The 144,179-nt window shown below is 43.8% G+C and overlaps 1 protein-coding gene across 1 annotated transcript; it reads right to left on the bottom strand.

Annotated features, from left to right (window-relative positions):
* Positions 1 to 71,202: 71,202 nt before the first annotated feature.
* LOC131591504 (mitochondrial nicotinamide adenine dinucleotide transporter SLC25A51-like) lies at positions 71,203 to 135,685 on the bottom strand. Its single transcript, XM_058862293.1, has 2 exons — positions 135,438 to 135,685; positions 71,203 to 74,012 (listed from the first exon to the last, which is right to left on the bottom strand). Exon 2 carries the CDS (start codon positions 73,970 to 73,972, stop codon positions 73,100 to 73,102), a length of 873 nt encoding a protein of 290 aa, XP_058718276.1. The 5' UTR covers positions 73,973 to 74,012; positions 135,438 to 135,685; the 3' UTR covers positions 71,203 to 73,099.
* Positions 135,686 to 144,179: the final 8,494 nt, after the last annotated feature.

Here is a 144,179-nt window from a genome sequence, read left to right as displayed (position 1 = left end):
AGGGGGAAGGTTGCGACCCTTCTACACACGCCCTTGCCTCTGGGCCCCCCCCCAGCAGCCCTACTTCCACGTCTAACCGCTCCGCGTCTCACCGCGCTCAGGCTGCCTATTTGGTGCCGATCCAAGCCCTCGACGTTTAATGCCCAGATCCACTCCGATGACTCCAGAGTCCTTCTGCCCGCAGGGTGTCTCTGGTCGAAGCGCCAAATATTGTGAAGACCCCCGAGCTGTTCACCACTCTTCACAGAAGTAATCGTGAATGCCAGTTTATTTCTATCTTTAGCACACTTTTATAGGGTTCTACAGGGTTTGCGAGCAGAACAAGCTACTATTGGCTAACACACACAGTTTACATTTTTTCTCTTACACACAAGGATATTGTTTTGCTTTACTCTCTCTTCTGCATGAAGGTTTCAAGGACTTTAGCCCTTAATATCATGACTTATTTCAAAGGCTGGTTTGTGCATACAGGCCTTTACTAATATATAAAATATAGCAACATCCAGCACTGCCTGGAGTCAGATAATTCTGTTTAACATGTAGATAGGAGTGTGATACCCCCAGGACCCATCCTGGGCCCAAGTGGCTGGCCCATAGGTGTTAATTATTTCCTTGGGAGTCCATATTTTACCTTTCCATGCCTGGGAACTCCCCATATCTATTATATTTTTTTTCTTTCGGCTCCCCTTTCTTAGATCATCATAAAGTGGGATCCCTGAGTTTGATCCAGATTCCTTTGGTAAGAGAAAGAAAGAAGGCTTAATGACTCCTACTGTACAACTCCCCTCCCAGTCCCCCAGGAGGTGGGTATAAGCCATATTCCCACAAATCCAGAACAGATGTTCTGGAGCTGTCCAGAATGTATCTTTTAGTTCCATTGGGTATTCCAAATATTTGGATATTTCCCTAATTCCCCAAATGGGATTTACCCCCTTTCCAGCACATTCATATAGTTGGTATCCCTCATGGTAAATGCACCCCCTTTCTTTTTTTCCAGTTGACCAGTACTATTGTGTATAAAATGCTCGCTCGCGGTGAGAGACTTCTCCAGGGTCAAGCTGTTCAGGTATAAGCAATTTATTATAGAGGTAAAGAGAGGGGGAGACCTGTGTCTGCCACCAGCCTCGGTGTTCATGTGGTCCTGGGGGCAGGGGAGAGAGTGCGGTGAAAGAGGGGAAAAAAGAGGTTAGAGATGGGGAGGGAGGAAGCAAGAGCAACAGAGGGAGAGTGTCGCTCTATTAAGGAACGGCTGGGAAGAGATGACACAGACTCTCATGGAGTCAGAACAGGAGAATTTTTCTAGTTTATTGCTTCAGGTCTCTTTATAGACCGATACGTGGAAAGTACAGAAAGGAAACTCTTATTGGTTAGTAAACTGCTACATCACCATCTTTGGTCAGTGGGGCACAACACCCCTCTGACTTTCTCTTGGAAAGAAAACATGGGATAGAAAACAACACCTGCAAGGCTGTTTTCTGTCCCTGAGGATTGTTTTAATTCTTTCTCATGTTTTTCCCAGACTACTTTCTCAGGCAAGACTGAGGAGCTATGTGGCCTGTAATTTCTACAGGCACTCTGGTTCAGATTTAGCATCCATAGGAGAGTGGGGGAAACCAGGGAGGCTTATGAGAGAGGGGAGAAGACAAGAGAGGGGTAAGAGGGGGAAAAACCAAGAGGGTAAGAGTAAGAGAGGGAAAGATGGAAAAACCAGAGGGAGAGAGCAGGGAAAACTAGAGAGGGGTAGGAGTAGGGAGAGGGGTAAGAAGTAAGAGAGGGGGGGAAAGGCTAAGAGAGGAAAGCTGAGAGCTGAGAGAGGAGTAAGAGTTAAGAGAAAAGAGTTAAGAGAGAGCGAAGTTCTTGTTACAATACAATATATCTTTTTCTATAGTGAATATTCTAATTCCCAGTAACCAATCACTATGAGATACACCCACTAAAGATTTTACATACAGCCTATGAGCATCCCCATATTAACATACAATGTTGCATTTTAAACTCTAAAAGCTTTACAAGTTCTTTCCTTGCTTCTTGACCTTTGGACTTTCTATCAGCAGAAGGACATTGTTTTATCAGCAGGGATTCTCCTCTAGCTGGCTAGGCTATTGTTCTTTGGTTATATAGTAACTAGTACTCAGCTTCATGACTCAAAGCAGGCTTTCATTTCTACTTTGATTCTAGGCTTCATATTTTCAGAATCTTCTGCCAAACAATCACATTCATAAGGTTTCCCTGTTTCACCCTCCCCAACACAGTACCTGTTCGGTTCTCGGGGGACCCATTTTATATCTGAATCTTTTATTATTAAGTACCTCTTGCAGGCCATCTTTCCTATGTGGGTTGTATATCTTTTTCAGCCCTTTTTATACACTCTTCTCCAATTATCTTTGCCTTTAAGTCCCACTGTTCTCTTCTTCTCAGTCCCTTGGTTTGGAATTTTGGTTCCATTAATTTCCATCTTAGAATATCTGGTGGTCCAATCCCTTCCCATGGCCAGACCTCAGACATCTGCGTGTTTCCGCACACCCAGCAAGTGGTTAAATTCAGCTCTCTACTGATCTTTTCAATCAGGTCTATAAACAAATTCTTTCCTAAAGGTTCATCCATCTCTTCTTTCTTTACCATTAACTGTTTTTCTTTAATTATGTCTCTTATTCCTTCATTTTCAAAGCAAAACCAAGTTTCTCCAATCGGACATTCCTCGAGCAGGCGTTGCCTAAATGTGGCTGTGTTTTTTGTGATCCAATATGTTTTCCCATCCTCCTGGCATGTGTCCAACTGGGAATGGTCAAAGCAAGTGGGATTTATATTTGTATGGAGTCTCATTAAGGATCCTAGGTTCTCCCCATCATAAAGGGGTTGATAGCATTTTGTGCAGGGATTTTCCTTCCCTCTCATATAGACAAGAAGCAAGCTTAGCACCAATTTTACCAAGAGTCTGGTATGAGCTGGTTTTCCTGCAGCAAGCTTCATGGCTCACTCGCTTCCTTAGTCTCACCCAGTCTTGCCTCTTGGACAAGGTGTTTTTATGGGGATAGCAGAGTCCTTTCTTTTTACTCCCACTTCTTAGTAATTTTTGTAAGCTGTCAAGAAATGCTTGGTGGGAGAAGCTAATTTTTACAATAGTATATAAACTTACAATAACAACAACTAGCAACAGTAACAACAACTGTAGTACTCGATTAATAGCAACTGTAACCCCAGTTACAACAGTCTCTTAGTCTCTTGCTGATATGTTTGAGTCTGTAAGTTCCTCAGTCCACCTTGGGCTGTTTTTTGAGAGTTACTTTAAGGTTGGTTGGATCTCTGGTGGCAATTCACTGAGAGGGAACCTTTGGTGATTCATTTGAGCCCAGTCTGTCATCAGATGGGGATACCGGTCCTTTTACCCAGGTAATATGGTCCAGCCTTTTTCTTGAGTTTTCACAGTGGTGTGGGATGTCAGCAGTACCTCGAATGGACCCTCAAATTTAGGGGTTAGTGGGGTGGTGTTCTAAGATTTGATTAAAACCCAATCTCCGGGATTAATTCCATGAACATCCACATCAAGGGGAGAAGTTTGGGGAAGATACCCTCTTTACCTTAGACTTTCTAAGCTTTTGCTGATAGTTTCCAGATATGTGCGGGTTAAGGCCTCTCCTTCTAGATAGTCTGCTGTGCTGTATGGGGTGAATAGGAAGGGTAGCCCAAACATCATTTCATAGGGAGACACCCCTATGTCTGCTCGTGGTCTTGTGTGAATTCTCAGAAGGGCGAGCGGTAAGCACTTGAGCCAGCTTAGGTGGGTTTCTATAATTAATTTAGTTATTACATTTTTTAAGGTCTTGTTCGTTTGCTCTACCCTTCCGGAACTCTGGGGGTGCCAAGGGGTATGAAGCCTCCATTTTATTCCAAAAGCCTCAGTGATACTATGTAGAGTTTGGGCAATAAAATGGGGGCCTCTGTCCCAGTCAATGTTATTGACTAGACCATACCTGGCGATTATTTGTTCTATCAATATTTTTGCTACCACTTCAGCAGTTTCCCGTTTTGTGGGGAAAGCTTCGACCCAGTGGGTAAGATGGTCGACTATCACCAGCAGGTATTTATAGCCCTGCACTGCAGGCATTTCAGTAAAGTCAATCTGTATATTTTGAAATGGTCTCAGAGCCAATTCTCTTCCCCCAGGTATCATCTTTCTCATGACCTTTTGATTTGCCCTTTGGCAAATTACACATCTTTCAGTGACCGCCTTTGCTAGGTTATACATCCCTATGCATAAATTGTCTCTTAAGAAATGATCACACAGTCCCTGGGTTCCCCAGTGGGTGAGTCCATGGATTTCTGTCAAGATTTTTTGGGTTAAGGCCTTATTTAGGAACTTACGCTCATCGGATGTTATCCATTCCCCACATTCTCCCTGATGTAGGCCTAATTCCTTTATTGCCTTTAATTCTTTTTCTGTAAAAACTGACTTTGGCTTTTCCTTTTACCTGTCTGCTGGTGTTTAATTTAATTTTAAGATTTTGGCTGAATCACCTGGATCCGTGGCTGCTTCGTTGGCCATCTGGTCAGCTAACTGATTTCCTTTCTTTTCCACAGTATCTCCCTTTTGATGCCCTTTTATATGTACAACAGCTATTTCTAAGGGTTTTGGTAAGGACTCCATTACTGATTTTATCAGTTCTTCATGTACTAAATTTTTTTCTTTTGAATTTAAATATCCGCATTCTTCCCAGATCTTTCCAAATGTATGGACTATACCAAAGGCATATTTTGAATTCGTGTAGATTGTCCCTCTATCCCCTTCTAATAGATCTAATCCTCTTTTTAGGGCATAAACCTCACAGCACTGAGCTGACCAGTTGGTTGGTAACTTTCCCTTTTCTACAGTATTTAGTTGTTCTCCTTCTGTTACCACCACTACCGCATAACCAGAGGCTCTTTTTCCATTTACCACCCTTAAAGACCCATCAGTGAATAAGGTCTTTCCATAGGGTAGGGGTAGATCCTCAAGATCTTCCCTTATGCTGGTCTGATAATTTATGAGCTCCAAACAATTATGTTCTATTTCATCTAGAGGGTCGCCTGAAAGAAATTGAGCAGGGTTCAGACATCGAGAGGTAACTATTTCCAAATCCTCAGTGTTCATTAGAATAATTTCATACTTTAATATTCTTGGGTCTGTTAACCATTATTGGGCTTTCTGACTAAGTACCGTTTTTAGGTCATGGGGTGTGTACACTTTAATCTTTCCTAGTAGGGTCCGTTTTTTTGCTTCTTCTATTAGGATGGCAGCTGCAGCAATTGCCTGGAGGCAAGTGGGCCACCCCCTTGCAACAGGATCTAATAATTTTGAAAGGTATGCTATGGGTTTTTTCTTCTCTCCCTATTCCTGAGTTAGTACACCATATGCAGTACCTGTCTCCGTGTTAACAAATAAATGGAACTCTTTCTGGTGGTCTGGTAGGCTTAACACAGGCACTGAAGATAGCTTGTTCTTTAAATCTTTTAGCTGTCCATCTTCAGCTGTCCACTTGACTGGCTCAGGGTCTGCTAGTTTTTCATAGAGAAATTTGACACTTTGGGTGTACTGATCTATCCATAATTTACAATAGCCAAATAATCCAAATAGTTTTCTTATGTCCCTCTTAATTTTTGGAGCAGGTATGGACATCAGGCCAGCAATTCTTTATGGGCTTAGTTTTTTAAATCCTTCTCTGATAATGTGTCCTAAATAAGTTACTTCCGATTGTACAAAATGTAATTTGTTCTGAGATACCTTCAGGCCTTTGGTACCTAAGAAATTTAGAAGCTGGACACTTATTATTTTTACTTTATCCTTCTTTTCTCCAGATATTAACACATCATCTACATATTGTAGAATCTGAGCACCCTCTTCCGGAGTAAATTGTTCCAAAATACCTTCTAATGCCTGTCCAAGAAGATTAGGGGACTCAGTGAATCCCTGAGGTAAGCGTGTCCACCTCAGTTGCTGTTTTCTACCCCTCTTAGGGCACTCCCATTCAAAAGCGAACCAGTCCCTGCAATTTTCCACTAAAGGACATGCCCAGAAGGCATCCTTCAGGTCAACAATGGTAAACCATGCATGTGTTCTTGGTATTTTACTTAGCATGGTGTATGGGTTGGGCACTACTGGGTGTCTAGAAATTGTTCTTTTATTTATTTCTCTTAAATCTTGGACTAATCAATATTTTCCTTCTGCTTTCTTTATTGCTAAGATGGGAGTGTTGTGTGGGGACATGCAGGGTTCTAGAATACCTTCAGCCAAGAGGTATTCTATTACAGGCACTAGTCCTTGTTTTCCTTCTAAAGATATTTGGTACTGTTTTACTTGGACAGGGGGGCCCTCCTTCATTTCCACCTGGATCGGTGGGATGTCCAAATAGCCAAATTTTCCTTCTTAGGTCCATACTTCTCGGTTTATCTCTTCTAAATCCTGAGTGGTTAACTTCATGATCTGGACTACCATTTTTCCACCTTTAGGGATAACTCCTATGCCTAACCGGACTTGTAAGTCCCTGCCTAATAAGTGGCTTTCTAAATGAGGTAGATAAATGAAGTCTGCGAAGCACTCCCTTGAATTCCCCTTTATTTCAATGCCTTCTGCTATGAAGGCTTTGAAAGGCCTTCCCTCTGCCCCTAATACGTCACAAGTTCTTTCCTCAACTTTTATCCCCACTAGAAGCTTATTAATACTTGATCGCTCTGCCCCTGTATCTACTAAAAACTCAAATTCTTCACTCTGGGGACCCACCTCAAAGTTTACCAAGGGCTCTTCATGATGATCCATTGGGTCCTCCATTAGGTAGAGCCCTTGACACCCCTAATCTCTATCTCTCTCTCCCTTTAGGATTTTCTCTAGGGTGTCTTGTTCTTTTGCAATAGCTTGGTTCATTGCTAGTTTCCTACAGTGTCTTCTTAAATGCCCTACTCCTTCACAGTAGTAGCACCTTTGGTCCTCCCTGACCGTTTTGGGGGTAACCCAAGGTGGTCTAGATGCATTCCTACCCTCCTTTGGTGGAAGTCTTGTCTCATTTCCACTTGAGTGTTTTTTATCCACCTTCCTAGCCACAGCCACCATTATTCTCGCTTTAGTTTTTTTGCTTTCTCCTCCTTTCTTCTCAGATACACCCTTAAAGCTTCTTTCAATAATTCGTTCATTCCCTTCTTTTGCCCATCTTCTAATTTCTCTAGCTTCCTCCTAATGTCTCACCAAGATTTGGTGACGAATTGCACCTTTAATAATACTTGGCCCTCAGGACTATCAGGGTCAATGTTAGAATATAATTTAAAATTTCACCTTAGTCGGTTAAACCAAGAGGCTGGTGTTTTGTCTTTCTCTTGAGTCCCATCAAATGCCAATTTGGTGTTGTTTCCCTGAGGTACATATTCTTTTATCCCTCTAACTCTCAGGGATCGATAGTCTTCCATGTTTCTCCTCCCCTCCTCTTTGTTTGGGTCCCACCCGGGGTTCACTAGAGGTAATTTATTATCCCCTGGAGGCCCCAGCCGGTTCTCCCTTTCCCAAATTCTCATGCCTTCAGCTCTGATTAACCTAACCTCCTCTGGGTTAAAAAGCATGTTCAGAATTTGATTTAGTTCTCCCCAGGTATAGATATTTGGACCCAAGAACTGATCTATTTGATTAGATATTCATACTGGGTCTTCTACCCAATTTCCCAGTTCTTTCTTAAAACCTCGCACTTCAGAAGCTGTCAAGGGGACATTTACAAAGCAGACTCCCCTAGCTACTCCTCCCATAGGAACTTCCCTAAGGAGAAAGAGCTTTTCTACCTTGGAAATTTTAGATTGGGTATTGCAATATGGCCCCTCTGCCAGATTTATACTAGATGGAAGGCTTGAAGAGGAAGTGGATAAACTTAGTTCCCAATTAGGAGGAGGTAGTGGAAAAGTAGCAGGAGTGGGAGAGGAAGATGAGCCAGTACCTGGAGACACAGGAAAGAGAGTAGAGGAAGTTTGTAGAGGGGTTGAAGAGGGGGTTGAAGGTGTGACAGGTAGGGACTTTGGATCTTGGACACAGATGTTTACATTTGAGGCAGGAAATGGTGAAGTGATAACCAGGGCTGGTGGAAGGCTCGAGTTTACAGTATTAGGTGGAGGTGGTAGCAGGGTCACCTCTGCTGGAAAAATAGAAGTTGCAGTTTTCAAGGAGTGAGGGAATGGGGTTTCAGTGGAAGGAGAAGCTGGGGAAGGACTCGAGGTGTTTATTTGGGTAATTGGGGAGGGGTTTGAAGGTAGAATTGCAGGGGGGTCTAGGAAAGGGATTTGGGGCATTGCTGGGTATACAGGGGGAGGAGGAAGACAGTCTAGGGGATCCCATTTGCTCTGAACTTCTTTCTCTGATTCCTTTCCTTCGTTATCCCCTCTTTCTTGTTCTTGCTTCTTAAGTTTACAGACCTTAATTGTCTCTTCTTTAGTGAGATCTCTTTCCCAACAGGCTGCATAGGATATTTGTTCTAAATTAGGGGTACCTTGATCCCTTAAATAGTGGTTAAGTTGGGAACAAACCCAGGGATCATTGGACCCATACCACGGCCACTCTGCTTGCAATTCTAGATTGGGCCAAGCCTCTATGCAATAGTGAACAATTTTAACTTTATCTAGGCCCTTTGTGATATTATATGTCTCTCATTTGTCTAATATTGAAAAACCACTCAGACTATTCAGCCGAGTCTTCACAGAAGTATGGTGAATGTCGTTTATTTCTATCTTTAGCACACCTTTTATAGGGTCTGACAGGGTCCACGGGCTTAGCAAGACACTATTGGCTAATGCATATTGTTTTACATTTTTTCTCCTGTACACAAGGCTATTGTTTTTTTTTATTCTTGCTGCTCCAGGAGCGTTTCAGGGACACTGCCTTTAATATCATCGCTTATACCAAAGGCTGGTTCGTGCAGACAGGCTTTTACTAGAATGCCATGCTTTTACTCTGTTAAAATGTTTTACTACAATTCCCCCTTTTATCTTTTTGTACAAGCCAGGCTTTGGATGCGACTCGTTCTACACTTCTACAGAGACAAGATAACATACAGCTTAAAACCACTATCCCAATTAACACCATAAGTAAAATTCGTCCCCCTTCTAGCACAAGAGACCTTAACTATCCAGTGATTCCCCAGCTGGTGAACCAACTTCCAATGAGGTCACTAACTTCTCTCAGTGCATGTAACCCATCCTGTAGCTGTTGTAGTTGCTTGTGGATGGAAACTGAATGATCAGTAAGATTCAAACAGCACATACCTTCAAACTCCTCACAACCATGTCCTTGTGCTAAGAGCAAAAAGTCAATTGCAGCTCGATTTTGCAATACTACATGATGTACACTACTCACATCAGCTGAAAGTTCACTTAACATTGTTAATGTTCAGTTCTTTCCTAGTCCAACAAGCGAGCCTTTTTAGAGTTGACAAGCCTTTAGCAGTAGCTGCACCTGGAGTAAAAAAGAAGGCTGCCCATATTATACCATGACCCCAAAAGTCTGGGTCTCTAATATCATATTGTAATTAATTCAGGCTTCACCTTAACCATTTCATGTTTTTTATTTCACCAGCTATATTCAGCAATTGGTGTAAGCTTGGATGGAACAAAGTAAGTTTCCCAAGATAACAGGGTCCTCCATGTGGGTTAGCAGGAATTCCATTCCATGCTCTATCTCTACAGATTAAGAATATTGAACTAGGTAATCACCTTGGTGATCATCCTGTAAGATTGCACTGTGAATAAAAAGCTTTACTTTCAGTGTTAGTAATGAGATCAACTATAGGTTTAACTGTAGCTCAGTGTTGCGTCACTTTGTTGGAGTGGCTTTTGTCGGGGGCTTAAACATTATCCATCCACCTGAGGTATTGGTGGAGCCTAACAAGTCTAACAATTCTTTTGGGGGCCCTACAGTAACATTGAGAACTTGGATAATTTTTGCTTGTCAGCAGGCTTCAAGTTGTCTTGACGTGAAGCCAACAGTACGATTACACTCTCATAACATTGCCAATTGATTCAATCAAGTTTCATTGCTAACTAAACTTTTAAATGCTTGAGGATCCCATTCAGGGAATCCTATGAGACAGGTGCGAAAAGGATCTCCAGGTGTGGCTAGGCTCAAACACATTGATTTTTGGCCTATCAAATGTACCAGAGTGACCCATATGTTCTGTTGCTTTTGGATGTTAGTTAGCAGACAGTTGGGACTATAAACAGTACAATTACCATAAGCAGTTTGTTCCATGCAAATGACACCATGTTTTCAGAATCACAGCTAAGGCTTTAAAGCTAAATGAACTTTCAGCTATGCTCACATTAACTCTTGAAGGGGGAATACTTACACTTTATACTAATGTCTTTACTAAACTTATCAATAACTTACAAATAACAATTACCACACAAGCTAAACTCTTTATCTTAAACTATTATCTAACTACTTTTAACACACATGCTCTGGTATTCATGCAATCTAAGTGTGGAAGAAATTTGCTTAAAAGGTAAGAACACAGCTACAATTTGCTTTTATATACAGTTAGATGGAGTTTTTATACTCTTTTGATCTTCTACAAAATTCTTCTTACAAACAGACTATGATTTAACGCAATTCAGTCTTGAAACATCTGCTGCTCCTATGATGTCAGCTGGCAGCTGATCGGTGACTGACTGAGGGCATCGATGTTCAGGTTGTTCTTCACATCCTTGCTGTAGTTTAAGGCCTGGAGATCTGAAGATCTCGGGATGTAACGGAAAGTTAGTAAATCCCCCCCTCTCTGTTAGGATAGTAAGGCCTTCTGCAATTAGCCAATAGCACCTAGGTGTGACGAAAGCAGATGGGAGTAACACAATGACCCTAGGTTATAAAATGTTAAATTCCCCTGCAATAAATACCATATTTGCCATCCATCACATTGGTGCTGTGGGTTATGGTCCGTGTGGCCAAGGAGGGCCACCGTGCTGGTTTCTAATTCAGGGTGCTTGCCTTGCTTGAAAACCTACACATCCTTTTAAATCTTAAAACAGAAAATAACTGAAACAATTGGTAGAGACACAACATCATAATAACAACATAAAAGTTCTGTTGGTAAACTGTCTTTGTAGTTTTCAGACACAACTGTGTCCTGACAGCTCCACTTCTGATCTTTTCTGGAGTACCAAGGTTGTGTGGTGACGTCTCCATTCACCGGATCTCATGTTTTCAGAAGCAGACAGTCTGGTCAGATGAACAAGTGACCTTTTTGAACCTGTCAACAAGACATAGGTACTTCTCCCCTTAAAGTTAATGAATCATTTGGGCTCAGCTGTGGTACACCCAATTGTAAATTTAGATTATATGATCTTTCTAAACTTTCAATATAAATATTTCATTATTTTGGTCCAAATTTCTAATGCACATATTACTCAAATCAAATGCTTCTAGGGCATCAATTCCCCCCCTTTTTAAAAAAAAATAAAATGAGATGCACTTCTGTCATACACATCAATATCTACACAACACCATATACACAATGAATAAAAACCCTATAGCAGTTAAAAATCAATCAAATAATGAACATTATTAATAACATATGTAATATAAAACTACCACTAGCCACTAAAACACTGCACCAGCATCCCATAGTTCGCAAACAAAAAAAAAAATCAGTGAAGGATTAGATAACCACCTCCAGAAATGATTCTCCAAACCCACTTCAAAATTGATCCAGCTCTCATATTAATAGGGTCAAATTGGGTTCCTTCCTTCCTTCCTTCCTTCCTTCCTTCCTGCCTGCCTGCCTGCCTGCCTGCCTGCCAGCCAGCCAGCCAGCCAGCCAGCCAGCCAGAGCTCTGTTACCTTTCACAGACAGAAAACAAAGAGAACAAGAGTGCTCTGACTTTACATCTTAAGGAGGTGTTTACAAGTTGACTTCACTTTTTAATGGTCAAAACTGCTGTCAATTCTTAGAAATTACTGATAATTGGTCAGGAGAAAAAGACTGCCATCAGTCACCTGCAGCTTCACTTCCTTAGCTCCCAAAGCTATCTTAAAGGTAAAGCTACCCCATGACACAAGTGCACACACTCTGTATCTCAGACTCCAACATATGCCCCTCTCTTAAAAAAAAAAAAATAAAAGAAAAATCAACCCAAACCCTTTCTTTGATTACTTTTCAGGAATGGCTACTTTTCCTTCACTCTTGTTTTATGCACCGATAACAGAATATCAATTGCTGCTCTGTTTTACAGAGCGCCATGCTTCCTGCTTTGAACATCATTTAACCAACCACTCAAAGCTAGAAAAATGGATCTAGGTTGGTTACTTAACCAGTAGCTTAATTTGTCTAATTGCTTTAAAGTTTCTGCTGAAGCTACTTGAATTGAAAGCTGAGTTGTTATAAATCTCTATCTGAAATTTCATGAGTCAAACTACTCACAGTCAGGTGTGACTAAGATTGATGTAAAGTTACACTAAGATGTTACCTTTCTGTATAAAGCATGATTTGGAGTAACATTCATCATCTCATCTTCATTCTAACACAGAAAAATTGAATATTATACAAAAATCTATTTTCACTGAGATAAGATATACTTTCTTTTGAGTTAACTAAAAGAAGTGATGCAGGTGAAATTGCATCACAAAGTGATCAACAAAATGAGACAGCTCAAGGGTGATACCTGATTCACCTTCATATTCAAGGACTATCTCTCGTGCAAGATTCTGAATCTTGACACAGTTCACACCATGCTTTAACAAATGAGGCTTTACAATATCAATTTTCCCACTCTTTCACATGAAACCCAAAGTTCATTGATCTTGCATGTGGGATCCAAGCTGTTCAGCTGTCAACTGTGGTCTTGATACAGTTCACATCTCCATACTCGCTCTTCTGCTCTTTGGGCTGTCTGCTTGTTTCTCTAGCTGATAAGTTTCCATGTTCTTCGCTAAAAAGTTACTTCTGCTTTGAACTTGTGAATACACACGCATACACTTTCTTCCAAATTATTAATTGAAATGGACTTTTAATCTGTCCTGCTTCTAAACCTTTGACGAGAACCAAAGAATTCTCTCAACTTTGCTTGAGTACTGTAAGAAGAATACCTGGTAATTGATGGAATTGGTTTTGTAAAAGACCTGTTTAAAAAGGACTGTTCAGGAATTATTTGCAATAGATATTAGATCTTTGTGCTTTTTCCAAAATCCAAAATACATACATTTGGTTTACATGCTTCTGAGGTGCAACCTCTGTTTCTCCCCCTCTCTTGTAAGCAAAGGTAAAATATCTGTTTTCTTGTTGACAATGAAAAACCATCAAAGTAAAACACTTGCATATGTATACATATAGGAGATAACACTTTTACAGCAATCAAAAACTTGTTAAGAAAATGCAAAATAAATATTATGTGATATTAAAATCATTTAAATAATCTGTAATATGAATTACTGAATGTACTAAATATACTCTCATCCCAGAGTCTGCCACAACTGATAAATCAATGAAAGATTGGAAAATCATGTCCGGATAACAATTTTCCAAGCTCACTGTAAAAATCAACCTGCTATATTAATTCACTAATTGCCAAGTCAAATCAACCTGAATATTGTCTTGATGCAGAAAACTTCTGGGTTTATTGGCAAATTCCTCATCCAGGTAAAGTCAAGGCTTGGCCAGGGCCTTAGGCTTAAAACTGTAAAGATGTCTCTTAAGCCATTTTCAAAAAAAGGGTTTTTAATAATAGCAGCTACGAGATGCTTAAAGCACAGCAAACTGTTAAAAGGCATTTGTATAAAACAAATGATCAGAAGTCTTAGGGAATTGACTAATTAAACCATTTAGCAGTTAGTTTAATCTGAAATTTCTTTTATAACACCTAACTTTCAACAATGATACATTTTCTTAGAATCCTGGATGTTGTAGTGCATCTAAAAATCATGGTATGTCCCAAGGGTAAAACTCACCTCTGGTTTGTGTAATGTTAGTTCCTACCTGAGAACCTTTTTCCCTTCCCCCTTCCCATTGTCTGTTAACTTCCCTGTATCCCCCGATGACCCCCGCCCCCTACTATAAGAGATAAGATCCAAGGCATTTCAGTCTCTTTCTTGTCCCAGATGGACGACATACAATAAAACCAGGATTATTCCGTGCAAGTTTGGGCCTCCTGTGTCTAGATACTTTGAGCCCATGTTGTATCCACTCCAGGACCTCTCCCCCGCCTATGTTCCGTGAAGAGCGGGGCTCTCACCATGGGGGGTAGGACAGAGGGGTCCCCCAGGAGCAGATTGCAACAGAGTGGCACCCGGTCGTAAGGCTGAACAAGCCCGCATTAAGAGGCGTTTTTTTGAGCCCGGGCCAACAGTTCTTTGGAGACTTTTGGAGGCCGTTTGAAATACAGCAAAAAGAAAGTTTCCAAAAGGGAGTCGAAAATCCTCCAGCACCAGGGGACTGACTCCAGGGCAACGGGTATCCTTCCACTGCCAGAAACGACAGAACAAGGTAAGATTAACTCCGAAACTGGGCTGGGGGGGTGGAGAGTGAAACAGACCCCGGGGGACTGTGCTCCTGTGTAACCCCTTCCGAGTGGCAACCGTGCAGGCTTGGCCACGTGCAAAGTGGCGGGGTTCCCCCAGCCGTGGGCAGACGGGGGGTGTTATAAATGCAAAGGCAAATTCAGGATAAAATAAAAAGAGAAATTTATTATAAAACAACAAAGAACAAACAGCGAGAAAAACCACAATAAAATGGACAGCGCAGCGCTGGGTGGACAGGGTCTACACTAAAGGTATAGGAGTTCCCAAATCCACGCTTGAGGGTTCTCAAGCCTAGGTTTTTATAGAGATTTTGTGTCCCCAGGCTAGAATTCTAAGTAGGTTCCATTCACCAAGTGTCCTTGATTGTCGGGTGAATGGATTTCCTGGTATGGAAAAATAGAGTTAACAAGTGTCCGGACAGAATCTCCTCATATGTAAAGAGATTCTGTATGTTTCTTGATTTTATTTCAATTTGTGTCATCAGGGCAGAGTGGTGGGATCCGGGCCGGAGCCGATGGATATCTCGGCAGTGCTTTTCCCTTTGTTCCTTTTGATTGCTTTTCCAATAACGGTTTGGCAGGTGGGGTGTTCAGGTCTGGCGATGACTATCTTCTCGGGGCTTGTCTTTTTGTCGACCTGATTGTTTCCCAACAGAGATCTGCAGGGCGTTGCTCAGGTCCGGCGATGGATATCTTCTCCGAGCCGGTTCCTTTGTCTTCTTGATGGCCCTTGTCCTGTCTATTTTTCTGGGCTGATGTGCCTGCTTGTGTTCGTTATCTGGGTGTTGGTTGCAATCTGTTGCCTCTCGGAGGGGAATCACGACCAGACCCGGAGAAGGATTTTTTTCATTTTGTATTTTATATTATTACAAACATATATATATCTTATTTATACTTTTTACAAATTTTTATTCATAGATTAATTTATTACAGTCCCCCGCCTAATAATTCATCACATTAAAAATTTGTATTTTATTCAATCATTACTGGAAGAGGAATACTTGTATTCCTCTTAATCAATTTCATTTTTTTCCCAGTCTGTTAGTGAACCCCTATTATTTTCTTGAGGTAAGATGTGTTTATTTTCAAACTCCTTCAAGGCTTTAATTGCATTTCTACTTTCTTTCTCTTCTTCTAACTTCATCAGTTTAGAAAGAGGGGCTGTTTTCCCTTGTGCTTTTTTTGGGTCTATTGGGAGGGCGGCAATTTGCATTCCTTGTACTACAGAATGTATCAATCTGATTAAACAAGGAATTAAACATGGCGGGAAGATAATTCCGGCAACCGAACATCCTATAAAGAACACTAGCTTCTTTCACCAAGCTCCCTGTCTAAAAATTTGATCTCACCAGGAGGCTTGTAAAATTGAATTCCACTTTTGGACTGGCACATGTGCCACCTTTTTTATTTCAGCTGCTAGTCCCTTTATAGTTTCTCTGTAGTCATCTATTTCTATGCAACACTCGGATTCATTGTATCTACCACACACTCCTCCCTCCTCGGCTAGCAAATAGTCGAGAGCTAATCTATTTTGATATACAAAAGCTCTCATCTGCGAGTGTTGTTTTGCTAGGAGTTTTAGGGCTTCTGAAGTGTGATTCGAGACTACTTTTACTACAGCCTGCAACTTAATAAGCCGATTGAGGAGATAAATGGGGGTTCGGTAACCCCAGCTGCCGTCATTTGCCCAGGTAGCGGGCTCATAATATTGAATGATCTTTTCGGCAGGTCACTCCTCCTCTTTCCACTTTTGGTTGCCTCTTGCCATCAGTAGTTCTCGCTTTGATTCTCTCTTTTGTCGTGCTAACGTTTCAAAGAGGGGAGCACCTAAAGACTTACTTTCATCTTTAGGCAAGGTAAAGAAAAACGGCTGAATTATCCCAAGTGTGCAGGATCTTTTCCATTTCTTTGGTAATTCACTATATGCCTTTTTTTCCGCATATCCAGTAAATTCCGTCTGGTGCCTCCCAACCTTTGTTTGATTTTGCCGGATCCTCCCAATATTCCCTCAGGTCTATAAATGCATGGAAGGGATTGGCCCCAGGATTTTTATTCCAACAGAGTTCAATTATGTCTACCTATTCACAGTTATTTTCCCGAGAGTGGCTCCAATAACCCTCGGGTGGTTCTGGTTGCCAGACCTTTGTTTTGCTATCTGAATTTACCGTGAGAGTGTTCACACACGGGGTGTACCCTACCAAATCAGTAAATTCTTTTCCCTCCCGGCTAATGCAGAAAGTTCCAATTATTTTTTTATCAATTACACATCTCTCAGGTTTTCGTGTCGTTTTGGATAACTTCAGTCTTGTCCATTTTAGCAATTGTTCTGGGGTTAATCCTTCTCCCTTCCATGGCTATCTTTCGGCCGATTTCAAGCCACCACATATCTAACAGTTAGATAGACCTAATTCAGTGGCAATTTCTTGCATTAAGTCTATAAATAGATTTTGGTTGGGGCTGGGTAATTTCCAGCTATTATATTGTTTTTCTAATTGCTCATATTGTTCGCTGAGAGAGTTTAGCCTCTCTTGTTCCAATCTCTTTCTTTTGTTTTCCATTTCTCATCTTTTTAGCTCCAGGGTTAGTTGTTTTATTTTATTTTCTGGATTTAACCCTTCCTCATCTTTTGAAAAACAGAATACCTGGTCGAACTGTAAACACACTCGATCGTCATCACTTTTCAGCAAATTTAATATTATAGGCTCATTACTGAAGGAAGTTTTTGTTTCATGTTTTAAATTTCTCCCTTCCCAATACATTTTTCCACTAATAGTACAAGGTTTTAAGCTTGCTTTGTTGTAGCAAAGAGGGTTGACTTGGTAATAAGCTATGAAAGTTGATTGCCTCTTCCCCCCAATCTAGACAGTTTTGTTACACTGTCCACAGACCGAAATTGGGGGGATTCCCCTTACTTCTCTTTTGTTTCGGAAGTGGGTCGTTTGAATTCTTTGTTCTCTCGAGGTCCGAAATTGCTTTTCCGTAATGCTTGCCCCTGGGTTGGAGCACTAAACCTTCCCCTTTAATTTACACAAATTAAACTGGGTATCATTCGACCAGCATACTCCTGCGTGCAGTTCCGGAGGACAGACGATCAATCGCTCGGTTTTTGTGGCAGTTCGGCACTGCTCACACTTCCCCGGGGGACTCACCCCCGGAGGCGCCTCGGGGTTCATTCCCTCGGCCAAGCACATGGCTAGGTTCAGGATCATCAGGATTCCCCACTATTGCATCTCTCTGCTATGCCCTTCGCCCATATAAGAACATACGGCGGGGATAGCCATCTTCTCGGCAGCAGGGACTGTCTTCAGGGGCCCTTGAAGTCCTGATGGCGTACCTTCTCTTAAAGGTCGCCCACCAAGATGCTTTGACCGTGTTAAATCTGCACGGTACTTTTATTGTTCTGCGGCACTCAATCACTAGAGGTTCCGCTTTGCAGTCGAGTTTACCTCTCAATCCCTTTCGGAAAAACAGGAACCACTCAGGAGAGTCGAGTTCCAACAGGCCCGCCCGGGTAGCAAGTACTAGGAAACGGTTGGTCTGATCTAATTCCTGTTCTAAACACTTGGTACACAAACCCCTTGGTTTGTACCCTCTTAAGCAGTGAGCTACCCAAATTTGCTTACACTTAAAATGTACTAATGGAAAACAATAACAATCAAAATTTGTACAACTTATCCGTTCTTCACTCGTCATTTGTGGTGACGCCGAAACTTGATTTTCAATTCTCCCGGAGGGGTAGTAACTTTCTACTCAGAGGAATTGTAATCCGAAACTTTCTTTGCCCGAGAAGAGTGTGTTCAGCCCTTCTCGGCAGTTTGAACCGCGGTATCTGTGGTCAAGAGGACGAGAAATGGACCTTCCCAGTGAGGGCTGAGGGGAAGCTCCTTCCACACTTTGATTAATACTTTATCTCCTGGTCAAATCTGGTGGATTGGAAATCCCAACGTTGTGCTTTGAGGAATGAATCCTTTTCTCCTCAGTTCCTGTAAATTTTTATTTATAGAAATGAGATATGGTTGAATTTGCACATCCTCCACTTGAGGATGTGCTACCGGCATTCCATGCTTATATGGCATTCCATATAGCATTTCAAAGGGGGACAAGCCTGTTTCGGAATGTGGCATGGTTCTGATATTCAACAATGCCAGGGGAAGACATTTGATCCAAGATATTTTGGTTTCAATCATAAGTTTGGATAGCTGTGATTTTAATGTCTGATTCATTCTTTCTACTTGCCCCGAACTCTGAGGATGCCAGGGGGTGTGATATTGCCACCTTATTCCTAATGCTTCTGATAATTGTTTAATGATTTTTGAAGTAAAATGAGTGCCTTGATCTGAATCAATATGGTCCACTATCCTATATCTGGGAATTATTTCTTCTAATAGAATTTTAGACACCGTTTGGGCTGTAGCCTTTGCTCTGGGAAAAGCTTCTACTCAATGTGTCAACTTATCTACTATTACCAGCAAAAATTTATTTCTACCAATTTTTGGTAGTTCTGTGAAATCTACTTGGATTCTTTCAAACGGCCGGTATGAGAGTGGCCGACCTGCCCAATTTGATTGTTTAAAATTTGACCGATTTACCTTCTGGCATATCACACACCCCTGTACCTCTTGTTTGGCGAGCTCGAAGATTCCTTTGCACTCAAAGAACTTTAAAAATTGTTCGGCCAATGCCCTGGTTCCCCAATGTGTCTGTTCGTGCAACCTTCTGAGTATTCCCTTTGCTATTCCCTTTGGGACTAGCTCCCTCCCGTCTGGTAACTACCATTTACCCTCTTTGAAGTAGCCTCTTACCTTTTTGAATTCCTCCAGCTCCTTTTCCGAAGGGAGCATGGAAACCTCTGGTGGTTCCTTTGGGACTATCTCGGGAATACTTACCGTTAACAAAGCCGCTCGTTTTGCTTCTTTGTCTGCTAAATTGTTCCCCCTTGTGTGGAATTGCCACCCAGTTTGGTGTCTTTTCACGTGAACAACTGATATCTCCTGTGGCTCTCTGACTGCTTCTAAAATTTGCCTGATTATTTTTCTGTGTATTAACCCCTTCCCTTTGGTGTTAATCAAACCCCTTTCTTCCCATATTTTCCTAAAAGTATGCACCACTCCAAATGCATACCTTGAATCAGTGTAAATGGTCCCCCTTTTTCCTTTCAAGCCCTGAAGAGCTCTTAGGAGAGCAAACAGCTCACAAGCCTGTGCAGACCAACTTGCCTTTAGGGGACCTGATTCTATAGTTTGCCCTGTCATGCCATTTATGATGGCATATCCTGATCTTCGTTTTCCTTCAACCACCTTTGAGGAGCCATCAATGAACCATTTCTCTCCTCCTTCCAATTCCTGATCTTCCAAGTCAGGCCTAACCTTGGTTTGCAGTTCTACTGTCTCGATGCAATTATGAAGTAGTTTTCCTGTTGGTTCCCCAAACAAAAACTGCGCCGGGTTCTGTGCAGTAGTTGTTTTTAATTCCAGACCTGGTGAGCTGATTAACATGGCCTCATATTTCAGAAGCCTTGAATCAGTTAACCATTTCTCTGCTTTCTGTTGTAAGATATTCCTTACATTATGTGGGGTGAAAACTATCAAAGGAGCTCCAAAAGTTACCTTTTTCGCTTCCCCAACCAACAGAGCCACTGCCACAATTGCTTGCAGGTAAGTAGGCCAGCCCCGACTGACTGGATCTAGAATTTTTGACAAAAATCCTATGGGCTTTTTCTTTTCTGCTCATTCCTGGGTCAGAACTCCTTGCGCTGTTTGTCCACTCACGTCTACAAACAGCTGGAACTCTTTATTAGTGTCTGGCAAGGTTAGTACTGGGGCAGTTATGAGAGCATTCTTTAATTCTTGAAACTTAGCTTCATCCTGCACTGTCCATTTCAATCTATCGGTGTTTAACCTTTCATACAGAAATTTTACCTTCTCACTAAATCCTTCAATCCACTGTCTGCAATATCTCAGGAGCCCCAAAAATTGTCTAATTTGTCTTTTTGTTTTTGGGGCAGGGAGTGCAAGAATTCCCGCCACTCTCTCAGGATCTAATTTCTTTTTTCCCTGAGATATCTAATGACCAAGATATTTTACTTCGGGCTCTGTGAATTGCAGTTTGGATTTTGATACCTTCAACCCCTTCTGTCCCAAAAAATTCAATAAAGAAATCGTGCTCTTTTTCACCTTTTCTTCCGTTGTCCCGGCAATTAACAAATCATCTACATACTGTAGTAATTTTGTCCCCTCCTCTGGAATGAATTGGGTGAGTAGTTGCTCCAGAGCCTGTCCAAACAGGTTCAGAGATTCCACAAATCCCTGCGGGAGGACGGTCCACCTTAGCTGTTGCTTTCGGTTTGTGTCCGGGTCCTCCCACTGGAAGGCGAAGAAATTCCTACTTCTTTCATCCAGAGGACAGGTCTAGAAAGCGTCTTTTAAATCAATTACACTATACCATACATCCTCCGGTGAGAGTCTGTTTAGTAAAGTATAAGGGTTCGCCACCACCGGGAACCTGGTTCGGGTCCTAGCATTTACTGCTCTAAGATCCTGAACCAGTCGGAAGCTCCCATCCGCTTTCTTTACTGCCAGGATGGGGGTGTTGTGTTGGGACATACAGGGTTCGAGGGTATCCCCTCTGAGAAGGTCATCAATTACTATTTTCAGACCCCTTCTCCCTTCTATCGGGATGGGATATTGTTTGATCCTTATCGGATCTTCTGGATTTTCTATTTCAATTTTAATGGGTGTAATTTTTAGCTTTCCCACCTCCCCTTTTGAGTGCCACACTCTGGGGTCGATTTCCCTTTCATCTTTTGGAGTTAACTTGAATGTCTTTATTACCAATTCGGAGTTTCTTACAACAATATTTATACCTAATGCAATAATCATATCTCTTCCCAATAAATTATAATCAGCCTCCTCTACTAGTAACAAATTCCCTAAGCATACTTTATTTTGTAATTCAATTTCTACATCTTTTATTACAGAGACCTTGAAGGGATCTCCCTTAGCACCAATTACGACAACTTTTTCCTTACTTGCCACACACCCCATTGGTAATTTCTGCAGGGTGCTTCTTTTAGCTCCCGTATCAACCAGGAAGTTTATTTCCTGGCGGTGGGGACCCACTTTCAACTTTATCAAGGGGTCCTTTGCTGTTTCTGTCCCCATTTGAAAGAGCCCAAGACATCCCTAATCTTCTTGAAATACTTTTTCATCTTTTATTCTTTGCCGACAGTCCCGCTGGATGTGTCCTACCTTTTTACAGTAGTAACACTCCGGAAGATCCTTTCGGGAAGCGGGACCGCCCTTGTGAGACCCCTTTTGCTTTTTCGGTACCGTTTTAAACTTACCATGTATCTGATCTTGCTTTTGTACTTCTTTTACTGCGGCCACCAATATTTTGGCCTGGAGTTTTTGCTTTTCATCCTCTCTCCTCATGTAAATCTTTTGAGCTTCCCTCAGAAGCTCTTGGAGACTTTTCTCTTGCACCTATCGATCTTTTCTAACTTCCTTCTGATATCCTCTCATGACTTTGCCACAAATTGAGTTTTAAGCAGAACTTCCCCCACCGGAGAGTTAGGGTCAGTCCCAGAGTAAATCTGCAGACTTCGCTGCAATCTCTCTAACCATTCGGTGGGTGACTCTTCCTTTCCCTGGCATTCCCCGAATACCTTACTAATATTCTGCCCTCGGGGGACCGCCTCCCTTATTCCTTGCACGATTATATTTCTCAGATCAATCATGCTTCTCCTACCTTCCTCCGTCTGGGCGTTCCAACTTGGGCTCACGCTGGGCCACTTTTGATCGCCTGGCGTCCCCTGCGGGTTACGCCGTTCCCAGTCTCTGATACCGGCCTGTTTAATCATTTCTCTTTCTTCTTGACTAAACAGTGATCTCAGGATGGCCATGAGATCTTCATATGTATAAATACTACTTCCCAAAAATTCATCCAATCTTTCAGCCACACCAAACGGATCATCTAGCAATCGCCCCATCTCTTTCTTAAATGTTCGCACATCCCCTGAGTTAAGGGGTACATTCACGAACTCAATTACTCCAGGGGCGGTTGGCACTTCCCTGAGAGGAAACATTCGGTGTCCATTCTCATTCTCCCCCCACTCTTCACTCATTAACTTCGCTTTTAAACGAGTTCTACTCGCAGGAGGGGAACTGGGGTTTTTGGAGGTTTGTTCCTTTATTATTTGCGGGAATTCCGCTGCCACCCGGTTACCGAGAGGGACCCCCTCCATTAAGTGTGAGGGTCCCGCCTGTGGCGGCCGGACGGGCAATTGTGGATAGGGTGATCCCCAGCCTTGCACCAACATGGACTCTGGAGAGGTTGTGGCAGCTGGGGTTTCCACAGGCGGGGACACAGGGAGGGTTGCCGGCACCACTGCCGGTGCCGACTCCCTTGCTCGAGATGTGAGTGTTTCAGCCGGTTGCCCTGGGGAACCCGCGGGTGCTGACGGCACCACTTGATCTACCGCAGAGGGCTCTGCCGGCTCGTGGTATGGAGGGGGTAAATGATCAAGGGGTTCCCAGGTTTCTGCTCTTGATCCACCTTTTTGTTTCACCGGAAACAACCCTACTCTGGCAGTTAACCAGAGTCTGGCATATTCTTTCTCCTCGGGGTCCGAGGGAACCTTGCTCTCCACATAAGAGAGTAATTCGTTACACGTCCACCTTTCAAATGTTCCTAGTACCAGCCAAGTGAGATGGTTTCTCAGTTCTTGCCCTCCCCAGACCTCGGCACAATACTGAATCATTTTTGCCTTGGATTTCTTTTTTCTCTCGGGACAATTTTCCCAATATTTTAACATCCATCCTAAGGGACTTTCCGGTGGGATGTCTAGCAATCCCTTCGCTTTCTCGGAGGGACCTTTCTCATTATTTTTCTTCTGTAGTTTACTTTTTCTCTGCCCCATATTTAAACAAAAAAATCTTACCTGTTCTGCGTTGTGTTCGTTCTGCCTTTGCCAGAAAAATCAAAGTCTGCTAATACTCACCTCTCGGTTAGCTGCACCGGGGTCTTTTGTATTTAGCGCTCCGATTTTCCTCTGGACCTTTTCCTAGGTCCGTTGGCTGAAAGGGTTTACCAATTCCCGAGCTCAACTGGAAGTCCCCTTCCCCTTTCAGCCCCTTGCGATCAGTCTCCCAGAACTCCCTTTAGTCCCAGGTTTTACAAGCGTGGAGAGAGAGTCTTTTTCACACCGAATCGCTTCCTTCGCGGCCGGCCAATTCCCTCGCGGGAGGATGGAAACGCGGCCTTGAAGTCTGCACTCGCCCCGTGATCAGATCACGTCTCACACACACTTGCCCAATCACCCGCTCAACCTCACAGTACTTACAGCTATTTCCTGCGAGGGTGTCTTCGTGCACTATCGACTTTTTACGAGCTACCAAGCCGCAGCTTTTCTCGAAGGCTCCGTGCCTTCCCGAGCTCTCTGGATCCGTCTCTCTTTTTATTGTGGTTTTTGCCTCAGCCTAAATTTGGTTCGGATGTCGGAGCGAACTGCGGAGGCTCTCGGCTCCCCAGGCCACCAAAATCAGCGGGGGTACCCGTCCTAGACAGCGAGATTCTCCCGCAGTTTTCCCAATCCGAGTCACGGCACCAATCTGTTATAAATGCAAAGGCAAATTCAGGATAAAATAAAAAGAGAAATTTATTATAAAACAACAAAGAACAAACAGCGAGAAAAACCACAATAAAATGGACAGCGCAGCAGTGGGTGGACAGGGTCTACACCAAAGGTATAGGAGTTCCCAAATCCACGCTTGAGGGTTCTCAAGCCTAGGTTTTTATAGAGATTTTGTGTCCCCAGGCTAGAATTCCAAGCAGGCTCCATTCACCAAGTGTCCTTGATTGTTGGGTGAATGGATTTCCTGGCATGGAAAAATAGAGCTAACAAATGTCCGGACAGAATCTCCTCATATGTAAAGAGATTCTGTATGTTTCTTGATTTTATTTCAATTTGTGTCATCAGGGCAGAGTGGTGGGATCCGGGCCGGAGCCGATGGATATCTCGGCAGTGCTTTTCCCTTTGTCCCTTTTGATTGCTTTTCCAACACCAGTTTGACAGGTGGGGTGTTCAGGTCTGGCGATGACTATCTTCTCGGGGCTTGTCTTTTTGTCGACCTGATTGTTTCCCAACAGAGATCTGCAGGGCGTTGCTCAGGTCCGGAGATGGATATCTTCTCCGAGCCAGTTCCTTTGTCTTCCTGATGGCCCTCGTCCTGTCTATTTTTCTGGGCTGATGTGCCTGCTTGTGTTCGTTATCTGGGTGTTGGTTGCAATCTGTTGCCTCTCGGAGGGGAATCACGACCAGACCCGGAGAAGGATTTTTTTCATTTTGTATTTTATATCATTACAAACATATATATATCTTATTTATACCTTTTACGAATTTTTATTCATAGATTAGTTTATTACAGGGGGGGAGATGGAATTCTCCGTGTTGCCTGTACCAGTGTGAGTTTAATTGTAACCCTTGGGGTGCCAGTTTGTTTTCTGTGGTAGGGAAAATAGACAGATTGTGTGCAGAGCTGCTGTGACCTCCAGAATGAGATCACAGCTCTCCACACAAGAAAGGAGTCATACACAAAAAATACAGGATTTTTTAAAAACCACAAATGTAAAAATTTCAAAAAATAAGTTAAAACAGTTTGTATCATATTTGACTCAGCAAAGTGAACAGATCGAATTGTTGCAATTAGACTCAGTAACTGCCTGGGAAGAAATTGGAAATTTACTAACTGTTGCAATCCTTCTCCCCGATGGGACCCCTCTGTCCCATCCCCTGTGGTGAGAGCCCCGCTCGTCTCTGGGCACAGGCGGCGGAGGGGGTCCTGGAGTGGATACAACACGGACTCAAAGTATCTAGACACAGGAGGCTCAAACTTGCTGGAATAATCTCGGGTTTATTGTCTGTCGTCCATCCGGGGCAAGAGAGAGACCGAAAATGCTCTGGGTCTTATCTCTTATACCAGGGGGCAGGGGTGATTAGGGGATGCAGGGAGGTCACAGCCAATGGGAAGGGGGAAGGGAAAGAAGGTTCTCAGGTAGGAACTAACATTACACAAACCAGAGGTGAGTTTTACCCTTGGGAGGTACCAAGATTTTTAGATGCACTACAACAGCTGGTAATGCCTCTGTGATTACATATTTAAGAAGAAAATCAAAACAAAGCCACAGGTTTTTTTTTCTAGTCAGAGAAGAGGAGGAGGAGGTGACAACATGTGAGGGAAAACAACATGGAGACACCAAGGTCAGTGGAGAAGAAAGGGGTGTTGGGAAGGATGAGAATTTAACAGAAAAGTTTTACAGATATGAATGCTTAGCCAAAGGTTCTCTAGAAATGAAAGCAAGCTTTGATATATAAAAGATGTTTTCAGGGCCAGTTGTTGTTGAAACAGCTGAGACAACAAAGGTTTAGTCAGTTAGAAGGAGGTTTTGTGGCTAAAGTCCAACAGGTTAAGTGGTCTTCAAACAAAGCATGTTTTTTACCAAGTAAAAAAGCATAGGTAGACAGGTGTCTCCCTGAGAATCTGACCTTTTGATATTGTTCTCATAATTTCTAGCTACTTTCCCAGGAAAGTAACTATAAACATAGATGTTTATACATTCCATTAAAGATATGCCTTTTGATGGATGTCTCTCACGGCCAGTGTGGTTGGGAAGGTGGTGACCTGACTATCCAATCCCTGGTTGTTGTCAAAAATCTATAAATACTGAAAGGACAGAATAAACATTCTTCTTTCATCAGACTTCAAGCTGTGTCTGTGTGAATCGCTGTGTCTGTGTGAATCATTTTGTGTCCGACAGTGACAGACAGGAATATGTTTTTTACCAAAGCAAGAAGAATTTTCCACTGCAAAACAAGTTTCAAAGTTTAACATGTAACTACTAACTCAGATGATTGGTTAGTCACTAACATAATATGGTAATTTTAGCAGTTTTGATAGGTTATATGTAAAGGTAAAAAGTGTTGCGTATGATGCTGATTGGTTGTTATGTATTAAGATGCTCAGGAAAGAAAAATATATAATGTATTTTAACCAGAACTAAACAGGCTTCTGGACACACGGTTTGCCTATAGCCAGCAGCTGTATGCTGACCCATGACCCCCACTGCTGTAATCTAGTCTATGGAATAAACAGCTTTTTAAGGAAGAGCCGTCTTAAGTCCCCATCTCTCTGTCAGGCTCTTACAAAGGGCGAGGAGGTGCTCCAGGTGCCAAAACTGAGATTCCTCTGCAGGCTGTGGTGAAGACCATGGTGAAGCAGGTTGTCCCCCAGCAGCCCATGGGAACCCACGGGGGATGCAGAGATCCACTCACAGCCCATGGGAGAGGTGCTCACGCTGGAGTAGGTAGATGTCTGAAAGAGGCTGTGATCTGTTATGTGTAGTTGTAGGTTGGAGACAGAAATCATGACTTGAGTCCTCTTGATCATAAGACAAACAGCCAAGAGTTTATTATGGCAGTTCTTTTTATAAAGGGTTTGAACTTCCTGGGTTTAGACAGCTGATTGGTCTGGGTTTTTAACACCACCCAGTTCCTTGACTAGTGTGATCTTTGCAGCAGGACTGAACAGGATTGGTTGCGGTCTCTGTGTCCAAATCTATCATTGCTCACCCAGGGACTTGTTTTACTTATTTTCTAGAACAAACTAGGCCAGCCAAATTTGGTTTCTGTTTATGGCCAGATTTATCTGTCCAGCTACAGACTAGCTGTACTGTTACAGTGATCCAGTGGAAGACCCAGTGGAGAGAGAGGGCCCCCGCTTGAAGGTTGGAGCAGCCTGTCCTTGGAGGGCTGCACCCTGTGGAAAGAGACCCATGTCACAGTAGTTTTGGGAGGACTGTCTGCCTTTGGGAGAGACACTGCAGCAGGTGCAGTAGGATTGCTGCTCGTGAGAGAGGACTCACGACGGAGAAGTTCATGGAGAACTGTCTCCCGTGGGAGGGACCCCACGGTCTCACAGGGGAAGGACTTTCCCTGTGCAGCAGAAGAAAATCTCGGGTGATGAACTGACCAAAACCTGCATGCCCTGTCTCCCTGCGCTGTCGGTGGGAAGGAGGGAGGGGCTGGGAGGAGAAGGTGTTTTAAGGGCTTATTTTACTTCTCATTATCCTCCTCTGAATCTGTTAGCAATAAATTCACTTTGCAACTTAAGTTGAGCCTGTTTTTCCCTTGAAGTGTTTTCTCCTGGTCCTTAACTCATCAAACTTTCACTAATTTTTTTTTTTCCTTTCTCTCCTCTGCTCAGCTGTGTCAGGGGAGGGTAAGTGGGTGACTCTTGTGGCTGCTTGGTGCTAGGCCAGCATCAAACCACGACAAGGGCCCAACTGGAAATCATTTGTCTTGTGGGTCACCAGGTAGAGGGCTCACAATCTGGCTGCACTCAGGGATGTGCATCCTCCAGAAACCTATGGCGCCTAGGAAAGCTTGCATTTCTTTCTTGCTGGTTGGTGGAGACATCGCTGTGATCTTATTGATGACCTCTGTGGGAATTTGACACCACCCATCTTGCTACTTCACTCCCAGGAACTGGATTTCTCAGGCAGGTCCCTTGACTTTGCTTTTTACGATGGCAAAGCCAGCTTCCAAGAGAATGTGGATGATTTTTTGTCCTTTCTCAAACACTTCTGTTGTTGTGTTCCCCCACACAATGATGTCATCAATGTATTGCAGATGCTCCAGAGCCTCACCCTTTTCCAGTACTGCCTGGATCAGTCCATGGTAGATGGTGGGACTGTGCTTCCACCCCTGGGACAGTCAGTTCCAGGGGTGCTGTATGCCCCTTCAAGTGAAGGCAAACTGAAACCCACACTCTGCTGCCAGAGAACAGAAAAATGCATTCACAATGTCATCAGTAGCGTACCACATCCCTGCCTTGGATTCCAGCTCATACTGGAGCTCCAGCATGCTCAGCACAGCAGTGCTCAGTGGTGGAGTCACTTCATTAAAGCCACAATAGTCCACAATCTCCATTCTCTGTCAGACTTGCGCACAAGCCAAATGGGGCTGTTGAAGGGTGAGTGTGCCTTGCTGACCACCTCTTGGCTTTCTAGCTCACAAGACATCCTGTGGATTGTCATGGGGTGACTTTACCTTTAAGGTGGTTTTGGGAGCTAAGGAAGTTGAAATTGCTGGTGACTGATGGGAGACTTTTCTCCTGACCAATTATCGGTCATTACTGGGAATTGACAGCAGTTTTGACCATTGAAAAGTGGGATCAACTTGTGAACCCTACCTTAAGATGTAAAGTCAGAGCACTTCTGTTCTCTTTGTTTTCCTGGCTGTGAAAGGTAACAGAGCTCCGGCTGGCCTCCCGTTCCCTGCCCGGCCATGTGGCCCGGGTGGGGGCTGGGCTGGGCCTGCCGCCTCTCCCGGCCGGGAGAGGGGGGCCTGCGGGGGGCTTGCCCCGGGCCCTGGCTGGGCCAGGCCGGTCCCTGGCTCGGCTGCAGGTTTTGCTGTGACTGAATTCACCAGAGACTGCCGAGTAAAGAAAGAAAGGGGCTCTGAACCTGCGGCGGGTTGAGGCGGCGACTACACTTTCCAGAGCAGCCATGAGGAATCTTCTATCGAAGACAGCTCCAGCTCCTGCTCCGGCAGAGATCACAGAACCATCTACAAAAGCCTGGGCAAGATTTTAACCTTTTCATTACCCAGATGAGACTTGCAGATTAATCTTTTTTTATCCAGAGAAACAAAAAGAGAGTAATCAACATGTAAAGAGACTTTATAAACTATCAGAGACAGTAAAGAAAAGAATTAAGTTTCAGAAAAGGTAGAGAATAAGAAGATGCTTTATGAGCTGAAATACCTTTCTGTTGAGGCTATGGAAATGGACAATAAGGTCTTGAAAAAACTCCTTTAATTCATGACAGTATATAGGGAGGAATGGAGTGTTCAAAGTGTAAATTTTGAGTAAAAAGTAGAGTGATTGTGATACAGTGAAGTGCTGGAATAGAGTGAAGCAAAATCTGAAGCCTTGGGGGGCAATGAGAAAACTGTTTTCTAGTGAAGCTCAGAGAGAGATGAAGAAGACTTTTGCTTTTGAATAACTCATCCTTAAAATGACATCCCTAAACTCATGGCCCATACACACCTCAGAGTGATGTGAAATGGGAGGAGTGAGCTCTGATAACAGCATATCTGGGCAGCTGACATCAGGGCAATAGAAAACTATAGCAGAAATAGTTTTCTTGTGAGAAACTCCATAGATTAGCAGAAAGAGACTTCTGTTTCTCTACAAAGACTGATAAAAAGACTCTAGCAAGAATTGGGACTATTTTAAACACCAAAGTTCCAAAGTTTTTGTCTCTGTTGTCATGTGAACAAGGGAATGGTGGGTAGTAGGGGATAAAAAGGGTTTTCTGGAAGTTTACTCTGGTGTTCTTATTCTTGTAGTTTTGTTAATAAACTTTCTTTATTCCTTTTAAGTTTTAAGCCTGTTTTGCTCTTGTTCTAATCCATATCTCACAGCAAAAAATAAATAATCTTTTTTAGTTACTGGTTTAAAACCATGACATGGATGGGGATCATGGAATCTTGATTCGTCCAAGACTGTCGGTGGTGCACCATCGAGGTGGCAATTGGGACACATTGCTCTTCCACCTTCAGGAATACTACTGCAGAAGGATATTCTGACAGTCCAGGCAAGGTGTTTAACTGCTGAATGCACTCTGCCTCCACAGCAGCTGTTCCAAAAGCCCACCTGAGTCCTTTTGGGTCTTTGAAATACCGCTCTAGAGGAAATATATTCCCAGAATACACAGGGCCTCTGGACCAGTCACAGTTTGATGTTTCTGCCACTCCTTCCCAGTCAGGCTCACCTCAGCTTCCAACAGTCAATTGCTGCCATCCCCCGTCATCCCAGCAATAGAAATGGGTTCTGCTCCCACATGTCCTGATGGCATTAGCCTACACTGTGCACCAGTATCAACTAAAGCTTTATATTTCTGTGGCTGTGATGTGCCAGGCTATTGGATCCACACCATCCAAATTACATGATTTTCCCATGCCTCTACCTGATTAGAGGCAGGGCCCCTCTAGCCCTGGTTAGCATTCCCTCCCTGGGCACACATTCTAGAGTTGCCTTCAAGGGGATCTGACAAATCATCCTCCTTTCTGTTATACCTGGCAGCTTGGTAACAGGAGGTTGAGGCTACCTTCACTTTAGCAGAACTCCCTTGGCTAGTGTTTTCCTCCTTGAGTTGACACACCCATGCTGCCAGGACAGAAGTGGGCTTTCCATCCCACCTTCTCATATCTTCCCCATAGTCACACAGGAAGAACCAAATGTCAGCCTATGGGGTGTACCCCCTCTCCCTAGCTGAGGGACGTTGAGTTCTGACTTTGGGGCCTGTGACTCGCACTGGTACCACATGGGAACTAACCCACTGTCTCTTGGTTGTCCTAAGCATTAATTGTTGCAATGAAGGTGGAATATTTGGATGGCCCTAGATTTGCCAGGTTCCACAACATTTGCCCTGTGCACCTGACCTTGTCAGGGTCATTATCATGCTGTCTGTCCCTTCCAAATAATATCTCTAGTACCGCCACTTCTCTCAGTTGTGATGCCGAATTTTGCCCCAAAAGGCGATAAAATAACTGTCTAAGAGACTCAGTTTAAGTCAGATAGACAGGAGGTATTTTATTAGCAACGTGCACGTTGGGGAAATCTCTAAAGGGATTTTTCCAAAGTCTTACAGCAAAAGCGTGCCTTTTATACAGTTTTAGGTTTGGGATTACATCATGTCCATGCATATTCATATGGGGCGTGCCGTAGGCGGAGCGTGGGCGGAAACTTCTGTTTTGAGGATCTTTTCGGGGGTCGTTCCGGTCGGCCTTCATCGTGGGCGAGGGTCTTCGAGGAGTCTTCCTCTTTAAACTTTTGAACTTCTCTCCAAATTTGGTCCATTCCCGGTGTAGTTGGCTGAGTTCCTAAGCTTTGGCCAGGCTCCTAGGGTCAACTTGACATATTGGCATTAGGCATGCTTTAGCTTTGGCTCGAAGTATGCTTTGTCCGGTGGTTTTCATCCTTATCTTCCTCTCTTGTCATTGTGTTCCTAGTCCTAGCCAATTTATTGCTCCGGGTGTTTCCTAAATGCTATACTTTCTTCAAATGCTTCACATTCTATGTTTTAACCCATTATTTCTCGAAGGCTATCTATTTTATGGCTTCATTCCCCCCTTTTCTTATGACTTACGAATTCTTTCGTCAAGGTCTGATCTTAAGAGCGCTGATGCGCTCGTACCATAGCCCAAACCATTTGGGTCCTTTTCATTATGATCCTTAGCTTCCACCACATAAAAATATTTGTGAGAGTTAATACCAACAGGGCTACAACTACCAATATCATTGGGTGCACTAGGTAATTGAAAACCTGTGTAGCTGTTGGGGAAAATCCTGTGAAGATATCCCACTAATGATGCTGGCCTACTTGTTCTACTTCGGTGAGGACATTCTTTATTCTTTCTGAATCATGTTCTACCTGCCATACTATCCGTTTAGTCGTTTGATTCAGTCTTTGCACCAATTTCTTTACTTTAGGGTGTGCGAGCATTGCTTTAAGAATTTTGACATCCATCCTTATTTGCAACTCTGGTATTTCTCGATACAGGTTAAAATCTGTGTTAAGTAGCTGTTGAGTAGTTATTGGGACAGTATAATGAAAATCGCAACCCACTATTTTGGTAAAGTTGCACACACAAAAGTTAGTATTGTTAGTTTCCTCTTGGCAATTATCTATAGTGACATTGTCACAGGCTGTCCGTACGCAAGCACACCCATTCCCTATATAGTAAACTTGTGACTGTGTTCTATTATGCAAAAGCACTTCAAAGGTGCACACTCTATTTTCAGCATCTAAGCATAAATCTTCTGCTTCTACTACAGCGTTTTCGCAAACATAGCCTAGCTGTCCTCTAGGAATACATGCTTCTGTGCTAACCGATTGCCACTTATTTTTGATATAATCATAACTGGCCCAAACATTGTGATCTATTGGCTTGACAATGACATCTTGTTGTATTGTCCCTAAGGTGAGGATAGGAAAAATAGCTCTTTTCTCTGCCGCACTGATGGTGAGGACATAAGCTTCGATATGTTCCTGTTGAGGTTCATAAGTGAAATTTACTAACTGCCACCAGGCTTGATGGTCCTTCTCGAATTGTGTAGTATGATTATCCTTTAATATTGTTTCCCTTAGTTCTTGAGGTAATATACCTGACGTTCCTTCTCTCATTATTCCTGCCGCTACCGATTGTACCCACTGTTGTGTCTGAGAGCATTGGACAGCGAGTGCAATGTCTTTACTAAGTTCTCCTGTGTAATCAGCGAGCTTTACAAAATCCTCTGCAGTATGGTTTGCTACCATGGTTAGTAATTTTACTACTAGCGATTGTGTTTCTGCCAATGTAAGCATAGATGAACTCAGCGGCACTTTGAGTTTTCCTAAGTTGGTGGTGACAGTGCTCAATTTGTTCACCAATACTTCTTGATCTACTGCATTCAGTATTCTAAATCCAGTACTAACCCATCTACTTATATCCCTTTGCGCCCGCCTGTGATAGGATCTAGTTGCTAGCCATGCATTCCATCCCTTAAGGCTTTGCTGTACAAATGGTCGACAATCCTTCTGCAGATGCGTAACATCGGCATGTATATTCATCTGCACCTTTTTCAGGGAATAAGTGGGATCCAATAATAATTTTAGTTCATTAGATTTCTTTATCACTTGAGGCCCTACAAAGGTTAAATTGTGCACTACTTTGCATTCCGCTGGTGGAGTGGTTTCTTGGGGCAAGTTTAGATTTGGATATAAGGAGATCACGTCTTCCGATAGTGCCACTTTATATTCAACAGCATGCCCACCAGGGACCCCCTCTAGGCTAAGACCTTGTTCCGGTATCTTCAACTGTCTTTCGCATATGAACGACATCGATTGATCTAATCTAAACGCCATCTCACACCGTGCCTTCCCTTCCTCGGGACCACCAGATGCCACGATCTTTCCCGCAGGAAAAAGAAGAGGGTGAGGGTCAAGGGTTATGTTTTGAGGACGCAGCTCTCCAAGCGAATCTTTTCTATAAATTACTGTGTTTTGGGGCTGTGATCTGGTTGGATCTTCCCGGAAATCACTCCACCGACATGAAATTGGGCCCTTTTGCTGCCTCCAAATAGTGGGCTTGCCCATTTTCACCGGACTAAAGGTAATTAGGTTATGTTCGGATGCTGATTTCCTCAAGGATCGAATTGTTAATACTAGCTGCCTTGTTTTTCTTTCCACTGAGTTAAGCTCTCGACACCCAATTTGGATTTGGTCTCCCTTGTATGCTACCATGGAAGGTTGATGCCATAATTTACTTGCGTATGGCTGATTGTTACGTAGGGCATATACCTCGAAATAGGGTCCCTTCGCTCCCCATTCCGGGTGGATACACTGGTGTGCGTGAGACCATGGGTCTATTGGGGCAGAGTCTTGGGGAAGAACTATACTTATCGAGAGTCCAACGATCAGGGTTGAAAGGGCCTGTGGTGAAGTCAAGATCATGATGTCCGTTCCTCTTGTTTACTCTCTGGAGCTTTCTTGACCCGCGAGTAATGAATCCACGTAGGTCGCTCCTTGATCCGGACCGCGGTGAAGGTAGTCAGCAGCACTTGGAAAGGTCCCTCCCACTTCTCTTGTAGGGGTTTTCCTAAAAGATTCTTAACATACACCCAATCACCGGGATTAAACGGATGCAATTTACAATCAGGTTGTTTAGGTTGGTGCTCTATCACCATGGTAGCATTTTTATCCAATTGTTTCCCCACTGTAATTACATAATCATAAATGTACTGGTTACCGATTTGGTCTATGGCATCCCCGTTTACAACTTGCATAGCATAAGGTCTACCATACAGGATTTCGAATGGGCTTAGCTTCTCTTTTGACCTTGGTTTGACTCTCAGCCTCAGCAGAGCAATAGGCAAGGCTTGATACCATTGCAAATTAGTCTCTTGGCATATTTTGGCAATTTGCTGCTTAATAAGATGATTCATTTTTTCTACTTGTCCACTGGCCTGTGGATGATAAGGCGTATGTAATTGCCATTTGATTTGTAATGCTTTGCTTATTGCTCTCACCACTTTCGCACAGAAGTGTGTACCCCTATCCGAGGAAATACTCTTCGGTACCCCAAACCGCGGAATGATTTCATTCAACAGTATTTTGGTCACTTCTCTTTCCTTGTTTGTCCTGCAAGGGAATGCTTCAGGCCACCCAGAAAATGTATCAGTTAATACCAACAAATATCGAAGCCCCCCTTTTCTTGGGAGCTCAGAAAAATCAATTTGCCATACTTCACCTGGGAATTTACCTCGACTTATGGCTCCTTGGTGTATCTTGGTTCCCGTATTCGGGTTATTTTTCAGGCACCGTTCGCACTGGGATGTTACGTGCTTTATAGTAGTAAATAATTTCGGTCCTGCTATCTTGGTTTGCAAATATTGGTAAAGCGGATCCAAACCCCAATGGGCCTTCTCATGTTCTGCTTTTACAAACTGCCACATCACATTTCCTGGTACTACTAACTGTCCTGTTTCCAATTGACCCCAACCATTTTCTAATATTTTGCCCTTATTTCTTTGAATCTATCTATGGTCTGATTCTTGGTAATCTGGCTTGATACTGATATCCAGGTCTCCTGGTATTAGGGCCGTTATTCCCACTTCCCTAGACCTTGTGGCAGCCAATTTGGCCTCTGTATCTGCCTTTCTATTTCCTATTTCTGGAATAGTATTGCCTTTCAGATGTCCCTTACAATGCATTATGGCCACTTGAGCTGGGAGTTGGACCGCCTCTAGCAATCGCAGAACCTCCTCTGCATGTTTAACTGTTTTTCCTTGTGTAGTCAACAGTCCTCTTTCTTTCCAGATGGCCCCATGAGCATGTACAACAGAAAAGGCATATTTAGAGTCTGTCCATATATTGATTTGCATGTTCTCTGCCAATTCCAGAGCTCGAGTCAGAGCTATCAGTTCTGCCTTCTGGGCTGAAGTTCCTGTGGGCAAGGGGTTCGACTCAATTACCCTTTCTGTAGTAGTGACTGCATAACCAGCCATTCTTACTCCTTGCTTCACGAAGCTGCTGCCATTCGAGAACCAGTTGTCCGCATCTTCGAACGGCTCTTCTTTGCGGTCCGAGCGACTGGAATAGACAGCTTCAATTGTTTCCAGGCAGTTGTGTTCGATGGGTTCTGCCGGGGCTCTTCCTTCTAGAAATGAAGCTGGGTTCACAATGTTAGTTACCTGAATGGTTACATCATCTGATTCAGCCAGAACGGCCTGGTATTTTAGGAATCTGGAAGGCGACAACCAATGGTTGCCTTTCTGTTCCAGCACAGCCGACACGGTGTGGGATACTAGTACAGTCACCTTTTGGCCCAGCGTGAGCTTCCTGGCCTCTTCTATGTTAATTATCACTGCGGCCACTGCCCTCAGACAGCTTGGCCATCCTTTACTTACTTCATCCAATCGCTTAGAGAAGTAGGCCACAGCTCTCTTGTGCGGTCCCAGCTGCTGTGCTAGGACTCCTAAGGCCATCCCTTGTCGTTCGTGGGAGAACAGCCAGAATGGTTTTGATACATCTGGGAGACCTAAGGCTGGTGCTCTCATTAGTTCCATCTTCAGCTTCTTGAAGGCTTCTTCTGCCTCGGGAGTCCAAACTAGGATGTTCTTAGTCCCCTTCAACAAATCATACAGTGGTTTAGCAAGTATCCCGTACGAGTAGATCCATAGCCGACACCAACCTGTCATCCCCAAAAAGGCGCGCAGATCTCTCACCGTCTCTGGTTTGGGCATCTGGCAGATGGCCTCTTTCCTAGCTGCTCCCAGGGATCGCTGTCCTTTGGAGACTTCGTATCCCAGGTACACCACTTGTTTCTGTACCAGCTGTGCTTTCTGTTGAGAGACTCGATATCCACTTAAACTCAGGAAATTCAGCAAGGAAATGGTCTATTCAATGCATTCTTCCTCTGTCGCTGTTGCTATTAGGAGGTCGTCTACGTACTGCAGAAGGGTGCCATCTCCCAGCGGCCTTTCCCACTGTTCTAGTTCCTTGGCTAACTGATTCCCAAAAACCGTAGGGGAATTGCACCACCCTTGGGGCAACACTGTCCAGGTGAGTTGGGTCTTTCTTCCACTATCTACAGATTCCCACTCAAAGGCAAAAATCCTTTGACTCTCGAGAGCTAAGGGGAGGCAAAAGAACGCGTCTTTTAAATCTAATACGGTGAACCAGGCCAAATTCTCCTTCAGTCTGGTCAAAAGCGTGTATGGGTTAGCAACTACCGGATGCAATGCCTTAGTTATTTCATTTACTGCTCTCAAATCCTGGACTAACCTATAGGTTCCATTAGGTTTCTTGACTGGCAGGATTGGTGTATTAAAATCTGATTCGCATTCTACCAATAACCCCAGTTCCATAAACCTTCTGATTGTGGGCTCAATCCCTTTCCTATCTTCTATCCTCAGAGGGTATTGTTTCTTTCTCACCGGTTTTGTCCCAGCTTTAAGTTCTACGACAATCGGTGCTGCTTGTTTTGATTTTCCAGGTATATCAGTAGCCCACACCAATGGGTACGTCTTGCTCAGGATTTGCTCGAAATTGTGGCTTTCAGGTTTAGGCTCTACACAACTGATCGTTAGGCTTAAAGCTGTAATCAGTTGTTCTTCATTTACTTGAAACTCCAATTGATCTTTGTTAAACTTTATTACAGCCCCCAAGTTCTCCAATAAGTCTCTCCCTAGTAGGGGTTTTGGTGAATTTGGTAAATACAGGAACTGATGAATTCCCATTTGCTTCTCAATTTTGTATTTAATGGGTTTCAAAAAGTAAGCCTTTTCTGGTTGGCCTGTTGCTCCCACAACTTGTACAAATTCATCACTTTTAGGTACAAATTCTTGATTTAAAACCGAAAAGGTTGCTCCCGTATCAATCAAAAAGTCTAATTCCTTTTTACCCTCCCCTAGCTCTATACTGCACTAGCCGTTGATAGTGTTCCGCGTTGCCCGGGTCCCACTCTGGTTTACTGCTGGGAAAATTATCTTCTAGTCTCCCCGATAATAGTTGGGCATGTCGCCTCCCCGTTTCCAATACGAGTTCTCTTTCCGTATCTGTCAACTCTGACAACATCACTTCTATATCCTCCCAATCAATATCTAAGTTCTTTGCCATTAGTTCAAACCTCTTTGCTACTCCCTCTGGATTCCTCCTGAAGTTCCTTGCCTCATCCCTCCAATTGTTCAAATCACTCGTCGAGAATGGCACCTTTACTCTAGTCTTTTCCCCTACTATTGGCATAACTTGTCGGAGAGGAGCTATCGTGTGATTCCCTTTCTCCCCTTGCTTTGCTTCCCCCCGTGCCACAGATCTGGTGTAATACGAGTGACTGGTCCCCTCCCCGGGATTTTCTTCCTGTGCCTCAATGCCTTCCCTATTCTTTCTCTTCTCTTTCTTCTTTCCCCCTTCCTGCTCTTCATTTTCCTCTCCTATCTCTATCACACAATCCATCCGATTCTCATCCTGCGTCTGTCGCCTCTTTTGTATCTGCCAGCTCTTATCCTGTCCCGGGCTGCGGTTCCTCTCATCCTCTGCTCCCCCTCCACTTCTCTTATCCTCTATCTGAATTACTATGTTCAGTTTCTGTGAGTTACTCTCTGCCTCCCTTTCGCATGCCTCATTATCATTCTTCTTGCTGTATCTCAATTTAGGGACGTCGCCTCCCGGTGAATTGCTTTTATCCCCAGTCCTTGGTGCACTGGTTTCCATTCTACAGACGCCTCCATTTCTGGAGGTGTTGCTATCTCCATATGGACTGAGCTCGGGTATGCTACGTGCCTCCCTTCGGCTCTCTGCTTCTGACCCACTGCCTTCCTCCCCCTCAACCTCCAGTGTGGGTGGGCTGTCAGCATTCATGTAGCTCCCTGACCCCTGTGGACTATCTAGTCCCTGAGGGTTGTTTTTCCTCTCGTCAATCCCTGATTTTAATGGGCTGCCCTCCTTCCAACCCCGGACTCCCTCCCAGGTCCTTCCAATGCTTTAGGATGCACCCTAAGGGGGTTTTCATATTTACGTCCTTACTCTGTTGACCTCCCATGACTATCTCCTGTATCTGCGTTTTCTGTTAACCGAAACAGTCCCTCTCTCGCAACCACGATATGCTGATATATTTTAACACTTCATGCACACAATCTCGATCGCTTCGTCCGTTTCCGACCTGGCTTCTCGCGAAGAACAGGAAATGCGGAGCAGGACTCCCTCTCGCTTCGCAGCTACGCTGCGTCTCACTCACCCTCACATACAACACACACTTATAAAATAAAATTGTTTTACCAGGTTTGGTCACAAAAAAAGTCGCTCACAAACTGTGAGGTACCGGCTTCCTAAATTCAAGGCACGTAGACAGCACAATGTGCGTTTCAATCTATTACATAAAGAGTGACAAGATGTCTCTTATAAAACTTTGCAACAAACACATAAAACGAACACACAAAACACATACAAACACCAATGGTACCAAAACCTATGATGTCCGAGATATCGAACACAAATGGTACCAATTAGGGACAAACACCAATGGTACCAAAACCTATGATGTCCGAGATATCGAACACAAATGGTACCAATTAGGGATTTTTACCAGGGCGTCCCCTGGTTTACCCTTCGGTGGTCACGTCTGACCCCCGTGTCCCAATAAAGCGCTTTAAACCAAAACCAATAAACAATTAAAAATACCTCTTAATTGGAGCAGGAGATGCAGGGAATCCTTCCTCTGCCAAAGAGCGCTGGTCCGGGAGGGGAGTCTCTTCTGACAAAAATCCGTCAGGGGCCCCAGAGGGTCCCGGCCCCGGACCGGCTCTTCGGAGGGAACCCCTCAAAGTCTGAGTCTCCTGTTTCGTCCCACCTGGGTCGCCAGAACTGATGCCGAATTTTGCCCCAAAAGGCGATAAAATAACTGTCTAAGAGACTCAGTTTAAGTCAGATAGACAGGAGGTATTTTATTAGCAACGTGCACGTTGGGGAAATCTCTAAAGGGATTTTTCCAAAGTCTTACAGCAAAAGCGTGCCTTTTATACAGTTTTAGGTTTGGGATTACATCATGTCCATGCATATTCATATGGGGCGTGCCGTAGGCGGAGCGTGGGCGGAAACTTCTGTTTTGAGGATCTTTTCGGGGGTCGTTCCGGTCGGCCTTCATCGTGGGCGAGGGTCTCCGAGGAGTCTTCCTCCTTAAACTTTTGAACTTCTCTCCAAATTTGGTCCATTCCCGGTGTAGTTGGCTGAGTTCCTAAGCTTTGGCCAGGCTCCTAGGGTCAACTTGACATATTGGCATTAGGCATGCTTTAGCTTTGGCTCGAAGTATGCTTTGTCCGGTGGTTTTCATCCTTATCTTCCTCTCTTGTCATTGTGTTCCTAGTCCTAGCCAATTTATTGCTCCGGGTGTTTCCTAAATGCTATACTTTCTTCAAATGCTTCACATTCTATGTTTTAACCCATTATTTCTCGAAGGCTATCTATTTTATGGCTTCAGTTGTTTGATACCTTCCTCAGTTGTCTTCCAGGGCATTCTATGATGATACTCCCACATTCTGTCTCTGTGAACAAACTTTTCTCTTACACTCGTTAGAAGCTGCTCCCAGAGAGAAAGGGGCCCTGGCTTCCTCACAAACATCTGATCAACACCTGCATCTAATCAACACTCGCATCCTGTGTCAAGGACCCCAAATTCCTTGCCTCACCACTATCCAGTTGCATGCCTGGAGCCATATGGTCCCAAACCCAAAGCAACCAGGTCGAGTAAGCCTTGTGCCCCTGCTGCACAATGTCTTTTCACAGATTATGGAGACTAACATGCAACAGGGACTCAGTGATGATTTCAGGCTCCAGCTCTCCTGTTGGTTGCGAGGGTCCTGGTACCTCATCAATAACTGGGCGCACTGATTTGGTCTAATACTTCCTCTTCTACACAAGGGCAACTGCTGCTGGCTGTGACTGCCCTTGTGGTTCAGCTGGAACCTGGACAGTTGTAACATCTGTGGGTTCCATTGCTGCACCATCAGACTCTCCCTCTTTGAGGAAGGGACAGGGTTTCCCACCATCTGGGGAAATGTATTCTCTCAGCATCTGCCATATTTCCTCCAATGCCTCCACACAGTCCTGGTGGTTCATTTCTGAAGTGGGGTGTTGGACAGTATCAGGTTGCAGGCAGTGTCAGGCTTTGGGGAACTGTCAGGTTCTGGAGCAGTGTCAGGCTCTTGGGCAGCATCCCTAGTCTCTGGGGTAGATGTCAGTGTGGTTACCCAAGGCAATCTCACCTTATCTCTGAATGCTAAAAAGAATAGGCCTATCAGCAACATCAACCACTTTACAATATCATTAGCATTTAGAGAAGATTTGAACCCTTTGAAAGCTGTTGGGGTAGGCCCAAAGAAATAGGTGAAAGGTTGGGAGAAAGCTTCCCCAGTTGCTACTTCCTCACAATGAGTACCATTATTGATGAATCCCCAAAAACATACACTTAATCTGTGTTAGCCATGTAGCCATATGCCTGCTTTCCAGAGTGCGTTGGTTTTGCACAGCCTGGTTTTTAGTAGTGGGAGAGGGCCACAGAGGTGGCTTCTGTGAAAAGCTGTTAGAAGCTTTCACCATGTCCAGCAGAACCAATTCCTGATGGCTCTGAAGATGAACATGCCGCTGGCCAAGTCTTGGCCAATTAAAGATAGTGGTAATGCCTCTGTAATAACATATTTAGGAAGAAAATCAAAACAAAGTACACACACATTTTTAATTTGATCTAAAGAGGAGAAGGTAAGAACATGTGAGGGAAACAACATGGAGGCACCAAGGTCAGTGGAGGAGGAGGTGCTCCAGGTTCAGGAGCCAAGATTCCTGTGCAGGCTGTGATAAAGACCATGGTGAAGCAGGTTTATAGGGTTCAGCCTAGCCGGGGGCACAAGCCAGCCGACTATTACCTCTGAAGAGCCACCTATCTATCTGAAGCTGTGGGAATCTTTCATTTGAGTTAAAAGTCTTTCCCAAGATATTGTGTTAATTAAGTTACGTGTCAGTCACAGACTGGGTAATGTTGCTTCCTATATGGTTAGTCTACTAGAATATTTGTTCATTAAGGTTATATATCATTGTGCCTTCCTTTGTTCTTGTCTTTGGTTGGTCACCCCCACAGAGATCTCTCCCTGGTTATTGATGTTTGGCTTTTGATAATCATCTCTATTTTCTTTTATTCCTTATTATAAGTGTTATTTTCCTGGTGCCAACCATCATTCCCACTCCTATTAATTTTCTTGCCACCATCTGCCCTGAAATCAGAGGACCCAAAGGTTTGTCACAGCCACCCTCACTGTGACACAGGTTGTCCCTCTGCAGCCCATGGGGATCCACAGGGGATGCAGAGATCTGTCACTAGAGGAAATGAAATGATTCACACGAACACCTCTCAGTGTCAGAACAGAAAAAATGGTGCCTTTATTCTCTGACTCCAGTATTTATAGATTCTCGACAATGACCAGGGATTGGATAATTAAGTTAGCACCTTCCCAAGCACACTGGTCATAAGAAACATCCATCAAAAGACCTTTCTTAGAAGGAATGTGATAAACAACTTATGTTTATAGTTACTTTCATGAGAAAGTAACTAAAACTATGAAAACATTATCAGAAGGCTTCAATTTCCATGGTGACAGAGATCCACCCTCAGTCCATGGGGGAGTTGCTCCCACTGGAGCAAGTGGATGCCTGGACGAGGCTGTGATCCAGTGGGAGACCCAGTGGAGAGAGGGGGCCCCTGCTTCTAGGCTAAAGCAGCCTGTCCTTGGAGGACTGCACCCTGTGGAAGAGTGGCCCATGGTGCAGCAGTTTTGGGAGGATTGTCTGCCCATGGGAGGGATTCACGTTGCACCCGCTCGTGAGATAGGACACATGCTACAGAAGTTAACGGAGAACTGTCTCCTGTGGGAGGGACCCCACAGTCTCACAGGGGAAGGACTCCTTTCTCTGCACAGTAGAGAAATATCTCGGGTGACGAACTGACCAAAGCCCTCATGTCCTGTCTCCCTGCTCTGTGGGTGGGAAGGAGGGATGGGTTGGGGGAAGAAAAGGTGTTTTAAGGGCTTATTTTACTTCTTATTATCCTACTCTTATTTTTTAGTAATAAACTCACTTTGAATCTCTAAGCTGAGCCTGTTTTTACCTTGGAGTGTTTTCTCCCAGTCCTTATCTCAACTCATGAGGCCTTAGTTTAATTTTTTTTCTCTCCTCTGCTCATCTGTGGCAGGGGAGGATGAATGAGTGACTTTCATGGGCGCCTGGAGTTTGGCCAGTGTGTCAAACCACGACACATGAAGTTAAAAATCCATGAGTTCCTCAGCTAATTGACCCATTGTTCAAACTGAATAACAGCCACAGTAGCCTTAGTCATAGGACCCATGTATTGATAAGGAACTGCAAATGGGAAAAATATAGCCACACCCATGTGCCATCTGAAACAGGGTAAGCTAGATCACATGGTGCTACCTAATGAGGTTTCTATATTTAGCACACAAAAAAATAGGTTACCCAGGAACTGTTATTCCTTTTTCACCCTTTCCTCTCGATGCCCTCAGGCCCCACCATTGGGCACCAAAATCTGTCTTGGTTTGAAAGACAGGTGTTTGCCAAGGAAGGTGGGAACCTCCCTTGGAATGGAAAAATATGACCCCTTGTCTCCAAATTATTATAACATTTAGAATTTAATGGGCTTTCAGGCAAAGATATGGGAAAAGGAACAACAGTTTTTACTAATATGTGTATGTGCTAGAACCCTGGGCACAGAGTATTTCATGCTTTCTGTGCTGACAGGCACATACCCACAAGAGAACACTGTGTTTCACCTGAGGCCATGGAAAAGGCTTCCAAAACTGATAGATAGAACTGAAACTGTGAGTGTGTAGTTTAAACAGAAGTGTGTTATATCACTTGGTGGAAAATTTAGAATTTAAAGTTTTAGAATATGGTAATTGTGGAGGAGGCCTAGTTCTCTGACAGGCATCTGTGGCATCCTCCCTGGAGATCGATCCCCTAAGATAAGAAAAAACTGCCTAGTCACTGTGACTAAGCTGTGGACCCCTCCCTGCCTCAGGACCCCTGTTAACTATTGGTCATCTTATCCCAGTCCCAGACTATTGGTCCCCTTCCTGATTCTCCCCTTCCCTATAAAAACCCCAGCTTTTACCCAGTTCAGGGTTAGACCATCACTGTCCCCCTTCGCTGAAGCCTGCATTAAAGACTACTTGAGGAATGCTATATGTTCTACCCGTCTCTTGTCTGTGACGGCAGAGGAACCCTGGAACCGAGCTGGCTGGGCTGAACAGAGCTGATCACAGAGCAGAAATAGCTGCTAAGAGAGCTGATCACTTAAGGCCCTTGCCTGTGCTCCAAGGGTTACCCCTTGCTGGAGACTGCCTGAAGAACCCCAGATGTCGGCTTTGTCCCCTGGGACGGCCTGACTTATCTGGGCTTGTTGCTGGCAGGAGCTGGGGGTCAGACAGGCCTGCAACAAGTAATATGTATACAACAAGATGGAGGTTTTAGGGTGCTAATTTGCCTTGTTCTTTCACCTTCTTCTTCATGGATTCCAACAATATTGTGTGATTGGACAGAAAAATCTGCAGTGCAGAACACAGGAGTTTGGTTATTGAGTTATAAGTAAAAATAAATTAGTTGGCATTTTATAATTGGGTAGTTGACACTTAGAAAGCCTGGGAAAGAGATACCTGGGGCTCCATTTTCTATACTGTTAGCTTAGTGTGTAGGCAAACTCACTGTCTGTGTGAATGTAATATAGATAAGAAAAAATAAACAACTGAGTCCAAACACGAAAACTGTCTCATTAATCCTGACCTTGAGGAAAAGAACCCAGAGACTTCCAACATGTATGTATAACAAGGCAAACAGACAACAAAAATGGCAACAACAAACAAAAACCAGAAAAACCCAAAATACAGTCTCTTAGCGCTGTTTAAGCAATTTCCCCTTTGGTGTAGTTATGGTCACAGCTGGCAGGGGCGCTAGTGAGCTCCCGGCAAGGCAGGTACGATGACTCCCCCACAGCTGCAGGGGGCGGTGTGTCACGTCCTCAGAGACCATACAGTAAATGGTGGCTTGGTTGAGACGGGAAGTAACAGGCGGCAGCTGTTTGTGATGGCTGGGCTATGGTACAGAGGTGGCCCATACGGGGACACCCCACATGTTGGCTCTGAACACCCCCCCCCCCCCAAATGGCCGGAAACAAAAAAAAAAACCAAAAAAAACCAAACAAACAAACAAAAAAAAATTAAGCAGACTTGCAGTGCAGGAAAACCGCAGCAGAGGGGGATCTCGGAGTCCAACACACAGAAGTGGCCGCAGCAACACATAGTGGGCAGAGGGTCTGGCAAGAGCTGGTCCTGATGTTCCGGCACCACATGTGCTCTGAGCAGTCAGGCAGCAGGGAGAACAGCAAACAACTCCTTCCTCCCCTGAACCTGGAAACTGGACTTCCCAAAAACCCAGCCAAACCTCTGGGGTAGCTGCCTCAGCTTTTTTTCTCCCGGTATCACCTGCAACCTGCCCCTAGCCAAGGCCATTTCAGTGGAATGTTGTGACACCCAGCTACATCTTTTGTTTCCTAATTGCCCCCATTTGACTCTCAGGAAATGCATTGTCCTTCTTCTAGATTGCAGGTGAGAAAAGATTCACTGAAAAAACCTGATGCCCAAAAGGCTGAAAATAAATCTCCATAGACGTCTATAGAGCAGGTATGTGTTTATTGCAGAGCTGGTGGTGAAGGGGATATTTCCACCTAACTCACTCACCTTTGTCAAGTGCTGTGGTATATTTATACAGTAAGTATTGCTTAGTATCACTATGTCACTATAACATCATCATATACTCACCAGAACTAATTTCCATAGTATGATCCCATGGTTATAAATAGTTATTTTGCACTGTGCTTGTGCCTCCCCAACTTGGGAGTCATCGGGGGTCTTTGATGAAAGCTTCCAAGATCATCTTCACATTTGAACTTTTCAACTTTGTCTTCGGAGCATGCACAGTTAGTGTTCCTTGGTCTGTCTCATCCTAACTAGTTTAAATTCTTTATTTTGTGGCTAACTGGCTTTGCAATTGCCAATTTCTCATTAGTACTATAATTATCTATCTCTAAAGCTATCCACCAGGTGAGGTTTTTTTCTTCTTTTTTTGTCTATTCAGCATTAAGCAACTAGTTAAGCATATATTAGCTATTACATTGTATAAAAAGTTAATTATATCAGGTTATATAGGTATAAAAAGCTATGATTCAGATTATATACATATCAGGCTATATAGATATCTTATAACTCAAGCTATAAAAGCACCATGTAACTTTGACCTAAGCTATATAGGTGTAACTTTTTAAAAATTCTTTTGTTTCTTTTTTCTCTTGATTCTGCTGCTGTGCTTCTTCTGCACTTCTTTTCACTCCTGGATTTCTCAGTCTCTTCTGAGCTGAGTTCCTTGGGGATATTCCCTCACGGGGAGTCCCGCTTGTCACAGTCTTCCGGGTCAGGACAAAAACTCCAAAGCCTGTTAGGATCTTGTTTTCCATGTTTATTAGGATGTTATCACAAAACTTTGCAGGTCTCTCCAGACTTTCTGCACAAGTTCAATTCACTGCAACCTGGCTCATTTTGCTCTGATGGTACAAAATGGCCTTGTGACTCACTTTGGCTTTGAAAGCACAAAATGGCCCTGAACTACAGTTTTTTTATCTTTATACCTATTTTTACCCAATTAACAATAGACACGTATATTATTTTTCTTAATGACCCAATGACCCATCACCTGTGTACTGCATTGCAGCATTTTCTATCCAATCACTTACTATTACCCAAAAACCTCTAAAGAGCATGAAGAAGGAAAAGAAACAACAGTTTAAATCCTCCATCTTGTCTTCTGCTTTCTATTAAAAATGAGATTCACTTAATAAATTAGAAAAAGTTTAATATAAACAAAAAGACAATTAGGAGATAAAGGAAATAAAGCAAAGGGTTAAAACGGCCGGGTGCCCTGGCGGGTTGCCAGAACACACCTGGTATCTTGGGAATACCCTTTTTATCCCATCCTGCTGTGAGGGTTTAATGCATATTCAAAGCATGTCCCCTCCCTGGTTCCACCTTCTTAGAACATGCTCTTGTACAGTTTTGTTTTCTGCTGGTCAGCATTTTTTTTTGCTGGTCATCATTATTCTAGCTGGTCAGCATTATTTTGGAGTTTGGTTTCCTTTCTTCTGCAAATGGTCAGTGTTGATAACAGTCCAGGCCCCTCATCCTTCCTTTGAGGGCAGCTGGGCTTCATATCTTTCCCCCCGCCAACGTTCTGGTACCGGCTTTTTGATAACAGATTGCTCTCCATTTCCTGCTGCTGATAATTGTTACCTCTGTCTCTCTTTTCTTTGCCTCCTTTGGGCTCTGTTCTCTGTGGATATAACTCTTCTTTAGTCTCTCAGCCTTCTTTGGGCTCTGTTCTCTGTGGATATAACTCTTCTTTAGTCTCTCAGCCTCCTCTGGGCTGAATTCTCTGTAGATACAGTTTTTCTCTCACTCCCCAGCCTCCTCTGGGCTGAATTCTCTGTAGATACAGTTTTTCTCTAATTCCCCAGCCTCCTCTGGGCTGAATTCTCCTGGGATCCTCCCTCGTGGAGAGTTCCACTTATCTCAGTCCTCATCACTCGAAGAAAGCTCCCGGACTCATTAGGTTCTGATTTCTCGGGTTTATTAAAGGATCCTTACAAAACTTGGCAGGTCCATCCAGACTAACTGCACAAGCTTAAATCACCACAGCCTGGCTCATCTTGTTCTAATGATACAAAATGGCCCCGAACTACGCGGCCTTTTCACTATTATACTAACTTTTATCCTATTAACTACTGACACGTGTATTGTTATCATATTTCAACAAATAAGTTTTCTATATCTACTCACGTAATCAAAAGTGCGACTAACTCTAAACCAATTATATTTTGTGCTTTTACAAACTGCAGAAGCATGGAGAAGAAGGAAGAAGAAGGACTAAAAACTACACCCTTTTTCCTCCATCTTTACTCCACGTGTGGAACTCTCTTAAAACCTATACTTTCACCTCTGTGTCAAAAAAACTATTTTTCTACTTTTTTATTTAATCTCTTACAAACTCTGGCTTATTCAGGGATATTTGGAAGCCTTTTTATCAGTATTATATATAATTGATGTATTTTTCAAAGAATTACATAGACAGAGAAATGTCCCTGCATTTCTAGACTCCTACATCTCCCCCTTCTCTTTGCAAAAGCTTTCTCTAATCTTCTTAAAATGGCTTCTCTATCCATGAATTAGCCGAGCAAACAATGTTTTCAGACATTTTCACTTAACTAAATCATGAACAAGTTTATATTGATTAATGCAATTAATAAAAAGATAAGGCACGAATGAAATAATTAACTGATCTTATTCTAAAGCCTTATCTTCCTTCAAAGGTTCTTAAACTTCTATAATAAACAATTCTCTTTTAAATTTCTCAGTCCACTTATTTTTTGCGTTATTGATTCTTTAGCAATTGAGATGTTGTCTTCACTCGAGATCACGTTTGTGTGCTGGCTTCTTGGCTTCTGGAGTTTACTTTCTCTCTTGCTTGTTTCTCGGTCCAGTATGGTTTCACACACTTCGCGGGAACCCACTTTGGTCCTGCATCTGTGGAGACACAAGCATATCCTTTTCCCCAGGTTATTAGTTGAAATGGACCTTCTATTTGTTTTGATTCTAAGTTTCTAATCAAAACCAAAGGTTTCTCTTTTAGTTTTGCCTGGGTACTGTTAGAGAAATGCCTAATAATCGGTGGAATTGGCTCTGCAAAGGAGCTATTTAGAAAATTCAAGACATACAGTGCCTTATTCAATCTCATCTGGGGTGTAGCTTCTGCCTCTCCTCTTTTCTGTCTGTCTAGAATAGATTTTAAAGTACGATGCGTTCTCTCAATAATTGCTTGACTTGTCGATGAATGGGGAATGCCAGCAGTGTGATAAACACCCCATTTTTTCAAAAACTCTTCAAGAGTACAATTTTTATATGTTGGACCATTGTCAGTTTTGATTTCTTTAGGTACACCTAATGATGCGAACGCTTGTAAAAAGTGTTTACATGCATGTTTCGCTGTTTCTCCTGTGTGTAGAGAGGCAAAAACCGCACCTGAAAAAGTATCTACTGATACATGAATGTTCTTAAATCTCCCAAAAGATGGATATTTAGTAACATCCGCTTGCCATAATTGCAAACTCTCCAATCCTCTTGGATTTACTGCTCCTGTGGACATAGGAGGCTGTGCCAACTGGCAATCTGGGCAAGCATTTATGATGGCTTTTGCTTGCTCTTTTGAAATATGGAATGTGCGCATCAATGCTTGTGCATTCTGATGAAAGAATGCATGACTCAATTTTGCTTGTTCAAAAATATTTGGTAAAGTGTTTGAAATGATTAAAGTCAGTTTATCTGCTCGGGCATTTCCTTCTGCTAGAAAACCTGGGAGAGAAGAATGTGCTCTAATATGTGAAACAAAATACGGATTTTCTCTTTGTTCTATTAGTTGTTGCATACTGATAAGATAACAATACAGATTTTCATTATCTACTTCTTTCAGAAGAGATCCTTCTATTCTTTTAACAATATTTGCTACATAAGCCGAATCTGTTATCAAATTGAAGGGTTCTTGAAACAACTGAAATGCTCGAACTACAGCAGCTAATTCTGTGATTTGGGGTGAGACTTGTACAATTTGAATATCTGATTCCCACTTTTTTGTAGTGGTATTTTGCCATGTTACAACTGCTTTGTGGGTTTTTCTCGAACCATCAGTAAATAGAGTTATTGCATTTAACGGTACTTCACTCAGCTTTGGTTTTTCTTTATAACTTAATTTGGACTGTAACAGTTTATGACTGGGAAAATGACTTGAGCAAACTCCTGTAAAACTTAGCAACGCAATCTGCAAGTCATCGGACTTTTGCAATGCTCAATCTAAATAATCTTTCTTCAGAGACAGGTAAATGATAGTAAAATCTTTACCTGTCATTGTTAACAATCTTGTTCTGGCTCTGATAATTATCTGGGCTGCCATTTCTAATGCAGTATAAATTGTTTTAGGGAATCTGTAGGGCAAGAATACCCATTCTATTATCAACAAAGGATCTCTTTCTGAACTGTCCCACTGGAATATAAGACCGTACAATTGAATACCCTCCCCTAATACTCCCAGAAAAAAGGGGAGAGTTCTTGAAACTCGATGAGCTTGTCTTTTCTGGAGAGCTTCAGTGATATTTTCGAGAGCTCTTTGAGCTTCGGGTGTGAGAGTTCTGGGAGATCTGAGATCAGTGTCCCCTTTAAGCAAATTAAAAAGCGGTGAGAGTTCATCATTCGTAATTCTCAAAGTTGTTCTGACCCAGTTGATTTCTCCAAGGAGTCGCTGTAGCTCTTGTAGGTTATTGACTCGAGTTCTTACTTGTATTTTTTGTGGTCTTATTTCTTGTGCTGTAATCTTCCAACCTAGATAGCTCCATGGTGAAATTTCTTGAATTTTAGAAGTCGAAATTTCTAGTCCTGCTTTCTGAATTTCCATAAACATGCTGTCACGAGTTTTTTCCAGTTCTTGCTTTGTTGCTGCAGCGATGAGCAGATCATCCATATAATGAATGATCAATGCCTTTGGATGTTTTTCTCTCACTGGAGACAGGGTTCGTGCCACGAACCATTGGCAAATTGTTGGAGAATTGCGGAGACCTTGTGGTAATACCACCCAATGATACCTCTGTAGAGGTCTCATTCTATTAATACTTGGAACTGAAAAAGCGAATCTTGGAGCATCTTTCGGATGAAGTGGAATGTTAAAAAAACAATCCTTGAGGTCGAAGATCATGATTGGCCAGTGTCTCAGAATCATTGAAAGCGATGGAAGTCCAAGTTGAAGGGGTCCCATTTCCTCAATGACCTCATTAATTCTTCTGAGATCATGAATCAATCTCCACGAACCTGAAGACTTTTTACGAATTACAAAAACTGGAGAGTTCCAGGGACTAGTAGTTGGTGTAATGTGACCTTTTTGCAACTGTTCTTGGACTAATTCTTCTAGAGCACTCAGTTTCTCCTTTTCTAGGGGCCACTGGTCCACCCAAATAGGGTCATCTGTTTTCCAAGTTAATTTCAAGGTGGTGAGTGCCTCAGTGGCCCCTATCAAAAATCCATTTCAATTCTCATCCCCCACTGGGATAGAATATCTCTTCCCCATACTGTGAAGGGTCTCTGTACAACAAAAGGACACACAATAGCTGTCTTTTCTTTTGGCCCTGTAATGATGATGGGGTGTTCACTCTGCAGGCACACGGTGTTCCCTCCAATCCCTGAGAGGGCACTCAGAGGAGTTTTTAAACTCCACTCTCCAGGCCAGAGAAGATGTGAAATGACTGTGACATCTGCGCCTGTATCCACTGTCCCTTGTATTAGAACTGTATTTTTATCATATGTTAACCTACAAGTGATTACAGGTCGATCACGGCTAATTTGTTTCACCCAGGTAGCATGAACTTCTATGTATTCATTGACAGATGCAATCCGCTCTCTGGTTTTTATCTTGATTGGAGTATTTGCATGTGGAGGCAGGGCAATAGCTTTAGCTATCAGTGTGTTTGCTGGAAGGGTCAATGGAGGACGTAAAGCTTTAGCTAGTACTGTTAATTCTTCATTATAATTTGCAGAGACAACACATGGATATATAATAAGTCCCAAAATAGTACATCTGTCCCTGCCTATTATCAAAAAATCCTGTCTCTTTCTTGATGCTCCAGTAGCTCCTGTATGGATTACTGCATGATCTTCATTAAAAAAACACACCATTTTTGAAGTCCTTAATTCACATTGTGCACCTGGTGGTAATAAATCTGGATCACTGGGGAATTGACAAATAGTCTTGCTAAGTGAGTCAGTTTGTTGTTCCCCAATGATCACTTTCTGATTAGAAGAATTCAGTAAAATTGATGTTGAGGATTTTCCCTTACCACCACTTGTGTCATCGCGCGGTGGCTCGGCGCGCTCTTTTTGAAGTTTCCCGGCATTGCCAGAGGTTTTCCATCTACATCTGTTTTGGAAAAACATTGACTAGGATGATGTTTTCCTCTTCTGCATCTAGGGCAAAGATTTTGTGCTTTTTTCTGTGACATACAATTCTTCTTTATATGTCCCTGTTTTCCACATTGATAACATATTCTTTTGGAAAGTGTTGCTTCCACCACGTCTGTACAATTAAGTTGTTGAAATCCTGATTCCATGCTCTTGAATATTTTCTGAAATCCCTCTCGTTGTTCTTCAAGTAACTTTTGAAATTCTTCTGCAGAAACGCTGGCAACTTGTGAAATGCACATCTTACTGCAGGCCTCTATCATTTCTTCAACTGTTGGATACCCTGGCAAGGCACTGATAATACGTCGACACTCTGCATTAGCATTCGCAAAAGCAAGACCCTGAAGCAAATGTGGCTTCACATTTTCATCTATCACTTGTCGGTCAATTGCTTGTGTGAGACGATCCACAAAACTGGTGAAAGGCTCTGAAGGACCCTGCCTTATTTCAGTGTAAATACCTTCTGAGGATCCAGAAGGTTGAATCTGCAGCAGTGTCTTTTCAGCTGCTTCTATGATATCTCGGAGCACCTCTGGAGGCAAATCTGCCATTTGAATTTCTGGTTTATGATATGGGATATCTCCTGCCATCTGGGCTACTGTGATGTGTGCATATGGTCCTCTTGCATATTTATCTCTCAATTCTTGGAGGGCTTTTCTCCATTTCTTATTCCATAACATATATTGTGACTCTGTAAATATTGTTGTTGCTATATATTTGCAATCATAAGGTAACATTTCGTGACTGCGAAAGAGGCCTTTCAATAATTGTTTAAAATACAGGGAGCCAAGTCCTCTCTTTTCTACTGCATCCAGTAGGTCTTTTAAAAGTGAGCCATCTATTGGCTCCCATCTTGGGGCATCCTCCCTTCTTCCAAGTCTCACTGGTAGTACAGCAATATCCTCAATATTTCCAGGAGCATCCATTCCTCCCCCTTCTCTTTGAGAAAGGGTCCATATTGATTTTTGGTCTTGTTTTATTATAATTTGAGGTATCATAGGAAAATTTTGTGATTGTGAGAATTGAGTAGAATTAGGATCAATTAGATCCTGGAAATCTAAAGAATACTGTAATCTTCTTGAAGAGGAGGGATATTTTTTTGAAAAGAAATCCAATTTTGAATCAATATTTTGAAAAGCTGACTTATCAACTTGAAGGAAAAAGTCTTGTGTTTTAAATGATGACAGTGGAATTCCTTCACCAGCAGTAATGGTTAAAATACTGTCATCCTCCACATGCTTTGCGCTTATAATTTCAGATGATAATGAGGGCTGGTGTAATGCTGTTTGCCCATATGATGCTGTTGCTTCAGCAATCGGCTGTAACTCCTTTGTTACTGTTGAATCATTAGTACTTGTTTTTATAATTTCTAAGAAATATGAAAAAAATTCTAAAAATGCAGAATCAGGGGGATAATTCTCTTTAAGAGATAAATCCCTTTCAGTACTAATGATGCTTATAGTAGAGAATTCTTTCTTTGTTGCCAGATCGTCTTCATATTTAAGTTGCGCAGACTCGGAAGCTGTGCCGGACTGCGCATGCGCAGTTTGGTAGGGGGTTTCCCCAATCTCCGCCTTGATGGGTTGGACCCTCCGCGTCATGGACCGTGTCACGGGTCTCCCTGCGGGGCGTGCCTTTATAGCTTTGGCCGGCCCCCTTGCTTTTCCTGCCTTTTTAAGGCGGCGCTTTGGTATTGCTCCTAATTTCTCCCCATTATATCCGGGGTCTCCCTGCGGCGCGGCCAATCCGCCGTCTCCCGCCGCTCTTTGTGGCTCCTCCTCTTGGGCAGCCTCTGATTCCACCTGCTGGGCGGGTATATCTGAGCTAGCCTGCTGGGCATGCTCTGTTTCATTATTTTTTTCCGATATCATCTCCGGGCTATTAGCTTTGTCAGAGGGCGGGGAGAAATCCCTCCCTCGCTCTGGCTCCTCTGACAGAGGCGGGTAAGGGGGTTGTTCTATAGGCGTGGTTTTAGAAATAACATGAATATTTTCTAGTACTTTCTTCACCCCCCCCGCTACTTCTTCTGATTCTAATAATTCCATAAAGACTTTATGCCATTCCTTATGTCTTCGCGCGCGACTTTTCTCTCTGCAATATTGCAGCAAACTGCTCACTTTGCTTTCTGGAGTTTCAGTGGGACCTGTTTGGTGCTCCGCCGCCTCTCGCAGTCCTCCCTCCTCCCGCACAATATCCGAAGGGATGGGGTTAAGGGTAACCATGCCGCTGAGGCTTTTTGGAGCTTCCTGATGCTCCAGAAAGGGCAGTTCAATATCTCTCCCCTCCCCACTTTTCAGGGTAGGTAATTTCGGAAAATGATACAGATACATTACATCAAAAAGAGTATCACATCTCTCTATCATTTTTTCTGGTACCCATGTCTCTGGGATTTTTGATTCTTGTAATCTCATTTTTATAGTTGCCCATATACACGGTTGAAATATTTGCTCTTCAGTTACTCTAGGGTAATTTTCTTTTATCCACAATAACAATAATTCTAATTCATTCCTAGGAATTTTATAATGATACTGTTCAATAACAGTCTCTAATTTTTCTAAGACTGCCTGTTCTCCTCTAGAGATATTTGATCCCATCTCGTAAGGTTGGAACGAGCTTACCGGTTCAGATGGCTATCTACGAGGATTACCGACCAGCAGAATCCAGTGTCCAGAGTTCAGGGCCCTTGGAACTTCGGAGTTTGATAGCAGATGAGTGGTCCAAGATCCGGAGCTCTGATCCAAACAGGCGTTGATAAAGATTTTCGTGAGCTATATATAGCACACACACGGGGCACCACTTGTTACCTCTGTCTCTCTTTTCTTTGCCTCCTTTGGGCTCTGTTCTCTGTGGATATAACTCTTCTTTAGTCTCTCAGCCTCCTCTGGGCTGAATTCTCTGTAGATACAGTTTTTCTCTCACTCCCCAGCCTCCTCTGGGCTGAATTCTCTGTAGATACAGTTTTTCTCTAATTCCCCAGCCTCCTCTGGGCTGAATTCTCCTGGGATCCTCCCTCGTGGAGAGTTCCACTTATCTCAGTCCTCATCACTCGAAGAAAGCTCCCGGACTCATTAGGTTCTGATTTCTCGGGTTTATTAAAGGATCCTTACAAAACTTGGCAGGTCCATCCAGACTAACTGCACAAGCTTAAATCACCACAGCCTGGCTCATCTTGTTCTAATGATACAAAATGGCCCCGAACTACGCGGCCTTTTCACTATTATACTAACTTTTATCCTATTAACTACTGACACGTGTATTGTTATCATATTTCAACAAATAAGTTTTCTATATCTACTCACGTAATCAAAAGTGCGACTAACTCTAAACCAATTATATTTTGTGCTTTTACAAACTGCAGAAGCATGGAGAAGAAGGAAGAAGAAGGACTAAAAACTACACCCTTTTTCCTCCATCTTTACTCCACGTGTGGAACTCTCTTAAAACCTATACTTTCACCTCTGTGTCAAAAAAACTATTTTTCTACTTTTTTATTTAATCTCTTACAAACTCTGGCTTATTCAGGGATATTTGGAAGCCTTTTTATCAGTATTATATATAATTGATGTATTTTTCAAAGAATTACATAGACAGAGAAATGTCCCTGCATTTCTAGACTCCTACAATAATAGCCTGTTTTCCACTGTCCTTCTGTTGGAAAGCTTGGTCCTCCCATTGTCTTGCCTGTTGGAGTTATCTTGCCTTGTCCGGATGAAACATATCCTTACCATTCAGAATTCCTATCTAAGCCTATAACTTGCTAAGAGAGAAAAGAATATAGCAAAAGCATATAGCATATAACATTTATCAGAATAATTGTGAAAAGCCAATATTTACAACATGAATTCACAACATTTCTAAACTATTTTAAACTCTAAACTTTAACTTTTTCACTCAGTGACTTAAGAAAACTCTCTAATGTACACACACTTTTAGCTTTTTTATCTAACTTTAACAATTGTTTTCATGTATCACTATGAAAACATGCTCAAAAATTTCATGTTATATGAAATTCAGTGTTTTTCTGGATCTCAGAGCTAAGCATCAGAAACAAGTGCACACACACTGTATTTCAGACTCCAACATATAGACATCAAACCAAACCCAGAAGACTGGAGAGGACCATTTCAAGTCCTGACTACCCTCACCAAAATCAAAGGTGCTGGCAGAGAATGCTGAATTCACAAGTCCAGAGTTAAGAAGACCTCTGTTCCTGAAACAACTGGAAAACAGAGACTGATACAAATCAGGGTGATGTGATTTAAATTGTTCTTTTTGTACCTGTTATCTGCATAGTTGGAAACCATGATTCAGGTTTGGCCCCAACATTTGCATGTGGCTTTAGTCCGAAAATGTATCCAAAAGCTCTTCATAAGAATGACTCATCAAGGTGGTATTGTATACGTGAAAATGAGGCTTGGTAAGTTTTGCCCCTAGATAAATATTGAGCCTGTGCCCTTGGGGCTGTAATTCTAAGCAAAGCAATATTTGATCACTGTCTTGGTTTGAAAGACAGGTGTCTGCTAGGGAAGGCAGGAGCCTCTATTAGAATGAAAAATGTAAACCCTCTCTCTCTGAATTATTATAATTTTGAAATTAAGGGGCTCTCAGGCAAGGATATGAGAATAGGAATAACAGTTATTTACTAGTATGTCTAATAAAGCAAACAAACAACAACTACAGCATTAACAACAAACAGAACCAGGAACCCAGTGACAGCCTTCTTGGCTGCATGCACTTTCCCCTTTGGTGCAGTTCTGGGCACAGCTGGCAGGGGTGCTGGTGCTCCCAGTGGACAGGACAGGTGGGTTGATTCCCCTGCGGCTGCAGGGGGCACTGTGGCCATGTGCTAGGGGAGCACAAGGTAATGGCAGCTTTGTACGCGACAGGAAGGGATGGAAGAAAGGCTTTGCTTCACAAACACTCCTGGGGCAGTCGATCCCGGTGTTCCAGCAGGACTTACGGAAACAGCAAACTGGGCCAGCAGGAATGAGCAAATCCTGGGGTGCTAGCAGGATGTATCAGCAGCTCCGCAGCTGTGGCTGGAACCGTGGGACGTCTCGGCAGGCAGGAGGTGCAGGGCTACAGTGCAGTGAAAAGTCAGAGCAGCAACGAAGAAACAACAGGGATGGGATAGCAGAAGCTTGCTGTAATAGACAGAAACTCTTTTGTTCGCCTAAATATATAGATATGATATGATGCTTTGCAAAATTGTGCTTTGTGTGTAAAATCGGGAGGAGGTTGAAGGCTGCTAAATCGCTGAGGCTCGCATAATAATTAACGGCCTGGCAGAGATTTCTGGAATGCCAGGACAAGATAAGCCTTAAAGGGAAAACAGTGAGAAAAGGTCAGCAGAGTAAGATTGAGGAAGACTTGGAACCTTCATCCCACGACCACCAGAGAGCAGAAACGACCCCCTAGTAACTAGAGACGCATGCGCAGAGACGTCGGAGAAAGGACACGTAACCCGGAAGTCGAATCACTTAAAAGGAGAAACACGGAAGCGGGAGGCGCGGCAGTTTCGCAGAGAAGAAATTTTTTTCTTCTCTCTTGTCGCCCGGCGCTGACTTTTGCTTATTGCTGGCTTGCTGTAATTAATAAAACCTTTCTTAGATCAAACCTTATATCTCTCTTTCGAGTGCATTCATAACACTTGCTTTCCAGCAGGGGAGAGAGGGGTGAGTCCAAGATCCTGGGCACCCGAGCAAACGAGGATAGGTCTCTCGTTTAGTGTGGTAGGGTGTTAATAAGGTCCCAGTCCAACAGTTCCTCTTACCATCAAAAGCTCACCCACAGAAAGGACGAGGCAGTACAGGACTGGGCTCCGGTGGTGACAGTGAATTTCTCTTCCCAGTAAGCAACAGCTTGCCTGTCTTCTGAAACCCAAAGCTAGAGCCCTTGAATCTTTCCAGCCCTGTCTTTTTGCCTGTCCAAATCTCCAGGTATCCCCTCCTCTCTCTCCTGAGTTTGGCCACTCTTTTGTTTTTCTTAAGTATCCATAAGTACCCAATAGCTAGTTTCCTAGCAACTTAAGGGAAAAAATTCCATAAATACAAAAGAAAGAAACCCAACCCCCAACAATCATACTGAGGATTATTGAATATATTGAAAAGCAAATTTCAGATGCAATTTAAACCTTAGAAGAAGAAATTCATGATTTATCTGGTATAATTTTATAAAATACAATGTCTCTCAATTTCCTACTTGTAAACATGATTTTCTGAACCTGAGAGAGTTTCAAGCTCTCAGGGGCTGATTTGTGTTCCCAAGGGAAAATGTTTTGAGAAACTTTTTCTCTCTCAAGGACTGTTGTGTAAATAAAGTTTTGGTTTCTCAAAATAAAGACACATGTTCTGAGAGTGTTTTTCTCTTGTCCCATCAATGGGATAAGGGAGGTGGTGTTCCTTGTACCAATCAGGTTAACCTCTGTCGGAACACCTTATGAAAAGGGTTGAAAACCCTGAAATAAAGGCTTTTGCCTCCTGAAATAAACCTTGGCTGCTGTGTGCACTAAGAACCCCCGCTCTACTTCATGTCCACTAGCAACACCTACTAGTTGCACAATCATTAACACTAGTTCTTATTGTTATAAATGCAAAGGCAATTTTGGGATAAAATCAAAGAGAAATTTATTAATAAACAACATAGAAAAAAACAGAGAGAAAAACCACAATAAAAATGATCAGCGCAGCGCTGGGTGGACAGGACCTACACCCGAGGTGTAGGTTTCCCAAGTCCACGTCTGAGCGCTCTCAGGCTTGGGGTTTTATAGGATTTTTAAGTCCTCAGGCTAAAATTCCAAGCAGGCTCTATTCACCAAGTGTTCTTGATTGTTTGGTGAATAGATTTCCTGGCTTGGAAGAATAGACCTAACTTGTGTCCGGACAGAGTCTCCTCATATGTAAAGAGACTCTGTATGTATTTTAATTTTGGGTTATCAAGGCAGAAGTGGTGTGATCCGGGGTTGGTGCCGATGGAAATCTCGGCGGAGTCTCCCCCTTTGTTTCCAGTGATTGTATCTCCAACACTGGTCTGACAGGTGGGTGATTCAGGACTAGCAGCGGATACTTTTTTCTGAGGCTTGTCTTTGTCGACTTTGATTGTTTCACAACCGAGGTCTGCAGAGACGTTGGTCAGGTCCGGAGTTGGGTTCCTCCCCCGAGCTAGTCCTTTTGTTGTCTTTGATGGCTCCCATCCTGCCTATTTTCCGAGTTAATGTTTCTTATCTGGGTGTTGGCTACAATCCTTTTTCTTTCCGAGAAGAGCTCCCAGCCAGGTTTGGGAGGAAGGTTTCTTTCTTTTTACATACACATCTTTGGTTTTTATTATTTTAACATATACATCTTATTTATATATCTTTACGAATTTTTATTTACACATAATTTATTACATTATGCTGATCAGAGTTGCAACTTTTCTCTAATAAATCCTTTTTCTCTTTCTCTGATTCTGCTGCTTTTTTCTATATCTTTCTTTTTTCTCCTGGCTTTCTCAGTCTCCTTTGGACTGAATTCTTTTGGGATTCTCCCTCGTGGGGAGTCCCACTTATCTCAGTTCTTATGATTTGAAGAAAACTCCCGGGCTCATTAGAATCTTGTTTCTCGTGTTTATTAGAAGGTCATTACAAAACTTGGCAGATCTCTCCAGACTGACTGCACAAGCCTAACTCACCACAACCTGGCTCATTTTGCTCTGATGGTACAAAATGGCCCCAAACCACGTGGTCTCTTCACCTTTATATCTATTTTTACCCTATTAACTACAGACACGTGTATTGTTATTATATCTTAACAAATAAGTTTTCTATATCTACTTACGTAATTAAAACTGCGACTAACTCGAAACCAATCAATCTTTGTGCTCCCAAAAATTGCAGAATCATGGAGAAAGAAGAAGAAGAACTAAAAACTACACCCTTTTTCCTCCATCTTTACTCAATGTGTGAAACCCCTCTAATATCTATATTTTTCACCTCAGTGATATATTAAACATTTTTCTACTTAATCTCTTACAAGTCTTGGTTTGCTCAGGGATATTTGGAAGCCCTTCTGTCAATAGCAAATAGGATTGATGCTTTCTTAGAGAACAGAATAAACAAAGAAATGTCTCTACATTTCTGGACTCCTACATCAGTGAAAGAATTAATAAGGATTTGGTTGAAATTTGGAAGCAAACTCAAATTCTAGATCAGGTATCTTTCAAAAGGCTCATTGAATTTTGAATATACCTTCCATACACTCACTTCATGGTTACGGACCTGGGCCTGGATAAAAGGAACTGTTTATACTACTTGTGAAAAACGAGGTTCACTCTCGTGATAAATTTTAAAAGGTTTAATAAAAACAAAAAGACAATAGGAGACAAAGACACTAAAACAAAGGGTTAAAACAGCCGGGTGCTTGACTCTCTACCAAGACCACACCTGGTGTCTGGGGAACACCCTTTATATACAATTTCTACTGCATGGACTTCATGCATATTCAAACTTTTCCAATAATTATTTTGCATGGCCACTCCTTGGGTCCACCTTTTTAGAGCATGCGCATTTCTTGGCTTTGCGGTTTTAATTCCTTTTTTATCATCCTTGGATTTGGGCTTTGGGTCCTTTTTTCACAGGTGTTGAGTGTTGATAGCAGCCTGGGCCCCATCATCTGTTCACTGGAGGTTATCCTAACTAAGCAGACAGTTCAAACATACTATATCGACTATTACAGCAAAGCCATTTTAACATTATACATATAACATTCATCTTAATACTTGTGAAAAGCCAACATCACAATATGCATTTATAACATACTTATATCTCTAGTTAGTCTTTGCATAATAGCTGGCTGTATCATGCAAAGCTGTGGTTGAATGTAAAGAGTAGACACTAGAGAAGACTCTAAAGGGAGGAATGTTGCCAGAATGATTTTTGCTTTTATGTTTGTCCTGGGTTGATTATGATGTTAAATTGTATCCCCATTCGTCCACCTAACCCAGACACAGATTTTGTATTCTTAAAATTTCATCTAAGAGTAAAAGTGAGTGGAAAAGAAGCACCGAGTCTGTTATCAGAGACTGTACTTGCTCCCCCCGCATCGGGAGTTTTGACTACAGCACAGACAGACAACAAGGGACAGATCGCCTTGGCTTTCCAGCTAGCCAGAGCAGAGAGGTCTTCCTTGACTGTTTTCTTTCCCTTTTTTTGAAACGAATCAAACCTGCTCTGAACTGGGGACTCGGGGGAACGCCGGGTGTCGCTCTATTAGGAACGGCTGGAAAGAACGACACAGACTCTCATGGAGTCAGAACAGGAGAATTTTTTCAGTTTATTGCTTCAGGTGTCTTTATAGACCGATACGTGGAAAGTACAGAAAGGAAACTCTCATTGGTTTGCAAACCACTACATCACCATCATTGGTCAGTGGGGCTCACCACCCCCCTGACCTTCTCCTGCAAAGAAAACAAGAGACAGAAAACAACACCTGCAAGGCTGTTTTCTGTCCCTGAGGATTGTTTTAATTCTTTCTCATGTTTTTCCCAGACTACTTTCTCAGGCAAGACTGAGGAGCTATGCAGCCTGTAATTTGTACAGGCACTCTGGCTCAGAGTTAGCATCCATAACCGGGAGCTTGCACCCGTGGACTACCGGGAGCCCAGCCTGGGCAGCGGCATTTTCCAATGCCAGAGGGATTGATAACAGAGCAAACACCCACAGGAAAGAGACCCTCTGAAGTTTGTCATCTCTTCGGAGAGGCGAGAGGTTTTGTAATTTGATATAGTTCATTTTTGTGCTGGGTAGTGCTGTGCCTGTGAAATAAACAGGTTTTTTCCACTTCTGTCAGAGAAATCTCTTCCCAAACCGGTTGGGGGGTGGGAGAAAGGGGCCACGTGGGTTTGCTTCCCGGGGCGGGGAGGCATTGGAGGTTTTCTCCCAAATTTGCCCTAAACCAGGAAAATGTTCTTTATATTCTTGTGAAAAACGAGGTTCACATTTTTTCAATATAAAATTTAAGAAGTTTAATAGAAAGACAATTAGGAGATAGAAATAAAGCAAAATGAACAAATATGGCCAGGTGACTCAGCCTTCAGCCAAGAGAGTACACCTTACTAACAAAAGATTGTCTCTTAAAAACAGAAACCTATTACATATTCATAAATTATTTTACATGATTCAAACATTCCTCTTAAGTTTTAGATGTTCCTTTGTTTAGCTTCAACTCACCCTGTTAGCGTTCAGGAACACAATTATGGAATGATTATATGAAGGTGCTTTATTAAGGGCTCTGCGTGTCAGGGGTACACATACCCAAATCTGACCCATCTTGGTTTTGAGTTGAACATGTCTTTATACTCTATCGTTATATAACTTACATATTAATTATTAAACTTACATTGTTCTATTGTATGCATTGTTTTTACCCAAGCATGAATTTCTCGTGATCCCCTCTCAACCTCCTAACATTGTTTCTCAAGTTCTTTAATCTATATATCTAATCACATCTGACAATTGTATCATCATATACTGATTACACAGGTGCGGTTTCACGTGATCTTTAACAAGCACAAGGCCTAACATTTCCCAGGGCCTACCTTTCCCAGGGATTGCCAAGCCTAACTTTCTTTCTAAGTCCCCGAATTTTCTGTGATTTTAAAACCTTTTACTATCAGCCCCCTCCCCAATAGATCAGTGTTCTTGGCTCCCTTGAGTCTCACACTCCCTGATAACAGAGGTTCAGTAAATTCCTCCTTGGAGCACTGGTCACTGCTGTCTTCATCTGGAGAAGATAATCTAAGAATGCGGGGGGGAGGGGGCGGGGTTCTGACTATCTTTTCAGTTGCTGGGTTATATGAACAAAAGTAGTTTTTATTTTAATACCATGCTACAGCTTAACATATATATGTATTATACCACTATTTTTAAATTTTATCAATAACAAAACTAAAAGAAACTATATTAATACAGCAAAGTTTTCTAACATTATACATATAACATTCATTTTAATATTTGCAAAAAACCTATAATATAATATGCACTTATAACATTCTTTACACATATATTCTAACTATTGTTGTGTAGTTATATAGTTCCTATCTAGTCCCAGTACTTTTTCCCACCCTGATAGGCAGAAAGACAAAACACATAGGCCCCAGTCCTATCTTGGTTCTTCTTGGGAACCAAGGTTGAGATCAGCTTTTCAAGACACATTTTCATAAACAAAGTTTAGTTTCCATCTGAGGGGGGAGGATTTAGGAGGGTCTTGAACTGGGGGGGTGGGGATTGCCTCACCACTTATGTCTCTAATTGGTGATTTTTGTCAATTATGCTAGTTAGCTAAAGTTATAAAACTGTATTCACTCTCTGCAGGAGTGGGCACTTTGTGGACATTTTCCATATCTGCCCCTGGAAGCCTCCAATAAAGACCAAACTTTATATTACCTCCTATACTAATATTGTCTCAAAAGTGTGCTGTTTCATTTCTAGGTTCTTTAAGGCATCAATATGTATAAGTAAAACCAAAAATTTCTTGTTAGTGTAATTGAAACTTGAGAATCTAATCATTATCAGTCTGGATCTAATTGTTACACAGAAAGAAAGAATCATGATGTATTTTAAATTGCAACACACACCCCCCACGCACACCCACCCACCCCCATCCTGCTTAGTTTCTATTCATTTTCATGGTGTTATGCTTGCTCTTTCACTGCTCTCCATGGCCAAGAGGAATATGATGTTCATGTTGATGGTTTCTTTGGTTTTTTTCTTCTGCACTCTAGGATTCAATTTGGGTCATGTTTATGTTTGCTAATACCCTTTTACACCTTTCTGTGTTGGTGAATGAAACATGCAAGTAACCTTCATGCACAGCAGCTGACCACACCACTGCCTTTACTGCATATTGTTATCTGTCGCTGCCCGAATCGGCCTCTTTTGCCTCGGCTAGCTGTGGCCGATGTCAGCGGCAGGAGTGGGGAACCAGGCAAGCACTGCGAGGCTCAACCTGGAACCTCCAGAGCTCCTCTGCGCTCTGGCGTTGTGGCTTACAGGGCGACACGGGATGCGGCGAAGGGAGAAAGAGTGCTCAGGCTCCTCCGATTTCCCAGGAACAAGTTTATTCCAACAGGTGCAGGGCTGGGATCACAGGGGAGAGGTCTGAGCCGAGACCCTGGGCACCCCCATGCGCCAGGTTTTAAGGACCGTGGGCGGCTCGTATGGTGACCAATGGGACAACAGCCACGGAGGGGTTATGGGTGGGGATTACAATATGCAGGACCAATGGTAGGGACCCGGGGGGGGGGAAAGCAACTGTACAATCAATAGGGCGTCGAGGAAGGGATGATAGGCAAGGAAAGAACTGGAACAAAAGGTGGGGGTTCACATAGATTGACAGGGCTTAGGGGCAGGATTAGGGTGATGGATGGGGAACAATCTGGAAAAATGGGAAGGGTTTACCATGATGGGCACCTGGGGACAAACCATTCTTTATGACCGGGGAGCAACTGGGGTAAACCACCTCTGAACTTAATAAAACCAAGCAATATGGGCGGCAACATCTCCCCCTTTCCTTTTAAGAAACAGAGGAAGGCGTGGGGTCTAGGGGAGCAGAGGGTACAGCAAACCATTCAGGAGAGGGAAGAGGAGGAGGAGGGGAAAGAGGGTTTACATCAACATAGTTAACTTGCCGTGGGGGGGATAACAAAGAAAGGATAAATTGAATTAAACACTTCCGCAACACCGCGAATGTACCTAAAATAATAAAAAAAATTACAAAAACAATCTATAATATGGTCCTTATAACAGAAGAGAGCCATCCGGAGACACCCCATCCTGCAGGAGCACGGTGGCCAGTGCGACGTTCGGGGTGGTCATCCTTCTGATGGCTCTCTAAAATTAAAGGAAAACAAATACTTCAGTTAACATAAAGGGAGAGCAAAAAATCAATAGAGAAAAGGGGTTCGAGACATTCCTCCTCCTCGTCGTCCTCGGGGGTTACTGGGGCGGCCTGCACGGACACAGCGACATCCTCTTGCTCATCTGGTGGCCTGGTAGGATGTTTTGGGACATAAGGTTTCACCCACTTTTGTGGGATCCACCTTAGTCCCTGGGGCGAGGAGACGCAAGCGTAACCTCGCCCCCAGGTCACCAGATCGAATGGACCCATGATCCTTTGGGTCTCTGGGTCCCGGACCAGCACTGGAGGGCGATGTTGGAGCTCGTAGTTGCTGGTGGAGTTAAAGTGCAGTGCCACTGGAGGATTGGGATTAGTATCAGTACAGTTCAGAAAATTGATAGTAAACAGCGCCTTTGATAGCCTATCCTGAGGGGCGCAACCTTTCATTGAATCCCATTGACGTTTTAGGACGCGTTTGAGCGACTGGTGGGCTCGCTCTACAATCGCTTGGCCGGTGGGGGAGTGTGGGATGCCTCTCTTATGTGTCACTCCCCAACTCTGCAGGAATTCTTCCAGTTTCCTGGAAATGTATGCTGGGCCATTATCTGTCTTTAGCTCTTTGGGGACCCCCAGCACAGAGAAAGCCTGCATGAGGTGTTTGCAGACATGCTCGGCTTTCTCTCCTGTGTGGGCAGAAGCAAAGACTGCCCCTGAGAAAGTGTCTATGGATACATGTACGAACTTCAGCCCGCCAAATTCGGGAATGTGAGTTATATCCATCTGCCACACCTCACAGCTCCCCAGGCCTCGAGGGTTCACCCCCGCCCCTAGAGAGGGCATGACAGTGGTCTGGCAATGGGGGCATGTGGCCACAATGGCTCTGGCCTGATCCCGCCGCAGGTGGAATTGGCGGACCAGGCCAGGCACATTCTGATGGAACATTTGGTGGCTCAGCTTAGCTTGTTGGAACCGATCGGGGAGCTGAGCCATGGAAACAGGGGCAGCGAGGGAATCAGCCATCTGGTTTCCCTCGGCTACTGGGCCGGGGAGATCTGTGTGCGACCTCACATGCATCACGAAAAATGGTTGCTTCCTGTGGGAAACAGTATATATTAATTTAGAAAGCAACTCGAACAATTTTGGGTTAGAGACCTCCTTCAGGGCAGCGTGTTCCGCTCTGGCAACCACCCCTGCAACATAGGCCGAATCAGTGACTAAATTGAAAGGTTCAGAGAACCTCTCAAAGGCCCTGACGACTGCATCCAACTCAGCAACCTGTGGAGATCCCTCCACATATTGAACATCTGCTTCCCACTGCTGAGTCTCAGGATTTCTCCAAGTCACCACAGACTTGTGAGATGCCCCGGATGCGTCAGTGAACACAGTCAGGGCTTTGAGGGGCTTCCTGCTCCGTACTTCTTTTGGAATTGGTTCGAATTTGGAATTGAAAAATTTGTGGGCAGGGGCATGAACAGAGACCTGGCCCTCAAAACTATCTAAAGCAATCTGGAGTGTCTCATTTTCCCGAAGTAACTGATTAAACATCTCTTTTGTCAGCTTATTTGGGGACTCTTTGTCCCGAGACAAGCTGACTGGTACCCGAATGCATGCAAAGTCGCACCCAGCCATCTCCCGAAGCCTGGCCCGAGCTCTCCCGATGAGCTGAGCCATCAGCTCCTGTGGCCGGGTGACACTTTTGGACCTTTGATGGCTCAAGAAAACCCACTCTATGATTAAGAGGGGATCCTTTGAGCCCTGGTCCCACTGAAAAATCAGCCCACTGAGGTGTGGCATTCTCCCGAGCACAATAAACTCAAAAGGCAGGGTCGGTTCGTACCGATGCGCCTGTCTTTCAACAAGGGCCTCTTCTACTTTCTCCAGGGCTTTCCTCGCTTCTGGGGTCAGGGTCCTGGGAGAACTCAGCTCCTTCTCCCCCTTCAAAAGTGTGAAGAGGGGGGCTAGGTCTTCAGTGGAAAGGCCCAACCAAGGCCTGACCCAGTTTAAGGTCCCACACAGCGAGTGAAGGTCTGACAAGGTTTTCAGATTGCTGTTTATTGCCAATTTTTGAGGCACAACGGTCCTCTCAGCAATCCGCAGACCCAGATACTTCCAGGGTGGCATCCGTTGAACTTTATCCTCCTGGAGTTGAAAGCCTGCAGATGTTAAAGCCTTAACCACTCGGTCAAGTGATCGGGTGAGTAGATCGTCATGGGGGGCGCACACTAGGACATCATCCATATAGTGATGGATGATGACCTCCCCCATCTCTTTGCGCACGGGAGACAGCAATGAGGAAACATACCACTGGCAGATGGTGGGTGAATTCTTCATGCCTTGTGGCAACACCCGCCAGTGGAATCTCCTCATTGGGGCTTCTCGGTTGAGGGTGGGCACCGAGAAGGCAAACCGTGGGGCGTCATCAGGGTGCAAGGGAATTTGAAAGAAGCAGTCTTTTATATCAATTACGGCCAGATTCCAATTTCGGGGGAGCATCGTTGGGGTAGGCATTCCTGGTTGGAGGGGCCCCATGTCAATAATGATCTTATTGATGGCACGAAGGTCGTGAAGGAGCCGCCACTTGTCTTTCCCCGGCTTCCGGATAACAAATACCGGGGAGTTCCAAGGGCTGGTAGTCTCTACAATATTACCTTTTAATAATTGCTCCTCCACGAGCTCGTTGAGCGCCCTTAATTTGTCTTTTCGAAGCGGCCACTGATCAATCCAGATTGCTTCATCAGTGGTCCAATCAAGTTTTTGGAAGGGGCGCTCTACAGTGGCCGCTATTAAAAATCCCGAGGGGTTTTCGGGATTTCAATCTTTACCCCCCATTGTGACATAAGGTCTCTCCCCCACAAGGGAACCTGAAAATCCGCAACAAATGGGCGCAGGTTTGCCAATTGCCCATCCGGCCCCATAATTTGCACTACGCTCCTTGATACTTGCGCTAATTGAGTACCCCCTATACCCTGAATTTTCCCTGCCACAGGTTGCAGCTCCCAATGTGACGGCCATCTCCTCTGGGGGATGATCGTCACATCTGCCCCCGTATCAAGCAGACCCTTCAGATGGACAGATTCCGCACCCTGCTTGATGCTGCAATCGATGATGGGTTTGTCCTCACCCACTATTTCTGTCCAGTAGACGCCTGGTGCGTGGTCGTCCACTGGGACTCCCTCCGGGACAGGAATGTATTGGGCTATGATGTGCCCCTTCGGGAGAAAATATGGTGGGTGAATGCAGCGCGCTAAGAGGAGGAGATCTTCCGGACCCTCTGGGAAGGTGATCGGGGAGATCTCAATCTCTGGGGGTGTGTGTTTAGTGTCCCCGATGGCGATGTACTTACAGTCACATCCAGTGTTTTTCTTGCCTCCCTCCAGTGGATCCACAGCAACTACTGTCCAGTGCTGGGTTTGAAAGAGGATGTCCTTGGTGGTGGTTAGATGTCGCGTCCGGTTGGGTGTCCAAGCCTGATGTGAAAAGCCCCCCTCCCCCGCAAGACCTGCCCCATTTATCGCTTCGCGCGGGGCAGGCTCGCGCAGCTCCCCTAGTTTTTTTTTATTATTGTATTGTTTGCCCTCGCCCCCGCACTGCTCCCTTGGCTAGGATGCCCTGCCGGGCAGTCCCTAGCTAGATGTCCAGGTTGCCTGCAGCGGAAACACAGTGGTTGACGCGCTGGTGATGGTGGAAACTGCGTCACTGCTACAGTAGGCGCTCGTCTCAACTGTTGCGGTGGGATGGCTCTGGACATCCCCATCATCGGCACCTTCCTGGAGCAGGCTTCGATGAGGATGTCTAGTGTCGGGGTTGGGTAGAGAGGCAAACTGAAAATTATCTGTTTACAAATGTCATTGGCATTGGCTTTTGCCACTTCTAATACAAGCTGTTCTTGTAGATTTGCCTCTTCTACTTGCTTCTCTGCCTGGGCTTGCAATCTATTGATAAACTTATTAAAAGGTTCATTAGGGAGCTGGAAAATACTCATTAAATTTATCTGGGGTCCCTCCTCAGGTAATGTATTGAAAACCTTTTCTGCGGCCTCCATGACTTTAATCAGGACAGGCCGGGGTAATGCCCTGGCCTGCTCCTCTGGCTTGTCCCAATTTCCCTCACCGCACAAGTGATCTAAAGTCAGAGGGACTCCATCTATACATCCATCAATACTGTGCAAGAGGCTTGGAAGGATGGTCTCTAATGATCTCTTCCACCCCTGTTTCCACAACCTGAAGTCAGCTGTGGAAAGGAGGCAGGAAAACAGCTCCTTCAGATCACTGGGCACCATTTCGTTCGCAGAAAAGGTAGCTTTTAATAGACCTTTAAAATATTCGCTACCCCTCCCGAACTCCTTCTGTGCCTTGCACAGCTCTCTCTTAGTCTGGAAGGAGAGGGCTTCCCATTCCCGGGACCGCCCACCCCTTCCACTAAAAGTCACCGGTGCGGCAAGGGGGATTTCTACCTGTTCCGGGTTCTGGCTTCCAGGCTTACCACCTCCAGCTCCCAAAGCATGGGAACCGGGTGTGGGACCGTGGGAACCGGAAGAAAAGGCGTGGGAACCAGGAGCCGGAGGGGGCGGGACTGGAGGACCGACTGAGGAGGAGGGCAAGGGGGAGGAGCGGCGATCAGAAAAGGCGGGGTTTAGGTGCATGACTTCAGAGGGGCCCGCCCCTGAGGAGGAGGAGGTTTTCGAGGGGAACTGGGTGGAGTTAGGGTAGGGAGAAAGGGTGGAGTCAGGGAGAAAAGGGTTGTTCTTGGGGGTCTGAAAGGGATTATGGGGAGAAGAGGCACGAGGGAAGGTCCCAGCCATGTGGTCCCCGCCATTTTGTGCCCTCCGGGAGCCCTCTTGAGGGTTAGGAGAGGGGTAGGGGAACACAGGGGAACATTGGAAACTGGGGGAAACTGAGGCACGGGGATCTGAGGGTGAAAACTGGGGACTTGCAACCTGGGAAATGTTTAGCTGAGGGTTTGTAACTGGGGAGACGGGGGAATGGAAAAGTGCTCTGGTAACTTGGCCAGGGCTACCAGGGCAGGGGTTCTGGGAGAGACGTGGGGAGCCAGGGATCCTGTTACCCTTGGGGGAACCCTGAACAGGACAATTTGCCCTGCAGGTCGCTCCACAGGTCTCCCTCAACTCGGGATCAGGGGGAGAGGAACATGGGGATGGGAAAACTGGGGAAACTGGGGCAGTTTGTGGCGTTTGCTCCTGCATAATTTTTTTTTCTTTTATTACGGCAGACTGAATTAAGATAAACAATGTTACAAATTTGTCAGCCGATGTATCTCCTTCATTCACTAACTCTGTTAACTTTATTCCGACTTCATTCCAAAACTCTACGGTGTTTGCTCTGTCTGGGGTGAAGTTGGGGAAATGCAGGAACAGCCATCTCACAAACTGTTTCACCCTCCCACGAGAAAACCGTCTACTCTCTCCTTCAAGGGTACCCACAACTTGGTAGAAAACTCTTTTTTGCTGTGCTGACAGACGTGCGCCCATCTTTCTAACCCCAGTACAGCAGTTCCCACCACCCCCTGCAGCTAAAGGCACACGTAACAAAGTACGGGTCTGAACCGGGCTACCCCACACTCCCTCCCCGAGGGATTCTCAACACACAGCAGGGGGAGCTGCACACCAACACACAGCAGGGGGAGCTGCACACACTTGCACACCCCCTCGTCCCCCACGTGGGGCTACTCACCCAATTCCGGACCGGTGCTGCAGGAGACGTCCACAAACCCCGAGGCGATCGTCGGCACGTCGACGGTTGCCACCTCGATCCCCGGGAGCAGCACTCGACAAAAATGAGTCTGCTCTACCGGGGTAGCTGCCGCTCACAGTCTTTTGTAAAATCCACACAAGTGCGTAGATTCACCGACTTCTCCGGGGGTCTCCACGCCTCACGAGAGGCCCCGCGTTGAGCGTCATCTGTCGCTGCCCGAATCGGCCTCTTTTGCCTCGGCTAGCTGTGGCCGATGTCAGCGGCAGGAGTGGGGAACCAGGCAAGCACTGCGAGGCTCAACCTGGAACCTCCAGAGCTCCTCTGCGCTCTGGCGTTGAGGCTTACAGGGCGACACGGGATGCGGCGAAGGGAGAAAGAGTGCTCAGGCTCCTCCGATTTCCCAGGAACAAGTTTATTCCAACAGGTGCAGGGCTGGGATCACAGGGGAGAGGTCTGAGCCGAGACCCTGGGCACCCCCATGCGCCAGGTTTTAAGGACCGTGGGCGGCTCGTATGGTGACCAATGGGACAACAGCCACGGAGGGGTTATGGGTGGGGATTACAATATGCAGGACCAATGGTAGGGACCCGGGGGGGGGAAAGCAACTGTACAATCAATAGGGCGTCGAGGAAGGGATGATAGGCAGGGAAAGAACTGGAACAAAAGGTGGGGGTTCACATAGATTGACAGGGCTTAGGGGCAGGATTAGGGTGATGGATGGGGAACAATCTGGAAAAATGGGAAGGGTTTACCATGATGGGCACCTGGGGACAAACCATTCTTTATGACCGGGGAGCAACTGGGGTAAACCACCTCTGAACTTAATAAAACCAAGCAATATGGGCGGCAACAGTTATCTGATAACCAAATTAGAAATGCTTGAAGTCTAAGTTATTAGCCACAGAATTCCTTTTATTGTTTTACTGTATTACCACTGATAGTTACACAAGGCCTAAAGCATAGGAAAAGAATAACTAAAAATAGTTTCTGAACCTTCTCCTGCTCCCAATTTCAAAACAAAGAATACTTCATAAACTTTCATGAATAACACACCCCCAAATAAAGGAAAAAAAAAAAGAATTAAGAAAGAATTAAGACACGTGTTTGGTAGTTATGCTTGCTTTCCCTTTAAGGCCTTAAATGCTTATATCCAGAAATCTCACTTTGTCAGTGCTAATATAAAATTCTGTCACAGTACAAATTAAAAAAATATAGTTTGCAAAAGAAAAAGAGCTGTAAATCAAGTAGTTTTCTAATCAAAGGAAGATGTATTACTGTTTGAGCATTACAGAGTGAGATCAGTTTTTTGTTTGCAACAGAAACAAAGCAATACAAAAGCAAAAAACTTAAGTATACCAAATTTGCAAATAGGACTTTCAACAAGTAACACCTTTAAAGCTTGAGATAAAATTCCTGTCACGCTCCTTCCACCTTTCCATTTCAAGGCACACTCATACATAGACACAATCCCACTTTGCACTTGGTCAATTTACACTGAAGTTAAATATTCAGTAGCTATTGATGAATGAGATGATGCTCATGTTAAAGCTGAGTGGTAAAATGGTTAACAAAATAGTTTGTGTAGTCTCAGTTTAAAACTTGAGGTTCAGAAAGAAAGTCATCCTAATAAAAAATTGGTAGCTTCTGTTTAAACTCCTGTGAAAAACAACATTCACTTTCCTGGTAAATTTTTAAATGTTTAATTAAAAAAAAGACAATAGGAGACAAAGACAATAAAACAAAGGGTTAAAATGGCCGGATGCTTGGCTCTCTGCCAAGACCACACCTGGTGTTTTGGAAACACCCTTTTATATACCATTTCTATTGCATCAACTTGATGCATATTCATAGACTTTATGCATATTCAAACTTTTCTATTAACTAGTTTACATTTTCCAGCAACTTTTTAGCATGGCCACTCCATGGGTCCACCTTTTTAGAGCATGCGTGTTTCTTGGCTTGTGATTTTAATCCTTATCACCTTTTAATTTGGGCCTTGGCTCCTTCTTTCCACAGAAGGTGAGTGTTGATAATCAGCAGGGTCCCCATCATCTGTTCACTGGAGGTTATCCTAACTAAGCAGACAGTTCAAACATACTATATCGACTATTACAGCAAAGCCATTTTAATATTATACATGTAGCATTCATCCTAATACTTGCGAAAAGCCAATATTATAATATGTATTTATAACACTCCAAAGATAATTTAGAGCTCCAAGACATTTGGAAGCTTAGTTTTTAACCCTCTGTAGTGTTTCAAACAAGATAATTACCTTTCATTGGCTCCCTCTTTACTTTCAAATTATACAATGTACAACATAAAATTTGATTATTGTGAGTATTGGAAAATGTTGGAAATTATAGAATAAACCACTAGACCAATATACAGATATTTTTTTACTTTGCATTTGTCCAGTTATTCCACTATGGGTAAATTTATCCACCAGCATATAAATACTTTAACTTGTTTAGAAGTATATTGAATTGCATCAAGAATTAGATATATTGCCATTTACCCCATAAATATTCAAGGTTGTTAATAAGACTAATTACATTCCACACTAAGCAGCCACTAAAAAATCATCCGTCTCCCTACTGAGATGTAATGGCTGCTTTGAATTCTCTCCAAGTTTCATGGTACTCCATGTTATTTACAAAAAGTTTCATAAATTAACCTATTTCCAGAGACAAAGTGACCTAAAATGTACAAATACCCAAGTGAATAGAGATGTTTCAAAGGAAGGTAACATTTCTCATAATAGCTTTAGCAGGAATTCATATGTTGCATTGATTATGCCCCAGGACAGGACAGAACGATGGCAATTCAGATGGACTCCTCTGAAAAGATGCATCAATTTTTTATCACGTTCTAGCCATATTGTCACAAAAACTTTTGAAAAAGACTGAAATTCACCACCAATTTGAGATTGCATGCGAGTTTTTACAACATTCATTGGGAAAAACAAGGATCCCAGCATGGCACCCAACAGCCCACCACAGATAAAGTCATTGACCAAGTGAGTGCTATAAGAAGTTGCTTCAGGCAGACATTGTTTGATAGGTCCTCGTAGGCCAAAGAAGAAGATATTACTGCTTCCATTCCGGAGCAGAATAGGCACCAAACCCCGATAATATTCTCTAATCCCATAGACTTTTAGTACCTTGAAAGCCTGGTAAGTGTTTGTAAATTTGTCATGGTGTTTGTAGTCTTGAAGCAAATTCTGGACTCGTTCAAAAGGTGTAAGAAGGGCTTCTGTGGTCCCTGCAAGCACTGCTGCCATGCTGCAAGTTAGAAGTTCAGGTGCACTTGTGTGACTATGTAGCAAGGAGGAGAAATCTTCATACAAGCCAAACATTAGAGCCAGAGTAGTTGTTTTTTGCATTAATGGAGGAAGAATTCCACGATAGAGATTTCGAATTCCATCTTTCTGCAGTTGATGTACTGCGTCCTTTATTTTCAAGCCATACAACTGTTGTCGAAAGAGGACCTTCTGGATGGGAAAGGTGACTATTATATTGGTGAAGGCTGCACAATAGCCACAAAGATAATGTTTACCAGAGTTACTCTTTATGTGATGGCTCATATCTTGCTTTGAATTTGGTGGGACACAATCTTGTGAATCCATCTTTTTTTCCCCCCTCAATATATATCTTAGATTTCTTTTCCTATGTCAAAAAAAAGAAAAATAATGTGAACAAAATGGCATATGACACAGTTTTTTTAGTTTACACACACACACACATTATGTACACACTGTTCAACATCACACTGTGCAGCATTTTACGTCCTGAAGAAAATTCATCAAATTCAGTGGAACAGTGTGACAAACTGTCATCACCTGATGGATGATGCAAAATACACAATTTTCCACATTATATCCAAGGGCTTGAAACACCAGATTTTTTTGCTCCCTTTATGTTTTGTTGATTAGAACCAAACTAAATTAAAACAAATAGACATATGAATGCCTCCAGTGCCACCTTACAAGTGAAAATGTGAGGGAGAAATCACACATTAAGTTGCCAGTACGGTATGTCAAGGAATTCAAACACTGAATGATCTATTCTAACACTAGTAAGATACAATACAAATTACCAAGGTTTTGGAAAACACACACACTACACACAGCTCAGCATTACAAATTCTGACCATTCCTGCCTGTATTTCCCTGTGGCAGACAGAAATAAATAATTTAAATAGGAATTTAATCATCAGCATTAGTTTACTATAGAGTAGTAAAATAATATAGAAATGCTAAAGAATACATTGAGTTCTGCTAGAGCTAAGGTCCTGAGGGACAGTGAAAGGAGTTTCATTAAATAAAACTGAGAATTAGTCCTTAGTAGGTGATACATGATCTGCTATTTGCATAATGTTATGCTCTTCAATGTTTTCTAAGGAACAGCACCATAGAAATCATTTACAAAGGTTAAACATTTTATCCTGATATGAAATCATACCAGTAGTGAGAAATTCACATCAGGGAAGTTGTACCACTTCATCTATACTAATATATATTGTTCTTAAGATCAACTTAGTTCTATCTGCATATAGTAAAATAGCCACATCCACAACTAAGCCACAGTCTTATCTGGCACCCCACTTTTATATTGAGTTATACCAAGTCTGGATAAATGTGTCATTCAGTAATACAACATGTAAACCACAGGATTCATAAGACTTTTGACTAGGCACCAGTTGTGTTGGCAATAGCAACCTGTGGCAAATATCACTTCTGATTTCTTTTGAGAAAAAAAAAAGAGCTCTAACTCAGTTTTATAAGGTACATATTTTCTCATGTAGTTTAAGTAGGTTCTCATGATTATGATTTGAGAATTTGTAATGATCAGGCAATGCAATTTTTCTCAGATGTGTTTATGACAGAACCTTTGTTTTCCGCCTTAATTTTGCAAGGCCCAGCTGTATCACTGCACTGATTTTGGCTGGGATACAGTTAAACTGGGAGGGAACATAGGTGGGACATCTGACCCCAACTGATCAAAGGGATATTCCATACCATATGACATCATGCTTAGGATATAAAGCTGATGGGAAAAATGAATTAATTCCTTGATGTGCTTTATTTGCATTCATGACTTTTGATTTACCATAAAGCACAAGAGCCAGCAATCCCCAGGAACAAGAAATCAGACAATGAAGGCAAGAGACTGGCATGGCTGAGTAGGGACCTGCTGGTAAAACCAAAGGAAAGAAGTAAATTCACAGACAGTGGAAACAAGGACAAGTAACCTGGAAAGAGTATAAAGTTTGGTTGTGTAGGGATGGGGTAAGGAAGGCCAAGGCAAAGCTGGAACCAAACCTGGAAAGGGACACAAAGAATAACAAGAAGGGCTTCTACTGGTACATTAATCAGACTATGTCAATGAGCAGCTGGAGTGAATGGAAATTCCCCTGGGAAGGGATGAGGACCTGACTAGGAGCTTAGGGGTCAGGATTAAAGGGAGGGCAGGGACAGGTCACATTATAGTGGGGGGCTGCTATAGGCATTAATCAGAAAAGGAAGGTCAAAGGTGTAACCCCTGATAAACAGTGCTGGAAAACTCATAACAATGGATGAGAAGGCTGAGGTGCTTAACTTTGTTGCCTCAGTCTTTTATGGCAACCTCTCTCCCCACACCTCTAGAGTGGATGGACAGCAGAATGGGGACTGGGGGAGCAAAGTCCCTCCCACTCTAAGAGAGGATCAGGTTCATGGCTACCTGAGGTACTTGAATGTACATAAGTCTATGGGACCAGATAAGATGCATCCCATAGTCATTGGCTGATGAAGTTTCCAGGACACTCTCCATGATATTCAAAAAGTCATGGCAATTAGGTGAAGTCCCAGGTGACTGGAAAAAGGGAAACATTGTCCCCATCTTTAAAAAGAGCAGAAAGGAGGACCCTGGGAACTAGGGACCTGTCAGACTCACCTCTGTGCCTGAGATCATGGAGCAGATCCTCTGGGAAGCTCTGCTGAGGCACATGGAGGACAGGAGATGATCTGAGATAGCCAGAACAGCTTCACCAAGGGCAAGTCCTGCCTGACCAACCTAGTGGCCTTCTATGATGGAGTGACTCCATCAGTGGACAAGGGAAGGGCTACAGATGTAATTTATCTGGATTTCTGTAAAGCCTTTGACATGGTCCCCTACAACATCCTTCTCTCTAAATTGGAGAGAGATGGATTGGATAGGTGAACTGTTAAAAGGATAAGAATGTGGTTTGACAGTCACATCCAGAGGGCAGTGGTCAGTGGCTCAGAGTTCAGATGGAGATCAGTGACAAGTGGTGTCCCTCAGGAGTCTGTATTAGGACCAGTGCTATTTAATATTTTCATTAATGCCATAGACAAAGGGATCGAGTGCACCCTCAGCAAATTTGCAGATGACACCAAGCTGAGTGGTGTGGTTAACACACCTGAAGGTTGGGATGCCATCCAGAGGGACATGGACAAGGTTGAGGAGTGGGTCCATGGGAATCTCATGAGGTTTAATAAGAACAAGTGCAAAGTGCTGCACCTGAGTTGAGGCAACTCCTGGTATTAATCCCGGCTGGGGGATGAACAGATAGAGAGCAGTCCTGCTGAGAAGGACTTAGGGGTGCTGGTGGATGAGAGGATGGACATCAGCTGTCAATGTGTGTGTTCACAGCCCAGAAAGCCAATCATGTCATGGGCTGCATCCAAAGCACTGTGGCCAGCAGGGCGAGGGAGGGGATTCTGCCCTTCTACTCTGGTGAAACCCTACCTGAAGTGTTGCATCCAGCCCTGAGGTCCTTAGCACAGGAAGAACGTTGAGATGTTGGAGCAAGTCCAGAGAAGTCCACCAAGATGATTAGAGGGATGGAGCACCTCCACTATGAGGAAAGGCTGAGAGAATTAGGATTGTTCAGCCTGGAAAAGAGAAGGCTTTAGGGTGACCTAATTGTGGACTTCCAGTACCTGAAGGGGGCCTACAAGAAAGATGGAGAGAAACTTTTTCCAAGGGTATGTGGTGATAGGACAAGGGGGAATGGCTTCAAACTGAGAGAGTATGCTTATATTAGATGTTGAGAAGAAAAACTTTACTATGAGAGTGGTGAGGCACTGGTACAGGTTGTCCAGAGAAATTGTGGATGCCTGTTGGGGGTTAGGTGTCCTTCTTTTAGTTCTTTTAGTTACCTGTGGAATTTTTACCCATTAGTTGTGGGGAAAACCTAACTGTGGGTACTTGGTGGATACTTGAAAAACACAAAGATTTCGGCCGGGGCCCAGAGGGGGGAAGGGGGCAGGAAAAGGGGAGGACGGGGACAGTTTGGTGGGCTTCTTTTGGCTTTGGAGAAGGACACTTTGGGCGTGCAGAGCTGTTGTGGTGGGGAGAAGGGAATTTTGCCATCACCCAAACGGAGCTGCTGCTTCTTCATCTCCTTCTTCCCTCTTCGTTGGTGGCCTCACACCCCTTATCCTGCCAGGATGTGTGGCAGTGCCAGCCACCACCGTGGAGCTGCTGATACACCTCAGCCACCAGCCCAGGATGTCAGCTCATCCCTGCTGTTCCAGCTAAGTCTTCCTCAGAGCCCTGCAAGAGCACCGGGACTGCCCACCCAAGGGGGTTTGTGAAGTACAGCCTCTACTCCATCCCTTCCCGTCTCGGCTGAGAAGGCTGTCACGGGGTCCCTGGTTCTGTTTTCTTGCTAACGCTGTAGTTATTGTTGTTTGCTGGCCTTGTTATAAATACTAGTAAAGAACTGTTATTCCTATCCCCAAATCTCTGCCTGGGATCCCTTTTATCTCAAAATTATAATAATTCGGAGGGAGTGGGTCTACATTTTTCATTCCAAGGGAGGCTCCTGACCTCCCTAGCAGACACCTGTCTTCCAAAACTGAGACAGATTTTGGTGCCCAATGGTGGGGCCTGAGGGCACTGAGAGAAAAAGGGCAAAAAAGGAATAACAGTTCTTAAATAACCTAACTTTTGTGTGCTGGATTTAGAAACCTTGTTAGGTAGAACCATGTTGTTTAGCTTACCCAGGTTTGGGTGGCATGTGGTCACAGCTATATTTCTCCCATTTGCTGCAACTTACCTAAATATGGGTCCTATAACTAAGGCTACTGTGGCTATTATCCAGTTTGTTTTGTGGGTTGATAAGGTGAGGAATTCATGGATGTCTAACTTCCTCTGGAGAGCGGGCTCATGGATTCAGAGCTATCACACACTAACTGGATGGTTTTGGGGTTGCTTTAATAATGGTACCTACTGGGAGAAAATGACAGCTGGGGAAATTTTCTCCCAACCTTTCACCCAGTTCCTTGGGCCTACCCCACCAGATTTTGAAGGGTTAAAATCTTCTCTGAATGCTAAGGACATCATACAGTGGCTGGTGTTGCTGATGTGCCTGTTCTACATAACATTCAGAGATAAAGGGAAATTGACTGGGATAAGCACCCTGACACCTACCCCAGAGACTAGGGATGCTGCCCCAGAACCTGACACAGCCCCAAAGACTAGGGGTGCTGCCCCAGAGCCTGCCCCTGCCCCACAGCCCACCTCAGAAATGAACCACCCAGAGTGGGTGGGGGTTCTGGTGAGGGAGATGTGTGAGATGGGCCAGAAGCTAGACTGCATTTCCTCAGCTGCTGGGAAACCCTCCCTGTTCCTTGAAGAGGGAGAGTCTGATGGTGCAGCAGTGGAACCCACAGACGTTACAACTCTCCAGGTTCCAGATGAACCACAAGGGCAGTCACAGCCAGCAGCAGTTGCCCCTGTGGAAACGAGGAAGTCTAAGATGAAATCACAGCACCCTGTTGATAAGGATAAGAAAGGAGGGCCTTCACAACCAGCAGGGGAGCCAGAAGTTGAAATCATTACAGAGTCCCTGACATATGACTGTCTCTGTAATTTGCAAAAAGACATTGCGAGGCGGGGGCGTGAGGCTTATACAACCTGGTTACTTCGGGTCTGGGACCTTATGGGTACAGGCGTGCAACTGGATGGTGGTGAGGCAAGGAATGTGGGACCCTTGACCCAGGACTCAGGTGTGAATCAGGTATTCGTCAGGGAGCAAGGGCCCCTTTCCCTCTGGGAGCGGCTTTTGATGAGTGTAAGAGAGAGGTTTGTCCACAGAGAGAGAATGGAAGAGCACTATCATAGAAGGGACTGGAAAACCATTGAGGAAGGGATCCAACAGCTGAGAGAAGTGGAGATATTAGAGGTCCTTTTTGGGAGGGGTGGACAGCATGATAATGACCCTGACAAAGTCAGGTGCACTGGGCAGATGTTGTGGAGTCTGGCAAATCTAGGGCCACATGAATACACCACCTATATTGTACTGATTAACACTGATAACAGCCGAGAGACGGTGGGTTCTGTTGCCACCAAGCTTAGAAATTACAAGAGTACGGTCCATGGCCCGCTGCAGGCTCAAGTCTCTTCTGTGATTAAGAAACTCAAAGAGGAGATGAGGGAAATGAAGGACGAGATGAGGAAAAGCAGTTCCCATATAGCACCAGTGTGAGTCACAAGCCCCAAACTCCAAGCCCAGTGTCCCCCAGCTAGAGAGAGAGGGTACACCTCACGAACTGAGCTGTGGTTCTTTCTATGTGACCATGGGGAAGACATGGGAAAGTGGGATGGGAAACCCACTTCTGTCCCGGCAGCACGAGTGCGTCAACTCAGGGAGGGAACCATTAACCAGAAAGGTTCCACTAAAGTGAAGGTAGCCTCAACCTCCCGTGACCAAACTGCCAGATATTACAGAAAAGAGGATGATCCCCTTGAAGGAACCTCTAGCATGTATGCCCAGGGAGGAGAGGATGACCAGTGCTAGAGGGGCCCTGCCTCTAGCCAGGAAGAGGCACGGGAAAACTGGGTCTTTTGGACGGTGTGTGGATCCGATGGCCTGGCACATCAGAGCCACAAAAATACGAAGCTTTAGTTGATACTGGTGCACAGTGTACCCTAATGCCATCAGGACATGTGGGGGCAGAACCTGTTTCCATTGCTGGGGTGATGGGGGGATGGCAGCAATTGACTCTGTTGGAAGCTGAGGTGAACCGGACTGGGAAAGAGTGGCAGAAACATCCCATTGTGACTGGCCCAGAGGCCCCGTGTATTCTGGGCATAGACTTCCTTCGAAATGGCTATTACAAAGACCCAAAGGGACTCAGGTGGGCTTTTGGAATAGCTGCTGCGGAGGCAGAGGACATTAAGCAATTGAACACCTTGCCTGGACTATCAGAGAACCCATCTGCAGTAGGACTCCTGAAAGTGGAAGAACAGTGAGTACCGATTGCCACCTCAACGGTGCACCGCCGGCAGTATAGGACAAATCGAGATGCTGTGATCCCCATCCACAAGATGATCCGAGAACTGGAGAGCCAAGGGGTGGTCAGCAAAACCCACTCACCCTTCAACAGCCCCATCTGGCCTGTGCGCAAGTCTGACAGAGAATGGAGATTGACTGGGGACTATCGTGGCTTGAAAGAAGTGACTCCACTGCTGAGTGCTGCTGTGCCCGACATGCCTGAGCTCCAGTACGAGCTGGAGTCCAAGGCAGCGAAGTGGTATGCCACTATTGACATTGCTAATGCATTTTTCTCCATTCCCCTGGCAGCAGAATGTAGGCCTCAGTTTGCCTTCACGTGGAGGGAAGTGCAGTACACTTGCAACCGACTGCCCCAGGGGTGGAAGCACAGCCCCACCATCTGCCATGGACTGATCCAGGCTGCCCTGGAAAAGGGTGAGACTCCAGAACATCTGCAGTACATTGATGACATCATTGTGTGGGGGAACACGGCAGTGGAAGTATTTGAGAAAGGAGAAAAGATCATCCAGATTCTGCTAAAAGCCGGCTTCGCCATCAAGAAGAGCAAAGTCAAAGGACCTGCTCGAGAGATCCAGTTCCTGGGGGTAAAGTGGTGTCATGGGGTGGCTTTACCTTTAAGATAGCTTTGGGAGCTAAGGAAATTGAAGCTGCTGGTGGCTGATGGGAGTCTTTCCTCCTGACCAATTATCAGTCATTTCTAAGAATTGACAGCAGTTTTGACCATTAAAAAGTTAAGTCAACCTGTGAACACCTCCTTAAGATGCAAAGTCAGAGCACTCTTGTTCTCTTTGTTTTCTGGCTGTGAAAGGTAACAGAGCTCCAGCTGGCCTCCTGTTCCCTGCCTGGGCCATGCGGCCCGGGCAGGAGCTGGGCTGGGCCCAGAGGCTCCCGGCTGGGAGATGGGGCCTGCGGGGCTTGCTCCGGGCTCTGGCCGGGCCAGGCCGGTCCCTGGATCGGCTGCAGGCTTTTTTTTTCTGTGACTGAATTCACCAGAGACTACCAAGAAAGGAAAAAAAAAGCTCTTGACCTGCGGCGTGCTGAGACAGGGACCACACTCTCCACAGCAGCCATGAAGAAAATTCCATCGCAGACAACTCCAGCTGCTCCTCCAGCAGAGGTCACAGAAAGCCTGTGCAAGATTTTAACCTTTTCATTACCTAGATGAGACTTGCAGATTAATCCTTTTATCCAGAGAGAGAAAAAGAGAGTAATCAACATGTAAAGAGACTTTATAAACTATCAGAGACAGTAAAGAAAAGAAGCTTCAGAAAAGGTAGAGAATAAGGAGATGCTTTATAAGCTGAAATATTTTTCTGTTTGTCGTGGTTTTTGAACCAGTAATTAACAAAAAGGGGAAAAAGGAATTATTTATTTCTTGCTGTGAGATATGGATTAAAACAAGAGCAAAGCAGGCATAAAACTTAAAAGGAATAAAGAAAGTTTATTGAAAGTTATTAAACTGCTTTAAAACCACAACAAGTGGCAAGACGGACGGCATCAGATTCCCACTGAGGTCATCAATAAGATCACTGCAATGTCTCCACCGACCAGCAAGAAGGAAATGCAAGCTTTCCAAGGCACCATAGGTTTTTGGAGGATGCACATTCCTGAGTACAGCCAGATCGTGAGCCCTCTCTACCTGAAAAAAGAATGATTTCCACTGGGGCCCTGAACAGCAACAAGCCTTTGCCCAAATCAAACAGGAGATTGCTCATGCAGTAGCCCTTGGCCCAGTCAGAACAGGACCAGATATGAAGAACGTGCACTACTCAACAATGGCTTGTCCCGGAGTCTTTGGCAGAAGGTGCTTGGTGAGACTCAGGGTCGACCACTGGGATTCTGGAGCCGAAGCTACAGAGGGTCCGAAGCCAACTACACTCCCACAGAGAAGGAAATTTTTAGCTGCCTATGAAGGAGTTCAAGATGCCTCAGAGGTGATTGGCACAGAAGCACAACTCCTCCTGGCACCCTGACTACCAGTGCTGGGGTGGATGTTCAAAGCAGAGGTTCCTGCTACCCACATGCTACATGGAGCAAGTGGATTGCCCTCATCACGCAGCGCGCCCGTATTGGAAACCCAAATTGCCCTGGGATTTTGGCGATAATTACAAACTGGCCGGAAGGTGAAAACTTTGGTCTCACTGATGAAGAAGAGCAAGAACAAGTGACACGGGCTGAAGAAGCTCCACCGTACAACCAACTGCCAGCAGAAGAAACATGCTATGCTCTGTTCACTGATGGTTCCTGTCGCATCGTAGGGATGAACCGGAAGTGGAAAGCAGCCGTATAGAGCCCCACATGACAGGTCGCAGAAGCTACTGAAGGAGAGGGTGGATCAAGTCAACTTGCTGAACTCAAAGCTGTTCAACTGGCCCTGGATATTGCTGAAAGAGAGAAGTGGCCAAAGCTCTACCTCTACACTGATTCATGGATGGTAGCCAATGCTCTGAAGGGGATGGCTGGAAAGGTGGAAAAGAGCTAATTGTCAGTGTGGGGGAAAGCCAATCTGGGCTGCTGATGAGTGGAAAGACATTGCTACCAGGGTAGAGAAACTGTCTGTGAAAGTCCATCATGTAGATGCCCATGTCCCCAAGAGTCGGGCTAATGAAGAGCACCGAAACAATGAGCAGGTGGATCAGGCTGCAAAGATACAAGTGTCAAAGGTAGACTTAGATTGGCAACACAAGGGAGAGTTGTTCTTAGCTCAATGGGCCCATGATGCCTCAGGTCATCAGGGTAGAGATGCCACCTATAAGTGGGCACAAGACCGAGGGGTGGATCTAACCATGGACAGCATTTCTCAGGTTATTCATGACTGTGAGACGTGTGCCGCGATCAAGCAGGCAAAGGGGCTGAAGCCGCTATTGTATGGTGGGCGTTGGTCCAAATATAAGTATGGGGAGGCCTGGCGGATTGACTACATCACACTGCCCCAAACTCGCCAAGGCAAGCGCTACGTGCTCACGATGGTAGAAGCCACCACAGGATGGTTGGAAACCTACCCTGTGCCTCATGCCACTGCCCGTAACACCATCCTGTGACTTGAAAAGTAGGTCCTTTGGAGGCATGGTACCCCTGAAAGGATTGAGTCAGACAATGGGACTCATTTCAAGAACAGCCTTATAAACAGATGGGCTAGGGAACATGGCATTGAGTGGGTGTATCATATCCCCTACCATGCACCCACTGCTGGAAAAGTTGAACGGTGCAATGGCCTGCTTAAAACCAGCTTGAAGGCACTGGGTGGGGGGACTTTCAAGAACTGGGAGATTAATTTAGCAAAAGCCATATGGTTAGTGAACACCCAAGGTTCCACTAACCGAGCAGGCCCTGCCCAATCTGAGCCCTTTAGAACAACAGATGGAGATAAAGTTCCAGTAGTACATATGAGAGGTATGCTGGGAAAAACTGTTTGGGTTAATTCTGCCTCCAGCAAAGACAATCCCATCCATGGGGTTGTCTTTGCTCAGGGACCGGGTTGCACTTTGGTGGGTGAGGCAAAAGGATGGAGAGACCTGGTACATACCTCAAGGAGACCTTGTTTTAAGGTGAACTACCCATGACACTGTGCTTGTATCTGTATCTGCATGTACATATGTATATAGTTAAAGTAGTGTGTGTTTGTGTATAATTTAAAGGTTTAATATTTGATGTAACATTCTGGTATGGGAAAAAATTCGGGGTGGATAATGTTGGGGGTTAGGTGTCTTTTTTTTCTTTTAGTTCTTTTAGTTACCTGTGGAATTTTTACCCATTAGTTACTGTGGGTACTTGGTGGATACTTGAAGAACACAAAAAGGTCGGCTGGGCCCAGGAGGAGAAGGGGGCAGGAAAAGGGGGGGGGAGGGCGGGAACAGTTTGGCGGGCTTCTTTTGGCTTTGGAGAAGAACACTTTGGGCGCGCAGAGCTGTTGCGGTAGAAAGAAGGGAATTTTGCCATCACCCAGACGGAGCTGTTGCTTCTTCATCTCCTTCTTCCCTCTTCATTGGTGGCCTCACACCCCTTATCCTGCCAGGATGTGTGGCAGTGCCAGCCACCACTGCAGAGCTGCTGATACACCTCAGCCACCAGCCCAGGATGTCAGCTCATCCCTGCTGTTCCAGCTAAGTCTTCCTCAGAGCCCTGCAAGAGCACCGGGACTGCCCACCCGAGGGGGTTTGTGAAGCAAAGCCTCTACTCCATCCCTTCCCGTCTCGGCTGAGAAGGCTGTCACGGGGTCCTTAGTTTCTGGTTTTTTTTTCTTGCTAATGCTGTAGTTATTGATGTTTGCTTGCCTTGTTATAAATACTAGTAAAGAACTGTAATTCTTATTCCCAGATCTCTGCCTGGGATCCCTTTTATTTCAGAATTATAATAATTCGGAGGGAGGGGGTCTACATTTTTCATTCCAAGGGAGGCTCCTGCCCTCCCTCGCAGACATTCGTCTTCCAAAACCAAGACAATGCCCCATCAATAGAGAGGTATTCAAGGCTGGGTTGGATGGGGGTCTCAGCAAACTGATCTAGTGAAAGGTTCCCTGCCCATGGCAGAGGGGTTGGAACTAGATCATCTTTAAGCTCCCTTCCAACCCAAGCCATTGTATGATTCTATGATTAAACTCTCTTTATCTCAACCCATGAGGTTTCCCACTTTTAGTCCTCTGATTGTCCCTCCATCCCACTCAGTGGTTCAGTGAGTGAGTGGCTGCATGGTGCTTGGATGCAGGCTGGATTTAAACCATGGCAGCCTTTTTTGGTGCCCGATGAGGGGCTCAAAAGGGTTCAGGATAATAATGATGCATTTGATTGGGATGTCATCCTGGGGTGACTTTATGATGATTTTATGTCCAATCGATTTGTTTATGTTACATATTAAGTTCTGCACCTTTAAGACTGGCTCTGAGAGCGAAGCGGGGGGAAGAAGAAGGGCACACACAGTTTGTGTTCAGAAAGAGCACTCACTCCCCCGCATCCTGCTTCTGGACTGTGTTGTCTGCAGTATAGACAGACAGCAAAACAGAACTCTCCTTTGCTTTTAGTTACTTTTTAGGTAGCTGAAGCAGAGAAGTTCCCCAGACTGGCTCTTTTCCCTTTTTCTTAGATCTGTTCAAACCTGCTCTAGACTGAAAACCCAGACAAACCCTGGGAGCTCACGCCTGAGAGGAATGATAGGTTTGTCTTTACAAACAAGCTGTGGGTCAGTTGATAAGGTGTACTATCAGTGAGAGACGACAGAAACAATGGGATGGATTCCAGCAGAAGATCAAAGGGGCACTAAAAGAACACTATGAATTCTATAAAAGTTAAGAAGAGATTATGCATGGGGGGGGGGGGGGGGGGGAAAGGTATCACCGCCGGTATCAGGCGTTCCGGGAAGCCTGTACCTCTCAAGTACCTCAGCCTATGGGGAAAGAGAGAAGGGACAAGCGGCCGGGAATTAGGATAAAAAGGAGGCTGCGCCCTCCAAAAATTTGAGAGACCCCAGGGGAATGCCCCATGGCCTCTCCCTTTATTCGAATAAAGAAAAAGGACTCCTCTGTCTCCTTTTTGGACATAAACCTCTGGTGTTTGTGGATTTAATTTTCCTGACAATGTTTGGGGGCTCGTCCGGGATATTTCCACCGTCCGGAGCGGCAGGCAGCGAGTGGAGCTGAAGGCGCGCCTCACCCAGTTTCGGTGATCAGCTCCCCTTGGTGGCGGCCAGCACCGGGCGATCGATTGGGTTCCCGAGACTGTCCAGGAGACAGACGAGTGGCGGACCAGGGGGGTCCGTGAAGAGTCCACAGGGAAGGACCACTGAAAATCTCACCGGTGAGTAAAATGGGATCTTCGGGGAGCAAGCCTGGGAGGGCACCCAGGGAGGGTAGCACAGGCAAGCCTGGGAAGGCACCCATGGAGGGTAGCACAGGCTAAACAGGGCACCCATGGAGGGTTGCAAGGGTACAGCCGGGAAGGGGTCTCGGCAAAAGGGATGACGATCCCACAATACCCCCGGAGAGTCCCTTGGGGAGAATGCTGAGATCTTGGGACAGATTATGCATTCACACAGAAGTAACTATAGAGATGATGGTGAAATATTGTTATTATGTATGGCCAGAGTATAAGTTGCCAAATGGACTTATATGGCCACCTTAGAAAACAGAATTCATTTGTGTTGAGTTCTGTGAAGGTGTCTAGAGGAGAGCTGGAAAAGATGGATTGAAAGAGAATGTGGATTAATGTGGTTTGTACGGGCAGCAGGAGATGGATGGATTGTGTTAGTGTGCTGGAACAGAATTGGTTAATGAAGAGTGTGGAGAGATGTGGTTGAAGCAGGAACCAGGAGTGGAGTTGCAGGACCAGGAGCACTGGCTGGGGGCCTGTGAGGCTGCTGGGACTCAGCACTGGGCAGTGCCTGACCCCACCGGCCCCGGGCAGGGGCAGCAGCAGCTGCCGGCCCTTTGAGGCTGCGGGACGCCCTGGCCGCCTGTGGTGCTGCCGGCCGTGCCCACCGGGAACACTGGAGTGGGGAGGAGCTGTTTGGACAATGTGGCAGGACAGGAACTGGCTCTGGTATTTGGTGTGTGGTAAATAGAGTGAGCACAAGGAGGAAAGGCGAAGGTGATGGCCTTTTTCAGGCCAAAGAGGGAAAAACCGCAAGGTCCAAGGGGTCCCCCGGGACAGAGAGGACGGGATCAGGCACAAGGAAGTAGCAGAAGCTTTCTCTCCCCAGCAGGGGAGACCCAAGCCAAACAGCGGTTGGGAAAGGATCAGTGTGCTGTCTTCAGGGCGTAAGACACTGAAAACGGCAATGTCTGCAAAAAAGCCAAAAACAGCTGGATTGTCGAGAAAGTCCAGAAGATAAGATAAATGGATTGTTAAGAGTGTCAAAGGCTCTCATTATATCCACCAACCTAGAGCCGTTGTCAACTTTTAAAGTGAGTCTGGATCGAGGAGAGGTGTGTGTCTTAGTAAAAACAAAGACCTCTCGATTCACCTTAATTTTTATCCCCGAGGGGGAAAATTGTCTAAAGAATTTTTTTGATCGTTCAAAAGAGTTGTGAGAATTGTGGTTTCTTCTGTGTGCTCAGAAGTTTGAACACATCTTTCTCTGAAAGAATTGTAAAAATTGTAGTAAATTAATTTGAAGATTTAATTAATTTGTCTACATGAAGTTTTGTGCGGAATGGCTCCAGTTTGGAGGGGACCACACCCCTCTGCTTTTTGTATGTTTTGTTGTAAAAAGCCAGAATTGGCAAATTTCAGTTATAAAGCCAATGCTGCAAGTCATACCTTGTGGGGAACACGCCCACCACTCTGTAGTTTGTTGTAGCCTTAAAGCAAATTCTGTAGCTACAACCTTGTGAAAATAGTGTCCTATGGAAGGCCTGGGTATTTGTCATGCACTTCCTCTGTGGAAGTTATGGGAAAACTTTAAAGGAAAGTATCTTGTTTCTTTCCTTAATAAAAGTTTTAAATGTTAAAGGTTATAAAATGTTATAAATATTAAAGTTTCCTTAATAGAAGTTAATTTGTTAGTCACCTCCATACACCTAGGATGGACTTGATGCAAAAAATTGAGATGGAGAGTAGTTAGTTACTAAAAAATAGAGAAATGTAATGTAATTAGCTTGAAGCAGTAGCATTACTTGCTGCTGAACTAAATCATGTTTATACAAAGTCACCTGTTTTGTTTAAGCAAACTTCACAAAAGAAAAATGTTAAGAGAGTTTGCTCCACTCTCAGAAGTTAAGTTGTTGCAGTATGTGGATGATTTGCTGTTATCAAGAGAACAGGAGGAGAAGTCATGCAAAAGAAATTTTAGTTCAAGAGCATGGGAGAACACAGAGACCTGTTGACTATTTTCCTAAAATGTTAGACCTGGTAGCCAGAGGCTGGCCCCATTGTTTGCAAAACTGTGCAGCCACAGCTCTGATGGTGGCTAGGGCTCGAAAGCTGACAAGGGGGGGTTACCTGATTGTTAAAGTTTCACACCAGATTAAAGCTTTGTTAACTGAGAGAGCCTCTAAGTGGATGACCAGCTCTCGGTTGTTACAATATGAGATGTGTCTATTAGAACAGGAGGATTTAGAATTTAAAAGCAAGGAAGGTTTTAACCCAGCCTCCTGTTTGAATGGCCCCGAGGAGGAGAGCCAAGGCAAAGTCCATGATTGTATTCAAGTAATAGATCTGCAGACTAGGGCAAGGAATGATTTGCGAGACATTCCATGGCCTGAAGGAGAAAACGTGTTTATTGATGAGTCTTCAAGAGTAATAGAAGGAAGACGGTTTACAGGGTACTCTGTTGTGAATGAAAAGCAATTAAAAGAAGGGGGGAGGTTACCGCCCACCTGGTCAGCTCAGACAGCCGAGCTCTATGCACTCGTGAGAGCCCGTGAGTTATACCGAGACAAGACAGTAAATGTTTTTACTGATTCTAAATATGCATATGGTGTGATACATGCATTTGGGAAACTGTGGGAAGAGAGAGGTTTATTAACCTGCAGAGGAAAAACGTTAGCTCATAAGAACTTAATTTCCCGCCTATTGGAGGTGGTGAATTTACCAAAAAAAGGTAGCAATAATACACATCAAAGAACACCAGGCAGGGTGCTCGGAAGAGGCAATAGGAAACAGACTAGATGATGAAGAAGTTCGAAAAGCTGCACTGTTGCCAGAAATCTCTAAGTTACTTCCCTTGCTCCCAGTAATTGCCCCCTTGCCAGAGAAACTGTCTTTTCCACCAGAAAAACTTTAGTTAAAAAGAGTGGGGCAGAAGAAAGAAGGGGTAATTGGTTTACAAGGGATGGTAAGCAGTGAATACCGAAAGCTTTAGCCTTACAACTGCTAAAACAGCTCCACGAAGGGAGTCATTGGGGCTCCCGAGGGATAGCAGAAACCTTCCTCAAGATGTATGTTGCTGTGGGTCTTTTTGTTCTAGCAAAACGAGCTGTTGATGGTTGTTTAATTTGTGCTAAGACAAATAACAAAGCTACAAAGAAACTGGCCAGGGGTGGAAGGCCTTGGGCCGTATGTCCCTTCCAAAGATGCCAAGTAGATTTTACTGAGATGCCCCGGGTGGGGAAATTTAAATATCTTTTGGTAACAATATGTCAATTAACAGGATGGCCAGAAGCCTTCCCTGCTGTTTCAGCAACCACAGGGTCAGTTATTAAAGTATTCTTGGAACAAATAATTCCAAGATATGGGATGGTAGAAGCAATAGACTCAGATAGAGGAACTCATTTTACTGGAAAAATTCTTAAAGGAGTAATGACTGTTTTAGGGATACAATGGAACCTCCACACTCCCTGGCATCCCCAAAGCTCAGGCCAAGTTGAAAGGATGAATGGAGAGATAAAAAAACATCTTCTGAAGCTAGTGATAGAAACCAAAATGCCATGGCTGCGGCTCTTACCACTGGCTTTAGCAAGAATAAGAGTCAGACCCAAGGAAGATATTCAACTATCTCCCTTTGAATTGATGTTTGGAATTCCTTATCCTTGTAATTCTCAGCCTGGGGCGGGAGTAGAGATAAGTGATGTATATCTAAAACAGTATGTAGCTCGGATACTGTCTCTTGTGAAATCTCTTCGACAGGAAGCTCAGCTGACACAGACCCTGCCTCTGGACTTTGCTGTGCATAATATCCAACCAGGAGACTGGATCCTAGTTAAAGAGTGGAAAGAAGCACCCCTGGTGGCTAAGTGGCGTGGACCTTTCCAGGTGTTACTGACTACAGAAACAGCCGTCAAGACAGCTGAACACGGGTGGACACATCACACTCGAGTCAAGGTCTCTAAAGCTCCAGAGATTTGGACATCTCAGCTGGAGGAGAAGGATGGGAAGCCGCGACTGACACTCCGCAGGAGTGGACTGGAGCAGTAGCCGGTGCGTCGACATCGGGGGAAGCCCTGAGTGCCTACCCACAGACTGACTGCTGAAATAGTCTGTATCCCTACTCTCAAATCTCCAGACACTGGGAACCAATCCATGCTGTCATTGTTTTCTTTATGCTAAACTGTTTCTGTGCTTTCACTTGCCACAGGTGGTGTAGAAGACAACGTGAAATTGAAAATTAGAAATTAGATTGTAACACTATTAGAATGTTTCTCTTAATAATTTTACCTTTATATTTTCAGTTAAGTTGGAGTCTAAAGTGGGAAAATAATTTTTTTACTTTAGGAGAACAAGTAGCAAAGACCTTTAACCTTAAGAACTGTTGGGTCTGCGGGGGGCCGGGGGGATCTGAAAGCTGGCCATGGGTGGCCAGCCCAGTCGAGCCTAAATGGTGGGTTAGCACGCTGAGTGAAGTCCATAATGAAACAGGATTTTGGGACAAAGAAGGAAGTCCATGGCAGCTTCATTCTTCTGAAAGAGGCATTTATTGCCTAAACAGAACAGGGAGCACATATGTGGGAAAGAGCGTTTGTGACTGGACTTTATCTTTGGGTTTAGATTGTTGGACCCCCAACTGCCCTCCTTATGACTGTTCCAGATATCAAGGCAGATGGAATCAAACACATGTTAAACTCACTAATGGTAGCTGGGTAAGGTGTTCCTTCCATAATTACCAAAAAGATTTTGAAGGCTGTAAAGCAGTGGGGAAGGATAAGTTTTTTGACCCTTTATTTTTAAGCTGCCCCCGAGATAATTCCACAAGTCCGACACATGTTGTCCGAGACTATCAGTGGAAATGGCAACACCGGAATGGAACTCGAACCCTTTTCAGTAAGTTCTGGTCCAGATCTAATAAAACAGATCTGGGATGTGATTGCAAGTGGAAGCCTCATGTAGGAGCTTGGAAATGTAAATATTGTGATTCTTATGGCGAGGCAACTATTGTTGGTGGACCACTAGGCCCTGGAAGCAAGCTGTATTTTGACCCACCAGTTGATGATGAAAATTGGAAAGGTCCCTTCGCTAATGGGACCTGGGCTCTAAAGGGTCATTATTGGATTTGTGGCCAAAATGCTTACCGCAAGCTACCCCCAAACTGGTCAGGAATATGTTATGTAGGGTATATCAGACCATTGTTCTTTCTGCTACCACAAGTTCAGGGAAATCAGTTAGGAATCAAAGTATATGATGATCTAATTAGAGAAAAGCGGTCCATTGATACATCCCTGGCTGGAGGGAGCACCCAAAGGTGGGGCAAAGATGAATGGCCACCTGAACGAATCATACAACACTATGGACCAGCTACCTAGAACCCAAATGAATTAATATCAGGTGCCAGAGAACCCATTTATAATCTAAATCGGATAATTAGGTTGCACGCTGTCTTTGAAATAATAATCAACCAGACAGCTACAGCTCTTGACCTTCTTGTTGACCAGTCTACTCAGATGAGAAATGCAATATTTCAACATCGGATGGTATTAGACTACTTATTAGCAGAAGAAGGGGGGGTGTGTGGAAAATTTAATGACTCAAACTGCTGTTTGCAAATAGATGACAATGGAAAAGTAGTGAAACAAATAACAAAAGGAATAAGAAAGTTAGCCCATGTACCGGTCCAAACATGGAAAAGATGGAAATGGGACATGTTTTCATAGTTACCTGGTGGCCTATGGGTCAAACAAATGCTTTTTTTCCTCTTATGTGTTGTAACAACTCTAATCTTTTTACCATGCATGATCCCTTGCTTCATACAACTCATTCAACATGTGATCAAAAGAATGCAGGTAGTAGCAGTGCCTACTGACCCAGAGATGGCTACAAAAGGGCACAGAGTGATGCCCCTGCAAATAATTGCAAAGCCAAAAAAAGACCCAAGAACAAGAAATTAAGTCAATGATAACTAAAGTTTGTAAAGACAATTATTAACAAAAATTAAAAGAGGAGGGATTGAGAGGAATGATAGGTTTGTCTTTACAAACAAGCTGTGGGTCAGTTGATAAGGTGTACTATCAGTGAGAGACGACAGAAACAATGGGATGGATTCCAGCAGAAGATCAAAGGGGCACTAAAAGAACACTATGAATTCTATAAAAGTTAAGAAGAGATTATGCATGGGGGGGGGGGGGGGGGGGGGGAAAGGTATCACCGCCGGTATCAGGCGTTCCGGGAAGCCTGTACCTCTCAAGTACCTCAGCCTATGGGGAAAGAGAGAAGGGACAAGTGGCCGGGAATTAGGATAAAAAGGAGGCTGCGTCCTCCAAAAATTTGAGAGACCCCAGAGGAATGCCCCATGGCCTCTCCCTTTATTCGAATAAAGAAAAAGGACTCCTCTGTCTCCTTTTTGGACATAAACCTCTGGTGTTTGTGGATTAATTTTCCTGACACGCCTATGGCCTACCGGGGCCTGGGCCTCGGCACTTTCCAGCTCCAGAGAGACTGATAAGTGACCAGGTGAACTGAGCTATACCAGATGAAAAAGACTTTTTCTAGATTTGCCATCTCATCAAACAGCAAGAGGTTTTATTGTTTAATATTATTCCATTTCTGTTAAATAGGTTTTTTCCACTTTTCTCCAAAAAATCTTTTCCCGAACCAGTTGGGAGAGGGGCTGCTTGAATTTGTTTTTTTAGAAAGACCCCATTCAGAAGTTCTCTCCCAAATTTGCCCTAAACCAAGACAGATGTGATAGATGGAATTTATATCTGTTAGTGCTGTTTAGCTTTTAATGGGCAGGCTCCTGTACATGCCATGGGGCTTGCTTGTCTGACTGTAAATTAGTCTGTTGTTCATGGCTGCTTTTTGCTGCTTGCTGTGCTACTCATCTGTTCATCTTCTTACTCTGCTGTGCTTGGGACCATTTTGATAACAGCAATGGTGATGTGAATGCACTGGCAGATGGCCAGGGCATCATTGCTGTTTCTGTGTTGCTATAATGGACAAGCTAGAACTCCAGTGTGAACTCAAGTTGAAGGGACTGTGGATGAGTCCACACAGGAACAAGACACCCTGAAGTGTCTGTGGCCATGGATAAGTCCATGCCAGAGGGGGTAAATCTCAAAGCATATGTGCCTGTGGTTGTCTGTGCCATAGCAGGTACATCTTGAAGCATCAGTGGCTGTGCATGAGGCCATACTGGAGGACCTCAAGATGTGTGGCCATGACTAAGCCCATGACAGAGCAGGTACACCCCTGTTGGGACTGCAGACATGGGTAAGGCCATGTTGGAGAAGGTTTACTTCCGAAGGGACTGTGGGCTGTGGGTAAGGCCATGCTGGAGCAGGTGTGAGATGGGGAACATATGTGGCTATGAAAATTCAGAATTTTAGAAACCTATGATGTGCTTAAACAGGTGGAGGGGAAATAGAACACATAGAAGAAACAATTTGTAACAGACCACATAGGAACTTAGTTGCCAGGGAAAAACCATTAAGATGATATATTGTGAAAACTCAGCAAAGGAAGACTTGGGTATTGTGAAAATCTGACAAAGCAGAAGCTGTAGCTCCAGAAACCAGACAGGACCAGACTTGTGGTTTTAGCCCTGGCAAGTTGACCTGAGAGAGCCAAACCTCCACTGTGCTTGCCCAGAAGCAAAGGTCAAACAGCTATCACCGAGGAAGACATTTGGCCTTCATCCCAGAGACCCCAGCCCACAAACACCAGGAGGTGTGGCAGCTAATTATAATACAAAGCAAGAGAAGGCAGAGATGGGCTGGCAGGGAGGTGTGGGTTTGTGGGATCAATGTGTATTGATACATGGAACCTGTCTTGACCAGGTACACACGGTTTGGAGGAGACATCCCCCCAGGTGTCCTTGATGCTGTCAGCTGATAGAAATAAGACATACCACTTACAATTTTGGTTGTAAAATCCTAATTCCACAAATCAGGTGCACCTCAAAGTGACTGTAGTCTGTGGATAAGTCTAAACCAGAGGAATTACTATAGCAGGAACTACCCAAACCAGTGGAGCAAAAACCTTACAAGAAGCAGTTGCAGTACAGCAGTGACCCTACCTGAGCTGCATTTGGTGCCCAGTAACTCCACACAACACACCAGCTCTCTTGTCCCAAGTGACCACCAGAACAGGTAGACTAAATGAGCTCAACAAACATTTGGTGGATGTTTTGTGGACATTTTATGGACATTTTACAGGTGTGGATCATAGACCACAAGTGGTGGAGTACTTGAGCTGCTTCCCAATTAAAGTTTATTACAAGGGAATCAGTTCTTGGAAGCTTTGGATTACCTGTGTTATAAATTGCTCACCACAATCAGGTTGGTCAATCAATAAGGCAATTTATTAATTCGTTGATAAGGGACGAGCAAGCAGCACTGGGGATGTGGGGAGTCTCCGCTTCACCAACACATCTGCCTTAACCCTAGTCTCTACCTCTTTTATAGGCAGTTTCTTGTTGGGCTGTGTCATACCTACTGTGCTGGGGTACAAGTCGGGGCAAGCCCGAACATGTTGGCTATCTCCCAAGCAGCAGAGGCTGCAAGCCCCCACCAGGTCTGCACAAAGCTCCAACATGTTGCCATGTTACACTCTTAGCAAGTAGGTAATGAAACAGAGAAATTAAGAACTAGGAATCAAGCATAAAGAAATGCTTTGACTAGAAGAGGGGGCTGCCAAACCCTATGGAATGCTTACTGCACCCACAAGAGCAGGAAGGGAGCGAGACCACAAGGTAAGATAAAGAGCTAGAATACGCAAACAGGATGAAAGGACAAAGGCACCATGGGATAAGGGGATTCTTTGGACCCCTAAGCCGGGAGAAATGGTATCAGAGTCCGAAAGGTGGTCAAAGGACTAAAAGGAGCATGCGCAAGGAGAAAATTGCTGATTTCATCCCAAACACCCCCAGACAACCACCACAAAGGGGCATGGAGCTAATTTTAATATGAAGCAGAGACAGGCGGGGTTAGGAAATGAATATGTTTTAGGCGTATTGTGTAACCCTAGTTTGTAGAGAATAAAAGGAGAGGGGCAAGTCTTCAGGGTGTGTGTGTCTTTAGAGCTATCTCCCATGTACCTCAGCGCTGAATAAATTCATACCTGCTCTTATAACTTACTCTGTGAGTTAGTTTTTTTTCTGCATGTCAGTAACAGTAGTAACAAGTTTTTACATGTTCACACAAGCCCGCTGCTTTCTTTATACATAAAGAGTGGATACAATTCATAATTATTTACTAAGCAATTACATAGTGGCAAAAATACATAACAGCAAAAGCTAGCAATTCACAACAAATTTTAAACAAAAATAATGAAATCATTATATTTTCCTTTGTGTCATGTCCATGTTTTACTTCAAGATCAGTATTCTTGTTTATACTGATCCCATGGTGTTTCCATGACACAAATCACGAATCTATGTAACATCTCACACCTGTGTTTCCAATATGCACAAATTTCTGCAGCCATTACAATAGTCTGTTTCTGTACAGAAGTCCACCCTGCTCATCCCCCCCGTCCCCCCCAGTTTCAGAACACACTACAAGGGGACACTGACAATTCTATTTTTGACATGTAACAACAAGATCATCTAGAGCTGTGGTCTTCAAATTTTTTAAATCATGCACCCCATCAGTAAAAATCTTTTGACCATGAACCCTTGTTGGAGGTTAGGTTTCTTTTCTTTTGTTCTTTTTACTTATAGAATTTTTTCCCATAAGTTGCTAGGATACACTAACTACTGAGTACTTAAGAAAACAAGTGGCCAAGCTCAGGGGAGGAAGGCATCTGTTTGCACTTCTCTGGGAGTTTCCTTCAGAGGGGCAGACATACCATGAGAATTGAGCAGGTAAAGGGGCGGGAGCAGCTGCTAGTCTCTCTCTCGATCAGCTTTGGAGGAGGATAGTCAGAGCTGCTGCTTGGGGAAAGGAATTCACTGCTGCTGCCAGAGCCCGGTTCAGTCCTACTTTTCTTCTGCTGTGGGGTTAGCCTCTGCTTGTGAGAGCAGCCACTGAACTGGGAGCTTATTATCACCTACCTCACTAAAAGAGGGACCTATCACTGTCTGCTCAAGTGCCCGGGATCCTGAGCTCGCCCCTCCCTGCCCTGCTGGGAGCCATGTCGCCACTACCCCACCCCCCACTGTTTCTTTGGCACTGTTCCGAGTTTTCACTGCACTGTAGCCCTGTACCTCCTGCCTGCTGATACATCTTGCCATCCCAGCTTGCTGCTTCCGAGAGTCTTGCTGGGGCAATGGGATTGACTGCCCCAGGGCTTTGTGAAGCAAAGCCTTTCTTCCATCCCTTCCTGTCTCGTACAAAGCTGCCATTACCGTGTGCTCCCCTAGCCCATGCCACAGTGCCCCCTGCAGCCGCAGGGGAATCAACTCACCTGCCTTGTCCACTGGGAGCACCAGCACCCCTGCCGGCTGTGCCCAGAACTGCACCAAAGGGGAAAGTGCCTGCGGCCAAGAAGGCTGTCACTGGGTTCCTGGTTCTGTTTGTTGTTAATGCTGTAGTTGTTGTTTGTTTGCTTTATTAGACATACTAGTAAAGAACTGTTATTCCTATTCTCATATCCTTGCCTGAGAGCCCCTTAATTTCAAAATTATAATAATTCAGAGGGAGGGGGTCTACATCTTCCATTCCAAGGGAGGCTCCTGCCTTCCTTAGCAGACACCTGTCTTTCAAACCAAGACAACCCTGAATATATGTATATTTATTTATAAATTATACACATGTACTAGTGTCTTAATATATTGTGTTATAAAATATGCACAAAAATAGAAATTAAAAAGTATGAGATAAAGATGTAATAAATGCTGTATTAAAATAATTTTTATTTATTAACACTACCAAAATATTTTCTTTCCATACCACAATGGATTGTCTTGCACATCCACTTTAGAGACCACTGATCTAGACTGTAGTTGTGCTATCCTTAGTAATCTAGCCAGAGACTGAACAAAAGTTCAGAATATTCCCTGATCCAAGGTCCATCCTTTCAGGTTCCTATTACTTCCATACCATCCTGTGGTATATAATATTGAGTCCTTCTAAGAAGACAGAGTTCAGCAAAATTACCTGCCTAAATGACCATGGTTTTCAGAATGGCAAAACTCTACCCACAAAGAAAAAAAAAAATTGTACCAAACATCCCTTTATCTCTCTGTGTTGATAACACTGGTGACAGATGTTATGGTATGTGATGAAAAGCTTATCTACATACCTGTCTTAGTTTAGGGCAAATTAGGAAGGAAAACTCTAAATGGGGATTTCCCCAGGGAAATTCCCCTCTTCACTTTTTGGTCCGGGAAAAGAAAAAAAACAAATTCTTTGGAGAGAAGTGGAAAAAGCTGTATATTTAACAGAAATTGAGTAATATTAAATAATAATAAAACCTCTTGCTGTTCGATGGGATGGCAAATCTAGGAAGAAAAGTCCTTTTCATGTGGTGAACGGCTCGCTCAGTTTCTTATCAGTCCCTCCGGCGCTGGAAAGTGCCGAGGCCCAGGCCCCGGTGGGCCACAGGCGTGAGCTCCCGGGGTTTGGCTGGGTGTTCAGTCCAGAGCAGGCTTGAACAGATCCAGGAAAAAAGGGAAAAAACAAAGGTCTAGGGAACTCCTCTGCCTCAGCTAGCTAAAACTAACTAAAAACCAGAGAGAAGCTCTGTCCCGCTGTCTGTCCGTGCTGCAGACACCACAGTCCAGGAGCGAGATGTGTGGGAGTGATGTTTTTCTTTAACACAAACTGCACGCTTCTTCTTCCTCCTCTCTTGCTCTTAAAGCCAGTCTTAAAGGTGCAGAACTTAATATATAACATAAACCAGACGATTGGGGATACCAGTATCATAAAGTCACCCCAGGACAATACCACAAAGGAGAACAGATAAAAAATTGGCAGGTGGAGTAGCTTAAATAATATCCTACTGTCCCAGAGTGACTTTATGATGCTTGTATGTTGATATATTTTATATATTAGTAAAGGTCTGTCTGCACAAACCAGTCTTTGAAATAAGTCATGATATTAAAGGCTAAAGTCCTTGAAACCTTCCTGCAGAAGAGAGAGTAAAGCAAAACAATATCCTTGTGTACAGGAGAAAAAATATAAACCTATGTGCATTAGCCAATGTTAACTTGCTTAGCCCGCAGACCCTGTAGAACCCTATATAAGTGTGCTAAAGATAGAAATAAATGGCTTTCACGTTTACTTCTGTGACAAGTGGTGAATAGCTGGCGGTCCCTCAATATCTGGCACCCGAACAGGGACCTCCTTTGGGCAGGGGGGCTTTGGAGCCGCCGGAGCAGATCTGGGTGCGAGAAGCCGCGGGCGCAGATCAGTACTGGATAGGCAGCCTGAGTGCGGTGAGACGCGGTGCGGTTAGATGTGGAAATTCAGGTTGCTATGGGAGACCGAGGTGCGGAGGAGTAAGTGAGGGGTCGCGCCCCTCCCCCCACCGTCTGCCGCCAGCATGGAAGTGGAATTTGCAGCAGCGAAAAAACTGCTTCTTGGTATTCTTGTTAAATGAGGGTAAGCAGCCAGGGATAAGGGCCTGGATATGCTCATTATATGGGCTAATTATCACGGGCATTTAGTAGTGCCAGCACTGCTCATTGCAGTTGAGGAATGGATGGAAATGAGGGCTCTCATGTGGGAAATGGCAATCATGGAAAAGAGCAAGGACACTGTGTCTCTCGGTAGAACTTGGCAGACTGCAATTAATACCTTAAAAACCAGAAAAGCGAGATATGCTGAGGCTGTGAGCCCCGTAATTCTACCTGCATCACATCAGCAGACGCCTTTACCTCCCACTGCTGGGCAAGCACTCCTATCTATGCTGCCCATGGAAAGAGGGAGGGAGAGTCAGAGAGAAGAAAATAATGAGAAAGAAATTCCACAGCAAACGATGAAACAACAAACAGAATCTGTTCAGTTACGGCAGGATGTGATACATCCTGAACTATTTGCTTCACTTTTGGAGTCACTCTTAACACTACAATCCTATTTAAGTTCCATCTTTACCACCCTGGAAGAAAAGAAGCCAAATTTAGATTGGTTTCCACCCGAACCAGGGGGACAGGGGGGAGCACTGAGGTGTGCGCAGAGAGAGGGGGTACCCTCGGGGTAGAAGCAGTGCAAGAAAAGTTCCAAGGCCACGCTGAACAGTTACAAAAGCAGTTGAACAGAAACAGGTGGCTCAGACAGCTTCAAAGAGAGACAAAATAGCTGAAAAATCATGAACTATATGGTATCTAGTTCAAAATTCATCACTGTAATTAGAAGTTGATAAGCTGCAATGGTTACCATTGTTAGCACCTGGCCGTGAGAGACTTTTCGTGTAACATCACCTGCTTTTGTAAAATCGTGCCCTTTTTCCTCTATCTGCAAACAACGAGAGAGAAATTGAGAGAAACAACTGCATTTGTTAAAGTTAACTTTGTGAGGTTTATTTTTTCTTTCTCTCCGTTTTTCCTCTCTGCGAGAGTATGTGGGGGATGTGAAGAAAGATGACAGCAGCAGAGAGCAGCAGCAGAGCGGGCAGTCCACCCCCCCACTCCTTCTCTAAGAAAAAGCACCGGGATAGTACCCAGTTTGTTAAGAAGTTATGATTCATTGGTTTTTTTAAAACTGTTTTTATATACCCTTTTAGAGTTAATTTTGTGTTTTAAGTAATTATGAGTTTATGCAGTTACAGTTTTTAGAGTTTTACTAGAGAAATTATTGTGATTCTTTGAAAGTTAAAAAAAAAGTGTTTAAGGTGAATATTAACAGAAGTTACCTTGCAATAATAAGTTTTAAAACCTAAGGTTAAAAAATCTGGTATGATTTACAGCTACTAGGAAAACCTTCCAATTAATGTTATCTACAGAAGAGATTTGTGGTTTAAAAAATAATTAGTTAAGAGAACTTTACTGTACAACACAAAGTTAAGTTAGAGTATATATTATCTATTTGCTTGTTTTTTCCACAATTTTAATAAGGTAATTTTAATGTGAGTTCTTTTGTTATATAAAACACATATAACTGCATATATACCAATTTGGATTTTGGATTTTAGTTTAAAAATTTGAGTTAATGTTTCTGAAAAGTGCTACAAAAGCTAAATGGCAACTTGCCAAATCCTGTGTTATGGTTTTTCTCTAGACAAGCTGCACTTTAAAATCCTAACCAATTTAGACATATACTAGGTAAATTCCTGTTATGAATAAGTATTTTTAGTAACATTTGCAGTTATTGTGGGTTATTCTCAAAGCTAGATTACATAGAATTGTGATGTATTTCTTACACTTTTATAATCTTTATAGTGAATCCGTGTTATTGTTATATTGTGTTTAAAAGGTATATATCAAACTTTTAGTTGCTTTTTTGTAGTAACAAAATAAGATTAAGTTATGTTTTTATTTAATATAGATTAAGTGTTAATGGAATTAAGGATAGTCAAGTTTTATAATGTTTAGGCTTGAATGTTTTTTAAGTTAAGTTTTATAACTTAGATATTCTTTTAAGGTTAAGTTTGTTATTTCCTTTTGTTATAAATAATTATTGTCAGGTTTGAATATTGTCTAATTTAAATTGTTTTATGTTTTATTGAAGACATTTGTTTAAACTGCAAAGTATAGTTATTTTCCTAGAGAGATGAAGATAGCTACAACTGAAACAGCTGTGATAGAACCCTGGTGAACACCTGCTTAGGGATAGAGTTGAATGCAGTCTGTGACACCCTTGACTTCATTGGAAGTTCTATTGTTTGTTGCAATCTCTGCAGTTTTTGTTTGTTATAGCTTTCTTATTTTTCAGTGTTTCCAGAATTTTAAGAAGATGTACCATTGCTGAGGATCAGCTGCCATGGGAGAGGCTTCAGATTAAACCAACAGCTGCATGGTTTAATTGGTCTGGTACCTAAGGCTCCTGATCATTTGCTTTGTACAAATGCATTTTAACAGTTTGCTGTGCTGCAAGCATCTCATAGCTGCTACTATTGAGAACCTTGTTTTAGAAATGAGTTAAGAAGCATCTTTCCAGTTTAAAGCCTAGGCCCTGGCCAAGCCTTGACTTTACCTGGACAGAATGTTTGCCAACAGATCCAGATGTTTTCTGTACCAAATCAGTATTTGAGTCACTTTTTGACTCAGCAATTTGACCCTATTAATATGACAGCTGGATCAATTTTGAAGTGGGCTTGGAGAACCATTTCCGGAGGTGGTTATCCAAGCCTTCACTGATTTTTTTTGTTGTTTCTGTTTGTTTGCAGACTATAAGATGCTGGTGCAGTGTTTTAGTAGTTAGTGGTAGTTTTATATTACATATGTTATCAGTAATGTTTCTGATTTGATTGATTTTAACTGCTATAGGGTTTTTATTCATTGTGTGTATGGTTTTGTGTTGATATTATGTGTATGACAGAAGTACATCTCATTTTATTTTATTTTTAAAAAAAAAACAAAACAGGGGCAATTGATGCCCTAGAAGCATTTGATTAGTGTAATATGTGCATTAGAAATTTGGACCACAATAATGAAATATTTATATTGAAAGTTTAGAAAGATCATATAATCTAAATTTACAATTGGGTGTACAACAGCTAAGCCAAAATGATTCATTGACTTCAAGGGTGATAGTAAAAGTTTCTAAAATCTTAGAAAATTCGGAGACTTAGAAAGAAAGTTAGGTTTGGAAAGCCCTGGGAAAAGTAGGCCCTGGGAAATGTTAGGCCTTGTGCTTGCTAAAGATCAGGTCAAACTGTACCTGTGTAGTCAGTATATGATAAATGATACAATTGTTAGATGTGATTAGATATAATTATTGTTTAAAGAACATGAGGAACAATGTTAGGGGGCTAGGGGGATCACGAGAAATCCATGCTTGGGTAAAAACAATGCTTACAATAGAACAATGTAAGTTTAATAATTAATATGTAAGTTGCATAACGATAGAGTATAAAATATGTTCAACTCAAAACCAAATCGGGTCAGATTTGGGTATGTGTACCCCTGACATCCAGAGCTCTTCAATAAAGCACCTTCATATAATCATCTGTGATTATGTGTGTTCCTTAATGCTAATAAGGGGAGAAGTGTCTGTGTTTTGTTAACAGGTTCAAAAAGGTCACCTGCTCATCTGACCAGACTGTCTGCCTCTGAAAACATGAGATCCAATAAATGTAGACGTCACCACACAGCCTTGGTACTCCAAACAAGATCAGAAGTGGAGCTGGCAGGACACAGCTGTGTCTGAAAACTACACAGCCAGTTTGCTAACAAAAATTTTATGTTGTTGTTGTTATGATGTTGTGTCTCTACCAATTTTTTCAGTTATTTTCTGTTTTAAGATTTAGAAGGATGTGAAGAACAACCTAAACATCGATGCCTTCAATCAGTCACTGGTTGGCAGCCGGCTAACCTCACAGGAGCAGTGGATGTTCCAAGGCTGAATCGCGTTAAATCATTGTTTCTGAAAAGAGTTTTCTAGATCTAGAAGAGTATAGAGACTCCATCTAACTATATATAAAAGCAAATTGTAATTGTATTTTTACCCTTTAAGCAAATTGCTTCCACACTTAGATTGCATGAATACCAGAGCACGTGTGTTAAAAGTAGTTAGATTATAGTTTAAGATAAAGAGTTTAGCTTGTGTCATAATTGTTATTTGTAGGTTGTTGATAAGTTTAGAAAAGATATTAGTATAAAATATAAGTATTCCCCCTTCAAGAGTTAAAGTGAGCATATTTGAAAGTTCATTTAACCTTAAAACCTAGCTGTGATTCTGAAAGCATGGTATCATTTGCATGGAACAAACTGCTTATGGTAACTGTACTGTGTATAGTCCCGACCAACTGTCTGCTAACTAACATCCAAAAGTGACAGAACATATGGGTCACTCTGGCACATTTGACAGACCAAAAATCAATGTGTCTAAGTTTAGCTACACCTGGAGATCCATTTTGCACCTGTCTCATAGAAGTCCCTGAATGGGATTCTCAAACATTTAAAAGTTTAGTTAGCAATGAAATTCAATTTAATTAATTGGCAATGTTTTGAGAGTGCAATCGCACTGTTTGCTTCACGTCAAGACAACTTGGAGCCTGCTGACAAACAAAAATTATCGAAGTTCTTAATGTTACTATAGGGCCCCCAGAAGAATTGGATTTGTTAGGTTCCACCAATACCTCAGGTAGATGAATAATGTTTGAGCCCCTGACAAAAAGCCATTCTAACAAAGTGATGCAACACTGTGTTACAGTTAACCCTATAGTTGATCTCATTACTAACACTGAAAGTAAAGCTTTTTATTCACGGTGCAATCTCACAGGACGATTACCAAGGCGATTACCTAGTTCCATATTCCTAATCTGTGGAGATAGAGCATGGAATGGAATTCCTGATAGTCCACATGGAGGACCCTGTTATCTTGGGAAACTTACCTTGTTCCATCCAAACTTACATCAATTGCTGAATATAGCTGGTAAAATAAGAAATATCAAATGTTCAAAGCGAAGCCTAGACGAATTACAGTGTGATGATGTTAGAGACCCAGACTTTTGGGGTCGTGGTAAAATATGGCTAGCCTTCTTTTTTACTCCAGGAGTGTCGTGGTTTTAAGCAGTAACTAAAAAAATTACTAGAAAACTTACTTACTTCTTGCTGTGAGATATGGATTAGAACAAGAGCAAAACAGGCTTAAAACTTAAAAGGAATAAAGAAAGTTTATTAACAAAACTACAAGAATAAGAACACCAGAATAAACCTCCAGAAAACTCCTTTATCCCCCACTACTTAACTATTCCTTCGTTCACATGACAACATAGAGACAAAAAAACTTTGGAACTTTGGTGGTTAAAACAGTCCCAATTCCTGCTACAGTCTTTTCATCATCCTTTGTAGAGAAACAGAAGTCTTCTTCTGCTAATCTATGGAGTTTCTCACAATAAAACTATTTCTGTTATAGCTTTCTATTTTTCTGATGCCAGCTGCCCAGAAATCTGTCATCAGTTCACTCCTCCCATTTCACATCACTCTGAGGCGTGTATGGGTCAATGAGTCTAGGGATGTCATTTTTAAGGATGAGTTATTCAAAGGCAAAAGTTTTCTTCATTTGTTTCTGTGAGCTTCCCTGGAAAATAGAAGTTTTCTCTTTGCCTCTACAACGGCCCCAAATCTTCAACTATTACTTCTCTTCACTCTGTTCCAGCACCTCACTGTATCACAATTACTCCACCTTTTGCTCAAAATCCACACTTTGAACACTCAATTCCTCCCAATATACTCTGTCATGAATTAAAGGAGTTTTTTTTCAGAACACTATTGTCCATCTCCATAGCTTTAACAGAAAAATATTTCAGCTTATAAAGCATCTCCTTATTCTCTCTTCCCCATCTAAAACTTAACTCTTTTCTTCGCTGTCTTTGATGATTTTATGATGTCTTCTTCATGTTGATTGTCTCTCTCTGTCTCTCTGGGAAAAAGGAGTAATCTGTGTGTTTTATCCAGGTAGTAAAAGAATTAAAGTCTTGGAAAAGCTGCAAGTGTTCATAGTGTCAGGTTTCAGTCCAGCAGCAGAAACTGCAAACCAAGCCAGGCCGGCTGGCTCCGTTTCTCACCCCCCCACCCCCGCCCTCTGCGGCTTGTCCAGCATGGAGGGGGGGGAGGAGGCCAAGACAGAGCCTTGTTACCTTTTCAGAAACCGGAAACCAAAAAGAGCAAAAGAACTCTGGCTTTACATCTTAAGGTGGTGTTCACACGTTGATATCACTTTTCAATGGTCAAAACTGCTGTCAATTCTTAGAAATGACCGATAATTGGTCAGGAGAAAAGACTCCCATCAGCCACCAGCAGCTTCAACTTCCTTAGCTCCCAAAGCTATCTTAAAGGTAAAGTCACCCTATGACAAGGAGCAGCTGCGGCTAAAGGCTTATCAACTCTAAAAAGGCTCGCTTGTTGGACTAGGAAAGAATTGAACTTAACATCAACAATGTTAAGTGAACTTTCAGCTGATGTGAGTAGTGTATGTCATGCAGTATTGCAAAATCGAGCTGCAATTGACTTCTTGCTCTTAGCCCAAGGACATGGTTGTGAAGAGTTTGAAGGCATGTGCTGTCTGAATCTTATGGATCATTCAGTTTCCATCCATAAGCAACTACAACAGCTACAGGATGGGTTACATGCCCTGAGAGAAGATAGTGACCCCACTGGAAGTTGGTTCGTCAGCTGGGGTATCACTGGATGGTTGAGGTCTCTTGTGCTAGAAGGGGGATGTATTTTACTTATGGTGTTAATTGGGATAGTGGTTTAAAGTTGTATGTTATCTTGTCTCCATAGAAGTGTAGAACGAGTCGCATCCAAAGCCTGGCTTGTGCAAAAAGAGAAAGGGGGAATTGTAGAGAATATTTTATATTTTAGTAAAAGCCTGTCTGCACAAACCAGCCTTTGGTATAAGTGGTGATATTAAAAGCTAATGTCCTTGAAACTCTCCTGAAGCAGAGAGAATGAAAGAAAAAACAATATCCTTGTGTACAGGAGAAAAAATGTAAACCAATGTGCATTAGCCAATGGTAACTTGCTTAGCCTGTGGACCCTGTAAAACCCTATAAAAGTGTGCTAAAGATAGAAATAAACGACATTCACCATACTTCTGTGAAGACTCGGCTGAATAGTCTGAGTGGTTTTTCAATAGGCTGCCACACTGTGGCAAGATAGTAGTGCTTGAATAGAGAACCTGGTTATAAAAGTACATCACACAGATGCTCACATACCCAAGGGTCAGGTCACTGAGGAACATCAAAACAATGAGCAGGTGGATCAGGCTGCTAGAATTGAAGTAGCTCAGGTAGATCTGGACTGTTAACATAAGAGTGAGTGATTCAAAGCTTGATGGGTCCATGACACACCAGGATATTTAGGAGGGGATGTGACTAAAAATGGGCTCATGACTGAGGGCTGGATTTGACTAATGATGCCATTACATGTTGTATTGCGTTATGTTACATTGGTTTATTCCTGTTGCTTCCCCTCTGATCTGTGGTTCTGTTGGTTCCTTCCCCCTCACTCCTCCCCTTCGGTTTCTCCCCATTGGTTGTAACCTGCCTTTCCCCACTGTCCTGGTTTAGGGCAAATTTGGGAGAAAACCTCCAATGGGGCCCCTTCCAGGAAGCAAACCCACATGGCCCCTTTCTCCCACCCCCCAGCTGGTTCGGGAAGAGATTTCTCTGAGAGAAGTGGTGTTGTAGTTGATAGCTTGAAATGTATTTTTCTCATCTTTTAGTTGTGATTTCCCCCCCGCCAGCTTCTCTTTCTCCTAATTGTTTACCTGGCGTCAAGTTACCATGGTTACTGAAGTTTCTCTCCTCAGCCCCACGGCGAGAGGCCGAATCGAGTAAAGAGAGGACCCTGCTGGCATTTCCAGCTGCTTGAAGTTTCTTTAGCCCAGGAAAGCATGGGGTTGAGAGAAGAGAGACCCCTCTTTCCAACACGGAAGTTTGTAACTTTGTTTTTCCTGTCCCAGAATGCCTCTGAGCTATGGAAGCTGAGAGAGCATGCTTACCTTCCCTTTCTTTCCCCCCTGTGTTGCCAGGAAACCAAGCCCCCCCTCTCCCCCTCTGTCCCTCTGTAGAGAATACTCCTACACCTTTGTGGGCATTTGAAGAAGTTGGTGTCTGTTATTTCTTATCTTGATGTGTGTAACCTTGATTTGTAGAAAGTTTGTAAGATGTACTAACTGAGAAAAATAATTGGTTCTTTCCCTGATGTTCCCACCCTCCGAGAAACCCTGTTAAAAGAAACCCCCCAGACCCCAAATCCTTTGTCTCTCGTCCTTTGGATTCCCCTTCACAGAAATAAACTGTGGAATGCAAACCAGAGAGAGAGTCCCCCCCTGATTTCTTTACTCGCTCTATAGACTTGAATTCTTGAAGAAAATCAGTGAACCTCACAAACATATGCTGGCTCGAAACTCGAGTGAAGAAAAACCTCATCACTGAGCTAGCCGGGCCACACTCGAGAAGATCGAGTCAAAGTGGAAAAACCTGTTTATTTAACAGGCAAAGCACTACCCAGCACAAGAATGAACAATATCAAATTACAAAACCTCTCGCTGCTCTGAAGAGATGACAAATTCAGAGGGTCTCCTTCCTGTGGATGTTTGCTCTGTTATCAATCCCTCTGACACTGGAAAACGCCACTGCCCAGACTAGGCTCCCGGTAGTCCACGGGTGCAAGCTCCCAGTGCTCCCCCAAGTCCCCAGTCCAGAGCAGGTTCGATCCATTCCAAGAAAAGGGAAAGAAAACAGTCAAGGAAGACCTCTCTGCTTCTCCTATCTGGAAAGCCAAAGTGATCTCTCGCCTGTTTGTGTTGTAGTCAAAACCCCGTCCCGAGATGCAGGGGGAGCAAGTACAGTCTCAGATAACAGACTCGGTGCTTCTTCTCCACTCATTTTTACTCTTAGGTGAAGTTTTAAGGATGCAAAACCTATTTCTGGGCTAGGTGGATGAATGGGGATACAATTTAACATCACAATCACCCCAGGACACCCACTCCCTTTCCCTCCGTTCAAAAGTCCGGCACGAGAAATTCTCGTTCTCTTTTCTGCCCTGGACACATTCGGAATAAACTGAGGGACAGCGTACTGGAAGAAGAGATCCTCCTTTATCTTTTGTCCTTGCTAAATCCGCTCTCTGCCTGGTGAACTGTAGCTGCTCGGGCAACTTTCCGGGGGTGAGAGAAATAGGATAGTAGCAATTGCACATGAATGTCAAATGTGTGTGTAGAAGGAGTTAATGCATTGCAATGACTCAAACACTGATGACCATTCAAGTGGTGTTTGGGTCAGAAGCACAGAAAATAGGCCCTTATCTGTGGTGCCTGGCTCTGACACCCAAGAGAGCACTGAATTTCACATAACACCATGGAGATAGCTGTTAAAGTTAAGTAGAGAAACTGGGAATGTGAGTGTGTGAATTAGAGTTTTCTTAAGTCACTGGGTAAGAAAGTTAGAGTTTAGGGTTTAAGCTCTATTAGAAAATAAGAGACAATATGGAGGATTTAGGGCATTGTCCCTTTCTCCTTCCTTCTTCATCTTCTTCTTCTAAAGGTTTTTGGGTAATAATGAGTGATTGGATAAAGAAATCCACAGTGCAGCACACAGGTGTCAGGTCATTGTGTCACTAAGAAAAATAATTTACTTGGCATTTGTTAATTAGACAAATAGACATATAAAAGACCTTGAAGAGATTCCTTGTTAGCCATTTTGCACCTTTCTATCTTAGTGTATGTAGCTCCTTGTACTCTGTATACATGTAATATAGATAAGGAAAGAATAAACAACCATGTCCAAACATGAGAAAATGGTCTCTCTCTCTCTCATCAATCTCAGTCCTGGGGAAAAGAACCCAGACACCAGTGTCGCCACAACAAAGTGGGCAAGTTAAAACAGGATATGCCTGGGAAGGTGGGGGGGGGAGGGTGGGGGGTGGGGAGGGGTATACGAACGTAGGGCAGCACCTTTCTGGAGCCAATTTTTCTGTTCAGGTCTATGGCAATTACACAATATACAGCACAAGCAGAGAACTGGAGTCAAGGAGCAGACAAGACCAATAGAGGGGGATCAAGACCACCAAGGACCCCAAAGCATCCCCTGACTAGGTTACTCCTTCCCTGGGAAATGGCTAAGTCATTGATGGGATTACTTTTGCCCAGGACCTGGGTGCACTTGGTGGTAATGTAGAAGGGTGTGGGATTCCAACGTGTACCTCTAGGAGCTGTAATCTTGGGTGAAAATCACCCATGATTTGAGTTGCATGATGCTATTGCTGTATGATGCCAGTGTTATATGATGCTGTATGTTGCCACTACTGTGGCTGCCACATGTCAAAGGTATAACAGGACTTAACTGAACCAGTGAAGATTGAATCTCGTGAAGAACAAGTCAGTTGCGGGGATGACACAACATGAAATGTCTTCATTGTGTAGCAATTCCAACACAACACACTATCTCTCCTTTCCTGAGTGACCCCCATAATAGATGGAGCCTAAAGTCACAGACTAAATTAATTTGATGGATATCTTATGGGCATTTTATGAACACTTTAGAGGGCTGCCCATAGACTAAGGGAATTATATCAGTGTATATTTCAAAGGATGGGAAGGGGGGTGGAGGTTAATGATGATGTATTGGATACTGTGGGACTTGAGCATGACGAAAATTACATGGAATAAGGGCTGAAGAATGTACTGTGTTTTGCTAGAAAGCATCTTATTAAGGATATTGTCCAAATGCCTCTAAAACACTGACAGGCTGGGGGCATCAATCACCTCTCTAGGAAGCCTGTTCCAGTGTCTGACCACCCTATCTGGAAAGAAATGCTTCATAATATCAAGTCTGAACCTCCCCTAAAACAGCTTTGAACCATTCCCACATGTCCTGTCACTGGATACCAGAGACAATAGATCAGCACCTCCCTCTCTACTTCTGTCCTCAGGAAGCTGTAGAGAGAAATGAGGTCCCCCCTCAGGATCCTTCTCTCCAAACTGGACAAACCCCAAGTCCTTAGTCACTCCTCATTGGACATGCCTTCCAGCCCTTTCATCAGCATTGTTGCCCTCCTCTGGATGCAGACCAGAGACTGTCTGCAGCCCATGGTGAAGACCAGTGTTCAAGGCCAGGTTGGATGGGGCTTTAAGCCTACCATCAACCAACACTCCCAGATCCCTTTCTGCAGGGCTGCTCTTCAGCCATTCCTCTCCCAATCTATACTTCTGTCTAGCATTGCTCCATCCCAGGTGCAGAATCCAGCATTTTTTCTTGTTAAATTTCATGTCACTGATGATTTCCCAATGATCCAATCTATCCAGATCCCTCTGCAAGGCCTCTTGTCCCTCAAGACAGTCAACAGCACCTCCCAGTTTGGTATCATCAGCAGACTCGCTAAGGGTGCATTCAATTCCTGCATGCAGATCACTGATAAAAATATTGACCAGAACCAGCCCTAGAATTGAGCCCCAAGGAACACCGCTGGTGACTGATCACCAGCCAGATGTAGCCCCAGTTACTACAACCCTTTGACTGCTGTCCTTCAGCCAGTTCTTCACCCAGTGCACTGCATACCTGCTCATCTCACAGTTGGACAGCTTGTTCAGAAGGATGCTGTGAGGGACAGCATCAAAAACTTTACTAAAATCCAGAAAAACATCTGCCGCCTTCCCTTCATCCACTAGGCAGGTGATCTTATTGTAGAAGGATGTCAAATCAGCTAGGCAGGACCCTTTTTGAACCCATGTTGACTGTGCCTGATGATTTGTATTATCCTTTAAATGCCTTTCAATAGCACCCAGTATGATCATCTCCATAATTTTTCCAGGTACTGAGGTTAGTCTAACAGCTCTCTAGTTTCCTGGGTCTTCTCTCACACCCTTCTTGTAAATTGGAATACTGTTGGCTAGCTCTGAGTCAGCAGGGACCTTCCCAGACTTTGTTTTGGATTTGTGATGAAAACATTGCTGATAATATATTGGTGTTTTCGTTAGTGATGAGCAGAGCTTACACGGACTTTAGGCCTTTTCTGCTTCTCACACCTCTCCCCCAACAAGTAGACTGGGGGTGCAGAAGAAGTTTGGAGGGGACACAACTGGGACATCTGACCCCAATGGACCAAAGGGATATTCCATATCATATGATGTGTTCAGCAATAAAACCCGTGTGAGGGGAAAGTGTGCTGGGGCTGCCATTGTTCATGAACTGGCTGTGCATCAGTTGCATCAGTCAGCTGGTGGTGAGCAATTAGGATTTTTTTTCAGCACTTATTCTTCTTGATTTTGCTTTTCTTTTTTTTTTCCTTTTTTATTTTCTTATTAAACTGTCTTTATCTCAACCTATACGTTTTTGCACTTTTACCCTTTTGATTCTCTCCCATCCCATTGAGGGAGTGAGCAAGCAGCTGTGCAGCGCTTAGTTGCCTACCAGGGTTAAACCACCACAGACATGGGCATACTAGAAAAAGCCCAAGGAAGGGCCACAAAGATAATTAAGGGACTGGAACACCTCTCATATGAGGAAAGGCTGAGACAGCTGGGACTTTATAACCTGGAAAAGGGAAGGCTCAGAGGGATCTTATCAATGTATATAACTACCTGAGAGGAGGGTGCAAAGCAGACAGAGCCAGACTTTTCAGTGGTGCACAGTGACAGGATCAGGGGCACAAGCTGAAACACAAGGGATTCTTTCCAAACATCAGGAAATGCTTCTTTATTCTGAGGGTGACCAAACACTGGAACAGATTTCCCAGAGAAGCTGTGGAGTCTGCCTCCTTGAAAATCTTCAAAAGCCATCTAGACATGGTCCTAGGCATCCTGCTCTCAGTGGCCCTGTTTGAGCAGGGGGGTTCGACAAGATGATCTCCTGAGGTCCCTTCCAACCTACACCCTCTTGTGATTCAATGGGCAGCTCCCCCAAGCACCTTTCACACTGAGAGTGGTAACTGTAATAATGTATTCCATACCTCTTGGGATGCAGGGGAAGAGCCTTTTGGGATTGTACAAGACTTATAGGATGTTTAGGGGAAGAACCAAAGGTGGGGAATTAAAAGGATCTAGGAGACTTGGGAAGGAACAAGTCTGGGGAAAAGAGAGGGATGAGGGGATAAAAACGGCCAATTGTGTCAAAGCAGGTGGACAGTCAGTATGCTTGTCTGGCAATGCCTTGTGCCTGACCAACTGTGGTGGGTTGACCTTGGCTAGATGCCAGGTGCCCACCAAGCCGCTCTATCACTCCCCCATCTTAGCTGGACAAGGGAGAGAAAATAAGATGGAAGACAACTTGCAGGTTGAGATAAGGCAGTTTACTAAAGCAAGTGCAAAAGTTTGCACCCACACAAGCAAAGAGAAAAAAAATTAATCTCTACTTCCCATCAGCGAGCAATGTCCAGCCACTTCCCGGGAAGCAGGACTTCAGCACATGTAGTAGTTGCTCCAGAAGGCAAACATTGTAAATAACAAATGCCCCTCATTCCTCCTCCTTCCCTTAGCTTTTATATCTGAGCTGACATCATATGGTGTGGAATACCCCTTTGGTCAGTTTGGGTCAGCTGGCCTAGTTGTGTCCCCTCCCAAGATCTTGCCCACCCACAGCCCCATTGATGGGGGGGCAGAATGTTGGAGAGAGCACTGATGCTGTGCTATCACCGGACAACAGTAACCAAAACACTGGTGTGTTATTGTTACTATGGAGTTAAATTAGTTTCTGAAAATGTTTCTTAAAATTTTGTAGAGTTAGGCCTCAAGAATGCTTGGTATTAGGGATGGTCTAGCAAGCTGAAATTTTTACAGTAAAGGGAGCTGGTACTTGGGGTCTCCAAGATACCCACCCAGAGATAAGATCCGTACATGTTTGTACAAGGATGAGCTAACTCTCATGAAGCAATATCGATAAAGTTAATGAAGATTTATTAATGAAGCAATATTGATAAGGTTGTTATAGTGATTACTGCTACAGCTGAAATTGTAGAAATATGTGCACTTTGGACAAGGACGATGGAGCTAGATTTGGGTTGCTGATACCCCTAGTTCCTGCACGCTTCAATAAAGCACCTGCATATAATCAATCTGTGATTATGTGTGTTCCAGAACGCTAACATTTTTGCGACCCAGCTGGGACCCTGTGAATGCTGCTGAGTGAGTTCGCGACCCGATCACGCTCCAGCCGGCACCGAGGGATTCTCGGGGAGCCCATCCAGCCACGATCGTCTCCGCCGCTCACAACGTCCCTCTGAGAGAGGTAAGGTGCTTTTTGGTCTGGTCTGGTGCCTGCCGATAAGACGCAGCAAAAGCTTCGCACGGTTGGGCTAGAGGAATTCCTGGTATTGCCTAGGCGCCGTCTGTCAGACAACTGCAAAAGCGTTGCAGGTTCGGCAGCAGTGGTGTGTGGTGTATTGTAACTGTAACATGGAGAAGCTTAAAGGGATTTTAGGTGGCAATGCCCCTATACCACGTACTTCTCCTTTGGGGTGCTTATTGGCACATTGGAAACAGGGTAACTTTGGGCAAGATTTACGTAAAGTTGATTGATTATTGTAATACATGGTGGCCAGGATATGACCTGGAGAGTGGGGAAAAGTGGCCAAGAAATGGATCTTTGCAGTATAACACTATTTAACAGTTGATGCTGTTCTGTAAGCGAGAGGGAAAATGGGATGAAGTTCCATATGTAGATTTGTTTTTCTATTTGAGACAAGCCAGAATGGCAAGCTGAGTGTGGATTGATGGTAGTTAAAGCATGTGTGAGTGATAAATGTGAGGTTTGTGTAAAAGGAAAAAGTTGTTTAGAGCACCTGGCATTAAAAGAAAGTTTGCGTCAGGGGAAAGAGATGGATGTTGATTTACAAGTGGTTTCAGCAGAACCAAAAGAACCTGATTCTGTTTTGTCTGCCCCCACTTCACCTAATCCTATTTCACTTAACCCTATTTCACCTAACCTCACTTCACCTTTCCCTCTTTATCCTCCTCTACCGCCTTCACCTGATCCTTCTTCTCCAGGAGATGATCAAGATCTAACTGTGATACATAGAAATGTGAAAAATGCTGGGGAGGAGGATGGCAGTAGTGGGGATGATGATAATAAATCAGCGACACTGGTATCCCATTGGACTCGGTCAAAGCTTGCTCCGGTTCTGTGTAGAACAGGAAAAGATTTGGGCAGACAAAGGCGGACTGTGATTGCCCCCTTGAGACAAGGAGTAGGAGTAGAGGGGCCACTGTTTGTGAAAGTTCCTTTTTCACACGCAGACCTGATAATTTGGAAGCAGTCAGCTGGAACTTATAGAGAAAATCCTGATAAAGTAGCAGGGGTGGTAAAAATGATTATGAAAACTCAGAATCCAGATTGGGAAGATATACAAGTAATATTGGATAATTTAATGGACTCTACTGAGAAAGAGATGGTGCTTAGAGCAGCCAAGGAGAAGGCAAGAGAAGATCTCAGGATTGGGGTGGTGACGGGGACTTTAGATGAGAACTTTCTGACCGAGGATCCAGGGTGGGATCCCAATGCCTTTGGGGACATGCGGAGGCTGAAGAGATATCAAGAGTGGGTCCAGATAGGGGTTCGGAATGCTATACCTAAGGCTATGAATTGGTCTAAATTGTATGAGAAAAGACAGGAAAAGAAAGAATCCCCTGCTGCATTTTTGGAAAGGCTTAAGGAGGCAGGAAGAAAGTATACAGATCTTCAATTAGAGACAGAACAAGCAAATGTTCAGCTTGCGTTCATTTTTCTTGGGCAGTCACAGGATGATATTAGGAGAAAATTGGAGAAGTTAGAAGGAGAAGACTTAAGGAACTTGAATAAATTACTTGAAGTGGCTTGGAAAGTATACAATAACAGGGAAAAGGAAGCTAGTAAAAAGCAGCAGCAAAATCTTTTGGCAGTGATACAAGGAAGGGAGAATCCAGGTTTCAGAGGACGAGGCAGAGGTGGTCGTGGACTGGGGAGGGGCGGATTTGGCAGAGGACGAGGGGGATCAGTTTTGCCAAGATTAGGGTTAAATCAATGTGCTTATTGTAGAAAAGAGGGGCACTGGAAAAATGAATGCCCGAATCGGTTTAACCAGGGCAATCAGTTCAATCAGAATCAAGTCGCTTCAAAATTAATGGTGCTGGGGGAGTACAGCGGCTGACTAGAATTGGAACAAAAACCAATACCAGAACCTTTAGTAACTATACAATTGGGAGATAAAGAAGTAAAATTTCTGGTGGATACGGGGGCTACATATTCTGTGCTAAATGATCTAAAAGGGCAAATTGGAGACAAAACAGCAACAATAGTTGGAGCCACAGGGAAGGAGGAGAATCGACCATTCTTGCAACCCCTGGATTTGTGTTTTGGAAACAAAGTTTTAACACATGAATTTTTATATATGCCTGAGTGTCCAATTCCACTTTTAGGATGAGATTTATTAGCAAAACTTGATGCAGTGATAACTTTTGAGAACGGGGAACTATTAATGAAAATACCTGAATCAAAGACAGGACAAATTTTAATGATAAAAGAAAAACCAGTCCCGGCTATCCCTCGGGAAGTAGAGGACGCAGAAATTCCCTCTGTATGGGAAACAGACATACCAGGAAAATCTAAATTGGCACAACCAGTACATGTGGAATTAAAAGAAGGAGCAAAAGCTGTACAGGTTAAAGAGTATCTTATAAAGGCAGAGGCACGGCAAGGAATAGTAAAGATTATTGAAAAATTTTTAAAGTACCAAATTTTAGAAGAATGTGAATCAGAATTTAATATACCAATATTTCCAGTGAAGAAACCAAATGGTGAGTACAGACTAGTACAGGATTTGAGAACAATAAATGGAATAACTAAAGATATTTACCCAGTGGTAGCTAATCCTTACACATTGTTAACATCAGTGAAAGAGAAATATAAATGGTTTACTGTACTTGATTTAAAAGATGCCTTTTTCTGCATACCCCTTGACAATGAAAGTAGGAAACTGTTTGCCTTTGAATGGGAAAATCCAGACAATGGAAGGAAAACCCAGCTCACCTGGATATGACTCCCACAAGGATACAAGAACAGTCCAACACTGTTTGGAATCCAGCTGGCTAAAGAGCTAGAGATTTGGACTGAAAACGGGCAAGATCTGAGGGAACAATACCTGCTGTTACAGTATGTTGATGATATACTGATAGCTACAGAGGAAAAGACAACCTGCATAAAGGTAACAATTGAAATTTTAAATCAGCTGGGAATGGGAGGATATAAGGTGTCTAAAGGAAAGGCACAAATTGCCCAACAGACTGTGATTTACCTGGGATGTGAAATCTCACAAGGGCAACATAAGCTGGGTCCTAACCGTATTCAAGCTATTTGTGCTATTCCAGAACCCCAGAACCTGCATGAGCTGCGAGTCTTCCTTGGGATGGCCGGATGGTGCTGCCTATGGATCATGGACTATAGACTAATTGCAAAACCCCTGTATGAAGCCCAGAAGACGCAGCCATTTACCTGGGGCAAACCACAGAAGGAGGCCTTCCTCAAACTGAAGGAGGCATTGACAACAGCTCCAGTATTAGGATTGCCTGATCTATCCAAAGATTTTCAGCTGTTTGTACATGAAAGGCTGCGTCTAGCACTGGGAGTGCTGACCCAACATCTGGGAAGCTGGAAAAGGCCAGTAAGCTACTTCTCCAAACAATTTGACAACATGAGTGCCGGATGGCCTTCATGCCTGCGGGCAGTTGCAGCCACTGTGATGCTGATACAAGAAGCCAGGAAACTCATGATGGGTAGACACATAGATGTGTATGTGCCACATATGGTGACCACTGTTTTAGAACAAAAGGGGGGCCATTGGCTATCTCCAAGCAGGATGATGAAATTCCAGGTAATCTTAACCGAGCAGGATGATGTCACACTAAAGACAACTAACCTTTTGAATCCAGGTTTGTTCCTAGGTACCACAACTGAAGAAGGCCCATTGGAACATGATTGTGTGGAAGTGATAGAACACTGTTCAGCTAGAGCAGATTTGAAAGACATCCCACTGGAACAGGCAGACTGGGAGCTGTTTACAGATGGAAGCAGTTTTGTGGAGAACGGGACCAGATACGCTGGATATGCAGTAACAACAGTAGGTGCAGTGGTGGAGGCAAAGGCCTTACCAGCAAACACATCTGCCCAATGAGCAGAACTGGTTGCTTTAACCAGGGCATTAGAGCTGAGTGAAGGGAAGAAAGTAAATATCTGGACTGATTCAAAATATGCTTTTGGAGTGGTGCATGTACATGGGGCACTGTGGAAAGAAAGAGGACTGCTGTCTTCTCAAGGCACACACATTAAACACCTAGATGCCGTCCTGCAATTAATAAAAGCAGTACAAAAGCCTGAGCAAGTAGCAATCATGCACTGCAAAGCTCACCAATCAGCAAGCTCCAAAATTCATGAGAGAAATCGGAAAGCAGACTGGACAGCCCAACAAGCTGCTTGAGAAGTGCAAACTACAATGGCATTGATACCTTTAAAAACTAATGTATCTCAATTCAATTTACCTCCAGAACCAAAATATTCAATAGAGGATGAGAAATTGGGATGCTCACTGAATGCACAGAAGAATTCAGAAGGGTGGTATGTAACTACACAGGGACAAGTAGTGGTATCCCCCTTGATAATGAGAGAAGTTCTACAAATTAAACATAACGAATGTCATTGGGGTGCAGAGGCATTGGTGAAATTGTTGAAATGAAATTTAATTTCAGTACGGATGTTAACAATGGCAAAATCAGTAATGTCAAAATGTGAAATTTGCTTAAAGAACAATCCAGTGGCTAGACGACTGGCCCAATTAGGGAAAATTTGGGTAAGAGTAGAACCAGGAGACTATTGGCAGGTAGATTTTGTAGAATTATCAAGAACTCAAGGATACAAATATCTATTGGTAGGGGTTGACACATTTTCAGGATGGCCAGAAGCTCTTCCCTGTCGCACAAATCAAGCAAAGGAGACAGTCAAGTGGTTACTGCAAGAAATCATTCCAAGATTTGGGGTGCCTCTAGGAATATCATCAGATAGGGACCCACATTTCATAGCCACAGTAGTGGGAGAGGTGAGTAGGTTGCTGGGAATAGCTTGGGATCTCCATACACCATGGAGACCCCAATCCAGTGGACAGGTAAAGAGGATGAATTAGACATTGATGAGGCAAATCAGCAAAATATGCCAAGAGGCTAAATTGCAGTGGCCACAAGCTTTACCAATAGCACTGCTGAGGATTCAGATAAAGCCTAGAAGCGAGATGTCAGTCAGTCCTTATGAGATATTGTATGGGAAACCATATGAATCTCCTGAAACTAATCCAAATGTACATGTTACAGGGAAGCAAGAGGTGTATAATTATGTTCTGTCTCTTGGAAAAGCTCTAGCTCGACTTTGGAGCACCCTTGTGTGGAATAGGCTGCTGACTCTTGAGAATCCAGTTCATAACATACACCCGAGAGATGAAGTGTACATTAAAACCTGGAATGAAGAACCATTAAAAGAAAGGTGGAATGGACCCTATCAGGTACTGTTAACTACCTTTACAGCAGTCAAAGTAGCTGGACTGGATCCCTGGATACATTACACCAGAGTGAAGAAGGTTTCCCCTGCACTGTGGACTGCGCAAACTGTAGGACCAACAAAGCTGCAGATAAAGCAGGTTTGATTGTTTCAAATGTCTAGGTTGCTAGTGACTGTAATAAGTGATTATTTTATGGCCTTTAGTGCCATCAGTTGGGATCAATGTTACTTTGGGATGTGAAATGCAAAAGGATCAGCTGACAACTCTTCATTTTAGAATGAAGAGGGATGTGGGGGTGCAGCCAGAAACACAAGTGATAAAAGTCTTTAATACTATCCAGGCAGAAAATGTGATGATTGGATTAATTAAAGATTTTGCCAACATGCAAAACACCAGCAAAATAACTGCCTGTCTGCCAATACCAAAGGCAGCAGGAGACCCAATAAGTTGGGAATTATAACATCGAAATTACCTGAAATACAAAAGAACAAAACAATTGCATGTAAACAGGTACCAGAAACAAGATACGTAACTAGAGAAGCTTAGAAAATAGTGAGAGAATGGATGACACCTTTAAAGAAACAAGATTGTGTTACAGACCATGGCAAAGTGGAGCAAATCATAGATTGGGAACTTTCCATGACTTTAAATGAAGATGAGGCAAGGTGGGAATGTATGTTGCTAAAATATGAAAAAGTTATGGAAAATGTTTCAGATAATGTTCTTGTATGGAAGTGTGAAGGACACAAAGGAAAAGATCGGGCTAAAGCTTAGGACAGTGCATGGTCATTGAGTGTGCTTCAAAAATTCCAATATATGGCAGATACCCCTTGGTGCATTAAGTGGGAAGGCTCTGAAAATGAAACAGATCCAGGGGTATGGAACACTGCAACCAGTAGTAGAATGGAGGCAGACAAAGTAGATTGGTGGGTATGTAACAAAACTTATGACTGTACTTCTGATGATGAGGAAATAAAACAAATGCCACCGTTAGTGGTAGCTCTGCGAATTGGATGTGCCTGCAGAGGAATCAAACATAAACAAGGTGAAACAAATTACAAGATAGGACAAGTAATCCAAAAGATAGTATGTAGCAGAAGTACAATTCAGAGTCCAGGCCAATTTGTATGGGCAGCAAGCAATGGCACCTGGACAACACATTTGCCTGTAAGTGGAAAAGTAAAAGAGATTACTTTAGGCCTTCCCACCTTCTGCCCAATTTGGAAAAAGTCCCCATTTAAAGGAGAACATGAACTTCTGCAAATAAGGACGATACGAGAAGTTCAAGAAAACAAAGCTGAAGATGAGGAAAAATGGAAGGAACCCTCCAGTACTGTAAAATTTGAGTGGGCTTTAGAATCCTTGTTTGGTCCAATAGCAAATTATAGTGTGTACAAACTTACAGGTCAGGTAGAAAGATTGGCAAGAGTTACCAAAGAGGGATTTAGAGAGCTAAATGTACAATTACAAGCCACGACTAAAATGACCCTGCAAAACAGCTTTAGATATGCTATTGTTGAAAGAACACGGAGTATGCGGGTACCTAAAAGGACAAATTGATCACTGCTGCATCCACATCCCAAATGTAACTGCAGTGTGGCGGCGTGCCTCAGGAGAGACAAAGAATTACATTGTCCCACCCCAAACCCCTTGTGAAGGGCGGCCCAGGTGTTCTGATTGGGTTTGAGTCCCTGGGGGGTTCTCCCTTGCTGTGTTTCTAGTGGTCCCTGACCCTCAACTCCACCCTCAGTGGTAGAAACCCTCAAAAGTTCTGTCCCTCAAAAACCCCTGTTCGGCCTCTGTTCAGAGCTCTCCGTTCTGGACCTGAGTTTGTTCCCATGCTGAATAAATGGTTTCATGAACCGGGAGCCCAGCTTGTTGGTGTTCCATGCTGGTCCCCAGAATCCTGTGGCTTCCCTGGACGAGATGCTGAAGTTGCGGACTGCAACACTGCAGATATAGAACACTACATTAATCAATTAAAACAGATAGAACAGGAAGCACAGAAAGAGAGGGAAGATCTGACTACAAGTTGGTTGGATAAGATTTTTGAAGGGTTAAGATGGAATGTGAGCTCGTGGATCAAATCTATTATTGAGATTTTGATAATTCTACTAATTGTGTTCTTAGCAATCTGGTTAATCTATGCAGTTCTGAAAGGAAAAATAAAGAAAAGAGTATCCTGGAACCAGAAGATAATAAAGGCACTGACACGAGACAGAGATCCACATCCGCATTTGTCATCTCCAAGTCCTCCAGAGTGTAACAATGCTTACGACAACTGCAGATTCGAAGATGAACATCAAGTATAAACTCAGAAGAAAAGGACTGTATATAGTGAAAGCATTACACTTATTATAGTAAAGTGAAATACTTTCAAAGGGGGGAAATATGTTACTATGGGGTTAAATGTTTCTGAAAATGTTTCTTAAAATCTTGTAGAGTTAGGCCTCAAGAATGCTTGGTATTAGGGATGGTCTAGCAAGCTGGAATGTTTACGATAAAGGGAGCTGGTACTTGGGGTCTCCAAGATACCCACCCAGAGATAAGATCCGTACATGTTCGTACAAGGATGAGCTAACTCTCATGAAGCAATATCGATAAAGTTAATGAAGATTTATTAATGAAGCAATATTGATAAGGTTGTTATAGTGATTACTGCTACAGCTGAAATTGTAGAAATATGTGCACTTTGGACAAAAACGATGGAGCTAGATTTGGGTTGCTGATACCCCTAGTTCCCACGCGCTTCAATAAAGCACCTGCATATAATCAGTCTGTGATTATGTGTGTTCCTGAACGCTAACATTATCAACACCTTTCCAGCTACCAATGCAAAGCATGGCACTGTGAAGGCTGCTATGGGGAAATTAACTCCATTCTCAGCTAGACACAATATACCAACACAACCTGTCCTGTCTTGCTATTAAATTCCATTTCTAATTAATTTCTTGGGTGAGGTACTCTCAATTCTGTGTGTGTGTACAAAGATTTAAGTGTCACAAACTGCAGTGGGGATCACAGGCCATGTGTCTGTGGTATCAGCAACTGGAGTGAGTGAGGGTATATAAGTCAGTGCATGATTCCTAGCAACTATTAAATCAGAATAGACAGGAAATAGGTGAAGTGGCTTGAGAGCTGGGTACGCATGGTGTCTCAAGGGTGAGACACCTGGAGGAACTGGGAATCAGAGGGACCAGGGGGGTCAAGCCAACTGCCTGTAGCAGGGCATCTTCCCCCACCACAGGAGAGCTTGTCTGTTGCTTGTTAGCTGGTGCAATAACTCAGGGCATCTTGTTCTCACATGAGCCTCACATGAGCCTTGGTGGAGTAACTCAATCAGGACAATTTGCCTTGTAGTGAGTTATTTTGGCACCATGGAATTAGTACTTTCCGCTGACAGTAAGAATCTTGCTGTGGAAGCAAGATGTGGAAAGATAAGCTGGAATTTCTGACTGACAGACGCTTCACTTTACAAACTATGAAAGTTGCACCATACTTTCACAAAGCAGAAATCTTCTGCTCATTCCTTGAAACGTGTGGAGTTTTCTCCCCAAAGTTGTGACATTGCCTTTTGTGGTTACTCTCCCAGGGGTTAAGTGAAAGGACTCTGTGTTGTGGTGGTTTCACATTGATTGACATTTGAGAAAAAAGTAAGAAACCACCTGTGGAAGTGATTTCTTTAAGAGAAGCTGCTGGGAGCTTCCTCTGTGCCTAGGACAGGCCAATAACTAGCTAGTTCTACAAACTGACATTTTGCACCATTTAGAAATTAGATCCGCCTCTGTGAATACCACCTTTTATAAACCACAAACCCGGGAACTTTCTCTCTCTTAGCTTCTGGCCTTGAACATGCAACTGGGGGCCAGCCCCTGCTCAGCCCCTGCTCAGCCCGTGCAGCCTGCCGGTGCTGGGCCAGACCCTGCTGCGGTGCTGGCCCCTCCTGGGAAGCCCTCCGGGTCCCGTTCCGGCAGGGTGGCTGGGGCCCTTTCCCAGGGGGGCTGAGCCCTTTCCAGGGAGCCCGCCAAACCCCTTCCACCGGTGCCACTGGGCCAGGCTGGTCCCCAGCTCGGCTGAAATTCTGCTGCTGCTGAGTTTCACCAGTAACTGCTGGGCAGGGGGAGGGGAAGCCATTGGCCTCTGGCGTGGTGTCTCTAAATACAGCCAACTCCAGCAGCTGCCCCTGGCAGAGATGACATGACCATCCACAAGCCTGGGCAAGATTTAACCTTTTCACTACACAGATGAAACCTGCAGACCTCGATCCTCTCTCCAAGGAAAGAAAAAGGAGTGATGACATGTAAAAAAACAACATGAAAACACCAAGGTCAGTAAAAAAAAGTCAAGCCTCAGATAGAAAAAGGATGAGGAGATGCCCTAAGGGGGCTGAAAATTCTTTTGGTAATACCATAAACTGAAATATTTCCTTTAATTCATGAGAAAAGTATGGGGGGATGAAGTATTCCAACTGTAAATCTGAGCAGAGGCCTCCACTGATGAAGCCAAGCAGATGTTAGAGTAGCTGTGATCCCATGAGAAGCTTGAACAGAGGGAGAGAGATGAGAGTTGATGAAGACCCTTTGGCCCCAGGGAGAGAAGAAGAAAACCTCTGTTCCCAAAAATTATCACAAAGACCAATAAAGAAAACCTTTACCTTTAAACAGCTCATCCTTAAAATAATACCCCATAAGTTCATGGCCCATAGACACACCTCTTAGAAAGCTGTAAAAATAAGAAGAATGTCACGATGCAGAACTTTCTTCCTGGGCAGCTGCTATTTGTGGAAATGAAAAGCCACGAAAAAAACTGTTTCTTGTAAAAAAAGTCTCCATAACATAAGAAAAAACTCCTCTTCCTACAAGAACTGATGAAAGACTATTATATAGTTGGTACTGTTTTAACATCCCAGGTTTTGTCTCTATGTAGTCAGTTAAGAAAAAAAAAAGTTAAGCAGGGGGAGGAAAGGTGTTCTGGAGGTTTTATTCTGATACTTCTTATTCTTGTAATCCTGTTAATAAAGTTTCTTTATACCTTTTAAGTTTTAAGCCTGTTTTACCCTTCTCTTAATCCATATCTCACAACAAAAAAATAAGTAAGTATCGTGGTGATTTTAGCCAGCGCTAAAACCTACCACATTATTTAGTACATTAGCCAAAAAACTCAAATTAACAAATCTAAACCACTACATGTGTGCACTATTGTCAATTCAGTGGTAAATTACATTGACTCCTAATCTATACTATTTCTTTGCTAGCTTTAATATAGGTACCTTAATGACATGCACCGTTTTATGTAATCTACTAGTAGTTCATTTTATACTGTGTAGTAAGTAACTCTGTTTAAGGCCTTTTGTCTGTTACCTCCCTTCTATTCAATAAATAACTCATTTTCTAATAGACCAAATCGGCCATTTTTAAGAACTTGTGAGCCAGAGCAATTTAGGTGCGGGTCACCTAAGTAGAGCTGATGCCAAAAATCTGAGCCTAAGGCAGGGCTTGTCTAAAGCTCTCATTCAATCTATAACGCTGCTGAAGAACTTGTGGGATCTGGGGATAGAATAGAAGGCTCATTTACATATGTGTGTGTGTTTCTGTGGAAGGCGACTGGTGGGGATCCAGGGGCCAGCTACTGGATAGATTGTCTAAGCCCAGCTACTGAGGAATCGAGCATATGTACGTGTTAATTACTTTTGTGAATGTGTTGCTCAAAGCACAAGAATTAGAGATAGTAAGATACTACACAAATGTTGCTGTTAAGGAACAAAGTATCCTAGTGATGCTGTGCTGATTTTTGCCTTTTTAATTTTATATATTCTCTCTATTCTTTACACATATATTTGTAGCTCTGTAGTTTATTATTGTAACTTAGCTTCAGTATTTTCCTAGGCAGAAAGACAAAACACATTTCAAGACCCCTATGCTATCTCGGTTCTCCTTAGAAACCAAGGTTGAAAACCAGCTCAATCAGGACACATTTTCATAAACAAAATTCAGTTTCCACCTGAGGGGGTGTTGGGGGTTAGGTGTCTTTTTTTTTAGTTCTGGCTTGCCCGTGGAATTTTTACCCATTAGTTGCAGAGACAACCTAACTGGGTACTTGGTGGGTGCTTGCAAAAGACAAAGAGTTTGGCCCGGACCAGGCGGAGGGAAGGGGGCTGGAAAAAAAGGAGGGTGGGGACAGTTTGGCGGGCTTTCTTCAGCTTCGGAGAAGGACACGTTGGGTGCAGAGCTGTTGCGGTGGGGAGAAGGGAATTTCGCCATCACCCAGACGGAGCTGCTGCTGCTTCTCCTTCTTCCCTCTTTGTTGGTGGCCTCGCACCCCCTGTCCTGCCGGGACGTGTGGCAGTGCCAGGCACCGCCGCGGAGCTGCTGATACACCTCAGCCACCAGCCCGGGATCTCAGCTCATCCCTGCTGTTTCCAGCTGAGTGTTCCTCAGAGCCCTGCAGGAGCACCAGAACTGCCCGCCCGAGGGGGTTTGTGAAACAAAGCCTCTCCTCCATCCCGTCTCAGCTCAGAAGGCTGTCACGGGATCCCTGGTTCTGTTTTCCTGCTAATGCTGTAGTTATTGTTGTTTGTTTGCCTTGTTATAAATACTAGTAAAGAACTGTTATTCCTATCCCCAGATCTCTGCCTGAGAGCCACTTGATTTCAGAATTATAATAATTCAGAGGGAGGGGGTCTACATTTTTTATTCCAAGAGAAGCTCCTGCCCTCCCCAGCAGACATTCGTCTTCTAAAACCGAGACATTAAGGCATCACTAGGCTATTTTAATTTAATTCTCCAAGCAATAATAATGTTGAGGTCTTACACATGAGCATTTGTAAAGTAAAAAGTTTTGTTTGGGACATGTATATTATGTGCTAGGTACATGCAAAATTCAGCAAAATGCATTAATACTTCAGGTTATTAAATATGTGCAATGCAACTAAGTCAATAACAAGATTACATTTTTGAAAGGCTTAGTTTGATACATTGTCTGATTTTTACTTTCTGGTTCAGTGATACTTCACCTTTCAGCAACAGCTGGCAACAAAGATTACCTTGAAGTGCTTGCAGTATATCTATACTTAGCATAAATGGTAGGTTTTTGGTAGAATGGGTCTGCAAGATTGATCTGTGCAAGCATAGGCCATGAACTGTCCTGTGCTAGTCACAGCTGGCTACAACTTGCTAGCACAGCAACTGATGAAAACAACCCACTACATAGCAAAACTTCAACATGATGCCTCTGCACAAACATATTTAACAAAGGGTGGTAGCAGCTAGGGACAGGACACACAGGAAGGGACATGTGAGGACAGGTGAGGAAAACCAGAAAGAGACACTTTGGGACACAGCTGGAGACTCAGATGTTCCATATGAGAAGAGGTGGTATGTCTCTGAGGGGACTACAGCCCATGGATAATCCACAACAAAGCAGGTATACCCCCAAAAGGGGCTGCAGCCTGTAGATAAACACATGCCAGAGCAGAGGAAATTAATAAAAAGCCAGGAGCAGTGTAAGAAAAAACACTATGCACTGTTCCAAACATCCTGCACTGTCCATTGCCTCACTGAAGGGACAAAGTGTAACACATGGCAAAAATAAGGGCAGTGGAGACTAGGGAGGGGGGAAGAGAGGTGTCTGGACTGAAGCTGGGCCTGGGGAAGGGAGAAGAAAGGTATTTTCCCTAAGTGTTTATTTATTTGTCTTCTTTGTTTCTCAATACTTGAATTAATAACTAAATAGTTTTTTAAGTTAAATTCTCTGAGTCAACACCATCTTGCATAACAATATCCCAACCATTCCCCTACCAAATGACTAGAAGGCATGCATTTCAGCTATGTGGTGGTGCGTGCCTAGTCATGAGGGACACCCATTTTGGCCACATAACATATCCTTCCAATTGTGTGATAAGTTGTTTAGGTAGCCACTGTCTGCGGTCTTTATAAGGTCTCAAAACATTTTCCAATCTTGGGGATCCAGGAAATGCTAGATTAACTCTTCTGGAGAGTCAGATATAGTCAGTGGGTCACAAACTGGACATCACTAATATAAACAGCTGTGAGGAAAGAGCAAAGCCTGACACTGCAGAAAATTCCTGGGAAGCACAAGAGAAAGTATATTACACACTATCTGAGAACAGGAAAGGTGTCCTCTTGTTGCAGCGGCCTCAGGGAGACAAAGAGTTACATTGTCCCACCCCAAACCCCTTGTGAAGGGCGGCCCAGGAGTTCTGATTGGGTTTGAGTCCCTGGGGGGTTCTCCCTTGGTGTGTTTCTAGTGGTCCCTGACCCTGAACTCCACCCTCAAAGGTGTAAACCCTCGATTCTGTCCCTCAAAAACCCCTGCTGTGCCTCTGTTCGGGGCTCTCTGTTCTGGACCTGAGTTTGTTCTCATGCTGAATAAATGGTTTCATGAACGGGAGCCCGTCTCGTTGGTGTTTCATGCTGGTCCCCAGAACCCTGCTGCTTCCCTGGACAAGATCCTGAGGTTGCAGGCTGCAACAAATGGTGAGAGAATGCGTGGCATCCAGCGAAGCACCAGGAGAACAGCAGGACCCGGCTCCATGGACACCTCGTAAGTCCCCGGCTGATGGCTTGAGAGCCGGCGAGACCCCCGCCTTGGAAAGGAGGACTCGAGAGTACCTGGCAGGGAGACTGGGTTGAGAGTGCCTCGGGCATGGGGGAAGAAAAGGGATTACGGAGGTGTGGGAGCCGAGACCAGACGCTGGGACAAGCACCTAACATCACCCAACGAGACGTATTATGGACGATATCAACATTATGGACGATTCTATCAACACTATGGACGATATCAACATTATGGACGATTATATCAACATTATGGACGATTATGGACGGTATGGATCTTCCGGTGGACTGTTTCTGTCTTCTGTGAAGTTCCTTTTTTTTTTTTTTTTGGTGTATACCTCCCTGTACCTTCCCCTTTCCTCTGTTCCTAAGGGCAGGACAAAGGGTGAAAAAAGCCAAGATGGCTCGGGGTTGCTGCCGTCTGCCCGCCGTTCCGTGTCCTCCTTCACCCCCTGTCTTTCCATATTCCCCGTTCCCTGTCCGGGAAAGCCTGTCCCGGCCTCCCCCCCCATCCCAAGATGGCGCCGGCCACGCGGTCTGGGATCCCTTGTTTCCCGCCTTGCTCCTTCTTTTCCGGTCCCAAACCTTCCCTTCCTGAACCTCCCAGTAACTCCTGCTTGGCCCCATCCCTTTGTTCGGTGCTCCACCCCTGGGGGCTGTGCCTGTTCCATGGTGGGCAACACCTCCTCCGGGGAAATCGAAACTGTAACCGAGCTCCGAAAGCCAGTGTTTCACCCAGATCATCTAAAGAGGCGACGCCCACATGGGAGCCGGAGCCGAAGCTGGAGATCGAAGAATTCTGCCCCTCGTAAGAGGAGATCTAAGAGCTGCACCCTTCCTAACAGAGAATCCTAAAGTGGAAGAGACTGAACAAAAAAAAAAAAAAAAAAAAAAATTATGTTTGCATTAAGTACCATCACCGTTTAATTTGCCCGGCGTAGTCCGAGATTTAAGTGTTTGTTTTCAATTTTGTTTTTTCTGTTTGCTTAATGTGTTTTGTTATTGAGCTATTGGTGTACCACAAAGCAAAGTGGGTGCTCTGTGGAAGAGGTGAGATTTTAAGGTGTATGTTTGGAAACATTTTAAGCTCCTAATTAAAATTTGAAAAAAAAAAAAAAAAAAAAAAAAAAAAAAAAAATAAAAAAGGAGCAGATGTTGCAGCGGCCTCAGGGAGACAAAGAGTTACATTGTCCCACCCCAAACCCCTTGTGAAGGGCGGCCCAGGAGTTCTGATTGGGTTTGAGTCCCTGGGGGGTTCTCCCTTGGTGTGTTTCTAGTGGTCCCTGACCCTGAACTCCACCCTCAAAGGTGTAAACCCTCGATTCTGTCCCTCAAAAACCCCTGCTGTGCCTCTGTTCGGGGCTCTCTGTTCTGGACCTGAGTTTGTTCTCATGCTGAATAAATGGTTTCATGAACGGGAGCCCGTCTCGTTGGTGTTTCATGCTGGTCCCCAGAACCCTGCTGCTTCCCTGGACAAGATCCTGAGGTTGCAGGCTGCAACATCCTCTTTCTTCAAAGCCTGCAAACCTTGAGGAAACTAAAAAACTGTCAGGCCAACAGATTTATTACAGGCTTGCAACTGGGTTGCATGTGAAGGACTGAACAGAGATTCTCACACTAAGTGTATAAGTACTGTCTTAACTCTGCAATAAACAGATTCATTTTGCTCTCAGCTTGTGAGTCTCGCATTCATAGGCCAACAAACAGCAGACGTTCATTTCAATTGTCTTTTGATAAGCCTCAGGAAAGGGAACAGTCTAGTACTGTAACTACACAAATCATTAAAAGTAAAAACAAAATACACAAACTGCTTGGCTACAAATATTTTATAACTATAGAAATTTTCAGGGTTGGGGAAATGTTAAGGGAAAAATATGAAGAAAAACTATAAAATCCTGAAAATGGTTCTCTCTCCCCTAAGACTAGGGGCAAGAAACTAGCAGGTTCAGAACAAAAGGAGAGCACTTCTTCACAATATGTAGTTAAGCTACAAAACTCGTTACCGCAGCCAAGTTCCCATAGGTTCTAAATGCAACTATGTATATTTATGGAAGAAAAATCTGCTAGGGACTATGAACTACTCAGACACTACGTCTGCCTTGGGAAGTCACTAACACTGAAATTACTGGAGGATTCATTCCACATATTTGTTGCTATGGCTTACAGCTTTACAATTCACTTTGATATCTCCTGAAAGAAATTTAGAACACCCTTTTTTCAAATGACAGAATGATTTATTCTCAAGAATAAGAGGATGAGCATTTTTTTACTTAATATTTTGATTATAAACTTGAAAGAACCATTAATAGAGGGTGTGCTTAGTAAATAAATGTTTGAATTATTGACTTACATCACCATTTACTGCTGGTAAGCAAGCATCCCTACAATACAGAAAGAAATACAGTATGATTTTCTGAAGCTAATATTTTTTTTTATTTATATAGATTATAAATAAAAGCTACAAAGAGTAAACGGAAGTGTTTTGATTTCCTGGGAGAACAAGATGGAATTTCACCATCTGTTCATCCATCTCCCTTCAGTTATTAACATCGGAATCTCTTGGCCAATCCCAACCAAATTTAACAGAGGGTTAAGTAGATACATGTCCTGGGGTGACTTTATGATACTGGTATCCCCAATCGTCTGGTTTATGTTATATATTAAGTTCTGCACCTTTAAGACTGGCTCTGAGAGCAAGAGAGGAGGAAGAAGAAGCGTGCAGTTTGTGTTAAAGAAAAACATCACTCCCACACATCTCGCTCCTGGACTGTGGTGTCTGCAGCACGGACAGACAGCGGGACAGAGCTTCTCTCTGGCTTTTAGTTAGTTTTAGCTAGCTGAGGCAGAGGAGTTCCCTGGACCTTTGTTTTCTCCTTTTCTTGGATCTGTGCAAACCTGCTCTGGACTGAACACCCAGCCAAACCCCGGGAGCTCACGCCTGTGGCCCACCGGGGCCTGGGCCTCGGCACTTTCCAGCGCCGGAAGGACTGATAAAGAACCTGAGCGAGCCGAGCTACACCACATGAAAAGGACTTTTCTTCCTAGACTTCCCATCCCATCGAACAGCAAGAGGTTTTATTATTTAATATTATTCAAATTTCTGTTAAATAAACAGCTTTTTCCACTTCTCTCCAAGGAATTAATTTTTTTTTTTTTTTTTTTTTTTTTCCCTTTCCCGGACCAGTTAGTAGGGAGGGGCATTTCCCTGGGAAAATCCCCATTTGGAGTTTTCCTCCCTAATTTGCCCTAAACGAGAACAATACTGAATTCCTCGAAGGTTTGCTGAAGTTGGTAGCTGGGTATGGAAGAAGCAAAATTTATAACTACTTTCTCGGAGTCTCAACTGAAACCCTTATCCTCTTACAAAGGGTGGTAGTGCGGGGAATAGTCAGTTTGCACACATGTAGCTAAGAATTAGCCACTCTACATGTTTCCACCTGCCCAACAAGACACTGACCCACTTAAAAAAGCATACATGCAAGTGTACTTGCAGTGAAAACACATTGGGATCAAAACCTTTTGTTACTTCTAAAACAAAATCATCACTATCAAGTTATGTGAAATATAGTAGTTTTTAATTGTGATTCACCACTTTATTACTCTTCCCAGTAATAAAGCATTAAAAATGGTTCACGTGAGTGTAATTTAAAACAATACACCAAACAACACCTAAATAAGCTTGCAAATTCATCCCTCTCGCAAAAGCTTGCTTAAAGTTCACTGTAACGTCTCTCTTTTGTTGGTTTTATAATGTAATCAAGATCTAGTATGCTTCAAATATTCCATTAAGTAGAACAAATGAAAAAATAACATACTAATTTATTTAGTCTAAAAATAATCAAATTTAGTTTTCTCCTTACCAGATAAATTTAACGCAATTTACTATTTGCACTTTAACATCCCCTCCCCAACAGTAACAATTTATATTTAGGTGTATTTGACATTGTATTGGGTTTACATGGTGAGGTTTTGGTAGTGGAGGGGGGATGCAGGCATGTTTTTTTCTGAGAAGACACCAGAAGCTGCCCCCATGTCTGACAGAGGTAGTTAGTTCCAGCCAGCTCCAAGATGGACCCACCGCTGGCAAAAGCTGAGCCAGTCAGCAATGTTGGTAGTGCCTCTGTGATAACATATTTGAGGAAGGGTAAAAAAAATGGCTGTGCAACAGTAGCTGGGAGAGAGACAAGTGAGAATATGAGGGAGAAACAACTCTGCAGACACCAAGGTCAGGGAAGAAGGAGGGGGAGGAGCTGCTCCAGGCACCAGAGCTGAGATTCCCCTGCTGCCCATGGTGAAGACCATGGTGACGCAGGTTGTTCCCCTGCAGCCCATGAAGGTCCATGGTGGAGCAGATGCCCACCCTGCAGCCTGGGGAAGACCCCATGCCAGAGCAGGTGGATGTGCCCGCAAGGAAGCTACAGCCTGTAGATAGTTGAAACAGGAATAGGCTCCTAGCAGAACCTGTGGCTCTGTGGGGAGGAGCCCGCACAAAAGCAGGTTTTCTGGCAGGACCTGTGACCCCATGGGGGATCCAAGATGGAGAAGTTTGTGAAGAACTGCAGCCCATGGGAAGGACCCACATTGGAGAAGATCGTGGCTTGGAAGCCTGGTATGCATGTGTCTCTAAAGGTGGGGCACCTGGAGGAATTGGCTACTGCAGGGACCAGAGGGTCCAAGACAACTGCCAACAAGACCTTGGGGTCTGGGAGTGGAATAAGAAACTCATTTACATGTGTGAGTGTGTTTCTGTGGGGGGCAGCTGGGGAGACTGAGGGGACTTAGGGGCCAGCTATTATGTATATCAAGTGTAGCTACTATGTAGATCAAGTGTCTAAGCCCAGCTAGCGTGTGCACGTGAGGGGGGGTCTATACTAGCAACTGGAGTTGGGCTATGAGCCTTGGAGGCTCATATGCCCAGATGTGAGCAACTAGGGAGACATAGGGATCCAAGGGCCAGATACTAGATAGACTCTAAATCCAGTTACTGAATGGATACACATTGCATATACATATATCCCACTAATGAACCTTCATCCTGATCAGCCAGAGAGGGGAACAGGATGAGGCTATTGTTGCTGTTTGTCTGAGTGCTGAGTGTTTCTCTCTGTTGTTCTGTGTTGCTGGCCATATGTATATGTACACTATATATGTATTTGTGTACTTACTGGGAATACATTCTCAGCCTTGCTGCTGGTTGGATCTGGGGATATTGAGCTGTGGCAGACTTGTTTCTATGGTGCTGCCAGATTCAGCAATTCCATAAAAAGCCATCAGGATGTTTCCCATCTTGATTGAACTACTGAGCACTGTAGAGTGTGTACCACTGAAAAGTCCTGATGGCTTTCAGGTCACAGATTATTCAATTAGTTAACCAGAACAACACTGCAAACTGGTAGACCTGTACCACCAAATATGGGAAATGCTGGTCCTATCTATTTAGTTTTTATCCCCATTCTAATGCCAAGCACAAGCATGACAATTAAAGTAAAAGGTTTTATGAGGTTTTGTTTATTTTTCAGGTTTGATAACTTATCACTAGGACAGTGTCTAATTACTGCCTGCTGGTTCTTGAGCTGGTAATTATTAATCAATATCAACCAACTTAAAACAGGAACAATACAATATTTTTCAAAACCTGACTACAGATGGTTTCTAACTATCTGCTTTAACCTTCAAGTCTGACACTTTTCGATATAGTTATGCATGTAAATAAGAAATTCTTCAGTCTTGGTAGCTCATTATAATAGAGGAATCCTTAATACGTCTTACAGATACCAGTGAAGGTCTGTTAAGTAAGACCTGTTAGTTGCACTATAGCATTTTGCACATGTAGTCAACACACTGAAGAATCATTATAATTATTTTGGTGTTAAAGCAAAAAGGGCTAAGTAAAAACAGAAGTGGATGAGTGACTTGCTAGTGCCAAAATGGTTGCATAGTTACTGTTTACGTTGAACTAAAATATGGCAAAATTTTAAAAAAGCACAAAGCTATTTGACCAATCAACCAGTGGACAATGATGATCCAGGGAAAGGCCCCTCAAAGCCAGCATCCAGTTACCTGTTCAAAAGCTGGAAGTAAGAGAGTTTTTTTCCCAGGGCTTGTTCATTTTTAAATGTGATTTCACAGAGGCATATTCAGCTCTCTTAAGTGGTTTAACAGGGTGTCAATATTCAAAACTAGCCAGCTGATTGGTTGTCAGGTCCAAAGGAAGCTGCCAAGGTCCTTACAGGGGATCACTTCTGTAGCTGGTAGATTTTTCCTTAACTAAAAACCAAACTATGTTAAACCACGACAACTACTTAACAAAAGACACTAAAATTTGAAGTGAACTCTTCCCACCCCCCAGTAACTCTGCATATACATCTGGGGGAAAATAAATAGCAATATTATGTAATATTCTTTCACCTGTTTCTCCACAGCTCTCCATACAACTAATAGTTACCATGAGCTGACAGGTTTATGATATTTCATAGAATCATAGAATTGCTACTGTTGGAAAAAAACTTCTAAGATCATCATGTTGGGCCTTCTTGATTGTATGATTTCATCAGAAATTAAATATCATAAAGGAAATTAATTTGGTTTCCCAGTTTGTTTTTATTTTCCAAGATATATATCTTTGCTTACATTTGGTCTCAATTTCCAAAGAATACCCTCACAACTAACAGGAACTGAACGAGATCAAAGCAGAGGCTAACAAGCGTGATATTGTGGCAGGGGTCTGTTACAGACAGGGTAAGGAAGCAGACAAAGCCTTCTTTAAGCAACTGGAGGAAGTCTACAGATCACAGATCAAGGGCAACAAGAACTTCTACCACTTTAATAGTAAAAGACTGAACAAGAAGGTGGGATGGATGATCTAGTGACAGTGGACATAGATGAGGCTAAGGCACTCAATGCCTTCTTGGCCTCAGTCCTCACTGGTGGTTTTCCAGGCCTCTGTGCTTAGGGTTCAAGGAAAACTACCAACAGTAGAAGAGGATTGAATCAGGGGTTATTTCAAGGAACCTAATCTGTTCAAATTCATGGGACCAGATGGGCTGTATCCTGGGCTATATTACTGGGACCATGGCTAGTAGATTGGGGGAAGTGATTATCCTCCTTTACTCAGTGCTCATTAGATCATATCTAAAATGATGTGTCAAATTTTGGGCACCCCAATACAAGAAAGTAATTGATAAAGAGGATCAGCAGAGGGCCACCAAGATGTCAGGGCAATGGAGTACTTGCACTATGAGGAGAGGCTAAGGGAACTGTGCTTATTCAGCCTGGAGGAAGGAAGGCTGCAGGGGCACCTAATAGGAGGCTATCAAGGAGACAGAGCCAGGCTCTTCAGTGTTGCATAGTGGGAAGATGACACAATAGGCACAAATTGAAACAAGCAAGGTTCATGCTGACTATAAGGAAACTGGTTTTCACCATGTGGACAGTCAAGCAGTGGAACAGGGGCCCTGAGAAGTTGTGCAGTCTCCAGTCTTGGAGGTTTTCAAGCCCTAACCAGAGGGAACCCTGAGCAAACTGGTCTGAATGAGGTGTTGACCTTACTTTAAGCAGGCAGTTGGAGTAGACATCTCTAGAAATCCCTTCCAACCTGAATTAATTGTTCTCTTTTTTTTTTTTTTGTCTTCTAGGCTGAGAAGAGGCTCTCTGAAAAGAAGTAGAACAGCCAAAAGTAAAGACACCTAAACACAGTGTTGAGTTTGGAAAGCAGCAGCCACTGCATTCTTTTGTTTAGCCTTAGCCTTTTCCCAGTGCCTGCATCAGGAACAATGCAGGGATTTAGAGAAGCATTCTGAGTGTGTTTGTGTCCTGAGCAGGATCAGGCTTTCAAGCTCTGCTCTGTAGACTGCCACTAGCTCCTCGGCAGCAGGTACTGCAGAGTTCACTGCCTGCGTGGATGAGAAAAAGTGACCAAGGGATCTACAGCTAGGATTCCAGACGGCTTGCAGAAGATTGCCGCATGCTATTGTTATTTTCCCTACTCATGTGCAGTAGTCACCTACTCCGCAGCATGGCGGAACGTCTCTTCTGCTGTTCCCACTGAGTAGCTTGTCCCAAGACGCCACTCCCAGTCTGGAGCGCAGGGACGAATTGATGCAGCCCGGCTACCGTACACCACCACCTCCCTGCCTTTCCCGGGTGCTCCCCACCCCCCTCCACGCTGCCGTGACAGTCTAGGACGTTCATGCTCCAGAGGCAGCAGCGGTCTAGCCCGGGCGCGACCTTCACCACCGATGGGAATCCTTATGATACAGGAGTAAGGGACGAGAGAGAGGCCGCACAAAGTGGTCCCGCCGTAGTGGAGAGAGATACGAACAGCAGTACACCCTCACCCCAGTGACTCACCTGTTGCGTCTTCCATGCCACCTGAAAACGCAATTCGGAGTTAAAAGTTGCTACTGCCGCCGACCAAACTGGATGCTGCATTCACCACCTCATATTCTCGATGACGTAGCAGGTGCAGCACGGAAACACGACTCGCGTCAACTACACGTGACCAAGAAAAAGAGCAGCTGGGAAGAGTAAACCCCACCCCGTCTCCCCTTTCCTCAGCCAATCACAGAACTGCCTGGGTACGGCCTCGCTCCAGAAGGCGATCCTGAGTGTCATAAATACTCATGCTTGGTGAGCTGTGCTTGTGGTAGGATACATAGCAGGGTAAAATGTGCTGCATAGCAGCAGCTGGGAGAGAGAGGAGTGAAAAAAGGTGAGAGAAACAACCCTGCAGACACCAAGGTCAGTGAAGAAGGAGGGGGAGGATGTGCTTCAGGCACCAGAGCGCAGATTCCCTTGAAGCCCGTAGCAAAGACCACGTTGTCCCCTTGCAACCCATGGAGGTCCACGGCAGAGCAGAGATCCACCTGCAGCCCGTGGAGGACTCCATGCCAGAGCAAGGGACGTGCCCTAAAGGGAGCTCTGACCCCATGAGAGAATCCACGCAGGACTGAGCTCCTGGGAGGAACTGCAGTCTGTGGAGAGGAGCCCATGTAGAAGCAGGTTTTCTGGCAGGACCTGTGACCCCGTGGGGGATCCATGCAAGATCAGTCTGCTCCTTGTGAAAAACGAGGTTCACATTTTTTAATATAAAATTTAAGAAGTTTAATAGAAAGACAATTAGGAAATAAGAAATAAAGCAAAATGAACAAATATGGCTGGGTGCCTCAGCCTTCAGCCAAGAGAGCACACCTTACTAACAAAGGAGCGTCTCTTAAAAACAGAAACCTATTACATATTCATAAATTCTCATACATGATTCAAACATTCCTCTTAAGTTTGGGGTGTTCCTTTGTTTAGCTTCAACTCGCCCCCTCCCCAATAGATCAGTCTTCTTGGCTCCCTTGAGTCTCACACTCCTTGATAACAGAGGTTCAATAAATTCTTCCCTTGGAGCTCTGGTCACTGCTGTCTTCATCTGGATAAGATAATTTAAGAATGCAGGGGGGTCTCTGACTCTCTTTTCAGTTGCTGGGTTATATGAACCAAAGCAGTTTTTATTTTAATACTATGCTACAGCCTTTATCAATAACAGAAATAAAATAAACTATATTAATACAGCAAAGTTTTCCAACATTATACATATAACATTCATTTTAATATTTGCAAAAAGCCAATAATATGTATCTATAACATCCTGAAGGACTGTAGCCCCTGGAAAGGACCCATGCTGGAGTGGTTTGTGAAGAACTACAGCCTGTGGGAAAGACCCACATTGAAGAAGTCTGTGAAGGTGTCGTGGTTTTGAACCAGTAATTAACAAAAAGGGGAAAAAAGAATTATTTATTTCTTGCTGTGAGATATGGATTAAAACAAGAGCAAACCAGGCATAAAACTTAAAAGGAATAAAAAAAGTTTATTGACAAACTACAAGAATAAGAACACCAGAATAAACTTTTAGAAAAAACCTTTTCATTTCTCACTGCTTACTATTCTTTTGTTCACATGACAACAGAGACAAGAACTTTAGAATTTTTGATGGTTTAAACAATTCTTAATTCCTTCTATAGTCTTTTATCAGTCTCTGTAGAGAAACAGAAGTTCCTTTCTGTTAATTTATGGAGTTTTTCACAAGAAAACTATTTTTGTTATAGTTTCCCGTTTCTCTGATATCAGCTGCTCAGAGCTGCTGTTATCAGAGCCCACCCCTCCTATTCCACATCACTCTGAAATGTGTTATAGGTCATTAGTTTGGGGATAGCATTTTAAGGATAAGTTATTCAAAGGCAAAAAGTATTCATCTGTTTTTGTGAGCTTTACTAGAAAACAGTTTTCTCATTGCCTCTCAAGGCTTCAAATCTCCCAGCACTTCACTATACCATAATTATTCTACTTTTTCTCAAATTTACACTTTGAACACTCTATTCCTCCCCATACTCTATCATGAATTAAAGGAGTTCTTTTCAGGACTTTATTGTCCATCCCCATAGTTTTAACAGAAAGATATTTCAGCTTAATTAAAGCATCTTCTTAATTCTCTACCTTTCTTGAAGTTTCTTTTCTTTCTTGCCACTAGTAGTTTATAAAGTCTCTTTTCATGTTGATCACTCTCCTTTTCTCTCTCTGGATAAAAAGATTAATCCGCAAGTCTCATCTGGATAAGAAAGAGTTAAAATCTTGCCCAAGCTTTTGTAGATGGTTCAGTGATCTCTGCTGAACAGGAGCTGGAGCTGTCTGCGATGAAAAGTTCTTCATAGCTGCTCTGGAGAGCGTGGTCACCGTCTCTGCTTGCTTCAGGCTTAGAGCTCTTCTCCTTCTTTACTCGACAGTTTTCTGGTAAATTCCATCACGGCAAAACCTGCAGCCAAGCCAGGAACCGGCCTGGCCCAGCTTGGCTCGGAGCAAGCTCCCGCAGGCCCCATCTCCCGGCCGGAAGACAGGAGATGCGGCAGGCCCAGCCCAGCCCCCGCCCCCCCCCCCGGCGGCCGCATGGCCTGGGCAGAGAACCGGAGGCCAGCCAGAGGTCTGCTACCTTTCACAGCCAAGCAACAAAGAGAACAACAGAGTTCTGGTTGTACACTTTAAGGTGGGGTTCACAAGTTGATCTCACTTTTCAATGGCTAAAACTGCTGTCAATTCTCAGCAATGACCGATAATTGGTCATGAGAAAGACTGCAGGCAGTCCCCAGCAACTCCAACTTTCCTTAAAGGTAAAGTAACTCCATGACAGAAGGAATATATCCTGTGGCAGGGACCCCATGCTGGAGTAGGGGAAGAGCATGAGGAGGAAGGAGCTGCAGAGACAAAACGTTATTGACTGCAGGCCCCATTCTGCCCATCACTCTGTGCTGCTTGGGAGGGGAGGGGGAGGTGTAGAAGAGTCGAGAGTGAAGCTGAGCCTTGGAAAAAGGGAGGGGTGGGGGGAAGGTGGTTTTAGATTTGTTCTTATTTCTCATTATCCTGCTCTGTTACAATTAATTGATGGTAATTCAATTAATTTCCCCAAGTTGAGTTGGTTTTGCCTGTAATTGGTAAGTAATCTCCTAGTCCTTATCTCTCTCTCTCTTCTCCAGGCTGAACAGGCCTAGCTCTCTCAGCCTCTCCTTGGATGTCACATTCTCTAGCTCCTGACCAGCTTGGTGGCCCTCTGCTACGCTTGTTCCAGTATGTCACTATCCTTCTTGTACTGGGGAGCCCAAAACTGGACACAGTACTGCAGATGCAGTCTCACAAGTGCTGAATAAGGGGAAAGGATCACTCCTTGGACCTGCTGGCTGCACTTTTGCTAATACAGCTCAAAATGCACTTAGTCATCTTTGCTGCAAGGGCACACGGCTGACATTGTCAACTTGTCTGCCAGGACCCCCAGATCCTTTTTTGGGGAGCTGCTTCCCAGACAGTTGGCCTCTGCCTTGTATTGTTGCATAGGGTTATTTCATTCCAGATGCAGGATTTTGGATCTGATTGTCTTGAGCTTCATGAGGTTCCAGTCATCCCATTTCTCCAGCCTGTCCAGGTGCCTCTGAATGGCAGCCCTGATCTCCAGCATATTGACTACTCCCCCAATTTGGTGTCATCTACAAACTTGCTGAGAATGCACTCCATCTCATTGTCCAGATCATTAATGAAGACATTAAATACCAGTATTGGTCCCAGTACTGATCCCTGAGGGACCCCACTAGTTACTGGCCCTCAGCTGGGCTTTGTACCACCAATCACAACTCTTTGAGCTCAGCAGCCCAGCTAATTTTCCATCTACCTTATCATGCCCATATCCCAAGAATTTAGAGATAAGACTATAGGAGACTGCATCAAAGGCCTTGCTAAAATCAAGGTATAAAACATCCACTGCCTTCTACTCTTCCACAGTCCCAGTCGCTTCATTGCAGAAAGCAATGAAATTGGTCAGGCATGATTTGCCCTTGCTGAAACCATGTTGGCTGCTCCAAATCACCATCTTATCTTTCATCTCTTTAGAAATGGCTTCTAAGAGGATTTGCTCCATAATCTTCCTGGAAAAAGAGGGTAAGGCTGACCAGCCTGTAGTTCTCTGGATCCTCTTTCTTGTCCTTCCTGAAAATGGGAGTGATGTTTGGCCTGTTCCAGCCATCAGGAACCTCCCCCAATTTCCATAGCCTTTCAAAGATGATAGACAGTGGCCTCCAAATGATATTGGCCAGCTCCTTCCCATCTGGTCCCATAGACCCATATACATCCAATTGGCTTGGAGAGAGCAGGCCTTACCAGTAAAAACTGAAGCAAAAGAAAGCATTGAGTAACTTGGATTTCACAAGGTACTTGATCACTGGGTCCCCTGCCCCACTGAGCAATGGGTGCACTGTGAATAAAAGTACAAATTTAGGTCACTTAATAGGATGAACCTTACCCTAGTTTCAGTGAGCTTTCCAAGAACTTAAGGAGGGAAGACATTGAAGCACAAAAGCTCATCAAGTTAGACAACCTTGCCTGACAATAAACCTGTGGAAACTGGTTCTGAGGGTGTAACAAAGAATGAAAACCAGCCCAGACCATTGTCTCTCATCACGAAGCCACAGGAAGGATCGACCCACTGTAGATAAGCTTAGGACTGTAATTGGGTGATAGTCCACCTGTATATTCTATATAACCTGTGTGTTACTTGTGATTAGGGCCCCTCAGAACTAGGCTGGGCCACTGCATGCGCATTGCAGTAAAGTATTTCCTTTTGCAATTCTGTACTTAAGGGTGTCTGCATCTCCTTCTTTGTTCAGCAATAAAGAATCCTGCAACAGCTTTGGCACCCCAGAAGGGACTTGGACAACTCACTTGACTACACCAGCCACTATGACCCCCTGCGAGTCAACGACCCACTGATGGCAAAAGGTGAGTTTACCTGGGTAACGTGAGCACAGGGGGTACCATTTGGACAGATCATTTTTTTGCAGCAAGGAGGTGAGAGTTAATAATAAGTGTCATGAATAAAATCTCTCAAGAAATCCACCCCGGTTAAAATACTGTGTTTAGTTATGTACAGTTAATGTTCTTATCCCATTTGTAAACCTTGTACCCCTTGTTTACTCCGATGGTTATTAGTAATGTTAATTACTGTTGAGGGTTAGGTGTCCTTTTTTTTTGTTTTGTTTTGTCGTTCTGGCCTGCCCGTGGAATTTTTACCCATTAGCTGCGGAGACAACCTAACTGTGGGTATTTAGTGGGTGATTGATAAAGGACAAAGAGTGGCCGGGCCCAGGGGGGGAAGGGGGCAGGAAAGGAGGGTGGGGACAGTTTTTGGCTGGCTTTCCTCGGCTTCGGGGAAAGACATTCGTTTGCTGGTTCACGGAGCTGCTGCGGTGGGGAGAGGGGAATTTTCGCCATCACCCAGACGGAGCTGCTGCTTCTTCTCCTTCTTCCCTCTTCGTTGGTGGCCTCGCACCCCCTGTCCTGCCGGGACGTGTGGCAGTGCCAGGCACCGCCGCGGAGCTGCTGATACACCTCAGCCACCGGCCCAGGATCTCTGCTCATCCCTGCTGTTCCAGCCGACTGTTCCTCAGAGCCCTGCAGGAGCACCGGGACTGACTGCCCGAGGGGGTTTGTGAAACAAGCCTCTCCTTCATCCCGTCTCAGCCGAGAAGGCTGTCCCGGGGCCCCTGGTTCTGTTTTCTTGTTAATGCTGTAGTTATTGTTGTTTGTTTGCCTGGTTGTACTAGTAAAGAACTGTTATTCCTATCCCCAGATCTCTGCCTGAAAGCCCCTTGATTTCAAAATTATAATAATTCGGAGGGAGGGGGTTTTCATTCTTTCATCCCAAGGGAGGCTCCTGCTCTCCCTAGCAGACACCTGTCTTCTAAAACCAAGACAATTACTTACCAGTTTCTGAAGTGTTTTAAAGGTTCTTATGAGACATTCCTGTACCCTTTCCCTTACTTCCCTGCTACTATATAACAAAACTGCTCCCAGGGGGGCTGGGTCAGATTAACAAAAGCTACCCATTAGAAAGGTATGCCACAGAAGCTACTCCCATGGAAGCTGTGCCACACTCGAACAAAGAAAGTCCCATGAAGCTGTGCAACCGAGTAATATGCAAACTAAGGCATGCAAGACACCAAAACAATGAGCTAACAGAGGAATAAAAGGACAAGGAAACATATTCTAGCAAGCTATGATGAGAGATCATCTCCCTGCATCACCTAAGCCTGCTTAGAAACCATCTTCCTGCATCACCATGACCTAAAGAGGACTGGAAAGAACTGACCACCCTAGACAACGAGCCAGAACAACAGGTCTCCAGGCTACTCTCATGAGGATGGAAGCCCCAGCTCTGCAGTGTGTGCTACAAAGCTGATTTGTGCCTCCTCCTTGGAGCTGCCAGTGTGGGAAGGCTGTGGTGCAAGCAACTCCTCGGGCCCCCGACCCCAAAAGCTGAATCCTAATAAAGGCATCAAACAGGAGTCTTATCTCTTGGCCGATTTCTTTCAATAAGGACCACACACAGTACAGTGAAAGGGTCACCTTTAGGTGAATTGCTAATCCGTTGGGTGAAAATAGATGGAACCTGATGAAGTGCGCAGAGTAGTTATAAGAGCAGGTATGAATTTATTCAGCGCTGAGGTGCATGGGGATATCTCCTCCAAAAAGCATGCACACCTTTTTGATTGGGTTTTTCCTTTTTATCCTTTACAGACCAGGTTTACACGATACGCCTAATACATATTAATTTCCTAACCCAGCCTGTCTTCACTTCATATAACAATTAGCCCCGTACGCCTAATACATATTAATTTCCTAACCCCGCCTGTCTTCATATTACAATTAGCCCCGTGCCCCTTTCAGTCCTTTGGTCGCTTTTATTTTTTTTCTTTTTTTGGGACTTTAAATCCGTTTCTTCCGGCTTAGGGTTCGAGGAATCTCCTTTATCCTGTGGTGCCTTTGTCTTTGCATCTTGTTTGTGTATTCCAGCTCCTTATCTCATCTTGCAGTCTGACTTTTTTTCCTGTTCTTGTGGATTAGGGTGTCAGGGTCTGGTTTTTGTCAGACACCCCTTTGAGTTAAGCATTTTTTTTTTTTTAATTCTTAATTTCTTCGTTTCACTCCCCCCTTTTCTAGAAAATTAGTAAATTCTTTTACTTAGAAATACCAATGCCTTTTATTTTTCAGTCTACTTTTACAGCTTGCTCTCCTCGGTATGTATCCTTCATTGCATTACCATATGCTGCTGCTAGGGAAGTCAGTACTGCTATTTGTTTTAACATCCTCCAGTTCCAAACAAGCATTGCAATTGATAGCACCAGACTTATACCTACTAATGCTAGTATTATAATGATAGGGTGGCAAAGTGTGTTCAAAATTCCAGTTGCAGTTGGTGACCATCCAAAGGGTGCATCCCACCAGTGATGATTTATGTCTTGGTTTACTCTTTGTAATACTTTGCTTATTTCTTTTGTATCATGATAGACAGTAATCAGAGTCTTTTGCCCGTTTTCCTGGATCTCTTTCAGGATTTTTGCCAAATCTTGGTGGTTCATTAGCTGTCTTACTAATGTCAGGTTCATTTCAATGGGTGTAGGTGATAATTTATGGTATATTGTATAGTTAGATCTTATCAACTGGTGGGATGTAACCAGTGCTGAATATAAAAAATCACACCCTACAGTTTTAACAAAATCACAAATACAAAAGTTAGAATGGTTCTTAATAAGCAAATTTATATTGTTATCATCTATTTCTACAGAAACACACACAGTTCTTAGACATACACAGCCTAGGCCAATATATACAAGCACATTCTTCTGACTAGTATCAGGATGAATCTCAAAGTGGCAGATGCTTTGCTCAGTGTCTAAACATATGTCTTGTGCATCAAACATGTTAGCCTCACAGATAAACCCTTGTTGTTCCCGGGTAACACAAGATTCCAAATTTACATTTTGCCACCCCCCATTCATCAACCGGGCCCATGCTCTATGCTCCGAGGGGTAGAGAACTGCCCTTTCATGATTCAGTCCTAATGCAATAATAGGGTGGATATTGTAAATTGTGGCATTACGTATAGTCAGCACAAAGGCAGTAGCTATTTCGGTGGAAAGGTCATAAGTAAAATTTACCAGAGTCCACCAAGACTGAAGTTTCCTTTCTAAATTATTTGCATTGTCCCAGACAATTTTCCTAATTTCAATTGGAAAAGCACCTTCACTTCCTTCTCTTATTATTGAAGCAACTATTGATTGCATCCATAATTGTGCCTGTATGCAGCTAAGGGCTAATGACACATTATTTTGGGCAATATTTAGTGCTTTTATTATTAGCTTGTGGTCTTGGTCCCCAGCCTCTTTCCACCTTGGTAATATTTTAGAAACTTACCATTGGTTAGTTCCTAGTGCTAATAAAGAGGATTGTAGGGGCTGTTTTAGTTTCATCAAATCACTTGTTGCAGCAGCTAATTTATTCATTAATATTTCTGAATCAATTCCATTTAATACTCCTAACCCTGTTCCTAATATTCCAGTTAAGTCTCTTCTCATTCTGCCCCTGAAGTGTATCTGCTTTTGTAACCATGTTGCCCAGCCCTCAGATGATGTCTTTAGGAAAGAGGAGCAGGCTGGCTGAATCTCAGAGATGTTAGTTTGCATTAGTAATTCAATACGCTTGAGAGACCACTCTGGGTTAAATAACAGTTGT

Source organism: Poecile atricapillus, chromosome W (assembly GCF_030490865.1).
Source record: "Poecile atricapillus isolate bPoeAtr1 chromosome W, bPoeAtr1.hap1, whole genome shotgun sequence".
Taxonomy (NCBI): Eukaryota; Metazoa; Chordata; class Aves; order Passeriformes; family Paridae; genus Poecile; species Poecile atricapillus.
The sequence above is the reverse complement of the archived record's forward strand: the minus strand, read 5'-3'. Positions and strand labels throughout refer to the sequence as shown.

Excerpts from the sequence above, each read along its gene's own strand:
- LOC131591504 (XM_058862293.1), bottom strand. The coding sequence starts at position 73,972 with ATGGATTCACAAGATTGTGTCCCACCAAATTCAAAGCAAGATATGAGC.